The 121,542-nt window shown below is 36.2% G+C and overlaps 9 protein-coding genes and 2 long non-coding RNA genes across 16 annotated transcripts in view; 6 read left to right on the top strand and 5 right to left on the bottom strand.

Annotated features, from left to right (window-relative positions):
• Positions 1–18,328: 18,328 nt before the first annotated feature.
• On the bottom strand, positions 18,329–19,231 carry LOC106444714 (late embryogenesis abundant protein 1). Its single transcript, XM_013886164.3, has 3 exons — positions 19,026–19,231; positions 18,713–18,913; positions 18,329–18,541 (listed from the first exon to the last, which is right to left on the bottom strand). Exons 1-3 carry the CDS (start codon positions 19,071–19,073, stop codon positions 18,461–18,463), a joined length of 330 nt encoding a protein of 109 aa, XP_013741618.1. The 5' UTR covers positions 19,074–19,231; the 3' UTR covers positions 18,329–18,460.
• Positions 19,232–23,382: 4,151 nt separating this feature from the next.
• LOC106444713 (aspartic proteinase Asp1-like) lies at positions 23,383–25,775 on the bottom strand. The gene is made up of 5 exons (XM_022690524.1): positions 25,668–25,775; positions 23,907–24,107; positions 23,747–23,819; positions 23,588–23,691; positions 23,383–23,514 (listed from the first exon to the last, which is right to left on the bottom strand). The coding sequence occupies exons 1-5, from the start codon at positions 25,773–25,775 to the stop codon at positions 23,383–23,385; spliced, it is 618 nt and encodes a 205-aa protein (XP_022546245.1).
• Positions 25,776–27,281: 1,506 nt separating this feature from the next.
• Positions 27,282–30,386, bottom strand: LOC106442805. Its single transcript, XM_013884449.2, has one exon. The coding sequence runs from the start codon at positions 30,384–30,386 to the stop codon at positions 27,282–27,284; it is 3,105 nt and encodes a 1,034-aa protein (XP_013739903.1).
• A 1,122-nt stretch (positions 30,387–31,508) lies between these two features.
• Positions 31,509–34,307, top strand: LOC125577026. Its single transcript, XR_007315352.1, has 3 exons — positions 31,509–33,383; positions 33,530–33,733; positions 33,995–34,307. It is a non-coding gene; the product is annotated as an uncharacterized LOC125577026 (long non-coding RNA).
• Positions 34,308–42,427: 8,120 nt separating this feature from the next.
• On the top strand, positions 42,428–50,549 carry LOC106449990 (F-box/kelch-repeat protein At2g44700-like). Its single transcript, XM_013891646.3, has one exon. It carries the CDS (start codon positions 42,808–42,810, stop codon positions 43,843–43,845), a length of 1,038 nt encoding a protein of 345 aa, XP_013747100.2. The 5' UTR covers positions 42,428–42,807; the 3' UTR covers positions 43,846–50,549.
• Positions 50,550–52,644: 2,095 nt separating this feature from the next.
• Positions 52,645–59,763, bottom strand: LOC106418454 (purple acid phosphatase 23). 3 transcript variants are annotated; one of them, XM_013859170.3, is made up of 8 exons: positions 59,361–59,763; positions 58,949–59,140; positions 58,534–58,870; positions 58,254–58,471; positions 57,971–58,161; positions 57,612–57,893; positions 57,400–57,527; positions 52,645–52,850 (listed from the first exon to the last, which is right to left on the bottom strand). In XM_013859170.3, exons 1-8 carry the CDS (start codon positions 59,647–59,649, stop codon positions 52,748–52,750), a joined length of 1,740 nt encoding a protein of 579 aa, XP_013714624.1. In that variant the 5' UTR covers positions 59,650–59,763; the 3' UTR covers positions 52,645–52,747. The 3 variants fall into 3 exon arrangements, with proteins under 3 accessions (XP_013714624.1, XP_048593623.1, XP_013714623.1); XM_048737666.1 differs by having other exon boundaries at positions 52,645–52,842; XM_013859169.3 differs by lacking the exon at positions 52,645–52,850 and adding an exon at positions 55,874–56,127.
• Positions 53,074–55,984, top strand: LOC125577025. Of its 3 annotated transcripts, XR_007315351.1 has the most exons (7): positions 53,110–53,377; positions 53,483–53,595; positions 54,026–54,779; positions 55,010–55,062; positions 55,212–55,289; positions 55,376–55,431; positions 55,970–55,984. It is a non-coding gene; the product is annotated as an uncharacterized LOC125577025 (long non-coding RNA). The 3 variants fall into 3 exon arrangements; XR_007315349.1 differs by lacking the exon at positions 55,970–55,984 and having other exon boundaries at positions 53,074–53,377; positions 54,011–54,779; positions 55,368–55,565; XR_007315350.1 differs by lacking the exon at positions 55,970–55,984 and having other exon boundaries at positions 53,080–53,377; positions 55,376–55,565.
• Positions 59,764–76,722: 16,959 nt separating the features above from the next.
• Positions 76,723–77,319, top strand: LOC111201239. The gene has a single exon (XM_022692852.2). It carries the CDS (start codon positions 76,723–76,725, stop codon positions 77,317–77,319), a length of 597 nt encoding a protein of 198 aa, XP_022548573.1.
• Positions 77,320–78,840: 1,521 nt separating this feature from the next.
• On the top strand, positions 78,841–82,787 carry LOC106417790 (probable pectate lyase 15). The gene is made up of 6 exons (XM_013858536.3): positions 78,841–79,481; positions 79,668–79,727; positions 80,271–80,354; positions 81,079–81,825; positions 81,907–82,045; positions 82,151–82,787. The coding sequence occupies exons 1-6, from the start codon at positions 79,378–79,380 to the stop codon at positions 82,370–82,372; spliced, it is 1,356 nt and encodes a 451-aa protein (XP_013713990.1). The 5' UTR covers positions 78,841–79,377; the 3' UTR covers positions 82,373–82,787.
• A 17,290-nt stretch (positions 82,788–100,077) lies between these two features.
• LOC125577024 (protein NO VEIN-like) lies at positions 100,078–112,819 on the top strand. The gene is made up of 13 exons (XM_048737663.1): positions 100,078–100,868; positions 100,960–101,297; positions 101,872–102,436; positions 102,596–102,703; positions 103,953–104,118; positions 104,401–106,085; positions 106,446–106,655; positions 106,882–109,122; positions 109,411–109,523; positions 110,031–110,427; positions 110,517–110,828; positions 111,075–111,332; positions 111,633–112,819. The coding sequence occupies exons 1-13, from the start codon at positions 100,149–100,151 to the stop codon at positions 112,659–112,661; spliced, it is 8,142 nt and encodes a 2,713-aa protein (XP_048593620.1). The 5' UTR covers positions 100,078–100,148; the 3' UTR covers positions 112,662–112,819.
• Positions 112,820–116,976: 4,157 nt separating this feature from the next.
• The window catches only part of LOC106399721 (methionine--tRNA ligase, cytoplasmic-like), a 5,393-nt gene continuing 827 nt past the window's right edge, over positions 116,977–121,542 (bottom strand). The window contains exons 1-17 of one of the 2 annotated variants that reach the window (XM_048737664.1): positions 121,182–121,542; positions 120,936–121,080; positions 120,710–120,863; positions 120,460–120,615; positions 120,156–120,386; positions 119,944–120,087; positions 119,660–119,750; positions 119,431–119,546; positions 119,205–119,325; positions 118,716–118,828; positions 118,568–118,633; positions 118,353–118,481; positions 118,129–118,266; positions 117,919–118,039; positions 117,588–117,817; positions 117,403–117,504; positions 116,977–117,321 (exon numbers count right to left, since the gene is read on the bottom strand). The exon at positions 121,182–121,542 is cut by the window's right edge and continues 827 nt beyond it. In XM_048737664.1, coding sequence (XP_048593621.1) covers positions 117,091–117,321; positions 117,403–117,504; positions 117,588–117,817; positions 117,919–118,039; positions 118,129–118,266; positions 118,353–118,481; positions 118,568–118,633; positions 118,716–118,828; positions 119,205–119,325; positions 119,431–119,546; positions 119,660–119,750; positions 119,944–120,087; positions 120,156–120,386; positions 120,460–120,615; positions 120,710–120,863; positions 120,936–121,080; positions 121,182–121,302 — 2,409 coding nt within the window. In that variant the 5' untranslated portion in view covers positions 121,303–121,542 and the 3' untranslated portion in view covers positions 116,977–117,090. The remainder of the gene's footprint in view (positions 117,322–117,402; positions 117,505–117,587; positions 117,818–117,918; positions 118,040–118,128; positions 118,267–118,352; positions 118,482–118,567; positions 118,634–118,715; positions 118,829–119,204; positions 119,326–119,430; positions 119,547–119,659; positions 119,751–119,943; positions 120,088–120,155; positions 120,387–120,459; positions 120,616–120,709; positions 120,864–120,935; positions 121,081–121,181) is intronic. The other variant, XM_048737665.1, reaches the window with a different exon arrangement.

Raw genomic sequence — 121,542 nt, 5'->3', positions numbered from 1 at the left:
AATATTTTTGTATATAGTGTATATATGGCGGAGTTGCGTATGACTCACAGGCATGCAATAGAAGATGAGCTTCAACAACTTAGAGATAACAGATTTGCTGCGTGGCTTCGTAGTTATGTGAGTCATATATCATATTATCCTATGCAAATGAGTAGTTTAAATTTAATATAAACTAATTAACTTTTCACTCATATATATTTTTAATTTATAGGTGAATGATGGTTTGGCCAGAGCTTTTGTGTTCGATGATTGGATACGCGAATTTGTGCAGGGACCAAACTATGTGGTCAAATCATATCCAAAATTTTGTACGCGAGGATATGCATTCACAAGGAAAGGTCATTCTAAGACAACATATGATGCTGGTGTTTCATCTTCTTCCGGTGACGATGTCTACTACGGCAACATAAAAGAAATATTGGAAATCCAATTTCCTGGAATGGTTGGATTGTGTTGTGTAGTATTCTATTGTGATTGGTATGACACCACTCCAGATAGAGGAGTGAAGATTGATGCGTTTGGTGTTACATCAGTTCATTCGCGGCGGAAACTTCAATATTATGATCTCTTCATTCTTGGTTCGCAAGCTGATCAGGTATGTCAATCTATTCATAATTTTTTACCAATATAATTAATTAATGTTATATATTTTACTAATATTTGTATAATTGATATGTATAGGTGTGCTACATCAGTTACCCTCGGATGACGTACAAAGACGATCCATGGGTCACTGTAACGCATATCAACCCAAAAGGACGAGTGGATGGAACTGCTGATGATGATGAACCATTGCAACCAGAGTCTACCAGCAACGCCCAGGCAGTTGAAGATTTAGCAAATGTTGAACTCGTTGAGGATTTGACTGAGGTTGGACTTGATGTTATTGTACATTCGGAAGCTGAGGTTGGGGAGTTTGATGAAGATTCTGATTAGTTTTTTTTTATTATTGGTCCGTCGGAAATCCCTTGCAAAATACCAACGACATAGCAACGACAAAGAGTTTCATTAAAGTTTGGAAATGTCCTCGGTAATTCGTCGGAATATACCGACGACATTCCGACGAACAAGACAAGTTCGTCGGACTGTCGTCGGTATATTCCGACGAATTACCGAGGACATGTGTTTCTAAAAAATTTCAGACATAAAAATCTATAAATTTATATGCCAAAACTATGAAAATAACACATAATAAGTGTTTAGTATAGTATTAGATCGCAACCGTTCAAATATAACAACTCATTAAAATATTTATGTATGCATATCATTGTTTTCATAACATCTCATCTTAACACTCATATACTTATACAATCATATTCAGCTAATCTTACACTACAAAAAATGTTGTTGAGTAAAATCGTGTTATAAAAACATTTTTATTGTTAAATCTTTATGCAAATACTATATATATTATCAAAGATTTGGATTTTGCATTTAGAAACTTGTAACCAACCCTTAAACACTAAGTCGTCGGAATTCCGTCGAAAATGGTCGTCAGTATTTCGTTATAAGTTTCCAGTAATAAACTATGAATAATAAAAGGTTTAATTGTTTTTTTTAAACGTTTATAAGACCTTTTGTAAATATATAAATGAAAACATTAAAAATAGAAATGATTTGAAAAGATTTTTGATGTATTAATTTTTATTTTAGGTCAGAGGATGTACCCCGCCCCGCAGCCCGTCTTCGACGTAGCTCGGTGAGCAGTTCCCGTGCATCGGGATCATCTCACGAACAAAACTCGGTTCCCGCATATATTCCTGTTCCAGCTCCCGCTGCCCCTCCCGCTGCTGCTCAACAGGATCCGGGGGTCATGCCAGTTGATCTATTGGTTCAACAACCAGGTCGAGAGCATCTTCCGGTTCTCCATCCCAACCCACAACGAGGACATACCACTTGGTTAGTGTATTTTTTTTATTTGTAGCATTATGTTTTTTTTTCCATTAATTAACTTGTTAACTAACTTGTATTTTTTTTAAAGGTTCACCAAGTCAAGAAATGGCATTAGCAGGAGCATCAACCAGATGATGTACTCCATGCTTCGTTTTGGATATCCAAAGTGGAGTGTGATCCCTTCCGAAGAACGAGAGTTGTGGTTTAGTCAGTTTGCGGTAAACTCTTCATTTTTTTAAAGTATTTACATTTTTCTAATATATTTACTTATTAAATTATGTTTGTTTTGTAGCAAGAGTTCAACTGGCACTCCGATCTCACGGAAACAGTCCGTAAGAAATTCAACGAAAAGGCCATGGACTCTTATACGAAGCAGATAAACGCGTGGAAGACAGTTTGGCAGAAGAACAAGAGGCCACGGTTCATCAACGGGACAGTGTGGGAGCAGTTGATAGTTCATTGGGAGAAAGAAGAAACTGCAGAGACGTCTTCTAGGAACTCCAAGAACCGGAAGAGCGATCGTGACGGGAAAGGTATGTATGTGCACAACCTCGGCGCTTGCTCTATGTCTACTAAGGAGGATAAACTTGTAAGTTTTTTTATTATTTATCTTTATATTTTTTAAATAAATATTTTATATATTCCTTGGCTAATAATGGCGGGTTTTTAGATCGAAGAAAATGACGGTAATCCCGTTGATCGTCTCCAACTCATTAAGGTGGCTCACTGTTGTAGTACCCACGACTGAGGTTCCCATCGTCCGCAAAGGTCCTACCACAAGGTCCGGCTCAAGGGTTATAAGAGCTGGATTTGCCAAAGCTGTCCAGGAGTTGCTTGCACAGGAACAAACTGGATTCAAGCAACTATTGATCCAGGAGTTGGCCGACTTAAAGCTTGAAGACACCAGCGAGCCATTAGAGGTTCCAGACTCCTTCCATTCAAGCCAATTCTCCTCCATCGACCAGAATGAAGCCGGCCTGATCATTTCCACCTTCATCCTCAATCCATCCAACCAACTTGCTTCCGGTTCAGAGATGTAGCCGTCCATCAGAAGGAGTAGTATGTGTTGTACTCTTTTTCCTTATCGGGTTTTGTCCCACTGGGTTTTTCCGAAAGGTTTTAATGAGGCAACATACAAGCATACTATGAGTTCTGATCCGGACATCTCAAGCCGCTACCGGTCTATTGCTTTTCTTTAATTTATTTCGGTTAAGACTATGGCCATTTGTCTAGGCCTTTTTATCTTTTAGAGTCCATTAAGGAACAGCTATTTAAACTCTTGTAGTAGCCAAATTTTCGGCTAAGTCTTTTTATGAAATCGTTTTGCTTAAGCAAAGAAACCCTAAGTCTTTCAGTTGTGAGAAACTATTGAGAGCAGCCGTCTGACATATCAAAGAGCCGATCCATTGTTCTTTGTGGAGTCCTTCGATCCATCCCATCCCTTGTCCGATCTTGAGAGAGACACACGTCCAGCAAGAGCCGGAACCATATCTATCCTTCAAACCATCCGTTGATCTTGTTGAGAGAGACACACGTCCAGCAACAGATTCCATCCGCTATTCTTCTCTATCTCTCTATCCTTGTTCTTAGATTTCATTCATCTTTCCTTCAAAACCCATAAAAATCATATCTTGTTCATTTATCATTTGTCCATTAGCCTCTCTGTTTCTGTTCTTGTCTCTATCGAAAACTCACCAAACACTCATATTTGATTCAGGTACAATCGCCAACAAGAGACGACCCGGCCGGTACCATCCATCCGAGCCAAAGACTGAACCGCGGAACGACCATCCGTCCGTCCGTCCGCCTATCCGTCCCGTGCCTACAACATTTTGGTATCAGAGCTGAAGTTTCCTGCGAAACTCAGTTCTTTCTGAACCCTAGCCGTCACAATTCCAAAAAAAAAAAAAAAATTTACTTTCCTTATTTTTTAAATTTTCGGATTGTTCCCCAAGTTTTTGATTTTTGTATTTTTTAAAAAAAAAAAATTAAAAGAAGTTTTACTTTCTTTCCAAGTTTTCGAAAATCCAAAAAAAAAAATATTCCCTCTTTCCTTTTTTTAACTTGATTCGATTTTTACCATAAATTCTTGCATTTACTCTTAGCCTTGGTCGATACTCAAAGTATCCGACCCAAGCAACTATTTAACCCCCCCTTGCCTTTTAATCTTTCTTTGAGTTTCTTTGCAGAGAACCATGGGAGATGTAGGTCAAGACCAAGCGGCCATAAACGCTCAGCTCTTAGCTGACAATGAAGAAGTGAGGGCGAGCCTTAGGACTATCACCGCCGAGCTTGCTCAGATACGGCAGGGAGGCAGGCCCAACGGACCTCGACCACCAGGAAGGCATCAGCCGGACCCGCATGACACTGACTCGGACGCGGACAGTACCGATGATACGCGCAGTCAGGACGAGGAGAGGCCGAACCGGGGAGGTAGGAGGAACGCGCGAGGACCCCGGGCCCAAGTAGGAGGAGGCCGCGACCATAGGGGAGGTCGAGACCGAGAGGAGGAAGAGCCTTGGTTGGGAGGCAAGGCGCTTAAGCTTCATCCCCCAACGTTTGCCGGCAAGGTTGATCCGGATGCCTACATCGTGTGGGAGAAGCGCATGGAGTACATCTTCGACTATTATCAATATAGTGAGGCCAAGAAGGTTGCCCTAGCAGCAGCCCAGCTGACGGACAATGCTCTTTCGTGGTGGGATCGAGGCGTTGCTAAGTCCGGGCCAGTGTGGAGAGCGCGTAATTGGACCGAGATGCGGACCAAGCTTCGCGCGAGGTACATTCCATCTTACTACCAGCGTGATGTGCTAAAACGTTTTCGTAAACTTACGCAGGGAACTAAGACTGTGGAGGAGTACTTTGAGGAGTTCGAGGCACTTATGAATAAGCTTGAGACCGACGAGCCCGAGGAGACAATGATGTCCCAATTCCTGGAAGGGCTGCAAGACCGCATTGCCCGCAAGGTGGAGAGACAACACTATGAAGACTTCAACGATCTATTGCACTTTGCTACGCAAGCCGAGCAGCACATCAAGCGCAAGACGGCCAGTACCAGCCGCAGCAAACCTGCTTGGACTCAACCGGGTTCAAAACAAGGCGACAAGGGCAAGACGATTGAGATTGAGAGCCGATTCAAGACCAACCAGGCTGAATCGTCTAATGCATCTAAGCCGGAGCAGGGTAAGATTCAAGCCCAAAATTTGCGTACTCGTGACATCATTTGTTATAAGTGTCAGGGCAAAGGCCACTACGCTCGGGATTGTCCAAACAAACGAGTGATGGTCCTAAAGGGGGATGGCGAGTATGAATCCCAAGATGAGGCAGAGGCCGCGGCCGCGATCTCTGATGAAGAAGTAACCGACTACCCGGAGACAGGCGAGCTGCTAGTGACCCGGAGAGCTCTTAGCACCCTCTTTGACCCAGAGACCATCCAGCGGGAGAACATCTTCCACACCAGATGTAGTGTTGATCACAAGGTATGTAGTTTGATCATAGATGGCGGATCTTGTACTAACGTGGCTAGCAAGTATCTTGTTGATAAGCTAGGGTTGGTCAAAACTGCCCATCCTCGACCATACCGTCTCAAATGGCTCAATGATGAGACTGAGCTCAAGATTGCCGAACAAGTTGTTGTGTCCTTCAGTATTGGCAAGTACCAAGACCAGGTCAAGTGTGATGTTGTGCCCATGCAAGCCGGCCATATACTTCTCGGAAGGCCGTGGCAGTTTGACAAGGAGACACTTCACCATGGCCGCACCAACATCTACAGTTTCGTCCACAACAACAAGAAGCACAGCCTAGCACCTCTCAGCCCTCAAGAAGTTCATGATATGCAGAAAGCAATGACGCAGTCCGGCCAGGTAAGTAACACTAACCTTTACATGACTTCCGGACAAGTGCTTAAATCATTACAACGTGAGACACAGGTGCTACTAATGATCTTTAAGGAAGGTTGTTTTGCAGGTTTAGAAGCTCCTGAAGTACCGGACGTAGTACAAGACCTCATGGGACGTTACAAGGATGTCTTCCCTGACGAGATCCCTGCCGGTTTACCCCCTATCCGTGGCATAGAACATCAGATCGATCTTGTACCCGGCGCGCCACTACCAAACCGAGCCGCTTACCGTGTCAATCCTGAGGAAGCTAAGGAGCTGGAACGGCAGGTCCAAGATCTCATGGACAAAGGCTACATCCGCGAGAGCCTTAGCCCCTGTGCAGTCCCGGTCCTACTAGTGCCTAAGAAAGATGGGACATGGCGCATGTGTGTGGACTGCCGAGCCATCAACAACATAACCATCAAATATCGGTACCCTATACCTAGATTAGATGATATGTTGGATGAACTGAGTGGGTCTGTTGTGTTTTCTAAGATTGATCTCAGGAGTGGATACCATCAAGTCCGCATGAAGGAAGGAGATGAGTGGAAAACCGCCTTCAAGACCAAGCAAGGTCTATACGAGTGGCTGGTGATGCCGTTTGGCCTTACCAACGCCCCTAGCACCTTCATGAGACTCATGAATGAGGTCCTCCGACCTTACATTGGTAAATTCGTGGTTGTATACTTTGATGATATCTTGATTTACAGCAGGTCTTTAACTGAACACATGGGACACCTAGAACAGGTTTTGAAAGCCTTAAGGCAAGAAGGCCTTTATGCTAACCTTAAGAAATGTGTATTCTGCACTGATCAGTTGGTATTTTTAGGCTTTGTTGTGAGTTCACAGGGACTGAAGGTTGATGAGGAGAAGATCAAGGCCATACAAGACTGGCCGACCCCGACCACGATCGGACATATCCGCAGCTTCCATGGACTAGCCAGTTTCTACCGACGATTTGTGAAGGACTTCAGTACCATTGCCGCCCCAATGACCTCCGTGATCAAGAAGAATGTAACCTTTGCTTGGGGTCCTGCCCAAGAGGAGTCTTTCAACAGGCTTAAACATAGTTTGACACATGCACCGGTCCTAACTCTTCCTGATTTTGATAAACCTTTTGAGATTGAGTGTGATGCTTCAGGGACAGGAATAGGAGCCGTACTGACCCAAGGAGGCCGGCCAGTGGCTTTCTTTAGTGAGAAATTGAGTGGAGCCGCCCTCAATTACCCCACCTATGATAAAGAGCTATATGCTCTAGTAAGGTCACTTGAAACTTGGCAACATTATCTTCTGTCTAAAGAGTTTATTATTCATACAGATCACGAGACTCTTAAACACTTGAGGGGCCAGACCACACTCAAGAAGAGGCATGCTAGGTGTCTGGAGTTCGTGGAGACTTTTCCTTATGTGATCAAGTACAAGAAGGGAAAGGACAACGTAGTGGCCGACGCTCTATCCCGACGCCACACGCTCATTACCACCATGGAGGCCAAGATCATGGGTTTTGAACAACTTAAAATGTCTTATGAAACTGACCCTGATTTTTCTGAGCTTTACAGTAACACGGCTAAGGGAGCCATGGGTCCATTCTATCAGCAGGACGGGTTCCTCTTCAAGGAGAAGCGCCTGTGCATTCCTCATGGTTCCATGCGAGACTTACTGACACGAGAAGCTCATGGGGGCGGGTTGATGGGGCATTTCGGCCGAGACAAAACCCTGAGCGTCCTCTCCGACCACTTCTATTGGCCCAGGATGAGGCGTTACGTCGAGAGCCTATGTGCTAAGTGCACTGTCTGTCTCAAAACCAAATCCAGGTCGCATCCTTATGGTTTACACATGCCTTTACCTATTCCTATTGCACCATGGGTTGATCTATCTATGGACTTTGTGCTGGGCTTGCCCAAGATAGAACACAAGGATTCTATTTTTGTTGTAGTGGACAGGTTCTCCAAGATGGCACATTTCATTCCGTGTTCCAAGACCAATGATGCCAGCCAAACCGCTGATCTCTTCTTCAAGGAAGTGGTGCGCTTACATGGAGTGCCACGTACCATTGTGTCCGACCGAGACACAAAATTCCTCAGCCACTTCTGGAGAACATTGTGGAAGAAGCTTGGAACCAAGCTCCTCTTCTCGACCACTTGCCACCCACAGACTGATGGTCAGACCGAGGTAGTAAACCGTACACTCTCTCAGTTGTTGAGGGCTACGGTGGGTAAGAACCTTAGAAATTGGTTGAGTTGTTTGCCTTTCATTGAGTTTGCTTATAACCATGCAAGGCACTCTATTACTAACCTCTCCCCTTTTGAGATCGTGTATGGCTTTAGACCAGAGACGCCCATGGACCTATCTGCACTGCCCCCAGCCATGCAAGTTAGCCAGAGTGGTGATAAAAAGGCTGAGTTTGTGAAGAACATGCACCGACAAGTCAAGGAGACTTTGGAGAAGAAGGCTGAACGGAACCGGATTAAGCTCAACAAGGGACGCACAGAAGTTATCTTCCAACCAGGCGACTGGGTGTGGCTCCACATGAGGCCAGAACGGTTTCCGGAAGAGAGGAAGAGCAAATTATCCCCACGAGGGGACGGACCTTTCCGAGTGCTCGACCGGATCAATGACAATGCCTACCGGCTAGAGCTGCCAGGTGAGTTCCAAGTATCCCGAACGTTCAATGTGTCTGATTTGTCTCCTTATATTGCAGATGACGGAGATGTTCTGAGGACAGAACCTGTTCAAGAGGGAGGGGATGTTGTAGTACCCACGACTGAGGTTCCCATCATCCGCAAAGGTCCTACCACAAGGTCCGGCTCAAGGGTTATAAGAGCTGGATTTGCCAAAGCTGTCCAGGAGTTGCTTGCACAGGAACAAACCGGATTCAAGCAACTATTGATCCAGGAGTTGGCCGACTTAAAGCTTGAAGACACCAGCGAGCCATTAGAGGTTCCAGACTCCTTCCATTCAAGCCAATTCTCCTCCATCGACCAGAATGAAGCCGGCCTGATCATTTCCACCTTCATCCTCAATCCATCCAACCAACTTGCTTCCGGTTCAGAGATGTAGCCGTCCATCAGAAGGAGTAGTATGTGTTGTACTCTTTTTCCTTATCGGGTTTTGTCCCACTGGGTTTTTCCGAAAGGTTTTAATGAGGCAACATACAAGCATACTATGAGTTCTGATCCGGACATCTCAAGCCGCGACCGGTCTATTGCTTTTCTTTAATTTATTTCGGTTAAGACTATGGCCATTTGTCTAGGCCTTTTTATCTCTTAGAGTCCATTAAGGAACAGCTATTTAAACTCTTGTAGTAGCCAAATTTTTGGCTAAGTCTTTTTATTAAATCGTTTTGCTTAAGCAAAGAAACCCTAAGTCTTTCAGTTGTGAGAAACTATTGAGAGCAGCCGTCTGACATATCAAAGAGCCGATCCATTGTTCTTTGTGGAGTCCTTCGATCCATCCCATCCCTTGTCCGATCTTGAGAGAGACACACGTCCAGCAAGAGCCGGAACCATATCTATCCTTCAAACCATCCGTTGATCTTGTTGAGAGAGACACACGTCCAGCAACAGATTCCATCCGCTATTCTTCTCTATCTCTCTATCCTTGTTCTTAGATTTCATTCATCTTTCCTTCAAAACCCATAAAAATCATATCTTGTTCATTTATCATTTGTCCATTAGCCTCTCTGTTTCTGTTCTTGTCTCTATCGAAAACTCACCAAAAACTCATATTTGATTCAGGTACAATCGCCAACAAGAGACGACCCGGCCGGTACCATCCATCCGAGCCAAAGACTGAACCGCGGAACGACCATCCGTCCGTCCGTCCGCCTATCCGTCCCGTGCCTACAACACTCACACTAACAAGAAGACGGGTCAAATTCAGGACCTCGTGATCAAAGATGTCGTTGATTTGGTGGAAGCTGAAATAGCATCTCAATCTCAGCCTCTCTCTGATGACGGCGATTCTACGGGAGCATCAACCAACTTGTCCCTATTGCAAATAAATGAGATGGTTGAAAAGGTAATTTTTTTTATTAATATATTTTTTTATAATGTCGATTACTAATTTGTCCATATTACTAACTTTAAATATTTTTGTAGGCGGTTCCTAAAAGGAAAGGAGGCCGTTTAGTTGGGTTGGCCCGCCGTGCTTCTTCGTATCCGGCATCTTCTTCGCAAGCTCCGTATGCCGATCCCATGATTCTCGAGGAGCTACATGACAAAGATGAACGGATTGGAGCATTGGAGGAGCAGAACACCACTATCCTTTCTGAGAATGCCACTATCCGTTCGGAGAATGCCACTATCCTTGCTGAGCTGGCATCCCAGAAGAAGTTCAACGCCAAGATAATGCAGAAGCTAGATCGTTTGATGTCTTCGAGTTCTTAGTTTTTTTCTGCTTTTTAAAACTTTCTGAATGTTTTTTTTTATTTCGTTTTGCATGAATTTTAAACTTTCTGAATGTTTTTTTCTATTTCGGTTTGTATGAATTTAAATTCTATAATATTATTAGTTTTAAATTTCAGATTTTATTTATTTCTTTATTAATTTTTAATATAAAATATATATATATATAAATGCAAAATTAATTCTTATTAAAATTGATATATTCTGACGAATTGAAGGCGTCGGACTATACCGACGAACCATGTCCTCGGAAAATACCGACGGACACTGGTTCGTCAGAACATACCGACGAATCAATGTTCGTCGGAAAATACCGACGGACTATGTGATAGACCGCGGTCCACGGATCAGTACATGGAGCCGAACCAGCCTGGAGTCCCGCATACGTCCGGCAAGGAGCTTTGGCTGGAACCATGGCCAGATGACCTATCTGACCATACTGGAGCTTGTCTTTCCCGTCCAACTTCACATTTGAAGACATATAGTCGAGCTAGAATCCAGTTTGGACGAGCTGGAAGAGGTGACACTTACTTGGGCGAGCTAAATGAGCTGAGTGGGCTAAGTGACACTACTATAGAGCTGGATGAGCTGAGTGAGCTAAATGACACTAGCTTGGAGCTGAATGAGCTAAGTAACACTGAAGATGGAGCTGGTTCAGCTGCTGGGCAAAATGGGCCTTTTCAGCCCAAAGAAAAGTTCATAAAAAGTTCATTATGGGATTGTTTCTTTTCAAATTCGACCAGCTCTTTCCTCAGTCCATTTCAAGCACATTCTCATCAAGAATACCAAGAGGGAGTCAGCAAGAAAGTCTTGGTCGTGCATGGGAAAAAGAATTCAACAAAAATCATTAATTTCGGTTTTTAGTCAAAGTCTTCATTTCTAGTTTCTATGTCTTGTTTTTAGCACATTCTTCTTTGGATTTCTACAACTTGTAATCCTATAAATAAGGCCTTAGAGCCACGAAATAACACAGATTATTTTCCCTTTTTATGAGTTTCTCTCATTGTTCTTTGTTTAGAACACTTCTTAGTTTCTTGGTGAGGTTATCTCCAAGTTTCGAGCCTTCTTTTGTCGGACCGGTGCGCCACATCCGGCAACGATCGAAGTCTGGTAGTATCTTTGGGCTATTCCGCAACCCTTAGTGTCACCCCACGATCCATCAGTTCTCAATCCTCTCGGATCTGAGTTCATATCAACCTTACCGAAAGAGTGATCCTTATTTTGGTTCTATCAAGTGGTATCAGAGCCACTCTTCCGGTAACTCTATTATCATTCCATCTTCTCATCTCTCTATCTTCTTCAAACACTTCTTCTTCTACCTTTCTTAAATCCGAGCCCCTCATTACCATCCATATATATATAAAAAAAAAGATTTACGATTTGATTCAAAAAAAAAAAAAAGTTCAAAGTTTGTTTTGTGGATTGGTGGTGGAAGAGAAAGCCTGCTGGCTGAGGAGGAATCCAGCCTTTGAAGTGGTTAAAACGGATTTCAAAAATCAAAAAAAAAAAAATCTCTTATCTTTCTATCTTGAGAAAAATCCCTTGTTTGCTTGGATTTGCCCATTGAGATTCTTTGATTTGTTTTTTTAGAACATTGAGTAGAAACTTGTGTGTGATCACCTAAATCTGAGAGAAACACTTAAGTGGGTGAGATTAAAACACTTGAGAGTGTGAGGTTTTATTTCCTAACTTTTGTGTTGAGATTTTCAGGTTATGATGTTTGGTCTTCAAAGGAAAAGTAGCAAGGAGAAATCCCCACAACAAACTATCTCTCAATCTTCATTTAAATATTCTTTAAATAATTTTGATGAGTTTGTTAGTGTGCAGGATAGGCCAAACAGGAGGTGCAATGAACCTTTCAAGTCGTCTCAAGGTGAAGCTGATCCAAAGAGGCGATTCGATCAGTTTGATGTCCAAGAGATATGTGACAATTTTGAGAAGGGAATGATGAAAGCCCTCAAAGACATCAGCAAGAGCCATAAGAAGAGTACATTCACACGTGCACCTGTGGTTGAGCCATCCTTATTCATCAGCAAGAAATCCAAAGGTAAATCTGAAACCCATGTTGAGGAGTTGAAAGATTTTTCAGATTCTTTACCTACCTTTGATGAATATGATGACGAACCAATTGAAAGTTTGATGTCTTGTGAAGAAAGTTGTGATCTTCTTTATCTTGAATCTGAGTTTATAAATGATAATGAACAGGCTAATGTATAACTAACTGTTTTGCAACCGGAGCATCCGAGTAGTTTTATTTTGTCTCAACAGGTTTTTGAGGAAGAGCCACTGGATATTCCACATCAGTGCCCATGTCTTGACACTTGGATATCTTTGGATGAAGTCCCAGAACCTATCTTTAATGTGGAGGACGAACCTGATCCAGTCTTTGATGAACAAGCAACAAGCATCATATCCACCTTTATGGAGAGCCATCTTTGCTTTGATTCCGGCACAACTACTGCTCCTTCATCTCCTGCCCCTTTGCTTCCTGATCTTCAAGAGCACTGTGAGAAATCTGAATTAGTTATTTCTCTGCCTGACATGTTTGATAAGATCAGTTCTCTTGATGTGATTTGTTTTGGTCTAGATAAGATAAAATAAAATTGTTTTTCAAAATCTGTTTTTGGAAACATGATTAATTCTTTTAAAATCTTTGAACCTGATAAATTTCTTGATCAGCAACGTTTTCAAACTGACCTTGGCATCAGTTCTGAAATTATTTTGAGCTTTTATCAGTCCCTGGAACAAAGCAAAGTTTTTGATCATTTTGAAAAGTATCTTGAGCTTGATTTGAAACAAACTGATTTTTGTGCTACAAAATCTTTTGATTCGTTTGTTTTCAAAGAAAATAGCTTTGATCTGAACTCGTCTAGGCATAGACTGATCACTTATGAGTTGTTTGCATCTTCTCTGGACTTGGACGATTTCTTAATTAAAAAGATGCTGGAACATAATTCACTTGAAACTGAAACTGGTTTTTGTGAACTTGATTTTTGTGATTCTGTTTTGCAGCCTGATCTCTTGAGTTTTAAAAATGATAAAACTTGGAATTTTCTGAGATCATCTTGTGAGAATTTTGTTGATTTGAGTGTTGATGATATATTGGTTTACAACACATTCTTTGAAAAATGTCTTGAGTCTTTGATAGTTGTTTCTCAATCTGAACTTAAACTTGTGTGTTCAGATGTTGATAATGATATGCACGTTTTGGAAATGATTAAAGTTGTTGCATATCTTGATAAGATTCTTGTCTGTAATTTCTATTTTGATTTGCATCTTGACAGGCTGAAAAGTGTACTACTTGTTCTTGGAAATCTATACTATTAAAGCAGAATATATCTTATGAATCTACCCCTGAAATTTCTTATTAATTACAAAACATTCCATTTCCTGTTTAAATTATTTTCAGTGTTATTCGATTGACAAAAAAAAAAAACCTATTTTCTACTTACATTTACGTTTTGTTAGGCCCATTCAATCGGGAATAATCCTATTTCGTACCTAGATAGATAATACAAAATCTAGGTCAACATATAGACTCGGTCCGATACCCTATATCATTTCTATTTCTATCTATGTTAAACCAAAAAATAACTTATACTATACATAACGTAAACTACAAAATATAACTCTGAACTTGCATTTCACCTAAATCCTAACAGATGCACAAACTATCAATTATATAAACATGCATGTGTAATGATTTAAACTTAGGCTTATACAAATAATAATATAACAAAAGTTTATAGATTCATATTATTATACAAATAATATAGATAATACAAATAATAATATAGTGAACGGCTACAAAAAATAAATTAACTACACTGCATATACTAACTTGGACAGAAGTATATATATTTGATTGAGACAGATTTCGATTGATATATTATATTCCTATTCTACCGTAACTTAAATCCAAAAGTAGTTACGATTGGCTTCAAGAGATATTCAGAAATTAATGAATACAATATCTTTCCAATTTATATAATTTGAGACTAAATCAATTTGGAAGCCCATAAAATTCATAAAATTATTAATTTCAGTTCTAAAGTCTGACTTATTATAAATTACAGCAACAAATTTTCTTTAACAACTCGAAAATTTTGTATACAGGAAATTTAAAATTGTGTTATAAAATAAAAAGTAAAAAAATATCACAATATTTTAATAAATGTAATATCTATACCTTAACATTCTTTTCATTACCCAAAAAATAATCAAAATAAAACATTGAGAATATAACATTATAAGGGAAACACATAATATAGTAAAACAATTTCAAACTAATCTACAGACAAAAATTAATCAATTAAGAAAGTTGTAAATTTTCTATTAAAAATATTAAATTTATGAAAAATATTACATTTAACAAATATTTATCAATTTATCCATCGTTTTTAAGTCCATTTCGTCTATGTTTACTAACCTATACGCTAAGACTACATTCAAACCCTAATTCTATTCAAACCTTATTAACACCATCAAAAACCCGTTGTCCAAAAAACACAAACCAAATATATGGATATTCATTATAATTCTTGTGTCTTATATGGAATTCGTCTTTCAATAGTATATGGTTAGCATATTTCGAAATCATTGGTTCTCAATGTTATTGACCTTTTAAACAGCCAATAATGAACACGTTTTAATATTGATATTTATCAAAGTTGGTATATAAATATAAATATAAAACATAATAAATAGAAACTCACAAATTTTCGGATTCAAAACAAATAAATTCCAAGAATATTTTCTATAACATCCATTTTCGTAATTGCTACATACAATAAATTCAAAATATAATATATAGAAACAAGATTTTCCGATTTAACTAAATTAACTTGATGACTACGCATAGAATATACTATGTTTGACATGGTAACTGAATTTATATTAGTAATAAATGGAAACTCATATATTTTCGGATTCAACAAATTAATTCCAAGAATATTCTCTATAACATCCATTTTCGTAACTGAATTTATATTAGTTACTATATATTCTGTTTGACATGGTAACTGAATTTATATTAGTTACCATATATTCTGTAAATCATGGTAACTGTATTTAGTTATTAGTTTTATATAATAAAGAGAGGATTCCTTAACTTTCTCCTCAAACCGAAGACCCTTGCTTTAAATTAGATCGATATTATAAATAGGCAGCACTAAATTTATTAATTGACTATAAGCAAATATAAAATCTATTAAAATATAGATTAGAAAAATACTTATTAATTTAAATGAAATTTTAAAAAGAAACGATCCCGCGCTTTGAAAGCGCGGGTCAAAATCTAGTGATATCTTAATTTTTGATTTGAACAAGTATCTCTCTTGCACATTTGATCCTGGTCTTTTAGTGTTTGTTTTGAGTATCCAGGAAAGACAGGTTCAGCATCTGAATGAAGGCATTGGCCGTGCCCAACAACCTCAGATTTGGAGAAGCTTTGTTGTTCAAACCGGCTACCTTGGTGCCAGCGACAGAGGTTCAGTCCAAGAAGGATATCTCAACATTCCGAAAGTCTTTTGTCTTGAATTCAATTTTACTCGAAAGCCAACTCATCAAGGATTCACTGAGGCTTGGAATCGCATGAAAATATTCACGGATGAAAAAGTTATGAATTTTCCAAACCAGAGGTTCTTCAGTCCGTCTATCCGCGAGTACCAGATTTCTAAAGGATATTCATACCCCCATAAAGAAGCGGCCTGAGCCAAAACCGATCATAGGGTTCCAGATGGATCTCCCAGCTTCTCAGAAAGACCGAAATCAGAAGGAATGGCCATGGGATCTTGAAGTTATGATCCATCCACCAAAACCGGCCAGACCAAAGACAGCACTGCCTTCTTCATTCAGCCAACAAACCAGAGAAAACCCAACAAAAGAGGCAGTAAAGTGTTCACCACATGAAAAACAATTGGAGCTGATCATCCTCCATGACTCAAATGTGTTTCCTCAGTCAACTTCCTGTCCAAAACAAAAACACTGTAAGGATCATGAGTTGATTGCATCTACTCTTCATGAAAATGTTTTGAAACCGAGAATTTCAAAGAGAAAACATATTCTTACTTGGTTGAAAAACGTTTTGCTCAAACCTTTTCATAAATTGATTTCATTGAGCTGTGCTTTGAAAGAGATTTGGTGTAGGAAAAAGCATGAACTAAAATTTCTTTGGCCAAAGAATTCTTTTGATTTCGTTCATGATGATAATTTTTCAAATTTGGCATTGTCTCTTTCTTTCCATAACAGTTTCTCACATTGGCCTGATTTTGAGATTGATAAATCATTTTTTGGCAACCAGCTTACTTGCTTAATGCTTGCCCACGTCCTTGATGATTATCCTAAGTGCTTGGATCCTGTTTTTGGTGTCTTAAGGATAGAGAAACCCTTTGATTATTCCTTTACCAGATTTGATGTGGTTTCTCTAGTTGCTTTGAATAAACAGAATAAGCATGATCAGTTTCTAAGGAGAGCAAGCACCAATGGGCGCCAAAGTACTTGGAATTTCTTGATGAAAGTGACTTCAAAACTCCAAGGAAGTTTCTGTCCATATTTTTCATTCCCTGATTTTTCCATGAATTTTAATTCCTTTGTATCTGATTCTTCTCTTTTTGATATAGGTACTTTGGATTTAAGGACAAATCCTTTTGAAGAAGGAGGGAATGATAGACCGCGGTCCACGGATCAGTACATGGAGCCGAACCAGCCTGGAGTCCCGCAACCATGGCCAGATGACCGATCTGACCATACTGGAGCTTGTCTTTCCCGTCCAACTTCACATTTGAAGACATATGGTCGAGCTAGAATCCAGTTTGGACGAGCTGGACGAGGTGACACTTACTTGGACGAGCTAGATGAGCTGAGTGAGCTAAGTGACACTACTATGGAGCTGGATGAGCTGAGTAAGCTAAATGACACTAGCTTGGATTTCTACAACTTGTAATCCTATAAATAAGGCCTTAGAGCCACGAAATAACACAGATTGTTTTTCCCTTTTTATGAGTTTCTCTCATTGTTCTTTGTTTAGAACACTTCTTAGTTTCTTAGTGAGGTTATCTCCAAGTTTTGATCCTTCTTTTGTTGGACCGGTGCGTCACATCCGGCAACGATCGAAGTCTGGTAGTATCTTTGGGCTATTCTGCAACCCTTAGTGTCACCCCTCGATCCATCAGTTCTCAATCCTCTCGGATCTGAGTTCATATCAACCTTACCGAAAGAGTGATCCTTATTTTGGTTCTATCACTATGGTTCGTCGGTATTTTCCGAGGACTTGGTTCGTCGGTATAGTCCGACGCCTTCAATTCGCCGGTATTTGCCGAGGACTTCGTTCGTCGGTATTTTCTGAGGATCGTTCTCCGTCGGTATATAGTTTTCCCGATGAACTCTGGTCTCGTGTGTCCGCATCGGAATATCATCGGAAGTTCGTCAGAATGACGTTTCTCGGTATTCGTCAGAAAGTCGTCGGAAGGTCTGACGAAATTCCGACGAATCCTTTTTTTCCGACGAAATGATACCGACGAACGGGTTTCAAGATGAACCCCCTTGTTTTCTTGTAGTGCTCTTCTTTCCCTTGCAGGTGAACTTGGTGAGTATTTGGGTATCTGGACAGTTTGGTGTCTTGGGGATCGCATATTTTATTTCAGTTTTACATTCGAAGTAATTTTTATAATTAAATTTAAAGATGTATTCCTTTTGGATTAATCAACGCCTCAAGGAATCATGTTCAACGTATTGATAAGCACATCCGCATTAGGCTGCTAACAATCAAGGACAGTCTACACACCAAAGGTTTGCAAGCATGGGTACCATATAAAGTTTTTCTTTTTCTATTATTTGTGAAGGATACCATATAAAGTTTTTCTTTTTTAATTTATTTACACAAAGATGCATCTTATGTAAAAAAGTGACATTTTTCTTTTGAGTTTAACTTAACATTTAATTAAAAAAAAAAATCAAAAGACGTTCATCCTAAGCTTTCTTTCTAACTTCTCTTCTGTCCTTCTTCCTTATTCCTTCCTTTATTTCTCTTCGATCTCCATTGGGTTAAGCTTATCAAAAGCGTTGTAATTTAATGGTAAGAGTGTTGTTAATTTGTTTCATTCCTTTAAAATGAAAATTATAGTGTGTATGTTACACCACATTATTACATCTCAGTTTTTATGATCACAAAATCTTTCAAAAACAGAATAATTATTACAAACATAATTTAGAGAAAATAGAAATTGCTAAACATCAGAAATAACATTTAAATATGTAAATAAATATAATAGTTGAAACGTAAAATATTCATTTCTTCTCATTCATGCCAAGACTGTTCTTAACACCATCTAAAGCACCTTGAGCCATGTTCTTCACAGATTCTCCTGTCTGCTCTCCAAAATCATATTGAAATACCAATATTTTTACCAAGTTATATTTTATTATTAATAACTATATTAAGGTATATTGGAAGACCTACATAATATATGCTGTAAATTTAACCTCAAATGGGTATATTCAATAAAGAACTTAACGGAAGAAAACGTAACGAAAATATACCTGGCCGAGAAAACCAGTGGTTTGTTCTTGGCCATGTTGGGCGGATTCTCTGGTGGAATGAGATTTATCAGCAGACTTGTTTTGTGCCGAATGTGTAACATCAATTGCCTTGTCATGTGCTGATTGTGCCACCTCTGCAGTCTTATCACGTGCTGATTGTGCAGTCTGCTTGGCAGACTCAGTCCACTGCTCGGCCTTCTCCTGCCGTATCCATTAGAACGTTATATACAAAAACATAATTAGGATTTGGTAAAATACGTATTCGATATAGTTTAAAATTGATTAATAAAAAATTTGAGGTCGCAGATCATACGCGAGCTTGGCCCTTGGTTTGGCCAGCATTGAATGCTTGTTGTGACATGGTTAATTATCCAAAGAAGCAAAATTTATAAAGAAGATTCAAGTGTATGAGAGAGTTCGTTCTATGAGCCTTGATTGATTGAATTGGTTTCATAAGGGGTATATTTATAGCACTTTTGTTTGGATTTCTTTGAATTTTTAGTAAGTGGTGGACAAAACTTTTGTGTGTTTGTGGATTTATTTATGTTGATCTTGAGAGAATTGTGGTTAGCCATTTGTGTTGTTCTGTAACATCATCTTGACTTTTTCTTTCCTTTTACTTTTTCAGAAAAAAAAAATCAAAGTTCTTGGTCTCCCACCCTCTTCCCCAAATAGAAATATAATGTAGAAAAATCAAATTATTTTTAAGAGTACCGAAATGAATAGGGATCCGTTATCCAATCTAAATTTTCTTCCTTTTGGAATTTCAATTTTTTGGGCATGGCGAACTGTGGTCCAAATTTTGATATCCAAGACTAACCCGTGTATAATTTATGGGTTGTATGGGTTATAGAAACTCCGACCATAAGAATAAAGAAATTGAGTGAAATACACTAAGCTAGATACTAGTTTCAAAAATACAGTTAAACAAAAACTCTCTAACATTTCGATTTTAGGATTTAGTAATTATGGTTTAGGGTTTAGTATGAAAAAGGTGGAATCTAAGTTTATAAACTTTTTACATAATTCTGAACTATTTATAAATAGGGTCTTTTTGCGAATATAACTCAAAACTTGAATTCAAACCCAAAACAAACTCATGTTTTTTTTTGGAACTTTGACTTACCTAATTCACCCCCAAAGTTCAGATTTTCACGAAAATGTTATCACTTTTTTTCTTTTCAAAAATGCATATTTTACTCTGTCACACTCATCTTCCTCAAGTATTCACAATAATGTCATTGCCATCAATATACCAACCACCATGAACAATCAATTGGAAGCTTTTAATGTCCCTAAAAATCGATTTACACTCTTTCTAATTCAATTCTTATGAACTAAAAACAACATCTCTTTACTTTCTCTCCATATTCATCAAAAAAAACCCAAAAATTTGATTCGTTCATAGAGCCATTGAAGGTTAGGCTTCTCGGTGGGTTACTTTCGTTTGAGTTATGTGTGGTTGAAAAAGACTTATGTTTGTTAAGGAAGTTATCTCACTAATTTAAGGTATGAAATCGAGATTTTATCCAGATCTGTTCGCCTAGAAGACTTCCGGGTAAGTCTTATGGCTGTAGACGACTTACCTAGAAGTCTTATGGTCAATGCAGAGGTTAGTTTTGCAATTGACTTTTAAATGTGTTTTTTGAGACGACTTTTACTCAAGTCGTCCATTTTTGTTTGTTTAAAAAAAATTTCGAGGAACCCAGAGACGACTTCCATGTAAGTCGTCTCAGATAAACATGTTAGTTTTGCATTTGACCTGAATGTGTCATAAATTTGACTTTTACTGGACGACTTAGAAAACCAAAAAAATCAATATTTTATTATAAATAGACGACGTCCAAGTAAGTCGTTTCAAATTATTTTTGCAATTAGAAAATAAAACTTATATATTTAATTTATTCTAGACGATTTACTTGAAAGTCGTCCGGTCAACGACTTACACGAAAGACGTCCAAGATTTTATTCTGAGATTCTGGTCAAACCTTGCTTATCTTGGACGACTTCAGTATAAGTCGTCGACCGGACGACTTTGAAGTAAGTCGTCTAGAATAAATGTTTTATTTTTCAATTGCAAATCTAACCTGAAACGATTTACATGGAAGTCGTCTAGTTATAATAAAATAATGATTTTTTTGGTTTTCAACTGGACGACTAATGGGTAAATCGTCCACAATAAGTCGTCCATGAAAAGTCAATTTCTGACATAATCTGATCAAATGCAAAACTAACATGTTTATCCTAGACGACTTACATGGAAGTCGTCTCTGGTTTTTTCCAGATTTTTTTAAAAACATAAGTATGCCAATATTTACAAAGAAAGACTTCCAAAGAAGTCAGTCTTCCATAGAGACGACTTCTCTGTCCTTTGTAAAATTTTAATTGCAAAATTGACTTAAATGGACGACTTCTACGGAAGTCTACGAGAAGACTTCTATGGATGTCGTCTGCGTCAGTGTTTAATAAACTTGCAATTTTTCAAAAACTACAAAGACTTTTTAACATTTTCTTGTTAATTCATGTTTATTAATCAATATTTGGGCTACTGAATGAAAGTTATAACTTAATTAATGAGGTTACCAACATTCATGTTGATTAAAGTTTCTAGCTAATGTGCTTTTAACTCATACATGTTCTATGTTTGCTAATGTGTTTTATTTTGAATTTTTGCAGATGGATCGTCAGTTACATGCAGTGTATGGAGAATGATTGTTGAAAGATGGCTGTAGAAATTTTGTGGTTGATAAGTTCAAAGGAGCGAGACTGTTCTTTTTGAGTAAAAATTTGACACATGCTGAACTTGTTGCAATGGCTCAAGAAGATTATAACCTGGATATGAACACCGAGTATGTGGAGTTAGCCTACTCATTACCAGAAGCAATGATGCAACAGATGGCTCCAGACACCCTCCTATTCATGTTACAAGTGATAGACAAGTTCAGAACTTGCCTGAGATAACTAAAACGCATGAAGTACGTCTTTGTGTATCAAGTCTTAGCAAGATGAGAATGGTTTCAGAGGAAAGGGATGAAGATGATGATGATATGGCTGAGGATGATGAAGGGGATGAAGATGATGATGATATGGCTGAGAATGATGAAGGGGATGAAGATGATGATGTTATGGCTGAAGATCAAAATCATGATGGGGAGGAAGATAGTGCGGTGGAGGATGCTGATATCCCTGATGTTGCTGAAGCGGTTGATGATGCTGAGGATTACAGTGAGTATGGAAAGGTTAAAGATGAGGATGAGGAAGAAGATGACGATATAGGTTTTGAAGATTTCAAAGGGACATATGGTAGTGAAGGAGGAAGATCGAATGCTAGCAAGATCTATGTCAACCAGAGTTTTGCTAGTAGGGATGCACTGGTTTTAGAGATGCGGTTGACAGCGGTGAGGCGTAAGTTCTCCTTCAGAATATACAAGTCAACGGAAACTCTCCTTGTGGCAACATGTCGTGTTAATGGTTGTGGATGGAAGATCAGAGCGAGTGTGAAACATGGGACAAACACATTTTGGGTAACCAAGTATGTGAAAACGCATACATGTTTTGTGGTAGACAGAATCGCTCAGCGGAAACACTGTACTCCGAAGTATATTGGTAGACTTTTCATAGATCGTGTTCGAAACATTGATGGGTTGAATCTGCAGCATATCAAAGATGCAATGAAGAACATGTTTGTCATGACACTTGATTACACCACTTCTTACAGAGCATTGTTATATGCGAAAGAATTGGTGAGAGGATCAGCGGAAGATGGGTATGAGCGAATGCCTTCATATTTGGAGCAAATCAAAGCAGCAAATTCGGGTTCAGTCACTGATATAGAATTTGATTCTATGAATATATTTAAGTATCTATTTCTCTTATTTGGAGCTTCTATCTGACGTTTTCAGTATCAGAGAAAGGTCATTGTGGTGGATGGGACTCACCTAAGTGGGAAGTATGAAAGTTGTTATGTTTGTTGCAGCCGCGCAAAATGGTAATTTTCAGATATTTGCATTGGCTTTTAGGATTGTAGATTGTGAAAATGATGAATCTTGGAAATAGTTTTTCACAAAATTGGCGAGTTGTGTATCTGATGTTTTTAGTCTCACAACTCAACATAGTCGGGGGTTTAAATACTTGCATGATATTCAATCGAAGATAACAGATACGATGTATATCATACAAATTGATGGATGGGAGATTCTTTTGTGAATGGTGACAAAAAGGACTATGTTATTGATTTGGAACATCAAAAGTGTGATTGTGGTCTCTATGCAGTCGAGAAAATACCTTACTCTCATGCTATAGCAGCTGGAACATATGCTGGTTTACATATCTCCATGCCACACTTGTATGCCCGGTTTACTCAAAGGATACTTTTTTTATCACCTCAACAAACTTACAATACGAAAGGATACCTTATTCTTCTACTCAGCATGATGCTAAAGCTAAAGATAGGTACGAATCATTTTTATTTTCCTTTATTTTATTATATATTCACACAGGTAAAAAAATATTTCAAATTTTATGGAACCCTAATGCGTTTTTGCACTCTCAAGATTTGCGTTTCTTTTTATATTAAATCTGATGGTGAGTTACACAAGAAATGTCCTTTGTTGGTTCTATGAAACAGAATAACCAAAACCAAATCTTTTATTTCACCACCACTAAAAACCTCAAAGCTCTCCATCTTTCTTCTTCTTAGAAGAATCAGTTCCCGAGAAAACCATCTTATCAAACCAAAGCCTCTTGGAATTGGATAGGAGGCCTCCTCCTTCGACAAATCTCCTCCATGGTCTTGATTCACACTGTTTACAGGAAAAAGGGATAAACTTGATGAAGTTGGAGAAACAGCAGCGGCAACAAGAAAGAAAAGTGAACCAAAAGGGTATAGAACTTGGGAAGCACGTCACAGTCTGAAGGAATCCATCCAATCCTCTGCTTCTCATTGTCGTAGATCACTATTATCCCTTGGAATAATATGTCTATCAGACATTGTTGATGAACATAAACAAACTTTGGTTTATCTTGTCTACTTACCTCCAATGATGTTGTAGTCATCGAGCCCGATCTCAGCTCCATTTAAAATCCCCAAACATACGCTTCCTTCTTCCTGGAAAAAGAATAACACAAACTCTTAGTCTCATCAGGGCCATAGACATTTTTTATATGTAATATACACGTCATATGTGAGACTCACAGTGGTAATGAGATATGACTCAGGTGGAACCTGAAACAGCTGACCTTTCTTTTGATCACTCCCAAATCTTAAAGTAATGGTCTTGAAGTATTTTTTCACATCATATAATGATTCCAAAGGCTTTTTGTCTTTCCAACAGACAGGTAAGCTTTTATCTTCTTTTGTGTCCATCAAAGCCGTACCCTTCAAATCTTTACGTATCTACAAGATGTGGTTAAACACCAAAAAGGTGAATCGTTTGGTATGTTTCGGCATTGAAGTAAGTGTATTGTTGGAGGTGGATTTACCTCCTCTTTCAAGGCTCATTAAGACAATGAATTAGACCCACTTTATTAGGAAATCCTAGACATCTTTCTTTTATAAATAAGAAGGTACCTCCTCATTAGAAGAAGAGGGACTATCTTTTCCATTTAGACGTAGAATACTTCTTAGAAAGGGTTTATGAATTCTTAGATTACTTTACACTAGAAACCATTCTTGTAATACAATCTTTGATCAATAAATTTTTTTTGATGTTCATTTCTCATTTAATTCTTTCAAGATTTCTCCTAAACCTCAACAATCTAATCATTATCCTTAGATTTTTTATTGTATTATTCCAACAAACATCACCAGCATAAACACCGTTTTTGAATCAAACAGTTGGCACTAGAAGGAGGGAGATAAGGAGAACTATCTTCAAAGCATACGAACTTGGGAGAATCCAGATCTCTCTCGCGGTTACTCGTTATTTGGCGCAGATCGTTCTCTCGCAGTCGCTCAGATCGATCTCTCGCAGTCGCTCAGATCGATCTCTCGCGGTCGCTCGACTCGCTCTCTCGCGGTTACTCGGCACGGATCGCTCTCCCGCGGTTACTCAGCATGGATCGCTCTCTCGCGGTTACTCGTCTCAGATAGCTCTCACAGTTATTCGGCGCAGATCGTTCTCTCGCAGTCGCTCGGATCTATCTCTCGCGGTCACTCGACTCTCAGTTACTCGGCACGGATCGCTCTCTCGCAATTACTCGGCTTGGATTGATCTCTTGCAATTACTCGGCTTGGATCGCTCTCTCGCAGTCACTCGGATTGCTCGCAAGTCTCGAGCATGACGTGATACCGCGAAGACACGTCCACCCTTGGCGATTTGATTGTGATGGTTTGTTCATGGCGATATGTTCATGATGATGTCTATGGCAACTTGCTCTGGTGGTTCATAACACTGTCCTCACAGATCGTTCGCGCAACTATCCCGGAGTAAGAAGTCTGATTGGAATTAGAAGTATGTCGATGACAGCTCGCCCAAGAACGGTCCGTCTATGACACTTCATTTATGGAAACCTAACCATGACGGCCCGTTCTGACAATCGTCTGCGACATGAGTATGTGCCTAGCTCATTATCTCATAAACCCTATTCGTAAAATTCGCCGAGATCGATTTTGTCTCTCTCTTTACGAACTTGGGGGAACTTACTGTTGGAGGTGGATTTACCTCCTCTTTCAAGGCCCATTAAGACAATGAATTAGGCCCACTTTGTTAGGAAATAAGGAGATACCTCTTTGTTAGAAGAGTGACTCTCTTTTCCATTTAGACAAAGAACACTTAATACAAAGAGTTTGTGGATTATTAGATTACTTTACACTAGAAACCATTTTTGTAATACAATCTTTGATCAATAAACTTTTTTTGATGTTCATTTCTCATTTGATTCTTTCAAAATTTCTCCTAAACCTCAAGAATCTAATCATTTTTCTTAGATTATTTATTGTATGATTCCAACAAACATCACCAGCATAAGTAACGTTTTTGCTTCCACTTTCGAAAATGAAGTTAAGGCCTTTGACACTTGTGATCTTGTCGTTATAGAGAAGAAGCTCTGCGGGTCCAGTCATGTAGTGTTTACTAAATAAACACAAAACAGTGAGTTTCAAGCTTTGAGAACTGTAAAGAAGACAAAGAAGATGATGCTCACCTAGTTGACTTAAGAGCCAAAGAAGAAGAAGAAGAAGAAGAAGAAGAAGAAGAAGAAGAAGAAGAAGAAGAAGTGAGTGTATCTCTCACTCCGTCGCTTGTAAAGTTCAATGCGCAAGTGTTTGTACCCAATATGCTCGGCCCATCATTAAAAGGCCGAGTGTTTGTACCCAATATGCTCGGCCCATCATTCTTCTTTACTAGGCAATTTTATTTCTTTTTGGTCCTCTATATCTTGATAGCACTGGGCATTCGGGTATTCGGTTCGATTTCGGGTAGGAACCATTCGGTTCCGGGTATATCGGATAAATCATTCTTATATTCAATAGGTACTTAGGAGATTTCGGTTTGGTTTCGGTTCGGTTTTGGTTCGGTTTCTGTTAGGTTTCGGTTCGGTTTCGGTCGGTTTCGGTTCTGTTTCGGGTACCCATTTAATAAATGAATCAAATATAAATATACAAAATATATGAGTTAATATGTTAATCTAAGTGGTCTAGTAGTTACACACTTGCATATTTGTCAATCCAACTAGAGTTCGAATCAATAAAGTGCTAGTTTTATAAGTATTTATTGAATTTTAATATAAAAATACCATATATATATATATATGTATAATATAAGAGAATACATAAAAGATAACATGGTTTGGTCATAACAATGTTCTCACTCTTCCTGTTCGAGTGGGGTTGATGACATTTTACCTTATATTAGAAAGTGGATACTTGTTTTTCGGATATTCGGGTACCCGTTCTGTTTTTGATTCGGTTCCGGTTCGGTTTCCTTTATTCGGATTTAGAAATTTAAGAATCATTCGGATATTTGAGAGTTTCGGTTCAGTTTCGGTTTCAGGTAATTTGATTCGGTTCCGGTTTAGTTTTTCGGTTCCGGTTTTTTTGCCCAGGGCTAATTTTGAATATAAATTAAAAAAGTTACATGAATGAATTCAGATTAAATTACAAAATTAATAAAGGTAAAAGAGTGGAAGCTCCCCGAAGGTTCATTAATAGTTTTCTAGATTCCAAATTTCAAAAAATTGATTTATTAACATTATACAGATCAATGGAAGAAAATTTATATGAAATATTCAAAACATAAAATAGCTATGAGTTATTTTTCTTAAGCAAATCAATATGGAGCAAGTAAAAAAATAAAAAGCTTTAGACATAAAATTTGTCGAATTGTATGATTGGTTATGTACAAATTAGTGTTTAAAATCTAATTGTTGTTTGAAAAATGAAGTTTCAGTCTTCAGATATCCTACTATATAAAAGAAGCTAAATTCTAGCTTTTTTAGAGGTGCCACATAGGCAAAATAATCCCCACCTATCAAACTGCTATGTCACTTGGAAAAAAACTATTGTCCATGTTCCTTGATTTTTTTTTTTTTGACAACTAAATCAGATTCATAAATCTAAACGGAAGGATATTCAGTACAAGATCGAGACATGACGGTGAAGAGCAGACTTCGCAATCGAGTCTGCCATCCCATTGTGTCCGCGACCAATGAAAGAAAAGCAAATGTAAGAGAAAGACAAGGATAGGAACTCGATATCCATGAGAACTCCGAAAAGCTCCACCGGATATGACTTCGAGTTTATAGCTCTAGCGAGCTCTTGTGAGTCGGTTCGAAACCAGACGTTGAGGAGAGATGTGCGCTTCGCTTCCTGTAGTGCCTCCCTCATAGCCAGCGCTTCCGCCATGAGGGGAGAGGATATGTGGTTAATCGCCTTTGAGCCTTCCGAGTAGAAACCTTGTGTTTTCTTCTCAAAGCACCACCCTAGCCCGGCTTGTTTGGATACAGACCACGCGGCGTCTGTGTTGCATAAGACCACCTCTACCTCAGTGGGTGGTATCGCTAAGTCGGGGGTAGTATGTGTCTTCGCTATCGGTTCTGATGTCTGAGCCAGAAGCCATTCGCGAGCTGATGACACTGCCTTCCCCACCACGGTACGCGCCGGTGTTGCTCTGTTTTCAAAGAGTATTAAGTTTCTTGCGGTCCAAAGGCCCCACAATAGCCACGAGTAGAAGTTGCTGTGTATGCCGGTTGGTGGCAAGCATATCAAGGTCGACATGAGCTCAAAGCAGTCATGGAGTGAAACCGCTGTGGAGAAATCCGGGCGTGAGGATAATGGAGCAAGGTCCCAGGCTTGTCGTGCAAAAGGGCATAGAAAGAATAGATGCAACGCTGTCTCCGGTTCAGCGCAGTGAGGGCAGGCTCCATTCGTATCAATTCCCCTTACCTGAAGGTTTGTGCCCAAAGCAAGAGCTCCTCGACATAGTTTCCACAAGAAGAGTTTAAGCTTTGGAGACGTCGGTAATTTCCAAACAAGCTTTTGCCCGTTGAAAGTTTCGTGCGGAGGTTGTATGGCTCGTTGGTCTGTGGCAGCTTCTCGTAAGGCGTAGTAACCAGATTTGACACTGTAAGATCCTGTTTTAGTCTTTAGCCAAACATAAGTATCCTCTACCATATAGATACTCGGTTTAATGAGATAGATATCCTGCGCCAGGGTGGGGAGAGTTGATTCCACCATTGTGTGATTCCATTCATCAGAACCTCTTATGAGGAGGTCTGAGACGAAGATATCCCTGCTTGCTTCCGTCGGCGGCCCAAAAGGAATGGTGCGAGAGGTTGAGCTGATCCATGAGTCTGACCAAAATTTAGTAGAATTCCCATTGCCTATGGCTTTTCCTAGTTGCAGTTGTAGCAACTGACATCCCGCTACCACGCCTCTCCATCCGTGAGAAGCGGAGGATGGGCAAGGAGCTGAGAGGAAGCTAGAGCTGTGACAGTACTTTCCTATAAGCAGTCGTGCTAGGAGACACTCCGGGTTGGTGAGGATGCGCCAAGCGTTCTTTGCAAGCATGGCGACGTTGAAATCTTGTATATCCCGAAGACCTAAGCCACCAACATCCTTATGCTGCGTAAGGTTGTCCCAGGCCACCCAGCATATGTTTCTTGTTGAGGGATCATGATCGCACCAGAAACGGGTGAGAGCTGATTGAATCTGGTCACAGAGCCCCACCGAGAGAAGGAAGCATGACATAGAAAAAGTAGGTACCGCGGTAAGTACTGATTTTAGCATAGTGAGCTTTCCGGAAGAGGAGAGGCGATGAGTGGACCATGCTGCGGCTCGGAGTTTGATCCTGTCTACTATGGATGAGAAGTGGTCGCGTTTCCTTCTCGAGAAAAGCTCTGGTAGTCCAAGATATTTACCTGTTCCACCTTCTTTTTCGATACCAAGGAGTAATTTGACTCGGGCTCGAGTCTCCCATGGTGTTTTCGATGAGAAGGAGATGGATGACTTGGTAGCATTGATTAGCTGACCCGAGGCTTTCTCATAATCTTTAAGGATCAGTGTAAGGGCAGAGCAATTTTCCGTCGAAGCTTTGGTGAAGATCATCGTATCATCGGCAAAGAGGAGATGATTGATCCGAGGACATCGGTGTCCAATCTTTACTCCAGTTAGAGCTCCACTCGTCTGTCCCGCTCTGCATAGTCCGGAAAAAACCTCCCCACAGAGTATAAATACATAAGGGGAGAGGGGGTCTCCTTGTCGGATACCTCGGGATAGTATAACCTCTCCTAGTGCTGCGTCGTTCACTAGAAAGGAGTAGGAGACCGTTGAGATACACTGCATCACCCAGTTAACCCACTTTGGGTCAAAACCTAGTTCCTCCAAGACCTTTTGGATAAAGTTCCACTCCAAGCGGTCATAAGCTTTGCTCATATCTGTCTTCACCGCCATGTAACAGTGTTTCTTTGCGTCCGACGTCTTGAGATAATGGAGTATCTCGTGGGTAATAAGAACATTATCCGCAATTGCTCTACCCGGTAAGAAAGCGGATTGGTTCTCGGATATTATCCCACTGAGGACAGGTCGTAGTCGAAGAGAGAGAAGTTTCGATATGATCTTATAGTAGACGTTGCAAAGTGCGATGGGGCGAAAATCTGCCACTTTAATCGCATTCTGTCCTTTCGGTATGAGTCTCACGTGTGTCCTGTTGATCATCGCCGGCATGCTTCCTGTGATAAAGAACTCACGAACCTCGGCCACAATGGCTGGCCCAACTGCATCCCAATTTGCTTGAAAGAAAGAAGCCGAGAAGCCGTCGGGTCCCGGCGCCTTATCGGGGTGGATCGCAAAGAGGGCCTTTTTTATCTCTTTTGCTGACGGAATGGAGGTGAGGGTGGCGTTAGTCTCGTCTTTGATCTTGCGAGAAAGAGCTCGTGATATCACTTCTCCTCCATCTGTGCTTGTAGTGGTGAAGATATCCTTGAAGTACCGAGCTATCTCTACCGCAATGAGTTCTTCTTCATAAACAGCTTCTCCATGCGCATTTTCCATCACTGTTAGTCTGTTCCGCGCCTTTCGTCCTTTGGAAACAGCATGGAAAAACCCTGTATTCTTATCACCCAAAGTCAGCCAAAGCAGTCTGCTTCTTTGCTTCCAAAAAGCTTCCTCCGATCTGTAAGCATCCATGAGCTTCTTGTTAATCTCTGCAATAACTTCCTCAGCTGTTTGATCTGCCATAGCCGTATCCAGCTTGGTTCTGAGCTCATCAATACGCTTCCGACTATTCATATGGTGTAGCCTACTCCACCTTGCGATTGCTGTACGGCATGCTGATATGCGAGGTAGACAGAAGAGTCGGGTAGGCTATTCCATGTATGATCAACAAGTTCCTTGATTTATATCACGTAACATCACTGAATATCCCACTCAGACGAATCCGAACGCTATAAAACCAAAGAAAAATATATAATAGGCTGCAAAAATATTTGCCGGTGGGCCAGGTAAAGAAAAATCTCGCAGCCCAAAAATATTCTCATCCAAAAAGAATTAGAAATAGATGTCATTTGGAAAATAATTAACTAACATACGACTTTTGATATTTCTAGAAATTTCAAATTTGTAACTGCTAATTTATTAATAGAATCATATATCTATATTGAATTATGTTCTATTTTTTTAATCATTAGACTTTAAGGGTAAATAAATTATTAATTTATAATATATATAGTTCATAACTTTATATTGTAGCTATAAATAAAGAGAAAATAACCAGGAAGGATGAAGAAGCTCATGTAAAATTATGTAATTAAAATGGTAAAATGGTGAGTATGATGAGATGAATCTAAGAAAATTTGTTGTACAAATTATGGTGCTTTCTTCGTCCACTATAATGATTTAAAATAAAATATATATTCACATAAATAAGTTAATATTTGTTGGTTTTTTTTTGTAAGATGTTAAGATTATCATTTTCTGAAAGGTTACACTGTTGTTTTTAAACAACTTATTACAGCAAGGAAACAAAAACAACCAACAATAACTCAAGGTAAAAAAAGCATTAAGGAGGTCTTATACAAGAAAGATAAAAAGAAGTAGAGAAGAGGAGAAAGAAGAACTTGCCGGGTAAGAGAGGAGACGGTCACGCATCATACGGTCGAGAGAGGCAAGGATGACTGATGAAGGTGAGGAGACAGCTGTGAACACACGAGCATTACGCTCTTTCCACAACAGGTAGATGGCTGACTGAAAGTAGAGCTTGATGACTGGAGTAGCATGCGCATCTGCGTTGACGCGAGGTTGATTGATCCAGGCTGCAATAGAGTGTAGATCAGCCGGAGGAGAAATCCAAATTTCAGCAGCAAAAGGCTCCCATATCAAGCGAGAGAAAGAGCACTCAAAGCAGAGATGATGGTGAGTCTCTATTTCCAGATTACAAAAGATGCACGTTCCTGAGACATTTAACCTCCAACGGCTCAAGCGATCCTTGGTTGGCAGTTTTCTCCGCAAAGCCAGCCATGATATAAACGCATTACGTGGAATATGTTCCTTGAACTAAATAGTCTTGTGCCAATATTTGTTGTTGATAGTGTTTATATTCTTTTCTGACATTAGTATCCATATTTTTTAGTAAACTGATCCAAAGAGATTAGTTTGTGGAGCTAACCAAACGAGGATTATAGTGTTTACTTTGGAAAAAGTAATAGGTTGAATGATAGATGGCGTGCGTGCTTTTTCACATAAAAATCTGCACATATATTAAAATTGTAAGATTTGAATCATAGAGAAATATAGTGTATATGACTGAAGTTGGTCCATTCCGAAACTTAAGATGGCTAAACTTCTTCCTTGTCAAAATGCATAGATGTGAATCTTATATGAATAGAGTTCTCCATTGCTTATAGCAGTGTAATAAATTCCATGTGTAAAGGAGAAGAAATGTTATATAAGTGAAAACAAAAATTATGATTTTTTTTTCTTGTGCCTATAGGCTCTTCGCAATTTGAAGATGAAAGAACATATTGTGTGAAAATCTTTGGTTCGGTCAAATTTTATCCAGTTGTTTATAAAACTGTTGTTATCTGATTCATGTAATTTTTCAGTGTTGATTTAAAAGCCCAAAAACCCCAATCTATACTGACTTTTTGATATTTTTTTCTGTGATTTGAATTTAAAAAGAGATAAAACTTTTGATAAGTTATGTAAACTCAGAACAAGTATTTAGCTTTAGAAAGCATTTACATGTTTCAAACTTATAATATATACATATATAATGTTTAAAATTATTCATATAAAACATGTGTAAAATGTGCCTGAATATGTTTCTCTTCTTTAATGTGTTAATCGTACTATATATAACATTATTTTAAAATTTCAAAAAGTTTATATCACATACAAAAAACCATCAATGAAAAATATAATTCTCCATATACAACAAGAAAAATGAAAAATTATAAACATATAAATTTAAATTAAGAAAAACTAACATTGGAAAAACAAGAAGTTAATGTAAAAGAAAAAAACCGACAAATAATATTATAAATAAAATAAATTTATAAGACACAATCCGCGCGAAGCGCGGAAAAAATCTCTAGTTTTTGAATAATAAATACCCGAACCCAACATTATCAGTGGCTACTTTTGGATAAATATAACTAATATGAATGGTATCCGATATGTATTCGGGTAAAGACCGAATCTCAAACAAGTTATACGGCCGATCCAAAGAAATAAATCTCCAAATGTGTATTTATACCTCTAGTACTGAAATATCCAAGATTTAAAGAATTGAAATAAAATCGAAGGGATTCTCAGATGTCTAAAGGGGAAATTTTACTTTTACACTTTGTTTGATACCATAATTCAACTTTACCATCACTCTAGAAACATTTTCATAAATACCTAAATCATTAATGGCCAAATGACTAAACTAACCTTTTTCAATTTATCTCTGATTTTTCCAATCTCGTCTTCTTCGTCAAGCTTCGGTGCCATCTTCATCGAGTCTCGCCGTCGCCGTATTCAAGAGGCGGCGCTGCTGCTCCTTCCTCCTGAACAGTGTTCTCTCTCCTCTTATCTCTCAGCTCCGATGAATCCTCCCTCCAGCTCCCGCGATGACGCGTCTTCAGCAAATCCCGATGGTGTCCTTCCTGCTTTCTTCTTCTGCACCGACGACTCAGACAGCTCAGCTCAACCATGGCGTTCACCTAAGTTTGAAGAATCCCTCAGTTGCACGTGGTAATTCTCTTGGTTTGATGTCTCCAGACCCTCCCGAACCACCAGATCCGCCGGATTTGGGATCTGTCATGGTGGAATCAAATCTTGTGACAGTCTCCTTTGAGTATGATCTTTCATCTTCTATGTATGGCCTTGATTTGCTTTAGGTTACGATGGGGATGGACTTGAGGGTTGTTCCGGCAGAGGAGTGGTGGGAAGAATGAGGGAGAGATTCTAGCCTCGATGGTGAAAGTGACCTAGGCCTTATGGTTACGGATTTTCTCGAGATGGGAGGTGGTGGAAGCGGTGGTGACCTAGGCCTTATGGTTACGGATTTTCCGGATCCTTCTTACCTTTCCGATAAGATTCAGGTACCTTAGGGTGATTTGGTTGGTTTTATTGGTGTTAGTATACGAATTGGGATCGTTTAGTTGATGAGGTTCCTTATGATCATGTTGAAGGGTAGAGGATAGCAAGGAAATGGTAGATTGGATAATATTTTGTAGTGCTTGGACATATGGTTTAGTATGATGCCTTTAGCTTGCTATAGATTGTTGGTTCTTGATTATTGAAGGAAATATCCAAATATATGCCTTATGATGCTGATTATAATGTTTTCCTTGCCATTTCAGAATAAACGTACAGCAAAGAACATCATTGATTTTGTCATCTGTACATAGTTGCTAATCACATTCCAATGGATAGCACTTGCCTAGAGAATTGTTTCCAGTGTGCTCTCTTCTGATGCTTATAATGTTCTTGCAACTTCACACCCCTTTGTGGCTGAGGATTTCCTCACAATTTCAAGGCTCATCAAAATGGTGTATGATCACCTTTGTAGCCAAGTTTCTTGCTGCTCTTTATGCCTTTATTACTGCAGCATGTTCGGGTAGCAGTTCACCGAGTGTCTCCTCTGATTCCCGTGGCTTCATCTCACCAATTAGCATTTTGTGATGTTTCAATTTTAAGTTGCTTAAGTGTTTTGTTTGCCTTTATCTGTGTTTATGTTATCTGCTTAGCCTTTGATGCAACAGTTTCCTTTTGTCATTTTGGCTGTGTTATTATGTTTGCTAAACAATGTCTCCATTGATAGAGCTTGAGTTTTATTTATAAAATTTGGTTTGATCAAAAAGAGAACGAGTATATCTGGAAAGCTTTCTAAATTTCTTATTAAAGTATAATTCATTTATAAGAGTTTATAAAGACAGTCTATAAGGATATGTATAAAATAACTTGAACTTAGTTTTCTACAAGGCTTTATAAGGATTATATAAATAATTTATAAATGTTTGTAAATCATTTATGAAAATTTATAAATCTTTATAAATACTTATAAAATATTTATAAGGGTTTATAAAATATTTATGAATATATATAAACTATTTATAAGGGTCTATAAATCATTTATTAAAACTTTTTATAAGGGTCTATAAATCATTTATAAGAATATTTATGGGATTATTAACTAGTTTTAAGGGATTATAATTCATTTATGAGAATGTATTAAAACTTTTTATAAGGGTCTATAAATCATTTATAAGAATATTTAAAATTGTTGAAAGAGAAAAAAAGAATATTTAAAATTATTTATAAGCGTTTATAAAATCAGTTACCAGGATTTGAAGAATTTCAAAAGGTAATTCATATATGAAGGCTCTTAAAACATTTTATAAAGGCTAATAAATCATTTATAAGGGTTTGTGAAATTTTTTTGCAAAATTATAAACTTGCTTATAAGAGATAATAAAACATCTATAAGAATATATATATAAATTATGGGTCTAAATGAGGAATATGGAATTAAAGGGAATATCATTTATGAACCATTTATAAATTTTATAATAGCTTATAAAACCTTGTATCAACCATCTATAAAGTTTATAAAACACATATAAATATTTATATAACTATTTATAAAGGTTTATAAAACTATTTAAAATGGTTTATAAAACTATTTACAAGAACTTATAAGCTACTTATAAGAGTTTATACATTTATTTATAAGTGTTTATAAATTAATTTACAAGTTTTATAAATCTATTTATAAGAGTTTATAAATCTATTTATAAGGGTTTATTCCAAAGATTATAAGAATTTAATAATCTTGATAACACAATTTATAAGAGTTTATAAATAAATTTATAAATCAGTTAGAAGAGTTTATAGATCATTTATAAATTCTTACAAAGATTATAAGTAAATCTTTATAAAAGTATTTATAAAGTTTCTCAATTTGCAGATGGCAAATCTTGTTGGTTATGTCATTGGACCATCACAGTAGGAACATCTTGATCAAACTGCTTTGTAGCTCCCATAAGTCTGGTTTTCAAGTCATCACAAACAGCTCTGTAGTGGCCAAATTTGTCATGTGAATAGCTCCCATCAGCGATCTCCATGTTCTGAAGGGTCTGCAGATCAGAGAGAGCCATCTTCAGCCCCGTGATATATTCCTGATCAACACTGTTAGCTCCCGTATATAGACAGCCGGTGATTGAAAATGGACGATTCTTTTGCCACTGTGATAACCAGCTAATGTCAGAAGTAAGACTAACTTCAGTTGCAATCACAACAATGTATTCTAGAATCATTGCAAGCTTCTTCCCTTACAAGATAGTTCTCGAAAACTGTCTCAGTTTTGGTAGAAATCAAACAGATCCTTTTTTGTTTTTTTGGTCAAAGAAATCAAACAGATCCTAAAGATTATTTCCACTACAATTCATCAACAGCTATTAGAAACAATGTTTTCAGGAATCATTGCAAGTTTCATTCATTGCAAGACAGCTATTAGAAACAATGTCTCAATCTCATTAGATCCAAACATCCTAAAGCCTAATTCTACTGCGATTCAACAAAAGTTTCAATTGCAGTCACTACAATGTCTCTGGCATCATTTCCATCTTCATTCATTACAAGGCAGATATAAGAAACGATCTCTCAATCTCGTAAGAATCGAAACATATCCTAAAGACTAATTACACTATTCGAAGAATGAAAGAATAAATCAAAGTCTGAACCATACATTTAGAGAGCCTCGCGGTCTTCTGAGACGTTTTGTGAATATGTATACTGATCTGAGAAGCCTTCTTGTTGAATTCAGATCTTGAAGATGCAGGTGGTGCCGTTTGGAGGATACATGATAACCTTCAGCTTGATGGACGGATGGGATCACTCTGATCTTCTTGAACGTTGGGAGAGTGAATGTAGCGAGACAAAAAAAAGAAAAAGAGAGAAAGAATGAACTTTTTTCGGTGAGAGACTGATAACGGAATCGTTCTTTGACTAAAGAGGTATGGTTTCAATAGATGTGAAGTCCTCTTCTTCCTCGCTAATCTCCATGACTATCGCTCTCTAAGTCTTGCTCAGAGTCTCACACAGTGTTGTCGAAGAAGCACCATTTTGACGGCTGTTTAAATAAAATTCTGGTTGTTATCTCGCCGAATTCGCTGGAGGTAACCAGAGTTCGCCGGGGATCGCCGAGTTCACGGTAGATCACCAAGTTTTCTGGAAATTGTGGAGTTCGCCGGAGATCGGCGAATCGTCGTGACAGAGATTAGGAAGAAAAATAGATCTAGGTTAAATCTATGAAATGAAGGGTATAATGGTACTTTAGCCATTAAAATTTTAATGGTAAATTTGAAAAGTGTAAAATTGAAAAGTGGTATTATGAAAGTGGTATTAGTGGCAATTTCTCATGTCTAAATCTAATTAGTACGTTGTTATACTATTAGTGATTATGATATAATAGAAAGGTTGAGTATAAATTTGTACCTCAAAAAGATGTAAAACAAAGTTTAACTTAAAAATTGCTGAAAACAACTGTTCTTTTTTCTTTCATTGAAATGACAGACATATCAGATTTCAGTATAACACATATAACTTTTAATCAAACTGTTGAATTGATCTCAAAGAAATTGCACTTGAAAGTAAAACTCAATTTCTCTTGTGAAAATAAGCTCTATCCGGTGGGAAGTCTTTTCCGTAAGTTAAACTTTTGATATTTGCACAATTTTGCATCTTTAATTGTTCGTTTGCAGTCAGTTCGATTCTTTTTGTTCCGAATTGACCTAACCCTAAAATAACTGATAAAGGACTAAAATACTTTATAAGGCGCATTTTGAATTTGATAAAAGATTCAAAACAAAGGTTAGAAACAGGTTTGATAATATTAAATTTTACATGTCCTTAAATAAACATCGAATCAAGAACAAGAAAGAGGTTTGAAAAATAGGAACTCGCATATCATTCGGAACACCACTTCTACCGTTGACAATTGTAAGTATATGATAATATTAAATTTTACAAGATAAATTTATTGGTTAATTAATTTAACACAAAATTATATTATTCATATACTTATTATATATATTATTAGAACATAGTTAAACTATATATAATCATATTGAAGTACAAGGTGTTTGTTAATTATATTATAATAGAAAAAATTAAATTCATGTATGATAATAGTCAAGTGATTTGACTATCCTATAATACTTTACAAATAAATTTGAAATGCGTAATAGGTTATATTTACTATGCTAATATTTATGTTGTATTTAAATAAATTTATTTTTTCTAATCACAAGTACAATTAACAGAATTGTTGTAGGTAGAAATGATATTTGACCAATACGTCACATTTTCTAGGTTACATTTGCTAGGTTAATTAATCTTATTCTCAATTAATAGAATGATTGGACCGATGACGGATGTCATTATTTAATAAGCTCTGAATAGCGACCTAATCTAATCTCTAACAAATGAAATTAATTAATAGATATTTTTATCTAGCATATAGGTAGCATCGTATATTTAATAAATAAATAAGAAAAGATGCAATTTTGTACTCGAAAAAAGAAGAAGAAATATCAGCTATACTGTTAAAACCTAAAATTTATGTATTTAATTTTCAAATCAATTATCTTTTTTTCAATCTTCAATGTATATGTTTCATAATCATTAAATATTATTTTTCTTTTTTACATAATCATATAAATATTTAAATACTATTTAGTGTTAGAAAAATGATAATATCCATACGTATCTCTACAAGTAACTATTTTAATATTTAATAATTAATAAATTTATTATATTTAATGTGTTTCAACAATTTTATATTTATCATAAATTGAAATTAACCCTGGTAAATACTGTGGCTAGCTCTGCTACTGTTATTGTGCATTTTATATAGGGATTTTTGCAAAATTGACCTACAACTTAAAGTCAAACACAAAACTAACCTCTCTTTTTTTTGAAAATTGGTTTTGCCCTATTCACCCCACAAGTTCATATAATTTACGAAAATGCCATCAATTTTTTTTTATTTTTTTTCTTTTCGAAAATGACATTTTTACTCTCTCACCCTCATCATCCTCAAGTAATTACAAGATTGCCATTGTCATCAATACCACAACCACCATGAACAACCAATTTGAAGCTCTTAATGCTCCCAAAATCGATTTACCCTTCTTCTTTTTCCATTCTTGTGAACTAAACACAACATATCTCTCACTTTCTCTCCACAATGAGCTAAAAAAACTTAAGATTTTGATTCTAAAATTTTTATGGTTCATAAAGTCATAGAAGCTAACGATTATGGGTGGGTGACTTTCGTTTGTGATTATGTGTGCTTGGAGAAGCCTTATGTATGCTAAGGAACTTATCTCACCAATTTAAGGTATGACATCGAGTTTTTTTCCAGATCTGTTCGTCAGACGACTTACTTGGGAAGTCGTCTGCTGTAGATGACTTACCTTTCAGTCGTCTGGCTGTAGACGACTTACTTGGAAGTCGTCTGGTCAACGCAGAGGTTATTTTTGCAATTGACTTTGAAATCTGTAACCTGAGACGACTGAAAGTTAAGTCGTCTACTATTGTTTGGTTTCAAAAAAAATTCCAAAGAACCTAGACGACTTACATTTCAGTCGTCATAGGTTAGTTTTGCATTTGACTGTATAATTTCAGAAGTTTGACTTCCCCAGACGACTTACATTTCAGTCGTCTGGCGAAAATTAAAATAATAATATTTTTTTTAAAGTAAACGACTTACAATTAAGTAGTCGTAGGTTAGTTTTGCAATTGAAAAAAAAAACTTCAAGATTTAATTATACACAGACGACTTATAATTCAGTCGTCCACCAGACGACTTAATTGTAAGTCGTCTAGGACTTTTTTCCGAGATTCTGGTCAAACCTCGTAAATCCTGGACGACTTACATTTCAGTCGTCTCGTGGACGACTGAATTATAAGTCGTCTGTATATAATTAAATCTTGAAGTTTTTTTTTTCAATTGCAAAACTAACCTATGACGACTTAACTGTAAGTCGTCTACTTTTAAAAAAATATTATTATTTTAATTTTCACTAGACGACTGAAATGTAAGTCGTCCAAAAAGTCAAACTTTTGAAATAATCCAGTCAAATGCAAAACTAACCTCTGACGACTGAAATGTAAGTCGTCTAGCTTTTTTGGAGTTTTTTTTTTAACCAAACAATAGTAGACGACTTAACTTTCAGTCGTCCGAAATAACAGATTTCAAAGTCAATTGCAAAAATAACCTCTGCGTTGACCAGACGACATATAGTTTAGTCGTCTAGACAACTTAGATTGAAGTCGTCCGCGTCTTCTCCACTAGTTTTTAAGTCTTCTACGTTAGTTTTTGAATAACTTGTATTTTTAAGAGTGATAAGTAACTTCAAGATATGTAAAACTCATATTTACAAAATATGTTCTCTCCCTTAGTTTTACTAAATTTGACTAAGTTTTTCAATGCAAACTTATAAAAAATATGATATGTTTTGACTAGTTACTATTATTTGTTTCCATCTCTTACCAACATTCTTGTTTATTAAGATGAGAAAAAGGCCATTGGAGTTTATTATTGCATATGAGAGATCCAAAGATAAGAAAAAGGCTACTGAAGTCTATTATTTCATTGATTTGTAAATGTGTAAACACATTGTTAGCACATTTAATACATCTTGGAAAACATTATTACTGATTTTACAAAAAAATCACAACTAAAAGAGTATACATGCAATTCACAAAACAGACCACAAACAAAACTATTATAGATCATTCATCTACAAAGACAAGCTTGGATTCCACTTGAGTAGACAAGACCAGACAACTTTTAAGAAGTCCAGACGACTTCTAGGAAGTCCAGACGACTTCCAGGAAGTTCAGACGACTTTGCCAGAAGACTTTTAGGAAGTTCAGACGACTTCCAGACGACTTTACAGGAAGTCCAGACGACTTTTAGGAAGTCCATACGACTTCCAGACGACTTCCAGACGACTAACAAGTAAGTCGTCCCAGAAGTCTTCCAGATCTGAAAAACCTGCATATTAAATCCAGATCTGGAAAACCTGCATATTCAAAAACGTTCAAATGGCTTAAAAACAGAAAAAATGAATGGAAGATTAGATAAATCTACATTTACAGAACACACAAAATTACATATCTAAAAATAAAAGATCTACCTTTAAATTAGTGGAAGATGAGTACCATCTAATTAAAAACCTGCAAAAAAAAAATAGATTAGTAACAAAGACATGAGACAAAATTGAAAAATTCATATAAAGTTTGGTGTTTTCAAGTCAAAGAGATTAGAGTGGGTTTGGAGAGTTTTAGTTTGGGAAAAAAGTAAGAACTTTATACAACAAGAAGTTACCAAATGAAGAAAAATCAGACATAAGAACTTACCAAAACGCTCAGAAAAATCCAGACGACTTCCTAGAAGTCCAGACGACTTCCTGGAAGTCCAGACGACTTCCTGGAAGTCCATACGACTTCCTGGAAGTCCCGACGACTTCCTGGAAGTCTAGACGACTTTGTCAGAAGACTTCCAAGAAGTCCAGACGACTTCCAGACGACTTCCAGACGACTAACAGGTAAGTCGTCCGAGAAGTCTTCCAGATCTGAAAAACCTGCACATCAAATCCAGATCTGAAAAACCTGCATATCCAAAAACGTTCAAATGACTTAAAAATAGAGAAAATGAGTGGAAGATTAGATAAATCTACATTTATAGAACACACAAAAATACATATCTAAAATTAATAGATCTACCTCTAAATTAGTGGAAGATGAGTACCATTTGATTAAAAACCTGCAAAAGAGATAGATTAGTAAGAAATACATGAGACAAAACTGAAAAATTCATATAAAGTTTGGTGTTTTCAAGTCAAAGAGATTAGAGAGAGGTTGGAGAGTTTTAGAATGATGAACATTACATTTTTGTTGCAGCCATTTGAGAGGAGGAGAGAGAATGTGTAAATTTTTCTTTTTATAGGGAGACAAAAAATCCAATTAGATTAAATATTTTTGACTCAGACGACTTCCTGGACGACTTACATTTCAGTCGTCTGGTGAAGAAATTAAAACAGACGACTTACATGTAAGTCGTCCAGAAGAGTTTAATATTTTTAGCGGGAAATTAAATATTTTTAGCGGGAAACTAAAATAGAAGACTTCCCAGACGACTTACAAGTAAGTCGTCTGGACGACTGAAATATACGTCGTCCGGGTAGATTATTCAACAGACGACTGAAATATAAGTCGTCCACACCCTAAACATAACCCCTAAACTTAATTATCTAATTAAACACTTCATAAAACCAAATCAAACTTGAAAAGTGTTTACTATACACAAAAATAAACACATATAGGTGAAAACTAATTTTTGAAAAAAATATTTTAGTTTTCCAAAATCTAACCCTAACAATACATACAATACTACAACATATGTTTGCCAAACTCCTAAACCAAAGTATTTCATGATTCACTACTTTCACTCATCTATCTTCAAAACAAATCAATTTTATCATATCTTAATTTATATTAGTTAAAACTGTTTATATTACTTGATTTTTATTTTTTACGCATCAAAATATTTTTTTACAAGATTTATAAATTATTTTTAAAATAAATTGGTACCAGACGACTTACACTTCAGTCGTCCAGACGACTTCCAACATCTCAGACGACTCAGACGATTTACTGGGGCTATATTCGTAAAAATGGCTTCTGTTTTTTTTGTTTGGTCACAAGGGGCTGAGCTGTAATTTCACTAGACTTTTAGGTTAGTTTTGCATTTGATTCAAGTTTGGGTATAAGTTTGGGATTAAAATCAAGTTGTGGGTTAGTTTTGGCAAAAACTCCTTTTATATATAGTATTTTTTCGTAGTTTGTCAATAGTCTACAAGAAAATATGATAAACATTTATCTCGTTGACCAAAAAAGACTACAAGAAAATATATAAAAATATATTATAGAAAATTTTAACGGAAAACTGATAACCTATATCCTAATTTCGTCGTATATAAATAGAGTATTAACGATACAAAGAAAGAAAGATAAAAGAGTATTGCTAACTGACTACAATTTGACGTCTTTCGTTCGCCGCCTCTGACGCCGACGAGAGCCACCGCGGAAGATCAACAAACCGATGTCGCCGTCACAGTTTTCCTCACTGCCTAACGACATAGCGTGGCAAGTCTTAGCCCGCGTGCCGAAATGCAAATACCCACTCCTCGCTTGCGTCTCCAAGAACTTCACTTATCTTGTTCAGTCGCCGGAGATTCACAAGATTCGCTCTCTCCTCCGCAAAGATTCCCTCTACATCTCCTTCAGGAACAAAAACGATCGCGCCCAGAACCCGCGTTGGTACACTCTGCGCAGAGCGGAGAACAATCCGAGCGAGAACCAGTTCGTCGTCTCCGTCAACCCCGCGCTTCCTAACCATTACCACCGCATGCCCTCGATCGTCGCTCACGGTCCGGAGATTTTCTTTATCTGCGGCCCGTTCTTTCAGTCGCCAAGCTTTTGGGTCTTTGATTCTCGAACCGACGAGCTTCGACGAGGACCAACCATGAACGCGAACCGAACGTACAAAAGCGTGGGAGTAGTCGGGCGCAAGCTATACGTGGTCGGAGGAGTAAGATCTAACGAGAATGTCGCCGAGTCATTTGACCTAGCGACGGAAACTTGGGAGCCAGCGCCGATCCCTAAGGAAGAAAAGACGTGGCACGCGTCTGCCACGGTGTCATTAGACTGGAAGGTGTGTGCGTTAATGCTCGTTGGAGCCTACGCTGTTTGCTACGATCCTTGGGATGGTTCTTGCCAGAGTTTTGCTTTGCCTAAGGATAAGTGGTGGAAAACGGGTGTTTGTGGGATGGAGAATGTGCTCTACGTTTATTACGCTAGGTTCGGGCTGATGTGGTATGACACTGAGCTGAGGGTATGGAGAGTGGTGAATGGTTTGAGTGATGTCAAAAAGGTTCGATCCGTTGGGATGGCGGAATACTATGGAAAGGTGGCGCTTTTGTGGAAAGAACATGGTGGTTGTGGAAAGGAGATTTGGTGTAGAATGATTGCTATGGGTAAGTGTGAAGAAGGGGTCAAGGGGACTGCAGAATCGGCTCAACTTCTGGGGAGTGTCCCTGATGGCTACAGAATGGATCATTGTCTATCAGTTTCAGATTAAAGAAGATAGATTGAGCTAATTATTTTGATGTGTGGGCTATGCTATTCTGTTTACTAATACTTTTGCCATCGTTGTACAAAAGCATGTGGTGCTTGCACATGTGTTATGTGCTATGCTATTCTGTTTACTAATACTTTTGCCATCGTTGTACAAAAAGCAAGTGGTGCTTGCACATGTGTTATGTTGTTTCCAGTTTAAAACAGGCCGGGGAACCAGACAATGAATTCATTTGAATATCAATGAGTTTGTATTTTCAGTTTGATTGTTGTATAGATTCTCGGATTCTCCTAGGTATTTTCAGCAGTAGTAGCATACGTGAGATGATTGGTGATAATAATGATTTTTTGTGCAGTCAAGACGTGTGGGTGATGGCTAAATATACAGTTACTGTTCTTTGTAAGTTTGACCCTGCTCAATGAACCTTCTCTTGGGATTCATTTTTTCAATTTTTTATTATTAATTTTTTTTTTCTTTTTGATTTTTCTAGACCAATCGTGGGCCGCCACGACACATGGGATCCGCGCTACAATGATGAACTTTAGAAGAGAGGGGTTCAGCCAAGAGAGCTTTAGGAGAGAAAAATTCATGTGATTGAGTTATTTTATTATTATTTTCTTGATTTCTGTGTAAACTTTCCCCATAAATGGGGGTGCTCTCATATTTATTATGGGCTTTGTCATTAGGTGGGAATTGTTGGAGCTCACATGATTAGGATTTACAAGCATTAATTAGGGCTAGAAGTTTATTAAATGAATAAATTTTATCCTTTCTGTGTTTTGTATGGAAGCCAAGGTTATTGACTTCTATTATCTGCAAAGACAATTTGACAAACTTATACTTTAACCATGGGGTGTTCTGTGGTGCTCCTAATGTTTGCATAGAAATAAAATGGAAGGGATTCTAAGATGTCTAAATCTAAGTAATACGAAGATCTGTTATACAATTAGTGATTGTGATATATTACAAAGGTTGACTACAAATTCAAGAAATCAGATGATTCAACGTTGCTTGTGTGAATTAATTTGATATATTCATGTATATATATAGTATATATATATTTTGATGTGTTTGTGCCGGATACAGAGAGGTCTTTATCTGTATGTCGGGTGCCGGGTACAGAGAGGTGTTTATCTGTAGCCCGGATTGTATAGAGGTTACGGTCAGCTATAGTCGACCTGTTGATCGTAGCCTGGTCGGAGGAGTAAGATCTAACGAGAATGTCGCCGAGTCATTTGACCTAGCGATCAAGTAATTAATTCAGACTCGATTTCAGACAGACGGAACATATTAGAAATAAATTATAGTTATTCAAGGTCCTAAGCCGTGTATGAGAAGTTCGGGAATAGACCCTCACCTTAGCCAAAATTGGAGATGAATCACAAAAATGATCCAAGATCTCGTCCAACAAGACTCAGTCCAACTTTAGAATTAATTACTTGAAATACAAGTAACACTAAAGTTGCATGATTGCATCCTGCGCGCATGTGCATGAATAAGGTTTACGTTATATATTTTTCTTGCAACACAAGGACCAATAACAATGGTACTTAACCTCACGGCTTAAGCTTCTCGGACTCCGTCGACGGAAGCTGTGACTCAGGTGGCTCACGGTTCATAATGGTGTTGATCGGTGTTGGTAGTGTCGAGACGCTGATGGATCTGGTTTCACTCTCTTTCTTAGTCTCCGCCTGTTCACGTTATTGAACAAAAGCATGGTAATATCGATGGATCTATTGCAACAAGATTATGACAGTGGCATGACGACGGCTCCGGTGTTGATAGTGAAGATGATGACTCCGGTCAGGGCCGGCTCAACACTGATAGGGGCCCTAGGGCAAAAAAAAAAATTTTACTCTCTAAAATATATATAAAGATAATGTTTAAAATATTTTAAAAATTTAATCAATAATATTTTTTATATTTTGTAATGAAAATAAAACTATATACATATCAAATAATTTTGGGCCCTTTTCAATTTTATTTATTATATTTATAATTTTTTTATATATAAAAATATAGATTTATAAAAAATTGGGCCCCTTATTTATCATTACACGGGGGGACACGGGCTCGGACCCGGGGCGGTCGCACCGCTTGTCCCCCCTTGTAAGCCGGCCCTGACTCCGGTGGTGGGACACGGCTTGATAATGGTGGCTGGATCAAACTCCGGTGATCACGGCAACGGTCCCGATGGTGCTGGCACGGTGATGCGACAATGCAAGCTGACACTCCGGTGATGAACCGATCACATCCTTAGAGATTGGCGCTGGTGGTGATAAAACGTGACGGCTCTCTCTCTAACCCACGATGCGTTTTTTTATTAGGTTTGAGAAGGAGATATATACACATGCATATATAGCACGGTTTAAGAAATGGTCTGGTACAATTAATTAACAAATGAATCACACCGGTTTGGGTGAACCGGGTCGTTACAATTCTTCCCCACTTAATTGGAATTCGTCCTCGAATTCAAGTCTCTATACTCGTCTACTAGTTTTATTTTCCAAAATAAAATTTCAATATTCAATCCTCATCTTAGACTCGGTCTCTCAAGTTTCCTCTTGGATCTTATCTCTTTCTTATTCAACTTTGATCAATATGGTCATCATTTCTGAACTGCTTCCACTTGTTGATTTGTAATCTCCACAGACTCGATGAGTGTAGACAATTTTTTTTTTTAAAGATCACTTGGTGGCTGCTGTAAAATAAGTTTTGGCCCTCGCACAACCTTCCTCAATACTGACACATGGAACTCATCGTGAAAGTTTGACAACTCTGCTGATAACTGCAATCTATAAGCCACAACTCCAATCTGCTCCACAATAAGGTACAGTCTCATATATCTCGGCTTAAGCTTCCTTAGCTCTCGAGTCTTAGATCCTCTGAAATGTCTTCATTTTCAGGTACACTAAATTATCCAATTAAACTTCCAAGTCTCTCGAGCATTAACTGCATTTTTTTTTGTTTTTTTAGCCATCAACTTCCTTAAGGTGGTTATTGAGCATTGTCTATTTGCTTCAACGTCCATTAAACCATTGGTTGCTATACGTCCTAGTGCTTCCCCGGGTCTAGCATGTGTGTGAATGATCTTCCATAAAAAGCCTCCGAAAGTGATATATGAATGCTCCAGTGATAATTGTTATTGTACATGAACTATTCCAGCCGTAGATGTTTTTCTCAATTTTTTTTTTTCCGTGAGCTAAGGACAAAACCCAAGGATGCCCTTTCGAGTTTAACTTAGCGAGACGGTCCATGATCGATCATACATTATTCTTCATGAAACTTGACTTCCATAGTCCAATGAGGAAACCAACAATCAACATATCTCATTTCCAATCTGGAAGAAGTAGATGGTGTAGTAATCCCATAAATAATTGATGTTCTGCTTTAACCATCTAACAAGTCTGACATAGACACAATGTAGTTACATCTTCCTATTTTTTTTTTCTGCCAGAAACTACACTTACTCAGCTAGCAACAACTGATGCTTTCCAAGCTTACCTAACACAATCTGTAAATGCTCAGCATGCTCTTCTCTGCTCCGAGAATGAATCAGGATGTAGTCGATGAATACAATTGCGCACTTATCTAAGTGTTCTCAAAAATGTCACTCATAAGCTTCACGAATGCTAACGGTGCATTCGTCAAGCTAATGGATAACATTATAACTCATAATATCCATAACATATACAAAAATCCACATCGGTAGATACTCCTCAGGTATGACAATCTGATGGTATTCTGATGCAAGTCAACCTTCAAGAACTATGTACCTCCTGTAGGTAATCCAACAACTCATCAATACGCGGAAACAATACTTATCCTTTGGTCACTTTGTTCAGACCTCTGTAGTCGATACAAATTCTGAAACTCTCATCTTTCTTCTTCACAAATAATAATGATGCTCCTCACGATGAAGTACTTGGTCTTGTAAAACCCTTGTTTGATGAATCTTTCATATGCTCTTTCCACTCGGTCATCTCTGCTGGCGCTAATTGGTATAGAAAATCGTGAAACCGGTGTCGTCCTTGACTCCAACTCGATCGCAAGAACGTCTCCTCTAGCTGGCAGTGATCCTTTTAAAGCCTCAAATACATCCTCATACTTTGTAATATCTGAAAATCCTGTAACTCATGATGTCCATCATCCTTAACCATCAAAATGTTCGCCAAAAATCCATTTACTCCTATATCCAATAACTCCTCAGCATGTAGCATGTAGACAATACAACCTCTCATCGGATCCATGAATAAGAACTCTTTCCACTCAGGCAAATCAACACTACCTGATGTCATGACATCCAATCCTTCTCAAGAATGACATCACATAAACTCAGCTCCATCTCTGATGAATCTCCGAATAACTCGACTCCTCCATGCATAAATGGTACAACTCGTACATCAATATCTCTCAATGTCCTATGTTAGCTGTCCGAACTGACACACCTCTGAAACGGTCAACAATGCCAAAAACTGGCAAGCAAAGCCAAGTGTAACTCCAATATGAACATAACGCAAGCCGCTGCACCCTAATTCAAAAGCGATCTCCACGAGTTCACAAACCAAATATACCTCCAATATAGTCAATAAACTTGTATACACAACAACACATGCCAACCAATGGCTCATACGTCACACCATGTAATCTCCAGTAACAAAAACTCGTGGCAAGATTGCTTGAAGTAGGGTGGAAGCAGAAACGTCACATATCCACTCCTGGATAATCTCGGAATCATGACCGAAGAAACTGATAACTTCTGAGAAAACTGACGAACTGAGACATCACCCATCTGCTGTTGAACATCTGGCTAGAACCCTGTTAGTCGAAAGATGAATGACGATGACTTTACTCATCGTCATCGAAAGAGACAATTGAGTTAGTAATTACTGGACAAAATGGTGCTAAAAGAACTTCGCAAACATTTTTTTTAATTATATATATATATATATATATAAAAATTATTTTTATACTTTTTCTTTAAACGTAGAAAAACTGAATCCCCTAATCGTCATCCCGGGACGGAACCCCGCTCTGATACCAAATTGTGACACCCGTCACCTCCTATCTGGAGAACAGCGTGCCACCAACAATATCACGTATAATAAAAGCCCATATACCCAATTACACTCACCCAAAGCCCAAATAAAAAAATCCGAATAAAAAGCCTAGTAGCACCAGTTCCGTCCAAATATCATATACTCGTTTGTCTCACCTGAAATGGGGAAGAAAGAGGGGTGAATAACAGGGGAGTCACTCAGTGAGGTATGGGATGCTATCCCGAAGTCCGTAGACCCGGACATAGCACTCTGAATAAATATAATTTATCCTAATACATGCCAAACACGGTACCTAAAGCACCCAAGAAACAAACAATGGTCCTAGCGACCTGCCCACTAACAGGCCAAAAATACCCTCGAAAAAGTGCTCGGTCACACACGCCCGTAGACGATTTATCGACCTACAGGCTACGATCAACAGGTCGACTATAGCTGACCATAACCTCTATACAATCCGGGCTACAGATAAACACCTCTCTGTACCCGGCACCCGACATACAGATAAAGACCTCTCTGTATCCGGCACAAACACATCAAAATATATATATACTATATATATACATGAATATATCAAATTAATTCACACAAGCAATGTTGAATCATCTGATTTCTTATTTCCGGTTTAAGCAAAGAACCTAAAAACTAAACAAGCAATGACAGACTCGATGTCAGACAGACGGAACATATTAGAAATAAATTATACTTATTCAAGGTCTTAAGCCGTGTATGAGAAGTTCGGGAATAGACCCTCACCTTAGCCAAAATTGGAGATGAATCACAAAAATGATCCAAGATCTCGTCCAACAAGACTCAGTCCAACTTTAGAATTAATTACTTGAAATACAAGTAACGCTAAAGTTGCATGATTGCATCCTGCGCGCATGTGCATGAATAAGGTTTACGTTATATATTTTTCTTGCAACACAAGGACCAATAACAATGGTACTTAACCTCACGGCTTAAGCTTCTCGGACTCCGTCGACGGAAGCTGTGACTCAGGTGGCTCACGGTTCATAATGGTGTTGATCGGTGTTGGTAGTGTCGAGACGCTGACGGATCTGGTTTCACTCTCTTTCTTAGTCTCCGCCTGTTCACGTTATTGAACAAAAGCATGGTAATATCGATGGATCTATTGCAACAAGATTATGACAGTGGCATGACGACGGCTCCGGTGGTGATAGTGAAGATGATGACTCCGGTGGTGGGACACGGCTTGATAATGGTGGCTGGATCAAACTCCGGTGATCACGGCAATGGTCGCGATGGTGCTGGCACGGTGATGCGACAATGCAAGCTGACACTCCGGTGATGAACCGATCACATCCTTAGAGATTGGCGCTGGTGGTGATAAAACGTGACGGCTCTCTCTCTAACCCACGATGCGTTTTTTTATTAGGTTTAAGAAGGAGATATATACACATGCATATATAGCACGGTTTAAGAAATGGTCTGGTACAATTAATTAACAAATGAATCACACCGGTTTGGGTGAACCGGGTCGTTACAATTTACATATAGGTAGCATCGCACATAATAATAAACTAGATTTCCACCCGCACAACCGTGCGGGTATATATTTTCACATTTATATATATAAATATTTGTTTTACATAATTATTATATATTTTTAATATTACTCACATATTTAAATGTTTGTATAATTATGCCAAATATAATAATTTTATAGTTTTTATACTGTAAATTAAAATCATCATAAATATATATATGTTGCTTATTATATATTTGTCTTATTGAATTTGCGTTTGATTACTAAACTAAAATTTTTAATGCATGAAACAACATATATGAAAACAATTTTGTATTTAATTTATTATAATCATGATCCGTAATTCATCGCTAGATTTTTTAGTAATTTTTTAATGTTTATTAATTTTATATAATAAATTACTGTATATTAAAAAGTTTAAGATAAGTTAAATTTTTATACATGTATTATATAGTTTACTAATATTAACCGTTCTACTAATATATTATATTTTTAGCATAAATATTATATATTTATGAAAGTAAAATATGCTAACTTATCAATTTAAATAATTTTATCATATTTTCTTCAATATAACATTTTTATTTTAAAATGATAGATATTGTTATAAAATTGATAAAATAGGATATAATTTTATTCTTTTAGTAACATTTCATTACTAATTACAAAATTAGTTGAAAATATTTATATTCAATTTATGACAATTAAGATCGTATTATAATCTTTTTCAAGAGATTTGTTAGAATTTTAATTATTTTTTTAAAAAATTAAAAGATATAAATGATATTATGATTAAAGTAGTTAAAAATATTATGTATATTAGCATTAGTGATATACATTTAATATAAAATTTAAATGATGGTCCAAATAAAAATATCACTCATCAAAAAATCATGATTTTTATTTTATTATAAAACAAATTTGAAAAAATTAAAATAAAAATAAATATTTATTTCTAACAAAATCTATAAAAAATATTAGTAAATGTATTTGTGAAATTAATTAATTTCATTTTATTTAAATTTTCGTTTATAAACAAAAACTATATTCAATTTTAATTTCTAATTATATTTTATGATAATTTAAATTAAAACTAACTAATTTTTGAAAGTAAATTTAAAAAGATTCTAAGAAGATTTTGAAAAGATTTTGTTAGAACATTTTAAATATATTCATTTGTATTTCAAATAAAATAATAAAGATACTAAAAGATATAATAATGAACTTATGTAAAATATGATATTTTTTAGGAATGGTCCAAACTAAAAAAATCACACATGAAAAGAAATCATGACTTCTGTTTTAATATATAAGATAAGAAAACATGCAATTTTTACTGGAAAAAAGAAAGAAATATCAGCTATACTGTTAAAACCGACAAAAGAAAAGTTTATTTATTTAATTTTCAAATCAATTATCTTTTTCATTCTTCAATGTATATGTTTCATAATCATTAAATATTTTTATGCTTTACTTTCTCTTTTTTTAGATAATCAGATACTTATATTTCTGATTAATATTTTTTAATATTGTTTTTTTTACATAATCATATAAATATTTAAAATATTATTTAGCGCTTTGAAAAGTATAATATCCATATGTATCTATCTATACTATTATTTGTGAAGTAATTTTTACCAACGGAGCTCTCACGTTGAAAGTTAGAGCGTTTAATATCTATAATACCCTTAATGAATTATATATATAATTAATTATATAATCAAAAATGAATTTGTATTGATAATGTTAACTTTTTTAAAAATAAGATAATTCTTATATATTGTGTTGTTATCTTAAAACACGTTTTTCAATTATAAAATTTAAAAATCTATACTATTATTTGTGAACTAATTTTTTGGAATCGAGCTCTCAAGTTAAAAGTTAGAGCGGTTAATATCTATACTACCCTTAATGAATTATATTTATAATTAATTATATAATCAAAAACGAATTTTTATTAATAATATTAACTTTTTTAAAAATAAGATAATTCTTATATATTGTGTTGTTATCTTAAAACACGTTTTTCAATTATAAATTTTAAAAATAAAATATAAAACAATTAATAAATTTTAATTAAACATATATATTTAATTTTTTTTCATATATATATGTTTGATTTAATTTTTTGAAAATATAAATAATAAGTTATTATGCTGATTTTTTAATTAAAAAAAAAACTAATAAATATATGTAAAACGATTAATCTCGCATATACGGGCAAGATATCTAGTATAAATAACAACAGTTAAATATCTTGTCTCTTGTCAAACAGTCTTTCACTCAATAGGAACTCATTTCATCTTGCTTTATACAAAAACGTCCCAAAACGATGGAACTATAAAATGCCAAACATGAGAAATATCCAAATGAACACTGGAAATGAGGGAGAGGACAATCTATTTTCGCCGCCTGATGTCTCTCTTCCTCCGCCTGCTTCCCTTTCCATCAATGCCAAAATATATTAACATATCAAATCTAATTATATAAAGGAGTGTTTCCCTCCTTCCTAGGCCCTCCACGTCAGATCCAGCCTGGAAATTCGAATAAGGAGACGGCGCCACGTGTCTGTTATTCAAAACGCGTTGTTTCATTTATAGAATCTAATAAAAATTTGTGGGCTTTCTGTTTACTTTAAGAATTAAAGCCCAAAACAATAGACTCTTTAATCCTCATCGTTTACCACGCCGTAACTAGGGTTCGTCTTCTTCTTCTAACGCCTGGTATCTAAAATTTTTTCTCTCTGTTATCTGTCAGCATCAATGGTGTCTCGAGTAATTGGATTACTGAAATCGAGTTGCATAATCTCTTTGTTTGTCTCCAATCGCGTCTTATAGCCTTCACTTCTAATAATCCGAAACGTTCCGAGTTATTCATCGCATTTATCACCTTATTAACTCCATAGGTGACGTGAACCACGATCTGACTTTAATTGTGAGTTATACCTCTGAACTACACCTATAAAAAGGTTAGCTTTCTTCACTTGAACATCACCTTCTCAATCTGTGAAAACACTAATCTGTATATTACCTGTGAAATGGCTAATTCATCAATCTTCCTTTCTGATCTGAAGCCTGGCCGAGGCTCCTCCACCGTCCAAGTGCCGTTGCTCAGATTCTGGAAAGCCAGAAATTTCCGAGTGGAGGGGAACTGATGTCTCTTGATATGCTCTTACTGGATTCAAAGGTAATTATGTTCTTAAACTCATGTTCAGATTGCTTTATGTTCACAAAACTCATGTTCAAAGGTTTTTTAAAAGCGATGTTAGAAATGTTCTTAGGCTTATGTTCATAGTCTTCTTATGTTATTAAACCCATGTTCATAGTGTTCTTATACTAAACATTATGAAACTGTTAATACGGATTTCAATTGACCTACTTCAGTGAGATTTATTTAGAAACCGGTTGTGATTTAACTCATGTTTGTTTATAGTCATCTTAACCGCATGTTCATATTATCTTGAAATCATGTGCATAATGTTTTCCTGATCTTAAACTCATGTCCATGTTATTATCAAACTCAACCTGTTATTATAAACGTCTTCAGAATGATTATTTTTGAACCGTTTGCAAAGAATGGTTTCTTTCTAAATGTGTTTCAGGCGACCATTATGCAGGTGAACGTGAGCCGACTAGCAACTTACGGGCCTTTTCTCCCGGCCGGTTCAATGTATTCTTTCACCGGTTTTGATGTAACTCAGTGTAATCAAAACTTCAGGCTCTCGCACTCCTCTCTGCTGATTCGATTCAGTGACGCTACCACTCTTGCTAACTGAACCATCTTCTCCAATACCTAAAGAATGTTTCAGGTTCCGTAATCACAGCGAGATGCTTGGTCTAGCCAACACCAATACCCAACTTCCATGTATTCCTCCTATAATCTGTTCATCAATATAGCTGGATATAAGATATTAATATTAATCGTCACACATATATTATTGGTGAGATAACTGCTGTTAAGAGAAAGTTCTATTTCGCTTGAATGGCTAACTCATCTATATTGCTCGCTGAAGGCTGGCCAGAGATGGGTTCTTCTCTCTGTTTTGGACAGGAAAATCTGAGGATTCAGAGGTGCTCGAAACCAAAGGGTATACCCTCATCATTCTCTTCCCGACTATATCACCTTTGCCGGAGATGGGTTCTTCTTCTGTTTTGGAGAGTAGAAACTGATGATTCAAAAGTGTTAAGGCTTTGGCTCCGGGAGTAAGTAAGGAACTCCATCGGCTCAAGAGGCATCTCCAATGGCCGGTAAACAAGGTCTTTCTTGCAAATCGGAACCATGGCTTTTTCCATTTTAGACAGAGGTGAAGGAAGTGAGAGAGAAAGTGGAGGTCAAGAAAGAGACGTATAGTATTGGGAGGAGACTTTTGTGTAAGTGAAAAGCTTTTAACGGAGAAATATTTATAACTCTGCTTTTTCAGCCTTAGTTTTATTGTTTTTTCTCACTCTGTTTCTTTTGGAGACCAGTTTTGATGTAAGCGAAGGTTTCAACGTATAAAGATTTTATTACTCTGCTTTTTAGCCTTCGTTTATTGTTTTTTTTTTCTTACTCTGTTTCTCTCAAGTCAATTACACTTAACAAATATGCTCATGGTCTGCAGAATGTGTTTGATTTTGGCCTTAGTGGAGGTCTTCTTTCAAGATCACGTTTTGGGTATATGATATTCCTTCATCCCGAAGCTTTTTATGAACTTTTGTGTGCGTTGTTCCTATTATGTGCACCTTTAGCCTGGCTGAAGAGTTTGTCAACATGCTAAGAACCAAAACTAAGCCTTCTGTTTATGTTTTTTCCCTTGCTTTTAGGTTCATTTTGTTGCCATGCATGCTGTTACTGGTTCTTATGCGAGACCAAATTTTGTCGATTATCTTGGAGCCAAACCAGTATGTCTTGGTCACTAAGATGTATATTACATTCATTTTTCGAACCTCTGGAGATTTTAAATGATTGATGTTGGAAAGTTTTGTAGGATTCAATTTCCAATGGAGTTCCTCTAGAAGATGGCCATCCAGATCCTAATTTGACGTAAGAAAAAAACTTAGGGGAAGACTCACCATATACACTTAGTATATAATTTTATAAACCGTCTTATATATAGATACGCAAATTGCCAGTGTATAGAACACCAAGTCAAGAACAATTGCCTGTTTTTTTTTCTTTTCTTTTGTCAACAAGAACAATTGCCTGTCTATCTTAGCAATGGGGAGTCAAAACCATGAAGCTCTTTTGCAGCTATAGTTTGTTTCACAAGCATAAATTTCAAATTATATGTTGGGTGTAAGGTTCTCTTTTAGATAGAAGGTTTTAGTTTAAACAAAAAAAAAAAAACAAGTTACACATGGTGTATACAAAAAAGCATTTTCTTGAATAAATTTTGCATATTATTAAAAAAAAAAAAAATATGCAACTTGGGTTGATGTCATGTATCGTAGCGATGGACCTAATTTCTGAGTTGCAAGTGATGGTATGTTTGTGAATAGATATCTTACAAATTTTCTTGGTTTTTTAGCTTTAAGACACATCTGTCATAGATTTAGTCACCATATTGTGCATTTTCTGACAGGTGATGGTGACAAAAATGGTTTTAGGAAAAAAAATTCTTCAAATTGCATAAAGTGCCGTTCGCATCTCATAAAGTGCATGGTGCTCTTGATCGTGTTGCTGAGAAGTTGAATCTTTCTTTCTTTGGGGTCAATCAATTTTACCAAACAGTGTATATACCTGCATTACAACCAAACTAATATAGATGTATTTATCACATTGTAAAGGAATATATATATAAATAAAAGTATCAGTGCATAGATCATATAGAAAGTATATGATATCTAATAAGAATAAACATAATTAGTAAAAACTAATATTATTTTAATTTGAAAACAACAAAAATTTGAATGTTCATTAAAATTTAACATGGTTTTTATTGTTTGCTCACTTGCACACGTGACTGTAATACTATTTTATTTTAATAAATACACATAAGAAATAAGATATGCTATAACTAAAAATATATGAAACAATAAATAAATCAAATTATATCAACATATCAAACATATTAAAATATCTTCACATCCAAATAAGATTACATTATATACACATTAGTCCCATTTAAATTACAGTGTAAAGAAAATGGTCATACGTATTAAAAGATTTAGATGTGTTTGAATTAAAAAAAAAAGATAACAAAAAGATATGATAATAGTTAAAATAAAACAAGTTAGAAAATATCTTTGACAGCAAAATTAAAATTTACACACATCAAATATAAATAAAGTTAAAATTTAACAAAATATAATCTCTGCTGCTTGAGTAACAACGAGAGACAATACGACGATTTAATGTCGTCTTCTGTACCAAAAAAACATGCGGAAGCTCAAACCATAAATAAGCCGCAGTTAAAATTAACAAAATATAATCTCCGCTGCTTGAGTAACAACGAGAGACACTACGACGGTTTAATGTCGTCTTCTGTACCAAAAAAAACATCCAGAAGCTCAAACCACTAATAAGTTGCCATGTCATTGACATGGATAACAACTTCAAGCTTTGCTTCTGTTTCAAGCAAGTCTATAAATTCATAACCATCCTTTGAGATGACTTTACCGGCTCGACCATAAAATGCAGCAACAATGCATATCAATGTTCCTTGCATTTTGTGCTGTATCGAAAATATTTGCCACAAGTTTTAACAGAAATTAATATATGGATTGATTGCTATATTTGATGTTTCAAAACCAAATTAGTTGTCTAAGTAAATATTCTAAAAAGTACTAAAGTGCAAATATACGAATAACACAATAGGCTGGTGCAGATAAGACTAATCGATTGTATCACACTGCCAACCAAATGAATATACAAAAATGTTACAAAAGTTTTATATCTTCAAAAAAGCAATACATCCGCGCGTAGCGCGGGCCCACCCTAGTGGTATTATATTATTAACTTGTACCTACCTATACAGATAACGGAGATACTATACATATATTGCATTAGTACCTCGATGTTGCAGGGGAAATGCAGAGATTTGGTTGACGAACAATATATATCTGATCACCATAGCTGTCATCTTTATAGACATCCTGATTCCTATGCCATGTCCACAAGGCGTAAGTTGAATTCATGACCTGTATCAACACACTATAATCGCATCTTTCTCTCTTATAACAGCATCCATGTTTTGGATATATAAAGCTTATGAATGAATATACCTCTAGGATTCCATGGCCGAAGCTGCTCTCTCTGAAGGCACTCCAATCAGGTTGTCTGTCCCAGCAAAACTTGCCTTTGGCAGGGCCAGAAGTAAAGTTTAGAGGGCATGATCCTCCAATCTCGGGGACGTTGTCTCCAGGGGAAGGACACTTCTCAGGATCATCTGCAAAGTCCACGTCAACTTTCTCTATGTTCCCACCATCCCCGATTGTTATATAAACAGCCCCACATGGGTCCAGCGTGTAGTTGTATATTCGGTTCATCCTCTCGTATGCATGTACCTTTAATAAAAGCAAAGCCACTTTTAGTCAAAGCATTATCAAATCTCTGTTTCACCGAGAGAATTTGGGAACGTAACATGTCCTGCAAAAATGATGTCGACACGGTGTTGGTAAAGAAGCTCTTCCATCTCCTGCCTCATGCATTCGAACTCCTGGTAGTGTGAGGAGTAGCTGTTGTACCAAGGTGGATGCATTGTTGCGACCAGCCAAGGTGTCACTGAGCGATCAACTTTAGACAAATCTTCCTTTAGCCATGCATATTGTGCTCCTAAGATAAAATCATAAAACACATAACCATTCACTGAAATGAGATTTTGATCGATGTAGGGAATAAAGCATACATGTATTTTATGGGTTTACCAGTCTGATTGTAATCAACATATGCCCCCAACATAACAAAATGCACTCCTCCGGCATCAAAAGAATAGTAGAAGTTGCTGTTGGAGCCACTCTCAGTTGAAGGAACTGCAAACCTTTCAGAGTATGACTTAAAGGTGACCCCGGAAGCTTGAGGCTCAATCTCATGGTTGCCTTCAATGACCATCATTGGTACCTTGGAGGTCAGTGGCTCCATGAACCTGCAGAGAGTTGTTTAGAGTCCAACTTGTTAACCCACGTATAGTAAGGTTTATTTTTTTACCTTCCCCAGGCATCCCAGCGAGGTTGATAGGTCTCCCTAATAGGTGCATCTGGAAAGGAACATGAGAAGCAGGAAGCTCCTTTGCCGCCAGTTGTACGGTACTGGTTTGCATAGGTTAAGTCCCCAACAATAACAACCAGTGAAGGGTCGTTATCCATCAAATGGTCAATGGTGGTGGTCGTGTTGCTAGTAAGACCTAAATCCCCAACAAAGGCAATTCGATGAGGATAAGAGTCTTTGCTAGGAAGTGGCAAAGTGTCAAAAGAAATCTCCTCGCTCATTGCAGGAACAGAGCTGTCTCCGCACCTGTAATAGTATTTGGTATCTGGCTCAAGACCTACAAAAATACTATAAATCACTTGTCTCAACTCTTAGGAAGCAATGTATGGCCAAAGTTGTCTTTTCTCGTTAGTACCATCGATGAGGACATGGTGTATGATGCCTGAAGTGTAGTTAAGGAGGCCATCAAAGGGATACAATTGGCTGTAAACTGTCGCATTTCCTTTCTTCTTTAGCGTATAGTTGCCTTTCTCCTTCCCATACCACACCTCGCTCGAAACCAATGTAGCATCAAGCGGTTTCACATCTTTTCCAACCACAGCATCACCTGAAGAAGAATCAGAGACAAAATCAAAGCCTATATGTTTGTGATTCCCAAAACAAAGTAACATTCAGCCAAAAGTATAGTAGTGTAGAGACAAAACCAAAAGCCTAGAGATAAATGAACTATTGTATATAACACTTGTGTGAGTGGTTCCCTGAACAAGTAATATTGGTAATTAATAAATTAAATGGAATTGAATATTAAAAAAAAGTCAGAAATTTACCAGTGACCCAAGAAACCCAGATGGAGGAGGGAGTAGAAAGAGCTAGAGCAATCTGCTCTGGGAGATCGGAGCTGACATTGCTCTTCCTCAGCCTTGGATGATCGATGGGCAAGTCGTCACTGCCTCTGCGAAGAGACGGGTCGAATCGGCGAGTCGATGGCTTGAACGGGCCGTCTAAAGTCGTCGGGATCGATTCGCCGCCGGCGAGTAGCAACGGCATCGTGGTCACAGCGATCAGCATTAGTAAAGGTGTGGGGATGATGAATGATGTTGCCGGAGCCGGAGGCATGATTAGATAGATAGTCCACAGGGGTTGTCTCTTTGGTTTCAGTTCGGTCTACATGCGTGTAGAGAGTTTTCTGATGGCATATCAGAGCATTGACGACGACTAAGGCCAAATTTTGACTTCTTTTAATTCTTTCTTTTCCTTTACTTGACGACTGTGCAAAGTAATTTTTAGCAACAGAAAGTTAGAACTGTTATTGGGGATGATTGGTTGGGCTCTAAGTGTAAAAAATTTATTTTAGAATTTACTCTGTAAAATTTTTTGATTTAGTTTTAAGGGATGTAACTTTAAAATTTCCTACAGCTAAAAAGATAAGATTTTAGAAAATAAGATTTTTACAACTATTTTTTGTATATTTTTGATGTAGCTTTAGGGGGCTTATTGTATTTGGGGTTTGAGAAGCTTTTGGAGATTTTAAGTTTTGATGGAATTCATAGGGTTTTGTTGAATTCAAGGATTTATATTGAGATTTAGAAAGGGAATTTGGTTGGATTTAACTAATTAAAAGATAATCTAAAATCCTCCTTATCAAAGCAACAAATATCATATCTGTATATTTCAAATGATTATCAATATCAAAACTAACATATAATAGATAAGCTGGAAAGATATTTTTCTAGAAAGAAAATCTCAAACACGTTACAAGTATTATGAGTTGATGATCCCAATGATTATGAGTTTATCAACAGTCCTTAGATCTTTTAACTAACATACCAGAATACCAAGTTGATCCCTATGATTATGTGTTGTTCATCAGTTGGTAAGTCCTCCAAATATAAGCAACAAGTAGTCCCAAAAAATATCTTCTTTTGGTTTGTAGAATAATCTCTCTGTTTCCTTCAGTTTTTGGCTCTTGCATCTCCATCATCTCTTTTGGTGAGACTGAAAAAACGCCAGATGTTCTGGATCTTCAGCTGAAGTCTAGTCCAGCTGAATTCAAGTTAGCAATGATAAATTCATAATCATTGAGATCATCAACTCATAATACTTGTAACGTGTTTGAGATTTTCTTTCTAGAAAAATATTTTTCCAGCTTATCTATTATATGTTAGTTTTGATATTGATAATCATTTGAAATATACAGATATGATATTTGTTGCTTTGGTTGGATTATCATTTAATGATAAATTCAAGTTAGCAATACGCATTCTAGTTCGAACATTGGAAACGCAAGCAAAGATCTGAAAGTGAAGAGGATAATATAGAGAATGTATTTCATATTTCAGAGAAGAACATATACAAGAGTTTATATAGTTACAAAGAGTTACATAGGAACCTAGGGTTAGAGAGTATTGACTATAGAGTCCTTTCCATATGTATACTTATTTCCTTATACACTCCCGCAAGATGGAGGGGGTATAGTCACTCCAATCTTGGAACATGCTTGTTGGAATTTCGCTCGAGTCAATGGTTTGGTTAGAGCATCCGCGAGTTGATCATGAGTGGAAACGTGTGAGACACGCAGAGCTCCGAGTTGAATGAGGTTCCTAATGAAATGATAATCAAGAGCAATGTGTTTCATCCGTGAATGAAACACCGGATTTGCGCAGAGGTATGTCGCGCCTATGTTGTCACAGTAGATGACCGGTGCTTTCCCAAGTCTGATGCCTAGTTCCTGCAGAAGAGAGCATAACCAGCGCATCTCAGATGCAGTGTTAGCCACCGCCCTATACTCAGCTTCCGTTGACGATCTAGCCACACCACGCTGCTTCCTTGAAGACCAAGAAACTGGGTTGCTGCCCAAGTAAATGACAAATGCGTTTGTGGAGATGTAATCGTCAGTGTCTCCTGCCCAATCCGCATCGGAGAAGCCGTGTAGTGTGAGAGGAGAGTTCTTTGCCATGTAAATTCCATGTGTGGTCGTGCCTGATAAGTAGCGTAGCACTCGTTTCGTAGCTTGCCAATGCTCCGTAGTTGGTATGTGCATGTATTGTGATAAACGACTGACTGCATACGAAATATCAGGCCTGGTGAACGAGAGATATTGAAGACTGCCAACTATTGATCTGTACTCCGTTGCATCTTGAAGCAAAGTGCCAGCATGCAGAGTGAGCTTCGGTGATGTGGGAAGAGGGGTTGAAACTGGTTTTGCGTGTTGCATACCGGTACGTGCGAGAAGATCTGTGATGTACTTTCTTTGGCTGAGATGAATACCTTGTGAGTTGCGTGTAACTTCAATACCAAGAAAATAATGTAAATCAACCGGGTCTTTAATTGAGAACCTGTCCGCCAGAGACGTAAGAACTGCATTGATCGTGAGATGGTGATTTCCTGTAACAATAATATCGTCAACATAGATGAGAATATATGTGACTGTTCCATGACTGATTCTGACAAACAGAGAAGCATCGGCGTGGGAGTTGACAAAACCAGAGGCAGTGAGGTAATGTTTCAGAGCCATGTACCATGCCCTTGGTGCTTGTTTGAGGCCATAAATGGCCTTGCGAAGTCGACACACATGAGTAGGTCTGTCCGTGTCTACAAATCCCGGAGGTTGAACCATGTAAACTTCTTCTTGAAGGTCTCCTTGAAGGAATGCATTATTGACATCAAGCTGTTTGATTTCCCACTCACAGTGAACCGCAATGTCAAGTACCAGACGTATCGTTGTTGTTTTGATCACAGGGCTAAAGGTTTCTGCATAGTCGATGCCAAACTGTTGGTTATATCCTTTTGCGACAAGCCGGCCTTTAGGGCGTTCAACTTCACCATTTGGAAGGTACTTAGTAGTGAATATCCAACGGCATCCAATGACGTTCTGTTCTGGTGACGCTGGTACGAGATCCCATGTATGATTCCTCATTTGAGCGTCATATTCAGCGACTGCAGCCTTCCTCCAAGCTTCATGTTTTAAAGCTTGATTGATTGTTGTCGGTGGTGAAGTTAGTGAAGTTGTCCCTGCAGCTAAAAGAGTAAGTTTTTGAATTGGTTTTTGGATTTGGTTCTTGGAGCGAGTGGTCATGGGATGTTGATTTGAAATTTCAGTGGTTGTAGCGGAAGTTTGATTTTCTGAGGTTAATGGTGGAACAGGACTTGGTTCTGTATTTGTGATTGTGGGGGGGAGGAGCGACAAAAGAAGTGGGATGAGTAGATGTGTTTGGATTATTGGAGAGGTTTGTTGGGCTGTTTGATATTTGGGCCGTATCTCTTTGGGTATGTGTTTGGTTTAAGGTTTGTGGGTAAGGGTGAGGATGCTGGGCTTGGGTATTTAGCCCATTATTGTGCTGAGCAGAAGGCCCAGAGTGGAGAGATGTTGGAGTTTTAGGACATACCTGAGTATTTGTTGACGACGGCAGTGACGTTGTTGGTGACGGAGGATGGTGAGGGATCAAGCACGGGTTCCGGCGAGGCACAACTGGAACAGATTGTATCGGTGAGACATCAGGCGCAACAGATTCTGAAGTCGTGGGTTGTCTTTCTGAAATCACAATCGGTTTGTTGGATGGTGAGGAGAATGGAAATTGATCCTCTACAAATTGAACATGGCGGGAGGTGAAGATCCGACCAGTTGATCTGTGTAAGCAATAATAGGCACTTTGTGAGGTTGAGTAGCCGAGGAAGACACACGGTGTTGATTTGTCGCCTAGCTTGTTGTGATTGTATGGTCTCAACCATGGAAAGCAGAGACAACCAAAGACTTTGAGCTTTTCATAGTTTGGTGATGTCGCGAAGAGCTTCAGGTATGGGGATTGATTTGAGAGAATCGAGCTCGGCATTCGGTTAATCAAGTAGACTGCGGTGGCGAACGCATAGGGCCAGTAGGACTTCGGCATGGAAGCTTTGGATAATAAGGTCATCCCTGTCTCTACTATATGACGATGTTTACGCTCAGATAGTCCATTATGTTGAGGCGTGTGTGGAGGCGTCGTGAGGTGTGATATCCCATGTTGCGAGAGATATTCTCTCAGTGCAATATACTCTCCGCCATTGTCCGTAAAGAGTGTTTGAATCTTAGTCTGAAAGCGGTTCTCTACCAAAGGTTTGAACACTTGAAATATTTCTTTGACTTGTGATTTTCTTTGAATAGGGTAGAGCCAAGAATATCGGCTGTAATGGTCAACAAAGAGTAGATAATATTTGTGGTTTTGTGAGGAAGTAATTGGGGAGGACCAGAGGTCTGAGAAGATATACTCAAGTGGTTTAGTAGAGATAATTGTGGTTTGAGAAAAAGGCAGTTTGTGGCTTTTATTGGATAAGCAATCAAGACAAGAGAATTCTGTTTTAGAAGAGTGCAACAAAGGTAAAGAAAATTTGGAAATGATAGTGTTTAGGACAGAGGAGTGTGGATGACCAAGTCTGTAGTGCCATAGAGAGTGAGACGCTTTGGATTTTGTTGATGTAACCATCACAGATGCTTGACACTTCAAAGTCGGCCATTCATAAAGATTCTGTCTAGTTGTGCCTTGGAGTAGCGGAACCCGAGTGCTGAGATCCTTCACCTGAAATGAGGAAGGGAAGAATTCCACGGAAACATTATTAGTGTTGCAGAGGCGATGAACTGAGATTAAGTTTCGATGCACATTTGGCACACATAAAACATTATTCAGATATAGAGAGCGAGCATTAGTGGGAAGAGAGTTGGAACCAGTATGTGTGATTGGGAGCGTGGTTCCATCAGCAATGACAACATCATCTCCACCATGGTACTGTTGATGCAGAGAAAGGTTGCTGAGATCCGATGTTAAGTGATGTGTAGCTCCACTATCCAATAGCCAGCTCTCAGCAGAGTAAGGAGAGTTGATCGCAACATTGGCCCTTGGCTGCCATGGCGTGAAAGGAGATGTTCCTTGGTGTTGAGCTGCTTGGAACGTCTGGAGTTGAGGACACTTTTTCGCACCATGCCCTTGAGTTCCACATATTTGGCAGCGTCCAAGGTAGGGTCGCGGACTTCTGTTTGAGTTTCTTGGATTGTATTGTTGATGCTGCTGCTGTGGCCAGTTGCTCAAGTTCCCACGGTTGTTGTTTTGACTGTTGTTGTTGCCTCTGAAGCGGTTGTTGGAGTTGTTGTTACGGTTCTGAGCCACGTTCGCGGTAACCGGAAATGGTGAGGTCGTCTGTGGCGTGAGAGTCGCGAGACGTAGTTCATGATTGATCAAACGTTCATGTATCTCTGTAATCGATGGTGGGACATCACGACCTTCTATCTGATCCATCACGATCTTGTACTCATCGGGAAGACCAGCCAAGATCAAATCAATCTGATCTTCATGATCATAAGGTTTGCCGAGAAGAGCTAGTTGATCAAAGCGTGTGGTAAGTCCTTGAATGTAAGTGTCGATGCTTTTGTTGTCTTTCTTCCAGACACGGACTTGATCACGAAGTTGCTTGATGTGTCCCCGACTTGGCTTAGCATATGTGTTGGCGAGGGTTTGCCAGATCTGAGAAGCTGTTGTGGCTCTTGACACAAGCGGTTGAAGTGTTGTTGTCATAGCTCCGATGAGAGCGCTGAAAATCAGACGGTCCTGTCTCTTCCAGAGGATGTACTCTTGGTTTTCAGTGAGTTCTCCATCAACGGTGGTGTGTTGGGTCGGTACAGGAAGCGATCCATCAATGTGGCTTACAAGACCATACCCATCTAGCAAGGCATGAGTTTGGATACTCCACATTAGGTAGTTGTCTGATGTGAGTTTTGTCACATTCGTCATGTTGATGGTGAGAATGGTGGGGTTGTTGGGATTGATGATATTGTTGGGATTTGTAGTGTCCGTGACCATGGTTGGGTTGTTGTTGATGGCCGCCATTGATAGGGAAAAAAAAAAGTTTGAATGTGTTTAGGGTTTTAGATCTATGGCTGCTGATACCATATAGAGAATGTATTTCATATTTCAGAGAAGAACATATACAAGAGTTTATATAGTTACAGAGAGTTACATAGGAACCTAGGGTTAGAGAGTATTGACTATAGAGTCCTTTCCATATGTATACTTATTTCCTTATAGATAACTCTTAGCCATTAACAGTTGGCGATCAGAGAAGATGAGGGAGGAGCTTGACGCAAATGATAATAGCTATCCGATCAAGGAACCCAAGTTCCTGTTTGAAATCAAGCCACCCATAGTCATGCTCAGACAAAACAAAAAAAAAAACTCAAGCTGCTTCTTCCATGGAAGGATAGCAGATTAAAATAAGAAGAAGAGAGTTCGAATAATCTTGGCATAAAATCAACAGAGAAAAGTCCCTAATGGCCATATGGAGAAGAAAGGAGGCAAAAGAGGGTTGAGAAGTGACACATGTTAATCATCTTTTTCTCGTATTTTTTTTTTTCAAATTCCATCTCTTTAGATGGTATTCTTTCTTAATGGATTTAAAGGGTAAATGATACTTTCTAATAATCTAAAATAACTTTTTATGAATCTCACTGATGAAATCCATATTTTCCAATAAAGAGAGATTTGATAGTAGTTTTACAAATGCTATATTCAATAATCTTGGATTTGTATAAGTTATTATAAATACCTTATTCAATAAGGGAAGATTTGACAAAATTCCAAAATTCTTTGAAATCCCTAATACAATAAGCCCCCCTTAGTCTTTTCGTTGTAGCTTTAAAAACTAATAAAGCATGATTGGTAGTATTTAAGGTTGTAAATAAAAATTAAAGCTAAAGTCACTTCCTACAGCCCAACCAACCACCCCAAATATCTATAATATCCTTAATAAATTTTATATATAATTAATTATATAATCAAAAATGAAATTTTATTAATAATATTAATTTTTTAAAAAATAAGATAATTCTTATATATTGTGCTGTTATCTTAAACCATATTTTTCAATTATAAAATTTTAAAAAATATATAAAACAATTATAATAAATTTAGTAGTTAAATTCAATGTTATCTTTAATAAATTTTAATTAAACATATATATTTAATTATATTTTTTTCATATATATATGTTTGATTTTTTTTTGAAAACATAAATAATAAGTTATTATTCTGGTTTTTGAATTAATAAAAAATAAACTATTAAATATTTGTAAAACGATTTTTTTTAAAATAAGATAATTCTTATATATTGTGCTGTTATCTTAAAACATATTTTTCAATTTAAAAATTTTAAAATAAAATATAAAACAATTATAATAAATTCAGTGGTTAAAATCAATGTTATCTTTAATAAATTTTAATTAAACATATATATTTAATTATATTTTGTCGTATATATATGTTTGATATTTTTTTAAAAAACATAAATAATAAGTTATTATTCTGGTTTTTGAACTAATAAAAAATAAACTAATAAATATTTGTAAAACGATTAAGCCTGCATATGAAAAGTAAGATAATCTTTATATATTGTGCAGTTATTTTAAAACATATTTTTCAATTATAAAATTTAAAAATAAGATATAAAACAATTATAATAAATTCGGTGGTTAAAGTTAATGTTATCTTTAATAAATTTTAGTCAAACATATATATTTAATTAGATTTTGTCATATATATATATATGTTTGATTTAAGTTTTTGAAAACATAAATAATAAGTTATTATTCTGGTTTTTGAATTAATAAAAAATAAACTAATAAATATTTTTTTTTGAAAAATAACTAATAAATATTTGTAAAACGATTAAGCCAACATATGCGGGCAAGACACTTAGTTGATTATGTTCCACGTTTTTAAGTCATACATGTCACCATGAGTAGCTTTTTTAAACAATGCATCCACGGGACCCGCGGATAATATTAAATATAATAATATAATAATATAATTACTTTTATTATATATTAATTATTTTTTTATAAAAAATAATATAAATTGTAAATTTGTATTTTAAACTATATAATTTTTAAAAAAATATCTTCTATATTTTTACGAATTTTTTACAATTTTTATTTTATTTTGTGGGTTGTCGGGTACCCGCGACTCAAATTTGGTCGATCCGCACCCGCCGCGCTTAAAATTGACTCAACCCACACCCGCATGCTGAATATTTTCAATCGGTCGACCTGCATCCACCACGTGGCGGGTCAAATAGAGCGGAACCCGCGTGTAATGATTCAGATTCTTGGAATTCAGAGAGCCCAAAATGAAAAGTTAGCTGAAAAGAAAATGGTGCATGTCGGAGGATTCAAACTCCGGTTTAGGGTTTACGAACAACAACTACTTAACCACTACACTAAAGTTACATTTTGGAATAATATGGCACAGGGCCGGCTCTATCTCTCGTCTTGAAGTTAAATGTTCCTTGTCTATCGTTTGCAGATTTCAATTATTTAGGAGATGATTCTTATCAGAAATCACTTGATTATCGATCATATTGCTATCACATCTCCACTTGGGGATTGATCAGGTTGAGTCTAGAATCCATGTTGCTCTCTTGAAGCTGTTGTGCGCCTCTTTTCTCTTCGTCTTGACACTCTGATTCTGCTTTGTTGGATGTCTATGTTGTTTAGGCTGCCTACAAGGGATAAACTCCTCTCATGGGGAATGACGGTACCACCATGTTTGCCCTTTTTTACTCCTTGGGTCATGAATTTCATACTCATCTGTCTTTTAGTTGCCCTTTCTCTACGGTAATATGGTCACACTTCTCTAGTTGGATGTTCTCTACTCCACCTGATTCACTCGCCTCTGTTGCGCCTTTCATTGATCAGCCCCATATTGTCTCTTGCTCATGTGTTGTGTTAGTTATTAAGCTCTTGATGCATGTCATTGTTTATAACATTTGGAGAGAGAGGAACCATCGTATCTTCATGCAAAATTCATGTTTCATGTGGGGACCGAAATTCACACTGTCAAAGTCTGTTTAATTTGGAAAGTTAGAAAAACCCAAAATTTCCAAAGGTCTCGGATCTCTGCGAAAACACACGAATGCCAAAGAGAAATAGATAACAAAATATCGATAGAAAATCGCACGAGGGAGTTTTATTGAATAGTATGAACTGAGATACATAGCTTCACCGAAAATAGGATGACCAGAAAATTGTCAACAATGGAGAATCGCAGAAAAAAGCGGAGAAACGTTCTAAGTATCAAACTTGCTAGTCTAGCCACCTAAGTCATAAACTCTCCTAAAGCTAACAGAAATGTCCTAGGTCTAAATTTTCGGATCATTGCGCTCTTGGCTTCAACTTCCCTTATATATATATGTCTTTGAGGTCGGTCGCCCTTTCCTCTTTTGCCCTCGGGCCCGAGTTTATCTCTTCTCAGAAATATTCTATTTCTCCCGATCTCCGTAGTTATCCTTGGAAACTTGACATTTATATTTTTCTGCAAATAATAGATAACTATCATAGTAGTCGTTGGCTTATTCTCCTTAAAAATCGTAGGTGGACTTTTGGTCGCATTTTAGACCCTTTCGAGCCGTTTTCCGACTTAAGCGTTCTATGAATTATTTGAAAAATCGTCTTTGGTACGACGTCGGTTATCGGAAAAACTTAAACCAATCGAATAGTTGACGCAGTTTTGGTGTTTAGTTAACTTGTTGTCGTTTTATACGACTGATTCAAACTTTCCCGAGAAAACTAGTCTTCGCGATTTTATCGTAAAGTTTCAACGATAAATACAATCGAGACGAAACAAGAGACAGTTCAATTGAGACCCGAAGTAAGGAAGCTGATCGCTGTAGTGAACCGTATTGGATTGTCTGGGTCACCATATGGCAAGCTGGACGGGGACCGTCCCGCTTACCATATGCCGAGCCAGACATGTATTGTCCCACTCGCCATATGGCAAGCTGGACACGGCGTCCCGCTCGCCATATGGCGGGTTGGACGTCATCGTCCCACTCGTCATATGGCTAACCGAATATGGACTGTCCCCCTTGACATATGGCGAGCTGGACATGGTCCATCCCACTTGCCGTATGGCAAGCCCGACGAGGATGTGGTTCTTTCAATAGTTTGAAGATTTCTACTTTGGTACTTTTCCGAAGTTATTTCGAGAAAGTTCCTTATCAATCTTAGACGTTGATTTCGAGATTATCGTTTTTGACCCCAACATTCCAAAGCTGCAATCATTAATGGAGTTGATCGCTCTATAAGGGATGGTCTCCTATCACTTCGTACATCCGCGAAAGGGTTAGTCTTGATGCTTTAGATGTACCTTTCCATTCGCTGTCTTTCTCCACCTTAGCTTTCTTTTTCTTTTCTTTTTTATTGCTTGTAACAACAACATTGTATCCTTTTTCAATAAATGATAAGTTTAACATGTTACCAAAAAAATGTACTCTTTGTAAACTAGCTCTCAATCACTTAATATGTTTTTCTCTTGTTTTAATTTCAAATAATTAAGAAAATGCCAAAAGGTCCAAAAACTAATAAGCACTTCTACCATAAATTACCAAGTAATCAGCTTTAAAAAGGAAATTGGATTGGATGTACATTTCAATTATTTGTCTTATCCTTGATGTTTACTCAACGTAAATGTCTTTGTATTGATAATTTTTTTTATGAAAGATAAAATCTCATTCTATTACTCAAACTAAACATAGTCTGAGTAATCAGACCGGAATATAATTACTAACAAAAAAAAAGATCCTAATGAAAAGATCGAGTGATTATGGTTAAGAAATCAGCAATCTCATTATTTCTCCGAGAAATATTTGATATGTTGAAGTCATGGAATCTCCTTTTTAGTTTTTCTATCTCTTTCACTTTTGCCTAGAAAGTCGGCGATGTCTGAGGTTTTTTGATTATCGCTGTCAAATCTTTACAGTCAATCATATAGTTCTGGCATGTCGAATGATGAAACATGTTTTCCATTGCCCAGCATAGCGCTTCTAACTTGGAATGCAATGTTGATTATCTTTTCAAAATCATACACATCCACTAAAGATCGACGTGGAGCTTCAAGAACCATTCACCTATAATGTATTCTCTAAGCGTAAGAATGAGTTGTTACTGTTGGTGTTTGGGTCAACCTATTAACTAATGCAATTGCCGCCAAGCATGCATTCTCCTTCTGCATATCTTATCATCTCAAGTGGGTTTGTGTCAATCCCTCTAAAAAGTTTATAATTCCTTACATTCTAAAGACACCAAATTATCCATGGATAAGGGTCTTTGTCCATTTTTGGATCTTCAATACTATTTTTCCTTTAAAAAATAATTTATATTAGTGTACATACTAGACACAGGGAATGTAGTCAAGCAAGTAAGTTCGCCTTAGCTCACTAAACCTTCGAGACACGAAAATCAAGAAGCTGCCACAAGCTTTGTCTCTTGACACCGGCGGTTCCCCTTGCTGCCGGCATTGACTCCTCCTCCACTCTGCTTCCGCTTCTCTACATTACTCTTGCTCCATCCTCGTCACAAGCTTTAAAATCTCTCTCTCTCTGCAACATATGGAATATGGTTATGTCCTTTGATATGTTCAGTTCTTGTCTACAGCCCTTGTCACCACTGCCTCCCTTGAACCCTCAGATATCTCTCGACGGGCCCAGTCACTCGTGGTCTCACATCTCGTCGACAGAGCACCTACCGGCGTTACTGTTGGTCATCTTTCTCCCACTATCTATGCCGCTTCTCTCCGCCTCTCATCGCCAAGCCTCCTCTGTCTGTAAAAATTGAAACCATCAGATCTGAACCCCACTCCATCGTATATCTACTCCGGTCCTCCTCCGACCCTCTCTCTTCGACCTCGCCGCATCTCTAACCCCTCACCTTGTGGTTTTAAAACTAACCCGTCGGATTTGAGAGTAGACTTCATACAAAGTCTACACATTTGTAGACATTCATTTCAATCTATTCATATAAAGTCATACTTCATCAATTGCAAAAATAACCTCTATAAAAAAACTCAAAAAATATAGACTGCATATGAAGTCTACTCTGGAAAGTCGAATCATGGGTGAATTCTGGTCAATTGCAGAAACTAACATTTTTAAAGTGTAGAGACTGAAAAGGAAGTCTACTTGTTTAAAATCATAACTTTTTTCAAATACAGAAAGTTGTGAATTTTGTAATTGGAAAAATTAAACCAAAGAGTAGACCTATTTAATAGTTTACATTCATAAACTGAAAAGCATGTGTACAATTATGTAGACAGAATATGAAGTTGTCGTAGAAAAATATATTTAAAGTGAATTTGTGTATGATTAATTTAAGTTTTTCAAGATTTTTTGTTTGACGGTGTGTGTGTTAGTTAATCCTAATGATTTTGAGCGATTGTGAAAAGAAAATCTGTTATAATTATGAATCTATCAAAATTTTGATTTAACTATGTTGTTAGCTAATACGTGTAAACGTATTTGTAAGTCTACAATTATAATTTTATCAAACATTCAATATTTATTCTCTAGTTATGTAAATTTTCCAAGCTAAACATGTGTTAGTATTATGTGTTGAACTTATGAGTTGTCTTATTGCTTTCAATGTTGTCTTATGTCTTATGTGTTGAACCTATGAGTTGTCTTATGTGTGGAATTTATGAATTGTATTGTTGTTTTGGATGTTGTCTTATGTGATAAACTGATGTTAATTTGTAGGTCTTACTTTTTCTATCTTGGAGTTTTATATTACACGTTTGATTTCTGTTGTGTAGACTTACATATTAGTCTGCTTGACAGAAAGTAGACTTCTTTAGTAGTCTTATGTAAAAGAAGACTCATATGTGAGTCTCTGTGTTGCCTTGGAGTTGTAGTATTTGTTCAATGTCTTGAAAATCTCTTAAAGAAGACTAATACTAATGCAAAGGATGATGTCTTGAAAATCTCTAAAAGAAAACAAAGGATGATGTCTTGATGATACTTTGTATAGATTTTCTTCTTCTTAGTTATTATTTAAGTTTATGGTGGTTTTAATTGTTTGGTTGATTATAGAGTATCTTTGAAAAATAAATAGTTAACAAAAATTAATAATATCATACAAGTGAAACACAACTAAAAATGAATACAATGTTTATAGATTATGCATCAAAGGATTATCTACAAATGAATATTTTATAATGATAAATGATTACAAAGCAATTAATTAAAAAGTTCAAGAGTGTTTTTGACTATTCATAATCTTGGTGCTTTAAATGAAATCTTAGAAAAGAGTACCTGGAAAATAAGATAAAATGATGATAAAAACATAAGATACAAAATTTAAATCATATTTTAGTAGACTTCTTATAACGTATACTTAATGTTTATGGTTAAGTAGACTTTAGTCGAAGTCTACTAACCTTAATTTTATAGTAGACTTTATTATTTTTCCACACTAACAGAAAATTTTAAGATATAAAAATGTAAATTTAGAAAATCTGAAAATAGCTTGTTCTGGAAAAGATTTCAAAATAGTCTTTTAACCTAAAATAGTAGCAAAGTAAAAACATAAAGTTTGAATCTATAAATTTGGTTCAATATAAACACAAAAATACATATTTAAAATGAATAGATGTAAATCTTACATTTTTGGGAAGATGATTTGACAATATTGGAAGAGAATACCTGCAAATAAGATACAATTATGAGAAAAATATATATAAGATAAAAATTAAAATCATATATGCAGGTTTTTAGAAGGTTTTGGAGATTTTAAGTTTGGAGGGTTTTGTTGAATTCAAGGATTTATATTGAGATTTAGAAAGGGGATTGGTAGGATTTAAGTAATGAAAAGATAATCTAAAACCCTCCTTATCAAAGCAACGAATATCATATATGTATATTTCAATGATTATCAATATCAAAACTAACATATAATAGATAAGCTGGAAAGATATTTTTTTAGAAAGAAAATCTCAAGCATGTTACAAAAGAGCACAAAATTAACCGATTTTGATGAAAAAAATATATATACCAAGTTGGTCGCATCTGCAAAAAAACATGTATATCTATCAACATTCTTTGGATCTTTTAACTAACATACCAAGTTGATCCCTATGATTATGAGTTGTTCATCAATTGGTAAGTCCTCCAAATATAAGCAACACGCATAGTACCAAAAAAATATCTTCTTTTGGTATGTAGAATAATACATATAGCATGATCCTAATCTTTCTGTTTCCTTCATTTTTTGGCTCTTGTATCTCCATCATCTCTTTTGGTGAGACAGAAAATACGCCAGATGTTTTGGATCTTCAGCTGAAGTCTAGTCCCAGGGGCGGTCTCTAATAGGGTGTGGCATGTGCCTCACCCTAATTTTTTTTGTTCATTGACATCTAGTGTTAAATTAATTAAGTACATTTATATTAAGCTTTTAGTTATAGAAATGGATAAGTGCCCCATACTAAAAACCATCTTGGATCTGCCCCTGTCTAGTCCATTTAAGAATAAATTTAAGTTAGCAATGTGCATCCAAGTAGTTTGAACATTGGGATCACAAGCAGAGATCTGAAAGTGAAGAGGATAACTCCTAGCCATTAACAGTTGGCGATCAGAGGAGATGAGGAGCTTGACGCTAATGATAATAGCTATCCGATATAATTTGTTGCGAAATCTATACTACTATTTGCGAAGTAAATTTTTGAAATCAAGCTCTCACGTTAAAAGTTAGAGTGGTTAATATCGTTTATACCCTTAATGAATAAAATGTATAACTAAATTAAAAAATAAAAACAAAATTTTAATTTATTTGAGTAGATAATTGATTAAAATTAATAATAGTAAGAATTATCAAAATTCTAAAAATATAATTTTAAAAAGAGATAATTTATGTATATATTGTATTATTATCTGAAATTGTCTTTCAGGAAAAAATTAAAAACAAGAATTATATATAAAAAAGTTAAAAACATGAATTATATAACTAAATATCAATCAAAATAAATTCTTAATTATATAATTAAAATAGAATATTGAATTATCCAAAATTTAAAAATATAATTAAAAAAAAGATAATTTATGTATACATATTGTATTGTTATCTGAAAAAGTATTTTAGTAAATAGTTAAAACATAAATTATATAATTAAATATTAATCAAATAAATTATTTGAGAAGTAAATTTTTGGAATCGATCTCACTTTAAAAGTTAGTGTGATTAATATCGTTTATACCCTTAATGAACATTTTAAAAACATTATTCATATATAATATAATAGTTTAAGTTTGGAAGATTAATATATATATATATATATAAATTATGTATATTTTAAAAAATAATTTAAGATATTATATATTGAGTAATTGAATAAAAGCTGAATTTTTTATTTTGAAAATCAAATATTTATATTTTTGTCTTCATGTTATACTCACAAATCCATCATTGATATTTATAACTCAGTATGTTTAAAAATAAACTTAGTTTTAAGTAATAGACGAATTTAATAAATTAAATTCATCACCTATAATGTTCTGTAAACTATATTTGAAAACTCACTAAAATTATATTTTAAGCATAGTATTACTATTATTTAATTTAAGTTATTTTAAGCATAATATATGCTAAACCAACTTAAATTATATTTACAATAGGACAATCCTAAACCGGTTAATAAACCAAAAACAATACTAAACCAACATGAACCAATACCTGATTCGGAGAGGAATGAAGTGTTTTGGGATAAACGCTTGAATGATTATTAACTGTAATGGTTTGATCATGAAAGAGTTAGTATGAATATTAACAATAAAGTTATGGATTAGATTAATTTAAATTTGTAAGAATACCTTTGAGTCTATGAAAAGTAATTCAATTCCCATGAATAAGTTTGGCTTTTGGAAGTTGCGGGTTTCCCAACAATGAATCCACCTAACAAAAAGTTCGTTGTTATAAAAAATCTTGTTCAAGGTCATTAAAGGTTTTTGGAACGGCAAGAGTTGATGGTGGAACCATTTTTTTGCTAGAGTGCTTTGAAGTTTTCCTTGATAGTGTGAGGTTGATGTTTATGGAATAATGAGTTTTATAGGGACTTTCCTGATGTAAAACTATAAATTTTTATTTTTTTTTGTTTAATGTGGTATTTCCATTTTTATATAATTTACTATCATTTTAAGATAGATGCACATTTAGATAGATGTTTAAATCTTAATGTACTTTTTCTATTTTTTTAAATGTTTATTTCCATTTCTTATATTTTTTATTTACGTAATATCTATATTTTATATTTTAAAATAGATATTTAAATCTTAATGTACTTTTTCAATTTTTTTAATTGTGTATTTACTTATATTATATTTTTTACATTTTAAGCTATATGTTTAATGCTTAATGAACTTTTTCCATTTTTGAAAATAAATTGTGTATTTACTTATTATTTTATATATAATTCATATATTATATATTTACATTATTTACATTATTTACTTATTATTTATTTTCATGTATATGTATTTCCATTTCTTGTACTTTTTATTTACTTAATATCTCTATTTTATATTTTAAGATAGATGTTTAAATCGTAATGTACGTTTTCCATTTTTTTTAATTGTATATTTCCATTTGTTATACTTTCTATTTACGTAGTATCTATATTTTAAATTTTAAGATATATTTTTAAATCTTAATATAATTTTCCATTTTTTAAATTGGGTATTTACTTATATTTTATATTTACTTATTATTTATTTTTCTTTATATTGTGTATTTCTATTTCCTATACTTTCTATTTACTAATAATTTTATAATTTAAGATAGATTTACATTTTAAGATAGATGTTTAAATAATAATGTACTTTTTCCATTTTTTTTAATTGTGTATTTCCTTTTCTTATACTTTCTATTTGCGTAATATCTATATTTTACATTTTAAGATAGATGTTTAAATCATAATATACTTTTTCCATTGTTTTTAAGTTGTGTATTTCTTTTTCTTATACTTTCTATTTTACTTAATATCTATATTTTACATTTTAAGATAGATGTTTAATATTTAATGTACTCTTTCCATTTTTTAAAAATTGTGCATTTACTTATTATTGTATATATAATTCGTATATTTATATATTTATAATATTTACTTATTATTTATTTTTCTATATATTGAGTATTTCTCTTTCTTACACTTTATATTTAGTTAATATCTATATTTTATATTTTAAGATAGATGTTTAAATCTTAATGTATTTTTCTATTTTTAATGTAAAAAGGCAATGTTTAATAGAAGAACTTGGACAAATAGTCAAATAGTTATATTTATGTTTTTTTTTCTTTTTTTTATAAAATGGTAATGTTACATTATGGAGATAAGCCATTTTTAGTGAAAAATGGTAATCTTACATATCTTTAATGGTCTTCCTAGGGAAAAATTTATTTCAAAGGAGATTTGGAACTATACAAGGCAGAGGAAACATCCATGTTCATGGGCGTCTTTGGTGTGGCACCCAGCAGCGGTTCCTAAACATGCCATAAACTCTTGGCTCTTCATACTAAATCGCAATCCCACAATGGACAGATTATTATCGTGGGGTCTGGATGTTGAAGGGATTTGTTTGCTATGTGGAACTCATCATGAATCAAGGAATCATTTGTTTTTTGAATGTGCTTTCTCAGCGGAGGTTTGGAGAGCGGCTTTGCTTCACTTGCGCGTTTATAATGCTCCTACAAGTTGGGAAAGTGTTATTGATTGGCTGTCGGCTTTCTCAGGGGATAGACAGCACAAACTGGTTGTATTGCAGATATGGCAAGGATGTCTGTATGAAATTTGGAAGGAACGGAATTCTCGGTTTCATTTAGGAACTAGTGTCCTCCCTTCCAAGATATCTGATGGAGTCATTCGTATTGCAAGGTCCAAGGCTGTTGCTTTAAAGAATTCTGGAAGGCAGTTGGGAACTGATCTCGTCTCTTTCTGGTCTGTGGCTTAACTCCACTTTTTTTTTCCTTTGTTAATCTTCTCATCGGAGCTAACTTCGATGTTGCTATCTCCCCCCTTCTCTGTTTTTCTTAAAAGCTGTAACCTCTGTTTCCTCTTCTTGTGTATCTCCGTACTTTCTGTTATCAATATGAAGGCCCTTTAAAAAAAAAAATACATATCTTTAATGTAGTTTTTCCATTTTTTTATGTTGTATGTTTACATATTATTGTTATTTTTAAATGTAAAATGGTAATCTTACATATGTTTAATGTAGTATTTCTATTTTTTATGTTATATGTTTACATATTATTTATTATTTTCGAAATTATATATAATGTTTTTTTTACAAAATAGTAATGTTTCATTATGGAGATAAACCATCTTTTTTTTAGTGAAAAATGATAATTTTACATATGTTTAATGTTTTTTTTTCATTTTGTATGTTGTATGTTTACATATTATTTTTTTTAAAATAAAAATGTAAAATGGTAATCTTACATATGTTTAATGTAGTATTTCCATTTCTTATGTTGTATATTTACATATATTTAATATTTTCAAAATTTTATATATTGTTTTTTGTTTTTTTTTTATAAAACGGTAATGTTACATTATGGAGATAAGCTATTTTTTTCAAGTGAAAAATGTGTAATCTTACATATGTTTAATGTAGTTTTTCCATTTTTTATGTTGTATGTTTACTTATTATTTATAATTTTCGAAAATTAGTAATATTAAAATGTAAAACAATATTTTATGCCACGTATCATCTTTCGGAAGAAGTTTTTTTGCTGATGTGGACGCTCTATGGAGCCTCAAAAGATTTTTTTTATTAGTTTTTTTTGCTGATGTGGACGCTCTATGGAGCTTTTTCCATTTTTTATGTTGTATGTTTACATATTATTTTTTAAAAATAAAAATGTAAAATGGTAATCTTACATATGTTTAATGTAGTATTTCCATTTCTTATGTTGTATGTTTACATATATTTATTTTTTTCAAAATTTTATATATTGTTTTTTTTTTATATAAAACGGTAATGTTACATTATGGAGATAAGCTATTTTTTTCAAGTGAAAAATGTGTAATCTTACATATGTTTAATGTAGTTTTTCCATTTTTTATGTTGTATGTTTACGTATTATTTATAATTTTCGAAAATTAGTAATATTAAAATGTAAAACTATATTTTATGCCACGTGTCATCTTTCGGAAGAAGTTTTTTTTGCTGATGTGGACGCCTCTATGGAGCCTCAAAAGATTTCTTTTTTTAGTTTTTTTGTTGATATGGACGCTCTATGGAACCTCAAAAGATCTCTTTTATTAGTATAGATTTTGTTAATCTCATTAACCAATCAAATAATTCGTTAATTTCGTTAGTTAATTTCGTTATGTTTAACCTTTTTGGTAAACACATATGCTTCTCTTACAGTATCTCCAACCAAAAATCTTTAATTCCTTTGTACAAGTGGAACAGTAATCATGGTTTTCCACCTTTTATCCAAAATAAATTTACAGACCCAACCGAAGTTTTTTTTGTTTGAAAAAATAAACGCTAGCTAACCCAACCGAAGTTAGTGAGAGCGTAAATAACATCTGATGATGCAGAAATGTAATGTGGATCGTTATTCTTAATAACGAATTTAAATAATGATTATCTTTAGTTAAGAATATGAACATGAGACATGAGGCGGTTACAGCAGTTATGAGAGCTTGGTTAAGAGTTACGGCGTTAGAATTGAGCGATTAAACGGTGAACAGTAAAAGTAGAGACACCGACGGTGAAAATTGCGAAAACGTTGATTTATTAATAGTTTTAAAAAAAAAGAGCCTGAGCTGAAAAGATAAAAAAAAGTAGCAAACTTCACTGCTGGTTAAGTAGCGGCGTTTATAAACTAACGGCAAGGTTAACGTTTCATATTTGCGTGTATATATAACGGAGACGGTTACCTTGGAGCTTGTGCACTAATCTTCCACTCCTCTCCTTTGCTTTTCTACCTTCTCTCTCTCCTCTCGCTACTTTTATTTTCCGAGAAAAATCCCTACAGAGAAGAAAGAAGCTTCTCTAATGGCGTCGCCTTCTCGGAAACTGACCTCTGTTTGCTTGGCCGTCATCGTCCTCTTAGCTCTCACCGCAACGATTTTCCGGAAGCTTGAAATCCCTAGCTCCAGGTCTCTCTCTCTGTAACTTTTCGTCACCATGATTTTAAGGCTCTGTTTAATCTGCATTGTCTATTATCTTCAACGCTTTTTTGATTTTTCATGGATTTGTGCCCTATTTTAAGCAATCTGCAGCAGACTTTTCATTGTTTTAGTGATGTGTTGTGAGTCTTCGCTCATGCTCTGTTTTTTTTTCAGGAAGCTGAAAACAGAGGAGCTGCGGAGCGCAAAGAACAACTCGACAATGGCTGCGAAAAGGTAAAAGAGGGAAACAAAACTCAAATTCTCATTTTTTTTTTCTTTTTGCCGCCGCTCCGAGAAACGTGAAACGCGCTTAACCGCCACTAGGTTTAACCTTTTTGTTTGCTTTTTTATATAATTACAAAAAGTGGACAATTAACTAAGAATCCTAGCCGTTTATTTGTTTAAGGATCCGAGGATCCGTTAACCGTTTCTTTTACCGCTTTTATGCATTCATCGACGCACATGCTCTGTTTCTCTAGTCTAGAGTTTTATAATTATTTACTATCATATATTCCACCTCAGTAAATACTTATCGGTGATGATAAAGTTAAATATGTACGGTTTCTCATAAGGGTAAATTAGTCCATTTTTAAAAAATCGTCAGTTTCTTTCAGTCCTTTTTCTGAGCCCGTTTCTGCTCTACTCTCGCGTGTACATATATATCAGTTTTTTTACTTGCGTTCAGATGTGACACGTGTCAAGAAGTGATGAATTTTTTAAAATATATTTTGGTTGGTTAATAATTAAAGTTTATGGTTGGTCGCGTCATTTGTGCAGGGTTAAAGGTGTGGAGTTGAATGAACAACACGCGGTTAGTGATCCAGATAGGGTCGCTGATGAAGTCGCTTCGCTTGTTCAGATGTCAGTTTCTCTCTCTCTCTCTCTCTTGTGTCAATGCATTAATTCTCGTTTTCTCGAGAATAAAGCATGTCTCATTCTCTGTAAATTGCATTTCATACGACAAGTACACACCTTAACTAGAGAGAACCTAGAAGCAAACAAACTTATGTCCGTTGAAGAGTATTAAATAAAAATATTTTGTAGAAGTTTTATTTAATTTTATTTTCATGCGTAAGACAACTTATGTCCTTTTCTCTCTCTCTTTAAATAATTTGTACTTGACCTTGTAGATAGAGGAACATACATGAAACCATCGCTTGCATAAAACTGACACATTGTCGTTTCATCACGCCCTCTCGAATTGTCAGAGTTCGCACGGACATTTGTATTGTTGTTTAGTAGTAACTCTTTATTTGGTCGAACGTTGTCTTCAGTTAATTCCATTTGGGGCAATTGGCAACTGCTTCTCCCGTCTTTTTGTGGCATTTATCATCTTTGAATTTTACGGTCTGGTTTTTCACCAGCTGAACATTAATAGGACAAAAAAGTTTCAATTTTTTTTACTGGGCAACCACTTTTAGACATTTATGAACCAACCGAAAAGGATCCAAAGTTTATTTAGGTAGTAAGCACAAACATAACGGCGGCTGAAATATGCTACCAGCCTGTACATTTTGGGTAAAAAAAGGTCTTAACTTTCAATTCGATTTGTTGTGATTGATATATCAAAGTTTTGATATTTCAGGAGTGAACATAACAAGACAGCAAGGAGGAAGCTAGGATTCTTCTCTTGTGGAACCGGTAATCCAATCGATGACTGCTGGCGTTGTGACCCTAACTGGCATAAGAACCGTAAACGACTCGCCGATTGTGGGATTGGTTTTGGACGCAACGCAATTGGTGGTCGTGATGGACGCTTCTACATTGTCACTGACCCCACTGATGATGACGTTATTAACCCCAAACCAGGAACTCTACGCCATGCTGTTATCCAGGAGGAGCCTCTGTGGATCGTGTTCAGGAGAGACATGGTGATTGAGCTGAAGCAGGAGCTGATTATGAACAGTTTCAAGACCATTGATGCTCGTGGCTCCAATGTCCATATAGCCAATGGTGCTTGCATCACTATCCAGTTTATCACCAATGTTATCATTCATGGTCTTCACATTCATGACTGCAAACCTACTGGAAACGCAATGGTTCGAAGCTCCCCATCTCATTTTGGTTGGAGGACAATGGCTGATGGCGATGCAGTCTCTATCTTTGGATCGTCTCATATCTGGATTGATCATAACTCTCTCTCTCACTGTGCTGATGGCCTTGTTGACGCTGTCATGGGTTCCACTGCTATTACCGTATCCAATAACCACTTTACACACCACAATGAGGTGATGTTGCTAGGCCACAGTGATTCGTACACAAAAGACAAGCTGATGCAAGTGACCATTGCTTACAACCATTTTGGAAAAGGACTGGTTCAGAGAATGCCAAGGTAAGTAGTAATCTACAGCTTCTTAGACTCTTGTCCCCCGCACCTGTTCTGATATAGTAGAAATTGGTTGTGTAACTTCAGGTGCAGACATGGGTATTTCCATGTGGTTAACAACGACTACACACACTGGGAGATGTATGCCATTGGTGGGAGTGCAGAGCCAACCATCAACAGTCAAGGAAACAGATATGCTGCTCCTATCAATCGTTTCGCCAAGGAGGTTCAATTTCTTTAAAAACCCTTTGTTTTTTGCTGAAACAGAGTAAAGGTGGTGTAGTGTGATTGTATAGTTCTCCTTATACCATATTAAAATGTGTACCAACAGGTAACGAAAAGAGTAGGGACGGATGCAAGTGACTGGAAGAAGTGGAACTGGAGGTCGGAAGGAGATCTTCTACTGAATGGAGCATTCTTCAGGGCATCAGGAGCAGGAACTTCAGCTAGCTATGGACGAGCCTCAAGCTTAGCAGCTAAACCATCATCAATGGTCCGTACTATAACCTCTACTGCAGGAGCACTAGGTTGCCGCAAAGGCAGGCCTTGCTAGTTCCCTCTGTCTCTCAGTACCACCATAGTCCCATAATTCTGGAAAGTGAATACAAACATAGTAGTAGTAGCGCTCTTCTTCTTTCTCGTTTCGTTTTGGGTCAGGTCATATCCCACTTTGTTTTCTTCCTGGTGGTAGAAATTTGTCAACCTCGGCTTGCTTCTTCTTCTTCTACAAAAAGTTGGGAATACAAAGAGGAGCAAGCACAGAAGCGTTGTTCAAAAGGTTTCTTTCCTTTTTAGACTACAAGTCTCTTATGGGTTTTGGTTTTGGAGTTGTTAAGGTCCCTATGGTTTTAATGGATCTCACTCCCTTGAGTTCTAGAGTCTTTTTGGGGTTTCTCTTTCAAGTTAGTGATCATACTAAAGCAAAATTTGTAACAAAAGACACGATTAAAAGGCTTTTCTTGATTTGATTGCAGTGTCCTTGGTCTTTTACGTTTATTGGTTTGTGTTGCTCTGCATGATTGTTTCATTTAATTGGATGTGTTATAATTGATTTTGATTTTTACCACCCCCAACTTCTAAAGCAAAACACTTGTTTAATATTCAAATATATAGGGAATGAATCCACAAAATAGTTGAAGGTGGGTAAATAAAAAGAAGTTACAATAACGTATGATGTGATACCAAACCCATAGACAGTTGTATCAGATCTTTCTTTTTCCTCTCTTAGAGTTGAGAGGTTAAGTGGTTCTGTTCCTTGCTCTGCACGTTACAAGTTGGGAATTTATGTACTCTTTTCAGATCCATTTTCTTACCTCTTCCACCACGAGACTAGTTGTTTTCTCATAAATACGTTGTTGTAACTCATGTGAAACATCTACTTTAATTTTCCATCCTTCTAATATTCTGAGTTCATTCAAGTCTCACAGTCAAGAATTTTTTGATGAACCACATGAACGATATTACCGAACAAGGCCGTATTATCCTTGGTTTCCTTTTTTACTAAGATTAACTGATATCCCAAAGAGAGCTTAAAATAGATTAACAACAAGAATGGCACTACAAAACGATGCCTTACAATCCATGCTTTCTAATTGTAACTGAGAATAAAAAAACAAAAAAAAAGGAGCTTAGAAAACAGAATAAGAATCTTCAAAAGCTGGAGAAAAAGATAGGCAACCACTCTCAATTTTTGATACAATGCCCTGCTCTGCCCTGTATTATTGTTTAGTGGATGCGTCTTGGAAGAAAATTGAACGAGGACGGAGGAATTGGATGGTCCTTGCATAGCAAAGAAGGCATCCAAAAGCTCCAAGGATCCTCTTCTATAATGTCTACAAACTTGTGACAACCCATTCCGCTCATTCGGAATCTGGTTCACAGTTCTACAGGACACCGATCCTAACTTTTCACCGTGGAAGGAAACGCTTCCACATCCACCTGTAGGTTATTGGTGCGCTTGGCGTTACTCGAACCCAAGACCTCACCTTTAACAACACTCCTCCTCCAGATCAATTGGTGACAGCTTGTCTTGTGGGAGAATTGTTAAAGGGTGAGGTCTTGGGTTCGAGTAACGCCAAGCGCATCAATAACCTACCGGTGGATGTGGAGGCGTTTCCTCCCACGGTGAAGAGTTAGGATCGGTGCGCTGCAGCGCTGTGAAATCTGGGGTCAGGACGGGTTGTCACAAAACTCTTCTTTAGAAACAGAGGCTATTATATGCACCATACATAACGATTGTTCATAACGGAAATAAGGCGATGGCAATGGCGATTTTGATTTTGCGATGAAGGTTCGATGGGTTGTTGAGTTGTCTCGGGTCAGAATGGATCGAGATGAGGAGATCTTTCCTCTTATTGGTATTTCTATGGGGTATCAAGGTTTTTTTGGCAAATCAAGGGATTGCCGTGATCTATGTCTCCGTAACGGAAATAGATGGTCGCGTAGGGGGTAAAATCGGGGAGGATATTTGGATTTGGGTTGATTTGGGAAGAAAGGAGGAGGATTATTCATTTCTCTACATGATTAACGCATGATTTGGGATTTCTCCGATCGTCATGTCTCGGGTCAACGATAAAAGCGGTATCTTTCCTTTATTGCTTCGACTCTCTGTTTTGAGATGATGAAATTGATAGACAGAGATTTACTTTCTTCTTTTAAGATTTGTTTGAGCTGTGGGATGATTTTAAATTTGGAAATTGGGACTGGGATTTGGATCTCTCAATGGGGATATGACGGAGTTCTTGTTTCTATGTTTGGCTTTTCTTGGTGTATCTTTGGTACTTTCTATAATTCAAATGAGGTGATTGTGGCTGTGATCTGTGATTGGTATCTTCTATGTTATTTGGTCATTAACTTTTGTTTGCGCGAGGTTTTACTATATATTGTGGTTCTTGTTCAGTCAAGTTTCATACCTTTATTCGAGCTCTTTCTTTTCAAGTTACTTACATCAGTTCGTTTCTCTTGCTTTCTTTTTCGTGTTAACATGTCTCAGCAAAGTCATTGGATCACTAAGTCAGGAGAGAAGAAGGCGGAGGTTGTTCGATCAGGACTAAGGATCTCGATTCCCCGGTTTGATAACTCGGAGATCATTGCGCGCTATGCACGAGCCCTCATCGGAAGGTGTATGAACCCTCCTAAACAAGATATGAAGGTTCTCTTGTTTGTGTTTCCGAAGATTTGGAACATGGAGGGCCGTGTGGTGGGTACAGATCTTGGTCTGGGGAGGTTCCAGTTCAATTTTGAACAGGAGGAGGATATCACGGAGGTCCTCAAGATGGTGCCTTATCACTTTGATTTCTGGATGGTGTCTTTAGTGAGGTGGAAGCCGGTTTTAGAACCAAACTATCCCACTAAGATCACGTTTTGGGTGCGAGTCTTGGATATTCCTCTTCAGTTCAGGACAGCTCAGATCTTCCAGAGCGTGGGGGAAGCAATTGGCCAGGTTCAGGGTCCGGTTGATATCGTGGAGGGGCGGGTTCGGGTAGAGATAGATGGATTCAAACCTCTGGTGTTCTCAATGGACATTGAGTTTGAGGAAGGTGTGGAAATCAAGGTGGCTCTCAGATATGAAAAGCTTTATGGGTTTTGCACTGAATGTTTTTGCTTGACTCATGAATGCTCTCGTTGCCCGAGGTTACACAAGGAGGAGCTTTTGGGCGCAGCTGGGGGAGGCCCGGATGGTGGCGCTCAGGCAACAAGCTACAACGCGGTGGTGGCCCACGGTAGCAACCAGAGAGGTGAACGTACAGAACATCAGCAAACTCGGGCGCAAAACAACCGAGGGGGTGATAAGGGCAAAGGCATTGCATATGAGAAGCAAGGTAGCTCCAAGCAGGACGGGTCGTTTCATCCTTACAAAGGAAAGCTCACTAGAGGCTATGGTGATGGATCCTCAATGAATGGCAGGGTCTCGGGATATGGACAAAATAGACGTGGTATGCAGGCTCGTGGTGCTCAGCCTAGGGGAGTGGTTCCTCGGGGTCAGCATCTTTCTACTGTTTCTGAAGGCAAACAACAGCTACCAGACCCCTCAAAGCTTATGCTCGATGCCTTTAAAGGGGCCGGAAAGTCTTCCGGAGAGAAAGCGCCAATAGGGGTAGAGGCGCAAGGAAGTGGTAGCCATAACAAAGCATGTAAGGCGCTTCTGTTTGAAGAATCAAGCTCTGTTGAGCATGATTTTGTGCCGACAAGAGAGGGAGTGGAGCTTGGTGGATCTCTGGCTTTGAAGATGCAGAGCGAGGGTGATGATGAGGTGCAGAAGCTTGATGAGAGGGCTTTGCATACACAGGCTTTGGATGATGCTAATATGATGTTAGAGGGCGAGCTTCTTTCTGACTCGGAGCTTCTCTTAGAGGAAGGAGAGGAGTTAGAGGATTGGGAGCATGGGGAGCTCACTGATGTTATGGAGGAGGAAGTTCAGGTTGTTGATGAATCAGAGGGGGGGGGGATCATGTTGGTATGGAGGCTAATGCTGGCAAGACGGATGTGGTTGATGAAGGAACGGCTCCATTGAAGAAAGGTGCTAAGGTGGGGATTGGAGGAACCTCAAAGAAGCGACTAGGACCAGGGTTTGTCTCGCCACCTAAGAAGCTCCTAGCTAAGGTGGCAGCTAAGCCTGGAGATAAAGGCGCGAAGAGGGTCCCTAGTAAGCCATAGAGCTTAACGGAGTAAAGGGGATTGCAGGCCACGTTTTGTTTTTATTTTTGAATAATGTTGGATTCTGTTATGAAATCCTTTGGATTTGGGTATTGGTTTAGTATTTTGTCGTGTTTCTTTGCTAGTCCTCTGGGTGTTACCAGGGTTTCTTTTTCCTGTATTTGCTGTTATAATAATAAATGGTTGGTCTGGTTACATTGTGGTGTCAGGAACATTTTTGTCTAGAGCTTGCGTTTATCTTTCAGGCAAGTATTTTCTAGGTTGTGCTTTACTACTCTTGTTAATTCTGATGCTAGATATTTCTCTGAGGCTGACAATTGGTCTGGTTGAACACTTAGAGGAGGTATCATTTTTTTTGGTTATGGTGGTACTCTTTGGGATCTCTGGGCTTATGCCTACGTTATCTGTTTGAATAATTGGTTTCTGGCAGGAGATGGGTGGTGTGATGTTATGATTCTGAGGTGTTTGAGATGGTTCTATTTTGGAAGTAAGATAATGTCTTTGTTGATCTGGAGAAAAGAGTGTGGTGTTGTTACGCTGCTGGGTTCTCTTGTTAGGGATGGTGTAGTTTATGCGGTTCGTGTCTTGATCGTTGATGATGTACTAACTATAATGGTAATGTCGGGGACTGGTTTGGTGTATCTTTTTGTGCCAGAGAAGCATTTTGGGACAAGGAGCTGGAGGGATGTCGGAGGCGTTGATGAATTGAATCAACAGGGGTGGAATGTTTCTTTTTTTGGTTATATGGCTCTTAATGGTTTTTCTGCTCTTTGTATATGGTATGGGTTTGACTCTAAAATGGTCTCTGCGGAGACTTCGGAGGTGGAGGTGGAGTTTGGTGTGATGAGGTTTATTCTCATGTCAGGTGTTTATTTTGATCCTTTGTATGGGAAGGTTTCAGTTTATCTCTATATTTTTATATGTTTGTGTCGACAGTTTATTTTTGTTTGGTTGTGTCGGAGAGCATATGGTCTGATGTTATATGATGTTATATGGTCCATTTGGCTTGATGGTTTTCTTTTTTGTACGGTGAGCATATGGACCGATGTCACTGTGAGGTTTCCAGGTGATGGAGTTTTTTTAGTGGTAGTTTTTTTGTAGTAGTGTCACGGGAAGTATTTAGCAGATGAAGATTTTAAGTTGGAATTGTCGAGGTCTCGGTACTAGTTGGACTATCAGTTATTTACGAGAAATATATTATAAGCACAGACCATCTTTTTTGTTTTTGTCAGAGACAAAACAAAACTTTGAGTTTGTCCAATCCTTTCAATTTCATTTTGGGTTCACCCATCTCCATACGGTTGATCCCCAGGGTAGAAGTGGAGGTCTAGCGTTGTATTATGACTCTAGTTATAAGGTCACGGTTATCTCGTCTAGTAATCGACTTATAGATATTGAAACGAAATATAAAGGAAAACAAATTTTCTTATCATTCGTGTATGGTGAACCAAATCAAAACCTAAGGGCACCAGTCTGGGAGACACTAACAAGAATAGGTATCGCCCGTTCGGAACCGTGGTTTATTATTGGAGATTTAAATGAGATTAGAGGTAACCATGAAAAAGAAGGAGGTATCCTTCGGCATGCAGATACATTTGTAGATTTTAATAATATGATAGATAATTGTGGCCTTACGGAATTTTCAAGTGTGGGTAATACTTTATCATGGAGTGGTCGGAGATACCAACAGGTGGTTAAATGTCGTCTCGATCGGGCACTTGGAAATAATGATTGGCATAATCTGTTTCCATACTCTTACGTCGAGTATTTACGTATGGTAGCTTCAGACCATCGCCCGATAGTTGCTATGATTGATGATAAAGTCTTTAAATTTTAGGAAATCTTTTCGTTTTGATAAGAGATGGATAGCGGAAGAGGGGCTTATGGATTCAATTACACGAGGATGGAACTCTCGCCGTGCTAGGGATGGGAGTGGAATTGTGGATAGGATTCATTGGTGTAGACATGAGATCTCGGCCTGGAGGAAACATAATCCTCCATACGGGAAAGAGAAAATCGATTCACTCCAGCAGGCTTTTGAGGAAATTCAAAATGATTTTACTAAAACCAATGAAGAGGTCCTAGAGGTTTCTCGGAAATTGCAGGATGCGTATCGTGATGAGGAACAATATTGGGAACAAAAATATAGAACTAAATGGCATACATGTGGGGATAGAAATACGAAATTTTATCATGCTTTGACAAAACAAAGGCGTATTCAGATAGGATTATAGGACTCCATAATGAGGAAGGAAATTGGGTGAACACAGAGTCTGAAGTGGAAGAAGTGGCGGTTAAATATTTCACAGATTTGTTTCGGACTACTGTGCCAACAGATTTTGATATTTTTCTGGAGGAAGTACCAACATCAGTGACGGAGGCCCAAAATCTTCGGCTAATGGCAGCTGCCACAGAAGAGGAGGTAAAAGAGGCTTTATTTATGATGCAGCCGGAAAAAGCACCAGGTCCTGACGGAATGACTGCGCTTTTTTACCAACAGTCTTGGTCGATAATAAAGAGGGACGTGGTTAATATGGTCAACGATTTTCTGCGAACAGGAAGTTTTGATGGACGGCTGAATTTAACGAATATCTGTCTTATCCCAAAGACAGTGAGACCAAATTGAATGACTGAACTTCGGCCGATAAGTTTGTGTAATGTTGGGTATAAAATTATCTCAAAGGTGTTATGTCAAAGGTTGAAAGGCCTGCTACCAAATCTTATTTCAGAGACGCAATCGGCATTTGTTTCTGGGAGGTTAATTTCGGATAATATTCTCATTGCGCAGGAAATGTTTCATGGGCTACGAACTAATAATTCGTGTAAAGGAAAATTTTTAGCTATCAAAACGGATATGAGTAAAGCGTATGATAGGGTTGAGTGGTCGTTTTTACAACGCCTTTTACAGAAAATGGGTTTTTCTATGGAATGGGTGACTTTGATGATGTAGTGTATATCATCAGTTAGTTATAAGGTTCTTTTAAATGGACAACCAAAAGGGTTTATAGTTCCAGAGAGAGGTTTGAGGCAAGGGGATCCGTTATCTCCATATTTATTTATCCTCTGTACAGAAACTCTTATCGCTAATATTAAGAAAGAAGAGAGGTTAAAATGTTTAACAGGGCTAAAAATAGCGCGTGCAAGTCCACCAATTTCTCACCTTTTATTTGCGGACTACAGTTTATTCTTTTGCAATGCGATAGTGGAGGAATGTAGTGTTATACTAAAATTACTTAGAGATTATGAAAAGGTGTCAGGACAACAAATTAATTTTTCTAAATCATCGATTCAATTTGGGCATAAAGTTCCTGCGGATCGTAGAACGGACATCCATAATCTCTTAGGTATTACAACTTTGGGGGGAATGGGGAACTATTTGGGGATTCCAGAGAGTCTTGGAAGTTCAAAAATACAGATATTTGGTTATTTAAATGAGAGGGTTCACAATAAAGTGAATAGTTGGACCGTTCGATTTCTTACAAAAGGGGGTAAAAATGTCTTAATAAAATCAGCGGCCTCACCCATGCCAACTTTTGTGATGTCCTGCTACAGGCTTCCCAAAGCGATTACCAGAAAAATTACGAGTACCTTAGCTCATTTCTGGTGGAGCAGTGGGAATAATAAAAAAGGTATTCATTGGTTCTCCTGGGATAAAGTCTGCATCCATAAAGACAATGGGGGCTTGAGCTTTAGGGATTTGCATGATTTTAATACGGCTTTGTTGGCTAAGCAATTATGGCGACTGATAGATAAACCGGAATGTTTATTCTCGAAGGTTTTTAAAGGTCGTTATTTTCGGAATACTCATCCTTTGGATGATCACAGATCTTACTCCTCTTCTTATGGATGAGAAGCATCTGCTCAGCTCGACCTCTGGTTAAAAAAGAGCTAATCAAAAGAGTAGGGATAGGGCAATCGATATCCGTATGGAATGACTCATGGATCCCTGCTCCTCGCCCGAGGTCAGCAATACCAAAAACTCAATCTCAAATTTTAAATCGGTCGCTTATGGTGGGAGATTTGATAAATCTCATTGATTCTTCCTGGAATGAGGATCTGCTGAATGTATATTTTCATCCAGATGATGTGAAGATCATTCGAGGTATAGCAGTTAGTAGAACGCAAAAGCCAGATTCATACGGCTGGATGTTTACGGACTCAGGTAAATACTCGGTGAAATCAGGGTTTAGGACAGAATCATTATACCCGGATCGAGGCCCAAGAGTGTTAAATTATGGACCTAATGTTAAACCCCTTTTGGCGCATTCATGGAAACTCAAATGCCCACCGAAACTAAGACATTTTATTTGGCAAACTTTATCTGGAACACTGCCTGTTTCAAAAAATCTGAAGGCTCGTGGTATAGAGTGTGATCTCCGGTGTGGTATTTGTGGGGCAGAAGAGGAATCCATCTATCATGTTATGTTTGAATGCCCACCAGCACTTCAAACATGGGCTTTATCTCGAATCCCTTCTCCTCCCGGAATTTTTCCATCTTCTTCTGTTTTTACTAGTTTGGATCATCTTTTTTGGAGACTTCCAAAAGATGTTGATTCAGAGTATTTTCCATGGATTATGTGGTATATATGGAAGAATAGGAATGACAAAATTCATAATAATACGACTGCAAGTCCTCAAGAAATTCTGCGTAGAGCAGAAGTGGAAGGATCACTTTGGACTGAGGCCCAAATATTGGTACAAGAGAATCACGGGTTTACTCCGCCAGATATGAGCTGGCAGACAATGAGGTCCTCTTGCATTTGCTATATTGATGGGACGTGGAGAGAACAAGATGCTTTTACAGGCCAGGGCTGGTATTGCCAGAAGATGAACTCGGAGGACGTAATGATGGGCGCAATGAACCTTCGACGTAGCCTTTCACCTTTACATGCTGAATGTGAAGCACTGATTTGGGCGATGGAGTGCATGAAGACCCTGCAGTTCTCAGACGTAGTATTTGTGACGGATTGTTCTCAGCTGGTGAAGATGGTGTCCTCACCCGATGAATGGCCAGCGTTTGCTACACACATGGAAGAATTATGCCGCAGTAAGACTTTCTTCCCCAACTTCATGATCAGACATATCTCAAGGGCACAAAATACAATGGCGGACAAGCTTGCACGTGGTGCGAGGAGTTCTCCTTCAGCTATGCTATATGTCGACTCTCTACCTCCGGTTTGGCTATCTGAACCGGCGGTCTTATAGGCTCTTGCCTTTTATGTTGTCAAAAAAAAAAAAAAAGAAACAGAGGCTATTACTTTGTTAGTGGTGATCCAACAGATGAAAATGTTACAATATCATCATGTGTCTTTCATCAGTGACTGCAAGAGACTTATAGATGAGTCACATCAGTATACAGCTGAAAAAACAATCACCAGTGCTCTCACACAGAGGCCTCCTTAGTCGTGCGAGATATCCAATGTATTTCAAGGCCTTGTAATTTTACATTTCACTATGCTAGCAGGTCCCTTTTAGAGAGTGTTGATAATATAGCTAAGCAAGCTAGCATATGTAACAAAAAATATGTAGTAACTTGGTTTGTTTAATAATATAGCAAGTTGACAAAAAAATGAATGGTAGATGGTCGATTTAGGGTGATCGATGCAATCTCCAACCAAACAGTGAGATTTGAGAAATTAATCATATTTTTTAATTAAAATTTAATGGTTTGTTAACATTTATAGTTTTATTAGTTATCTTTATAATGAAATGTAAAACTATTAATGTGAAATCAAAAATTTGAGTTTTGGATTGAAATTAAACATTTATGGTAGTTTAGAGTAGATAGATTAGAGTTTGGATAATATTGTTATTTCGGTACAAATATCCAAACCTGTTTCAGATACATTTGTTATTTAGATATTTTTAGGTTTCTATACATCAAAACCGAACTCATCTAGATTCAAAACTCACACATAAATTTATAATATTCAAGCATAGCTTAATTTCAAAAAAAAAATGATACCCGAAAAGAATAACTCGTACCTAAATAGATAATCAATGTTCATGCCCAACTGATTTTATAAATTAATAAAAAAACTATTTATATGTGTTTGACTAAATTAATTGAAATAGAAAGAGTTTTTTATTTAGTAAAATAATTATACGAAATAAAAAATTAAGTGAAAATAAATGTAATACATTTAATTATTTTGATTTAAGTTATAAATTTATTCACAAAACATGTCTTTGAATTATGTTTTTGGCTACATAATTTTTCACCGATTGAAACTAAAACTAAAAAATAAGTTTTAGTAAAACAAACTAAACCAAACGTTTAACAATATGCAAAACTAAGTTATTTTACATTTTTGATTTTATAATTGGCACAAAGTTAATGTTGATTAACTAATAAATAAAAATATGTACTATTATTATTATGGAACATAATTAATGATGTGATATATTGTTAAGGTAATATAATTAATGAAATTGTTAAATTGAGTGAAATATGGAAAGACAATTAATGTGATTATATTAACGAAATTACTAAAAACACACTATACTTCTTTTTTTTATATTGCTATCAATGTTTCCAAACAATTCTCATATATACTACTATCCATGTTTTCATACAGTAACAAAATGTAATTTAGTTTTAATAATATAAATATAGATTCATTGAAAAAATGTGGCAAAATCATGGCTAAAACTGTAGTTAACAAGATAGCAACTGAAATAATATCGCGATCATTTAACATGGCAAAATCATGGCTAAAACTTGGCCAAGCTTGAGGTTCATTTATCATCGCGATCAGATCCTTGCAATATGTCCCAAAGCTCTGACATGGTTAATGTTGTAGCATGCTCTCCATTGCTCATCACAGTGCTTCTACTTCCTAATGTAAATCAGTCTCTCACCGAACCCACATATGTGACAAAATACGAGGATGAATTGTGGCTAGGGGTGAAAGGTCATCTCATTAAGTTTTGCATTCCCATGAGCTGAATCTTTCTAAAACAATCTTTCCAAACTCATCCGCATCCACTAAACTGTGTTGTAAAAGTCCATGAACCATCCACCATACAAATGTTATCCAGGCTTATGACCTGGCTTTCCTCGCTACTGTGCTCTAGTGGAGCAGAAATGACCATCTCATTTGCATTAAAGCATGCTTGGCATTCACTATCTGCATATTGGACTAGCTCCAAAGCTCCAAAGGATCATGTATATCTCCCTAAAGAGTTTATCATTTCGAACCTTCCATATATACCCGATTATCCAGGGATAAGAATTCATGTCTAATTTTGGTTCAACAATGTTGTTCTTTCTCCAAAAAATGTAATCCATATCTATACTATACTAAAAGGGGGATATAAGCCATGGAGAGGGTGTCCACATAGGATAGAAAAATCAACCAATCAGAAAACCCGAAATTGCCATGTCATCTCATTTACTTTTCGTAAAAAATAAAAAAAACAATGCGAAGGTGAGAATCGAACCCGGGTTAGTATGATATATATATAGGACAGTTACCACTAAGCCATTGAAACATTCTTGGACACATATACAAGAACCACTAAGTATATAATCACAAACTTTTATGTACATTTACAATAATATAAATTCAACTTTCAAGACTCCGATACTTTGTTTTGTAAAAAAAAAATAAGTAAGTGACTAAGCTAATATATTCTTAGAAAGTGTGAGAACGTTGACAAATATGAAAAAGCATAGATTTTTGTTTTCGTGACAAAGTTAAGAATTTTGTAAAAGTAAGTTTAACATATAAATTTTCGTGACAAATATGAAAAAGCATAGGAAACAATTAAAATATACTTCTCTAATGTCTTAATAAAATATTATTTAAGGGTGTAATAATTAAATATATTAATTCAATAAATTTTGTAATTTATAGACAAAACAATAACACAACAAATTTTGAAACATTTGTTTAACCTATCGATTTTTTTCATGAGAATCCAACTAAACAAGATAAAAAAAATAATTAGATTTACAAATATTTAATTACCATTTTATTCAATTTTGATTAATTTCAAATTGTCATAATGTATCTTTTTGAAGTTACAAATATGAAAAAGCATAGATTTTTGTACAATTTGACAAAACAACTCAAAACATATTTTTCTAATGTCTTAATAAAATATTATTTAAGGATGCAATAATTAAATATATTAATTCAATAAATTTTATAATTTATAGACAAAAAAATACCACAAATATTTTTAAAACATTTGTTTAACCAATCGATTTTTTTTTTCATGAGAATCCAACTAAACAATTAGATTTACAAATATTTAATTACCATTTTATTCAATTTTGATTCATTTCAAATTGTAATAATGTATCTTTTTGAAGTTACAAAAAAAATAATGTTCTTTCTTTATTAAACTAACATTATATATAGATTCTATATACACAAAATAAATATAATATAACAACATAAACTTGCTTTCCCAGATTCATATGAAAACTTTTTAAGTTATCCACCAAAGCAAATTAATTAAATCAATGAAATTGTTAAAATACAGCAAATTAATATATAATTTTATTTTAAATTAAATTATTTAAAAAGTGTATTTTCGTTCAAACAAAATAATAAATAAGTAAAACTGATTTGATGGTAATTTTTATGATATATATATATATATATATATATATATAAATTATGTGAAAGAAATAGAAGTTTAATATGAAAAAAAATCTTAAATACAAAAACCTCTAAAAAGTAACAAAAAAACTAATAAATTAAACTATGATATCACTTAAAAGCTTCTTAGACCATATTAATAAAATATTTAAGTGATAATAAGACAAATTTGATTTTTTTTCCAGCAAAAGTTTATTATTAATTAGCATCAGTTATTTCAAGATGTTTAAGAAATGGTGGACAAAAAAATAGGATGAACATTAATGATATATAAACTATGAATAGTGCTTTGTGAAGCAGACTTAGATAACATATTTGCATATCCATTTCCAGTCCTTTTTTATGCCTAAATTCAATTTCTTCAGAGTAGTTATTCCACAAGTAGGTCATATGAGATATTGTTTTGATATGTAGATTTGTTTTTTCAATGTTAAGAAGATTGATAACTGTAAAAATGTCTCCTTCGAATATGATATGTCTATAACCGAGTCCCCAACATGAAACAAGTTTGTTTAAAAAGTAAATAATTTTATTTTTCTTATATTATATAATCAATATATATTATTTACTGATAATAAAAATATAGTTATTCTTCTATCACAAATATCTATGCAAATATGTGAATCAAGTACAACAATCAAACAACATAATGATTTTCATAAAGAAAATTTAAAAAGTATATTTATGTTATGTAGTCATATTTTATATTCTTTAAATAATGTAATACAATATTATACATTATTTTTTTAGAATTGAGAAATACATATATCAGTTAGACAAATTTAGCGATAATTAAACAAATTTGATTTTTATTTTGTGAGCAAAAAGTTTATTATTAATTAGCATTACTTATTTCAAGATGTTTAAGAAATGATGGACAAAAAAATAGGATGGACATAAATGATATATGAACTATAAATAGTTTTTTTTTAAAGCTGACTTAGATAACACATATGCACATCCATTTCCAGTCTTTTTTGATGCATAAATTCAATTTCTTCAGAGCAGTTATTCCACAAAGAGATCGTATGAGATATTGTTTTGATATTCAGATTTGTTTCTTAATTGTTAAGAAGATTGATAAGTGTAAAAATGTTTCATTCGAATATGATATGTCTATAACCGAGTCCCCAACATGAGACAAGTTTGTTAAAAAGTAAATAATTTCATTTTTCTTATATTATATAATAAATATATATTATTTACTGATAATAAAAATATAGTTATTCATCTATCACAAATATCTATGCAAATATGTGAATTAAGTATAACAATCAAACAACATAATGATTTTCACAAAGAAAAAATAAAAAATATATTTATGTTATGTAGTCTTATTTTATATTCTTTAAATAATATAATACAATATTATACATTATTTTTTAGAATTGTGAAATACATATAATATCTTATCCGCGCGTAGCGCGGTTAAAAAATCTAGTTGGCATAAATACTTGGTAGTGGAAAAATGTATATTCAAAATCTAAAATAAAATAATATATAACATATAAATTTGAATAATGTATGCCAAAATACTTAAACTTAACATAAAAATTGGTTTAGCTATAGCGAAAAACGTCTCGTGACAGTTATTTGGCAATGCAAAAGGCGATTGTCTTCTTTGGATTGCCCACTCAATAGTTATGATCAATTTGATCAGACTTTCAATGATTACGTGTCTCTTATTCTTCTCTTTACTGAAGAACTTTATTTACATTGGATTGAAGGATAGTGCCTCTTCCTTTCAATACGATGTTGCAGTTCCCGACATGGATTTTATTGCCATGATCGATGAAAAGGTGACCAATCAATTTGTATTGACTTTCAAATCAAGCGATTTGTTGTGGAGAAAACGTCCACCAGAAAAGCCGCCATGGATTCGCGATGGAGAAGAGGCTCTAGAGACTGAAGCACGAAGTTTGATGTTGTTCGAGAACGAATTTTCCAGAATTTATATTTTGATACAATATATTTGGTATCAGAATATAACTCTAAAATCATCGATCACATCATGGAAAAGACGGCAACATCAAGGTGACGATTTGATCTCTTTGTTGTATAGCGATGTTCTTATAATTGTTGAAAATTGGCAGTTTTTTTTACTATTTCTTTTGAGAGAATCAATAGAATGGATTTCTTCTCGAAGAATATCTATAGTTCCTATTTGGAATCTGGTCAATGTTATCCAACAAAGAAATCTACGAAGAAGAATTGGAAATCTCATCAAAAAGATGATAACCAAATGCAGATGGTGTTACATTAGGAGAGAAAAGATTGTTCAGAAGAAAGCTTCTTCGGATCTTAATCTTTGTGTTTTAATGTTTTATGATCTTAGTTTTGCATTTAATTGTAATTCTATTATTTTTATATTCTTATTGTAACTTTACATTTTATTTAAATAAAATAGTTGTTAAAAAAAATTGGTTTAGCTTAAATATTTGGATAGGAAATCAATAGACATTTTTAGTATTTAGGTATTATAAGTATCGTTTAGCTATTTTAAACATGTACTTATAACTATTTGCATATTTTTAGGACTATTTTGGACAACTTAAAAACATCTATATTTTGTATATTGTTTTAGATATTAAATTAAAAAATATATTTAAGTATATAAATCTTGTTTGGATATATTCGGATACCTAAAATATTTCAGTTTGGATCGGGTTGGTTCCGGTTCTCTAGATACCAAAATTTTGAACATATTCGGATATCTAACCAATTGATTAAAGTTCAGCACTATTCTTTGGATCGGCCTTGGTTCGGTTTTTTGGATTCGTTTTTTTTGCCCAACTCTATATTTTTATTTTGACAAAATTTAAACGAAAATGATGATGGTTCATATTGATTTTTGGTATGCAACAATTTTTAAACCTAAAGACATTTCAGTATGTACGTGGTCCATTTAGTTAATCATTAAAAACGGTTCTAGACCCATTTAAGAAAACAATGGGCTGAACTTAAAAAAAACATTACCATTTCAGATTATCAATCGACACTTCCAAATATTCTCTGTCGGTGTTGTGACAGATAGAAAGGGGGTTAGAGTTAGGAGAGAAAATTTGCTGTGCAATCCATGTTCTCGCTAGGTGATTTCAATAACAGCTAAATAAATCTTAGTTGTATCGATCTCTTGTAAGATTTTGAGCAATATTAATTAATAAAACCTTACACTTGCTAGAGTAATCAATTGTTTCTCAATTAATATATAGGAGATTATAGTAATCACATAAATTAAAATAACACCTCTTGTTTATTTAAAATATATTTATGGTAAATACAGTATAATTAACCTCTATAAATTAATAATGTTGGGACTATGAAATTTTATTAATTTACAAAGATATTATTTTACAAAAATTTCCTTATTTAGATTTCTTATTTTAAAATATATTAATTCTAAAATAAGAAAAATATTTGATTTTATTATATAGATATTAATTGTTATATTTTGAAATTTTACATTTATATTAATTTTATTATATTTTCTGGTGTATAATATATATAATGCATAGAAGCTAAATGTGGTTTAAGATATAATATTACTAAATCTCATCAAAATATATTAGGTGTATAAGTTCTTACTTATATAAAATATGTATACATATAAATTATTAATTTATAATTTTAATGGGACCATATATTTACATAGAATTTTCTAAAAACAATATTATCTTATTATTTTATCGATTTGTGACAAAAACCGGTCCAAGTTGGGACCTGCAAAATTTATTAATTTATAGAAATTATTAATTTATCGAGTATTAATTTATAGAGGTTCTACTGTAAATTAAAATAATCATTTTATTTATTTTATATGGTATATAATTATATATTTTCAAAGATATTGACATAAATATATTGTATATTTTATATGTATTAATTATTGAGACTTTCTACTCATATGGTTTTATTAACATTTGCATATTTAATGTAACAAAAAATTTAAACCATTAATCTCAAAATTTTCGATGTGGTGTTTTCCGATGCAAATTTTAAAATAAAAATATTAAGGTCTCAATACTATTTCAATGCAAATTTCAAACTTAAAATATTTATATATATTTTAAGTGGTACATAGTTTAATTTAAACGATATTAATATATATTATTTGATATAAATATCTATTAAATAAAAATTCATATTAATACGATTGTATGATCATTTATATCTTGTTATAACAAAAAAAAATTATGCCAATGTTCACAAAATTTTCAAAGGGATTTTTAACATTTTTTGTAATTTAAAATCATTTTAAAAAATTTTAAATATAACATATAAGAAAAAAATATTTTTTTATTATATGGTTAATGTGATTGTTTAATTTCTTTTAATAATATAAAATTAAGCAAAAATGAAGAATGATGCAAAAATTGTTATCAAATCTTTATTATTCATAATCATTAATTTTCATATATATGTTAATCATATTAGGTAATTTGTAACTTTTATTTAAGGAAAAAATACACACTTCTTATATTTTAGATTAATATAATGTTTCATAGTAATTAAAATTTGGACCAACATTTTTTTCAATTGATTTTTAACCTGCCACGTAAGATTAATTGTCATCTTAATTAAACGACAACTCATCATTGTTTTTTTTTTAATTATTATAAACTACATGTTACAACTTTTTAAATGTTTCGCTATTAATATATAGCGGATGATTAAAGTGATGAATTAATATGTGCACATTAAAAAAAAATGAATACAAACTGAAACCACAATCGTACGTACCATACAAATCACATTAGACGGGAGTCGGATTAGACACCCTAATTTTGGTAATATCCCGCGTAATTCACTCATGCTCGTTTTTACCTGAACACGAAAGTAGGTCAATTGTTTTTTTTTTAAATACCTGCTCCATAATCAAAATCCGGTTTGGAAAAATAGATTAAAACCGGTACGATTCATCCTAAACTTTCTTTAACCCTCTGAATCGAACAGAGAGGGACTTGTATTTATTTATTTATAAAGACCCAACTCAGAAGCCGTTAAACCCTAACTGTGCCTTTTCTTCTCTTTTCCAACTCGTAGCTATTCCCTCGCCGACGAATGCAAGGGAATCGCGACGGCTCGTGGTCCCAGGGCTCCTCCGGCAACGGTGGAAGCGGCAGGGGAAACGGTGGTTATCTTCCTCAACCTTCGAATCCTGTGTTTCCCAGTTTCAGTCTCCAACAACAGCCTATCAGATACCCCCTGCCTCAGTTTCCGACGAGCTACTACCGCCCTAACTTCCCCGACTTCTCCTTCGGAAACCCTAATTTCCAGAATCTCAATTTCCACCATCCCCAATTCGGCGGTGGCGGCGCGAATGTCTTCCTTCAATCCCATGTACCGAGCTTCGTCCTTCCTCCCCAGCCTCCGCCGTCTAGCAACGACATCAGTGCCTCTCAGGAACGTGGAGGAGCAATCGCAACCGAGCGCCCTTCCTCGAAACGAAGGCGCAAAGAGGGGACTGATAAAGAGGTGCCAAACTCTCTACCGATTCCTGCTACTGTAGGCGCTGATGATAGTGGTGGTTCTCGAAGAGGGACCGCTTCTTCTTCGGAGAAGCCTTCCTCGAAACAGCCGAAACGGAAAGTAGAAGTCATGCGGATTGATAAGGCTGTCAACGAGACGCGTAAGGCAGTGATTGCTGCTGGAGAGTGCGTTTCTTCTACTAGAGTCTCGAGATTGGTTCTAGAACAACTTCAAGCTGATTCTTGGCGTACATTAGGGGTGCAGATGCAAGATGTTCCTTCTCTTCGCCAACTTATGGCCCTCGAAGGCAAGGTAAGCTTGGCGATGTTGTTTTTATAGCAAGTGTGATGAAAAGGGCAAAGGTTTAGCCTTTTATGTGCGTGCGTTTCTCGATGTCTTGTAGGTTAATGCATTTATTCATTGCTATGTTGGGGCTAGAAGAATTGTGACACTGTATGATTTGGAGATGGCAATATGTCGCAACGAGTTTGTTGATTCTTTCGATGATCTGGAATTGGGACCTTTGCTGCAGCATTCACTAGTCTTGCTCTATTTTCCATCCATTTCCAGCTCTACTGGACCCGTTCAGATCACTACTGAGGAGATAATATCATTTCTTGATACCTATCTCTACACTTATATTACAAATGATGTCAAGGTCGATGAGTTCCTTAATTTCGTTGCTACTAAAAAATCAGTTGCAAGCAAAGAAAACCTTGGTGTGCGTATTCAGAGCTTACGGTATGATTTTGTTTTTTTTTTTCATTGAATTATCTAAACTTCCTTAGGAGTTTAATTAGTTTGATAGTATGGTCAGGTATTAAGGTTTATTTAAAAATTTACTCCCTCCCCAAATCTAGTAATTTATTCGAGAGTATTGAACTTTTGTTACTTAGCTTTTGATTTCATTCACTTTAAGTGGTGAATAAGTATCTACTAATAGGTTGAGGGCTGGAACATCAGTGATGTGCTCCGTTTGACATGTCGTTGTGATTTAGAAAGAAATGAGTCTTATCTGCATGCTCATGTATAGTTTTAGAAATTTGCTGACTAGTCATTTGAATGGAGTTTGCACATATAAGTTTTACATCCAATTCTTTATCTTTATTGCAAAATTTGCTATTGATTTGATTCCATTTCATGTTATATTCTTTTTTTCACATCTTTGTTACCGCAGCAGAAGTCTTTTCAGAGTTCTATTGTATGAATTGGTTGCAGATGTTTTTGTATTGGCTTTTCAATGATGAATCTGCTTTTCTAAGACGCATTAGTATGAATTGCGTTAGCTGATTATGTGATTAATGCATTTTTATAGGATGCATGTATCTTACATTCAAGACGCTAAGAGAAAAGAAGGTGAAACGTTGAAAATCTTACTGACTGAACTGCACCAGAAGCATAACATCCCCTCATCAAAGAAACAACCGAAAGTTAAATCCCTTACCATCTCTGAGCGCGCGGAATCATTTGCTTTACAGCATAAGGATTATTGTGGCAAGCATACAAGATTTGATTCATCAAGCTCAGAAGACAACGATAGTGTTGATTATGAGGTTCAAAATCTTAAGACTTCTGATCATACCAGTAGTTGTCCATATCCATCTGTTGCGGAAGAGATGAAGCGGCTTGGGGGCTCCGATAAGAAAAGGAAGGATGACAATCCTAGTCATGGAAAATCCAATTCGTCCAAATCGCTTAGGAGACGCCCCACCAAATTGCTAAGAGAAAATGCGAAACGAGAGATACCTAAATCAGCAGATTATTCTGATGATAAGAAGATTTTCGGTGTCGATGAGGCTGACTTCACACTTGACGAAGGGGCTTTGAGAAAGTTCATTTCGATTTGGAAGGACCCCTGCAAAGAGCTAAGCACTTCAACTGTAAGTTCGTGTTCGGTATATCGAGATTGTATGACTGTTTGAATCATATATAAGAGACATCTTTTTGCTTGAATCTGAATTGAAAGAGAATTAGTTCAAGCAAGAAGCTGTGAGGCTGCATGTTTTTATATTTCCTAATACTCTCTTTTATTTTTGTAGGTTGTTGAGAAAATGCTGTCTTTTTACCACTTGGGGGGCTCTGAAGTACGAAATGAAAGAGCTAAAGCAATGTCATCATTTCCATTTGTTGGATTACTAAATGTCGCTGTGAGTGTTCATATTACTTTGAATTTTTTGCATTTTCGTTTATGTTATTTCCTGAGGTGCCCTTCATCGTTTCCTATGCTTTAATTAGTTCTGTCTAATTTTATTTCTGAAATTACCTTTATGAGGGAAACTTCTTCTACTTGATTTAAAGCTGTTGTTTTGGTTTTCGTGCTCATATTTGTGTGGTTCAAACGTCTTTGCTCGAGTCTGAGACTTAGCACCCAGTTGCAAGGTCTTGGATTAGAGTTTGGCAAATGTAAAAACTTCCCTAGTTCAGCTTTGCTCTTTGATTCTGCATGTGCACATCACAATGTCACTGAGGCAGGCTGTAACAGGATAAAAATACTACTCTGTTGATAAACTAGCGCCCCTTTGTCTCCATATTTTCTTTAATTAAATAATGGAAAGCTTCCAACAGTTGAGGTTGCAGATTTTCTTTTGAAATATCAATTAGGGAATATATATAACGTAAATCTGGTTGTCCTTTTTATACGCCGGAATTTGACAGGGAGATTATGGCATTTTTTTTTGTTAGCTGCTTCACTTTCTTTCATGCAAAAAGCTTCTTGTTTTGTGTACCAGAGTTTTTTGGATTGTCTTTCTTCAGATGTCTTTGTTTCTTTCTGGCAATCAGATTTTCCCTACTGTAATAATCAGAAGAAAGTAAAACTGCACTGGTGCAAAAAAACTTTTAGGTGCAGGGGAATCTGTTTCCGGGATAATATGTCGTTTTTTCTCTTGATTTTGATCATTTAGTTTTGTTTTTGCTCAAGGAAAAAGTTGCAGATGTTTGCCGCAATTAAGTAGTAATATAATTTGTACCCTTTTATGGAGGAGTTGTTCTATGGGATTTCTTAGTCATTTGTACCCTTATATCCATCTTTCACATGTACAAAATCATTTTAGAAAATTGAAGTAAGTCCATCTTGTTTAGCTTAAGAGTGCGCTTGTTTTCTGTAGATTGACTTTTATCTTTCTCCGTAGCTTGATTCATGTTAGTTTTTGAACAGTAGATGTTATAGATGTTTCTGGAACAAAAAAGATGTTTTACCTGTGTCTTCTAAATCAAAATCAGCTTGTTCAGTTTTTTTTTTGTCTGCTTATCGTGATGTGGAAAATATAATCTGTTCAAATGAAAGTTAACTTCCTCTGGAAGCGTTCATCGTATGTTATTTCATCTTAAACTAAGAAATCTACTGATGTTTTTTCTTCTTTAATTTTTTATTTCTTTCTTGTGCTGCATTTGCAGGTAACCTCAATGAGACGTGGAACGTGTGATAGTATATATGATACTTTGCAATTAGCGAGCCAAAGTGATACTACTAATCCATGCACAGGAAATCAGGTAGATGATATTAAGCCAAGTGAAGACAATGAGTTAAACAAAACTCAGCATGTTATGCTTCCAAAACAAAGTGAGTATATTTTTGTTCTCTATATCAGTACTTCTCTGTGCTTGTTGAATTTTGGTTAGTTATTTGTTTTATATCTTATTCAAATTGTCTGGTCAATCACCACTGTAGCATCATGATATGTACTTTATTCGAGCAATTCAAATACTACATAATTCAACTATTATCGAAATGGGAACTGTTTCCTGGAATACTTTATCTAATAAGCTTCTGTGGCACGGTGGCAGTTTTTTTGTGCTTGTCATTTCTATTGCAATTTGTAATCTGATCAATTTTATCTATTAGGTAATACTGCTGAAGAAATTATCAGAAGGCTTTCCTTGCATTTTGAGCATGATTTTTCTGGAGAGAAGCTCATCAGTATCTTTAGGAAGCTACAGACTTGCCAGGTTTTGTTGGCAGAGCAGTTTCAAGTACCGGATTTTGAGTCTCTTGGTTGGGGTGAGTTTTCCACTTTCTTGGAAAAACACATGCTACTGCTACCAACACAACTTCGAAGGTTTCTAGCCAGAGAATTACGGGAAGAGTATCCTCTGGAGGTCCACGTGAATGAGAAGCTCTTGACTCAATTGCTATCGCAGGCTTCTGAATTTGCTGGTGGCAATGAAATATCTAGACAGATGGTGGCTCGACTGCTTGCAGAACAATTTCCAACAGTTTATCTCGATGTTGTAGGAAAAGATTCAGAGGAAATTTTCACTGAAATCATCAGTAGCTACAAGAACAAATCTGGTTCTAAATGTCTCCTCTTTTCTTCAACATTGCTTGGAGCTGAAAAATCTTTGACCAGTAAGCATTTAGAAGAATCCCTGACAGTGGGAAATACTGCTGACTCGGGAAGCAGCCCACTGAATGCTGTTTCATCCAAAGAGATTTTAGATGTTCTGCTTAGAGCTCCGTTTTTGTCAGATTTAAATTCATGGTGCCACTGGGATCTTAAGTTTGCTCCATACGCTGGTCCTCTTATGGGGTGTTTGAATGAGATTAATTCAAAAGATCTGCTGTGTCTAGTGACAAAGGATGGTAAGATTATCCGCACAGATCCTTCTGCAACAGCAGATTCATTCTTAGAGGCTGCTCTTCAAGGGTCTGCTTACCGTACTTCTGCGCAGTTATTGTCGTTGATATCATTGAATGGACGAACACATCTACCATTTTCCCTACTAAAATGCTACGCAAAACGTGCATTTGAAGTATTTGTAGATAACCATTCCAAGGAGATGGATCTAGATGGTAGGAATTCTCTTGGGAACGTGCGCGGGCCAGTACAGTTCAGTGCTTCTTCAGACAAAGTGATAGTTGGAGAACAGAAAACTAAAGTGGGTAAAAGTGACTATGCTGCTTCAAAATTCCTTCTTGATTGTCTGGGCTATTTACCTGGGGAGTTTTGCTGTTTAGCTGTTGATGTCTTGCTATCGGGACTGCGTTCTGTTGTTAAAGATGCTCCCACAAGAGTTATGTCTGCATGCGAGCATACAGAGCAGCGCATCATGCTGCACGATGCCGGATTGCGGCTAGGCATTGTTGAGTGGATTAATGATTACAGTAATTTTTGCTCATCATCTGTGCTAGACTCTGCAATAGTGGAAACTGCTTCGTCCAACTTAGATTCTGGCGCAGGTTTTGTTCAAGAACTGGAGGACCCAATTCATACCGACGAAAGTTGCATGATCGTATCAGAGACACTGTGTGAAGATAATAAAGAGCCTCATGGATCTTGTCACACTTTTGGTGGTGCTGGGGATTTATGTGATTCTGTTGGGGAGGCATTTACCCAAACTGCACCTGAGTTTCATGATAATCCAGCCTCAGTTATTGATTTAATCAGACGGGATGAGTTTGGGCTGGATTCAAGTTCTTCTGGTGCCGAGACCAGTATGTTGCAGAAACAACATGCTCGGTTAGGAAGAGCACTTCAGTGTTTGTCCCAGGAATTGTATTCTCAGGATTCACACTTTATTCTTGAACTCGTGAGTATTATTTCCTTATTTCTTTCTTTGTTCATCATCTTCTTAGAAGCATATTAATCGAGTTTGTTTTAATACACAATTGGTCAATTCTTATGCATTGTGTATCCTATAATCGAGTTCTAGCGTGCCCTAAATGATCAGTAATTAGGCGGTACTGTTATGCTGTCAACTGGTAGATGTTTCAGTTATCGTTATCCTTGTAATGGGAGAGGGATAATGAGTAGTGAAATGTTTGTTTGTCCTGGGAGGGACTTTAATGGTTCTCGTCTGTTGAAGAAAATAGATAGATAATATCACAGGTTGTTAGATGTTGTCTTTATCACTTTTCATCATCTTACTTTCCTGCTATTGTTGCTTCAGGTTCAAAATGCTGATGACAATAAGTACCCTGAACATGTGGAACCCACACTCACATTCATTCTTCAGAAAACTGGGATTGTTGTATTAAACAACGAGTGTGGTTTCACGCCTGAGAACATTCAGGCCTTGTGTGATGTTGGTCGATCAACAAAGAAAGGATCTGGTGGATACATAGGGAAGAAAGGAATTGGCTTCAAGTCAGTGTTTCGGGTATGTGCAAAGAAAATTCATTGTATAGATTATGATTTTATTCTTTATGTGAATGCTACTATGGAACCCAAGCTTAAGTGAGTTAGGATTGGCCATGGGAATAGCTATTACGAAACAAGTCAGCTTGAAAGACGTATATGAGCGTTAACGCCAAGTGATAGAAAGATTATAGCAATTTCTTTCTTAAATAACTACTTGTAATATTTTTGCTTGGTTTCGCTTCCAGGTTTCTGATGCTCCCGAGATCCACTCAAATGGTTTCCATTTCAAGTTTGATATAAGTGAGGGTCAGATTGGATACATTTTACCGACTGTTGTACCTCCACATGATGTCGAATCACTTACCAGCATGCTATCTGGCCGTGCTTTACAACTGAAAGATGCAAAATGGAACACCTGCATTGCACTTCCTTTCAGAGCCCTTGATTCCGAAATAACAACAGTGAATCACATTGAGCCTATGTTTTCAGACCTTCATCCTTCTTTATTACTCTTCCTACATCGCCTCCAGTGCATAGTATACAGAAACATGCTTGACGATTCTCTCTTGGTCATGAGGAAAGAGGTTGTGAGCAAAAATATCGTAAAGGTTTCATGTGGGGAAAATAGCATGACATGGTTTGTAGCATCAGAGAAATTAAAGTCTGCTAATCTTCGTGATGACGTTCAGACAACAGAGATTTCCATAGGATTTACTCTTGACATGCTAGAAGATGGAACTTACAGATCTTGTATGATTCAAGAACCCGTTTTTGCTTTTCTTCCTCTAAGAACTTATGGTTTGAAATTTATTCTACAAGGGGATTTCATTCTTACATCGTCAAGGGAGGATGTTGATGAGGATAGTCCTTGGAACCAGTGGTTGTTGTCAGAATTTCCGGGTTTGTTTGTCGGTGCTCTAGGGTTTTTTTGCAGTCTCCCTTCTTTCGACCAGAATCTGGGTAAAGCTGTGTCCTCATACATGCAGCTTGTACCTCTCGTCGGGGAAGTGCATGGGTTCTTTTCTTCTCTCCCTCGTTCCATTATATCTAGATTGAGAACAACAAATTGCTTGCTGCTTGATGGAGATGGTGAGCAATGGGTTCCTCCTTGCAAGGTTTTAAGAAACTGGAATGAAAAGATAAGGGTTCTTCTTAACGATGGATTGCTTCAAGAGCATCTTGCTCTGGGTTTTTTGGACAAAGATATAGTTTTGTCAGATTCCCTGTCAAGGGCACTGGGCATTGAAGATTATGGACCAAAGACTTTAGTGCAGATTCTTTCTTCATTGAGTCACAAGAAAGATTGTTTGCAATCAATGGGCTTTGCATGGTTATCGTCTTTCCTTACTGAACTATACATACTATCCCGTTCTTCTGGGCATGGTAATGTAGAATTAGGTATAGATAAGACTCTTATGGACAGCCTTCGTAAGATCCCATTCATACCCCTTTCAAATGGTAAGTTCACCTCTTTAGATGAAGGCGCAGTCTGGTTGCACCATGAGACATCGGGGTCTGACGTTGGCGATGTATTTGAAGCATTTCCTATGTTATATGGAAATCTCCGAACCGTTGATCATTCCTTTCTCTTGGCGACCTCTGTTGGTGAAAAATCCACTGCAGATGACCTCATAAACATGCTTTCTGTAATTGGCATTCAAAAGCTGTCAGCACATGAAATCATCAAAGTGCATATATTACCAGCCTTTGAGGCGAAGAATAGAGGTACACCGGAGGGTTTGATGGTAGATTACCTATGTTTTGTAATGACACATCTACGATCCAGCTGCCATGTTTGTCAGAGCGAGAGGAATTACATAATATCTGAGCTGAGAAGCAAAGCTCTGATATTGACAGATTATGGGTTAAAACAGCTAGGTGAGGCGTCAATTCATTTCGGTGAAGAATTTGGAAACCAGGTTAACATGAAGAAGCTTACCAAAACCTTGGATATATTGTGGCATGTGGTTGATGGTACCTACTTGAAACATCCAGCATCAAAGCTCTATGCATGCGGGATGAAGGAGTGGCGGGGTTTTTTTCAAGAGGTTGGAATATCCGATTTTGTTCAAGTGGTTCAAGTTGAAAAGAGCATTGCTAAATTCTACGCTGTTTCACGCTGTGAAAAGTATGATACCAACTTGTTATCTCCCGGGTTGGCTGTTATAGACTGGGAATCTCCGGAACTCGTTGATCTCTTGTCTCTCCTGCACAAAAGTAATTGCCGTGAAGGTTGCAAGTATCTTCTGGAAGTCGTTGATAGACTGTGGGATAATTGCTACCATGACAAAACAACTGTTAACTATAACTCGGGCACGCATGGTGTCATCAAATCATCAGAATCTTCATTTATGAGGGCAGTTTGTGTTTCTCAGTGGATAGTTTCAAGCATGGACAACAAGTTGCATCTTGCGAAAGATCTCTATCATGATTGTGATGATGTGCGGTCAATACTTGGCATGAATGCTCCCTATGCAGTTCCGAAGGTTGGTTTCGTCTTTGTCTTACTAATGTTATAACGTGCTTTTGCTATTACAACTGTTAGTTCCGTAAGCAGTGCATAAATTTGCTTTTGAGTGAGTCTTTTCTAATGGACCTATAAAAAGTACATAGAAGGTCTTGAAATTTACTTAGAGATGTGGGTGTTGTTTTAATATCTTAAACCTTGCTAGGATTGATTACTACCATATGGACTTCCCAGCGGAGGAGTTCTTTCATCTCTTTGTTTAACCTTCTTTCTTTTAGTCATCTATACTTGGGTTATTGTGGAACAGGTTACGAGTGTCAAGTTACTTAATGATATTGGTTTCAAGACCAAAGTTTCCCTCGATGATGCTCTGGAAATCCTAGAAACTTGGGTGCACTGTGGAGACTCTTTCAAATCAAGGTACAACTCTACCTACGGTTATGAAATAATTTTAAGTTTGTGCTTTTGTCTTTTTGTGCACTGCCTCTTATTTCTTCTGGAATAGTTTTCTGATTCTAACTACATTCTTAAGTACTACATCTAGTGTCATCTTAAGTTACTTTCTTTCGACATCATTACAAATAAGGAGTTCTTAAACTACTGTTCTCTGTCGTGCATGATATTTTGCGGTGCTTTGATTCCTTCTCCGCACTAAGAACATTAGGTCTGATGGCATTAGAACTGAGTTCTACAGTTTTCTTAATACCCTTTTATGTGTAGAGACCATAGGCTTTAGATAAATTGTCATTTTATGTATTTTGGAACGAGCTGTTCTTGTTTTCTATGTTATTGCGACATTCTTCTTCCAGTCAAGTGTTTGTTTTTCCACCTCCTTTGTGTGACACCAAAAACTCATGATGATGATGCGAGACATCCAGGTCGTCGCGGATTTTCTAACAGTATACAACGCTGTCTTTACTTTTGCAGCATCTCTCAGGTTACCAGATTTTACAAGTTTTTGTGGAATGAAATGGCTGATTCAAAGCAGAAAATTACTGAAAAGCTCCATGCTCTCCCTTTTGTGTTTGTCCCGAATCAAAATGGAAGTAGGCAAAATGATCTGATATCTGGAATATTCTTGTCACATAATGACGTTTACTGGAATGATTCTGCTGGCGTTTTAGATGAGATAAAAGAGATTAGTTCGCAGATCAGCGGTGTTGTGGAATCATTGCGTAGGAAAACATTGTGCAATATCTATCCAGGTCTCCATGATTTTTTTGTGAATGGGTGTGGAGTACCTGAGACGCCTTCTTTTCAAGAGTACCTTAAAATTCTAGGGCAATTCGCACATTATGTGTCACCCTCATGTGCTGCCAAGGCTGTAAGTTATTTACTTCAAAATAAATCACTCTCGTCTTGTTTATCTTCTATCTATATTCTTCTTTGCTAAAGTGTCAAGTTCATGTCTAGGTCTTCAAAATTTTCCTGAAGTGGAGTGATGACCTGAAATCTGGTAAATCTGCCGAAGATGTTGTGCACTTTAAAGAGAAACTTTCAGAGGTCGACTACACTGTGCTTCCTACTGAAAGTGATAAGTGGATTTCCTTACACTCCTCGTTCGGTCTCGTATGTTGGTGTGATGATGAGAAGTTAAAGAAGAGATTTAAAAAGAAGGATATTCATTTTATTTACTTCGGGGAAAATACTGACGAAGAGAAAGAACTGATTCACACAAAAGTATCGGTGCTGATGCAGAGCTTGGGCATTCCAAGTATTTCTGAGGTAACTAATCTTCACCTTGCACAATGATATATTGAATTTACATACATCTAGGAGGGGGTCTGAGGGACATTGGATTTGATATAAACGGCATGAATTGTGTTTCACTTACTCCAAAACCACCGTTCTTGTCGTGTAGACGTTTACCAGTGTAGAACTTGTATATGTGTCGCCTTTACATTTTGTGTAACACTAGTTTCAATGGCGTCACCTCAAATTCACTCTGTGAATGTTTACATTTTTTTCCAGGTGGTACAGCGCGAAGCAAAGTATGAAGGTTTGCAAGATAACAGTGTAACCGTGTCACTTGTGAACTGGTCTCTGCCTTATGCTCAGCGATATATTTTTACTCTCCATCATGAGAAGTATACCCAAACAAAAAAGACTGTATATAGTCAAGTCAAGCGCCTACAAGTCTTTGTCGTTGAGAAGTTATGCTATAAGAATGTCATACCACAGTATGATATTTTCTCTAAAAAGGAGTACAAATGTAGCTCTCTTTTGCAGGTATGTCTTCTTTCACCATCGTTTCTTGCAGTAATTTATCCAGTGTATATGGGGATTACAGGGCTGTGACATTGTCTTTGTGGTTATTTGAAACTCCTCTCTGTTTATTTGCAAGTAGATCTTTGCTTCTATCGTACCCTCTTGACTGGAACAGTGATTTCGTAATACTCAACTGCTTTTTCCAAATCTGGAAAATTAGCATGTGCTTCGTTATATTGATATTTTGACCAACTTCAGTGTGATACGATGCAATGGTGATGAATTAGTTGCATGTTTGTGTTTTGATTTTGTTGTCTTCAGGATAAAGCTCTGTACACAACACCATGTCTGGATTCCCATTCCTTGTTCATGGAACTGTCTGGTTTGTTTTTCAACGGGGTTCCTGATCTGCATTTGGCAAATTTCCTTCACTTGATCAAAACAATGGCAGAATCTGGTTTGAGCGAGGGTCAAATGGAATCATTCATTGTGAACAGTCAAAAAGTTCAGAAGATTCCTGATGGTGAAAAGATCTGGTCCCTAAAATCTGCTCTTAAAGCCAAGAAGAAAGCTGGGATAAGCTTGAGCTGGTTACCTTCAAGTTCCAAAAGAAGACATGGTTCTAGCGAGCTCCATGTTGATGATTCTAAGCAAGAATTGGCCTCTGGTCATGTTAGTAGCAGCGAAGAGGATGTAGCGGAGTCGTTTAAGGAACAAATACCCATCCAGACGGCCGATACAAACTTGGTTGCTGGATATGATAATACTGCAGGCACAAGTTCACTAGCTAGTCACCAGCCAAACCCATTATATTCTATGCATATGGAGAGTGGCTCAACCTCAGGGAATCAAGCTACTTTCAACCTCAATCCAAACCTTCTTCATGGATGGAACAATTCCTTCTCAGCAGACTTCAGCGAAAGAGATCAACTTCATACGGGCACACCTTGGGCTGCGCAAGCGCAACAGACGGGTAGGAAAGGAGAAGAAATCGCTTACAGATACTTTGCTGCAACATACCCCAAGGAGGCTAAGGTCAGATGGGTTAATGAGCAGAGCGAAACCGGTTTACCTTACGACCTGTTGATCGAAAACGAAGGTGGTAAACTAGAATACGTAGAGGTGAAAGCGACGGTGTCTTCACGGAAAGATTATTTCAATTTGACAGTGAGAGAATGGCAATTTGCAAATGAGAAAGGAGAGAGTTACATAATTGCTCATGTGTTGTTAGGAAACAGCAATGCCATCCTCACACAGCATAGGAACCCTGTCAAGTTATGCCAAGAAGGTAATCTTCGGTTGTTAATTCTCATGCCTAACAAGCGAAACGAGGTCAATGTTTCGTTTTAAACTCGAATCAGATTCTTTTCTTTTCATTTATTTTACTTAAGATGTGGGTTGTCTTAGTAGCAAAGATACAAAACAGCATCACATTTGGTTCTAATTTTTGTAGCCATCAGTAGTGATGTTTATCAAGAAATATATCAATGTGTTTTCTTTCACAAAAATGCGAAGAGAAATGATATAAAGATGAGTGAGTGATGGAAAAGAAAAAAATAATGCGTTAAGCAGAGTGATGATAGGTAAATTTGGTTAGATACGGTCAAATGTTGATTTTGTTACGATGGTCGAACTTGTGCATAGAGACCCGTCATGATATCCATGATTTATAATACAAAGGGGGATTTTATTTTATTAAAAAAATACACAACGATATTACAAGGACTAGAGAGACTTTTTAGGATTCAACTCTCTCAACTTGGATTACATATTTACAACATTCTCCAAACCTCCTTATTTATAGTACAAAGCTTTCAATACACAACTCATATTGTTCTCACTTGTTTTAACTCGATTGAGATCAAATTTGTCGAGAAAGTTTGCATAAGAAACCTCCAGCCTGGCACACTCGTTGTCCGTGCCGTTGAAGTCAACGATTCTTTTCTTTCTTAAAACTTCGTTCAATTAACCACTTAACTTGTGCGACAAGTGAAGCCAATAAAAATAACCCCAGCAGGGGCACGAATTCATACAATCTCGAAATATCTAACTACCTATAGTTAGCATCCGTTGCCACAAAAACACAAAAGGCAGGAACCAAAAAAATTACTAATTTCGTAGCAGCAAAAGCCAAGAGTACATATGAGTAACACAGTTGGGGGTGTTTCTTTGAGCCCTAGAGAGTGGTTCCATTCCTCTGAGTGCAATCCGACGTTTCTTTCTTTTCAAATAGCGTATATGGAAGCTTGAAAAATCATCCTCATAAACATAACCAGATTATTGTCTTTCAACCATTGTTAATGGAACAAATGCTATAATGACCCACTTGGGTATCAAAAAATCTATTTTAGACCTCTTTCAATTTCAATATCTTTTTGAATTAAATCTAACATGAAATTAAGCAAAATGTCTCTAAAACCTGAAAACTTTAAATTATTTACAAACCCAACCATGTACGACCAGACCCAAATCGATATAACTCAAATCCGGCCCATATTCATTTTTTTTAATGTTAAAAATTAATTTTATTATTTATACCAATTGTGCCAGTTGTATTATTTATACAGTTATACTAATTATACAGTTATATCATGTGAAATATTACAATTTTTACCCCTGCAAATTACTCTAATATTTTCATTATTGGTATTTTAGTCTTTTTATCATCCTTAATTAATCATCTAATTTGTATAATTTAATTGCATAACTTACACCAATAATAACCCATTTACACATAACCCTCTCTCTCACTGAAACACATACTAAATTCCTAATAGCAACAAACACCTACATTACTTCCATAGCTTTGACAAAACCCCACATATTAACTCATCCTATCTTAATTTAAATCTATCAGAGAAAGAAAAAAAAGTGTTAACCCTCTTTCATACGAAAATATATTAAATTCTGTTGGACCATTGGGTATTTAACTTTGAAAAATCTATCTTAATTTTCGTTAAAAAAATCTTACACATTTTAAAGATATTTTCTATTTAATCATTTTAGTCTAATAATTTAAAGTACTATATGTTACAAAATATATTAATATTGCGTATAGAACAGAAATCATTATACAGTAAATACAATAATCATAGAACTTAAATGTGATTTTAGATATAATATTACTAAATATCATCAAAATATATTAAAAATTAAGAAAATATAACAATAATTTCTTTGTGAATATAAAAAAAAAATATAATAATAAGTTTTTTTTATATAAAATATGTGTACATATAAAATTTTACATAGAATTTTATAAAAAGTTATTATCTTATTATTTTATCAATTTGTGATAAATTTTGAAACAGCTCAAGATGGGACATGCGAAATTAATTTATAGAAATTATTAGTTTATTGATTATTAATTTATAGAAGTTCTACTGTATGTTGAAAAAGACACAAAAAAACTGTTATAATGTTACACAATATAAAACCTAAAATTCTAAATAATATATTTAATACTTTTGACATATAAATTAAAATATACACAACTGTAAAAATTAAAAATACACTGGGGGATAACACAATATTTACCTTTGTAAAATCTATCATATTTAAATTTTTATTAATTTATCCCTTCTAGTTTAAAACATAATACATGTTTAAAATGTGATGCACAATACAAAATGAAATAACATAGTTGTACTAGTATTTTAGTTGTACTGATTTGTACATAGTTATACTAGTTTTTGAGTTATATCGACTTGTACATAGTTGTACTTTGGCAGTGAAATCAAAAGAACTATTTGTACCACATAAAATTTAAACTTACATCAGTTGTACCACTTCTTTATGTGTACATATCATTGCCCCCAATAGAATGAAATCATCAATTTTGCTAAAATACATTTCATGTATTTTTTCCAAAAATTATGTGGACAAAGATGTTAACAAACCTTAAAAGTATAAGATAGATCATGCAAACATGTGTGATGGTGGAATAATTGTCAAATTTTTTAAAAAAATTATAGAGGAAATCTCTCTCACCACTTATCAATTCAGATATTTGATTGTCATTTCATATGAAACTATGACCGGTCCCGTACTACGTACAGGAAAAAATCTTATTTTTTTGGAAATTTAACATCAATTTTAAACATAAATTAATAATACATTTTGGTTAAAGTTATACTTAATACCATGAATAATGTTTGTCTCTACTATTCTTGGTTGTCAAGAGATACCAAGGAGTGTTAATTTGTATTTGCATAAAAACATAAATTGTGGATAATATATATAAAACACCATAGTTATGAAAAAATAAGTAAATAGTCTAAGTATTAGATATGATTTATTATAAACTTGCAAAGTGAACAAATTAGTAACAAAATTTTTTTTTTTGTGTATTGGAAATTTCTATATTTTGAAAGTTTTAAATGAGAAAAGTAAATTTTACAAATGTATTTCTTTTTATATTTAAGTTTTAAAAGTAATTTTTTTGTATATTATGCATGTTTGTGATTTGATTAAATATAAGAAATATGTTTATTTTTTGTATACTACGCATGTTTGTGATTTGATTAAATATAAGAAATATGTTTATTTTAATCAATAGTATTTTAATTCATAGTTAACATTATTCCAGAAGTGTCATTTGCCTTCTCGGATCATATCCAACATCCAGCTGAAGTGATCTTTCAATTTAGGGTGTATCAACAGTGGATGAAGAGCTTCATAGACAATGTAGACGTTATAGAGTCGATTTCACGCCGAACACCGAAGTAGCTGGGATCAGAAGGCCAAATCACTTTCTTCTTGAGATCTAACTGCCAGACTCCACCGCCGTCTGATCATTTCTCTGGGAACGAGGCGTCACTTTCTCGGCGATCAACATTGACTTCTACACACGCAGAGCAGGTGATGGTCGAGAGAACATTGAGCTCTCAGGTGCAGATTAACGACGTCAAAATCGTTGTGAAACAGTAGAGATTTCGATCGGAGGATCAAGGTTGCTGGAAGAGAAGTGTTGCGGCGATGAGCCGTCGCCGGTGATGTAAGGAGGGCGAGGGCGGTGGTGTTGATGAGATGATGAGATTCATTAGGGTTTTGGGACAGAACCTGCCGAGACACCGTGTGTTACTGTCGAGATGATGCTTCGTGTTGTCATCGAAGTTGAAAACGGGGAAAACTGCGATTTGGAGAAAACGAACCCCACAAGTGAGAAGAAACGATGTCGAACAATAAAATTTTTAATTTTAGTTAATTCATTAAAGGTGTTAAAGTAAATTCATATATTAGAGGTCCATACAAATTAATTAAGGTGGTAGGAGATTTTTTTTAAGCCTATTGATTTATTTCAGAATTTTGTCCACTGTTAATTCAGAGAGTGATTTAAATCTCTGAACATTCGTTACGTTACTGTGCTCTTAGTGAAAAATTTAACAGTGCTTCTACATGTTATGCTCATTTATTATTTATTTTTCATTCAGTTTAAAGTTTTTTTTTATGTTTGAATATACTAGAATTTAGTATTCGAATTAGGAAGTAAAAAAAATAGCCTCTTTATTTTACAAAAACAGAGTTCCAACACTTTTTAGTAAGTAAGATAAATTAATTCTGTTTTTTTCCAGAACAAGATATTTTGGAACCTCAAGTTGTTTAATTAGGTTACTTCCGGGTCCATTAAAAAGCTAATCAGGCCTACCAAATTTACCACCATATATAAAAATTAACACTCTCTCTCAAACCATCAACTAATAACCAAAGGTGAAAACAAGTTATTAGTTCAACAGAAACATGTTTGTTAATAAAAAAATCCCAAGTTTTCAAATGAGATCTACCGGATCGTGCCATTGCTGATGGATGAAACCTTGCATTCACCTGCATCTGTAGTGAAGGGTAAATCTTTGTAGCAAGCAACTAGATTCTCATCTGTGTGCAGATCCACCACAAGAGTCTCCCACACTTTCTTCTTCGGATTTAAGACAACGTCTGGCTCGCCTTCAAACCCTTGAAATCTAACTCGCTCTCCAATCTCAGCCGATTCAGGGGGCTCGACTAACTCCACCTGAAAATTTCCAGCAAAGGAAAACAAAATTTGTCTATAACCGAGATGAAATGGCAATAAGTCTCTTCTTGTGCACTATACCTTGCTGCCGTCACTACTGGAAGCGGCAAGAACCATTCCTTGTGACATAACATCCCTCATTTTCGCCGGCTTCAAGTTGCAAAGAACACAAACCATACGGTTCTGTCCAGAAACAACAGTCAGATTGAAAGATAACTGGGGAGATTGAACAAATGGAAAAAGTTAAGTGGGGAGATTGAACAAACCTGCATCTCCTCAAGAGGTATGTACTTGACCAATCCACTAACAATAGTCCGAGTTTCAGGTCCTCCAACATCAATTTGTTCCACATACAGCGAATCTGCGTTAGGATGTTTCTCAGCCTTGAGAATTTTGCCGACTCGAATATCAAGTCTTGCCATTGTAATTTCACGATCAGCATCCGGTTGAGTTTTGGATGTTGCTGCACCTTTTGATGCTTTTTGCTTTTTAGCATCTAAAACAACAAGAACAGCAGAATATATAATCAAGTTACCGTAGCCACAAATGACTATGATTTAGAAAGTCTAGTAGAGGATGCGAAACAGCGTATATAACCTGAAAGTTTTGTTTTCTTAAGTTGATCTGCCGCCATATTTGCGGCTTCTGCATCCCTTGCACGTCTATCACCCTGATTTCCAGCAAACTTGTCTTCGTACTGTTGCACTTCTTCATCTGTCTGTGATCATAACATTTCACAAGATATAGTTTCAAATGCTACATGGCAATCCCGCCTTTCTATGGATAAAATCAGAGAGAGGTATGTACCAATTCCTTGAACAATGGTTGAGGGGTGCCTATCTTGTGATTGCGAGGCAGAATCTCCCACGGTCTACTTGCTAATAAAACCTCTCCTCCCTCGTCAGTGAGTGAAAATTGTAGAGGCAAATTTAGCTGTTTAAATACCTACAAATTGCGAGATACGCCACTGATCAAGCTTTTGCATTCTTTCTACCTAAATCTAAACAGAATCTGTGTGTTTTCAAACCAACCTCACGAGAAAATGATGGCATGAAAGGTTCTAACAATTGTGCAAGAAGATGAACTAAACCAGCAGCACTTCTTATAACAATTGCACAAGAAGGTTTATCTTCCTTGTAAAGTTTCCAAAATTTGGCTTCCTTCACCAGAATAAATCAGAGCATAGTTGGTTAGCCTGAACAGCCCATAAAATTTAATATATAGATTGATAAAAGAATCGAATTACCTGCAAGTATGCGTTCCCTTCATTCGAGATGCTCATAGCAATTTTCAGACCCTGCTTGAGCTTAACCTGCGTCAAATAAACAAGGCCTTTCTTAAGAACACAAAACAAGCACTAATACAAGACCAAAGTACATAATAATGTTCCTCACCTTTTCCATGGCTTCAACATACTGCTCCACAAATTTTCCAACATTTTCAGCCATAGATTGCGTTAAAGGATGAGATTCAGCACCAAGAGCATCAGGAATGACAGACCCATAACCTTGATATAGTAACGCAGTGAAAACATTAGAGATAGATATGGAAAAGTCTTGGCCCAATTTTCAAGCATGTCTTCTTACTATTCCTAAGAGAATTTAATATTAATGTTAAAACACCTCGTGCTCGATATTTTTCCGCTTAGGAATAGCAAAATGAAACATCTGACACTTGGAAAGAATTGTGTCCACACTTTCAAGCCAAATGGATCTTTATATCAACCTAGACGAGGACTTCTTTTTAAAAAATGAAAACAAAAATCACAAGCTAACATTCAAATACCTGGACTTGCACACTAACTAGGTGATTTCAGTAAAAGAATACAACACATCCTACTCATAAGGAAACGCAATATTTAATTCGGAAAGAAATGAACCAACCTGCAGGTTCAGGCTTTGCTATAAAAGTCAGAACTCGGTTAACAAAGTTGCCTAGGTTATTCAGTAACTCGCCAGTCAGTTTTGCTTGCAAATCTTTCCATGTAAATAGTGTGTCCGACACCTGAATGACCAATCCCCACAAGTAAGAAGTGAGATCTAAACAGTTAATGCGCATGCTCATGATGAATGAAGAGAAATTGTCCACTTTGTAGCAACAATCAGTTACCTCAGGCCTGTTCGCCAGTAAGTAATATCTCCAAACTTCGACAGGGATATTTGTACTTTTTACATCATTACCAAACACTCCAACACCTTTACTCTTGGAGAACTTTCCTGAAATCCCTTACGAAAAACATGTCCTTGTTTAATATGAATGGCCGAAAATCAAAGCACATAAATTTAATTCATAATAGTATCACGCCTTTTCAAAGTTCTACGGTGAAACATTAACTGACCATCTTGGTAATTTAAATATTCAGTCACACTGATTGTCTTCATCAGTGTCCAATTCTCCCCAGTTCCAAGCTGCGTAGATGGAAACATCACCTGCATAACAACAAATGGGCGGTTAATAATGTCACTTTTACAAAGATAATACCTTTGACATTGAGGCTAGCTCCAGATAAGACAAGAACCAAACAAGAAAATATAAAAGAGTAAAAATATCAGAGGTAACAGTTGAAAACCATTTGAACAAATCATTGGCGGTAAACAAATTCCTGAAACATTATATACTCACAGTGTGAAAAGGCACGTTGTCTTTCCCCATAAACTGATAAAGCTCCACATTCTCAGGATTCTTCCACCACTTCTCCCATTCAGATGTGTAGCATGACGTTATTGAGACGTACCCAATAGGAGCATCAAACCACACGTAAAAGACCTGTAACCACAATTCGAAATGCAATTTTAATACTTTTACGAGACTGGCTAGCATAGTGACGTTCTTACTTTTTCCTTATATTTCTCATGTGGAACAGGAACTCCCCACTTCAGATCCCTTGTAATACATCTCTGTCTAAGCCCTTCCTTAAGCCATGCTTTCGTCGTTTGAATAGCGTTTTGACTCCAAGATCCCGTAACAGATGTCTCGTTAATATACTCTTCCAACTTATCTTTCAGCAACGGAAGCTCAATAAACAGGTGGTCTGTGTCACGAATTCGGGGTGTAGTTTGACAGACCTGTTTGAGAGAGAAAACATAAGCATTCACAATAATTATAATAACATATAACAATTATAATAGCATATCCCACCTTGCACCTGGGATCTTTGAGTTCGGTAGGATTAAGGAGCTTTCCACATTTTTCACACTGATCTCCACGAGCAGAATCATAGTTACATTCTTTAAACGGGCAAGAACCCTCAACAAGGCGGTCAGCTAAGAACTTCTTGCATGTATCGCAGTAAAGCTGAAGAAACAATGGGCCAGAAAATACTTGAGAAAGAACATATGGATGGATGCTAATAAGAGTAACAACAGGCACTTTGAATAAAATCAATCACCTGCTGCATGGTGTTCTCCGAAAGAAAGTTGTTATCAAACAACTTATTGAAAATAGCTTGGCAGACTTGAGTCTGTTCAGGAGTTGAAGTCCGCCCAAACTTGTCAAAACTTATATCAAACCACTCATAAACTTCTTTGTGAATGGCATGGTACCTAAATGCACATATAATATATAAAAGGAAGCATAAGAAACGTGTGAAAATACACAAGAACAAGAAACATTACTTGTCACAGATTTCTTTTGGGGAGCAGTTCTCCTCCAGAGCTTTGGTCTCAGTAGCAGTTCCATATTCATCAGTCCCACATATATATATCGCATTGTACCCACGGAGACGACAGTATCTTGCATACACATCAGCACTCAGAACACCTGCAAGAAAACACATAACATAACGTTGCATTAAATAAATAAACACAGCAAACCGAAGAGAAAGAGAGAGAGAGAGAGAGAGAGGATTGAATGAATTTTACATCCGATGATGTTTCCGAGATGAGGGACGTTGTTGACGTAAGGCAGAGCACTCGTGATTAGTATGTTCCTCTTTCCCGGGATCGGTAACTTTGGGGCGCTCGTGCCGCCGTCGTCTTCCATGGCCACACAATTAGGGTTCGTTTTCTTTTCTCAGACTAATCGGAATGAAGAAGGCTCATATATATATATATATATAGTTTTCTCTAAACTCTTCTCAAGGGCCACGTCATCAGTTTGGTTTATTCTCAGGTAACACGTGTCCTATCTAATTTATCCCCTGCGTTTCATTAAGTACTAGATGATAATATGCCCTACACGCAGATGATTTTTTTTTTTAAATGTTGTATGTATCTATACTAT

Source organism: Brassica napus, chromosome A8 (assembly GCF_020379485.1).
Source record: "Brassica napus cultivar Da-Ae chromosome A8, Da-Ae, whole genome shotgun sequence".
NCBI classification, from domain to species: domain Eukaryota; kingdom Viridiplantae; phylum Streptophyta; class Magnoliopsida; order Brassicales; family Brassicaceae; genus Brassica; species Brassica napus.
Note: the sequence above shows the minus strand (reverse complement) of the source record. Positions and strands in the feature narration are given on the sequence as shown.

Bases quoted from the DNA above. Each gene is read 5' to 3' on its own strand.
- LOC106444714 (XM_013886164.3), bottom strand. From the start codon at position 19,073: ATGTCACAACAAGCATTCAATGCTGGCCAAACCAAGGGCCAAGCTCGC. The intron at 18,914-19,025 runs GTATGATCTGCG...TGGATACGGCAG, and splicing joins AAACCAAGGGCCAAGCTCGC to GAGAAGGCCGAGCAGTGGAC. The intron at 18,542-18,712 runs GTATATTTTCGT...TTTGGAGAGCAG, and splicing joins CCACTGGTTTTCTCGGCCAG to ACAGGAGAATCTGTGAAGAA.
- LOC106444713 (XM_022690524.1), bottom strand. From the start codon at position 25,775: ATGACTGGACCCGCAGAGCTTCTTCTCTATAACGACAAGATCACAAGT. The intron at 24,108-25,667 runs GTTTGTTGGAAT...CACATCTTGTAG, and splicing joins ACGTTACTTATGCTGGTGAT to ATACGTAAAGATTTGAAGGG. The intron at 23,692-23,746 runs GTAAGTAGACAA...AATGTCTGATAG, and splicing joins TGACTACAACATCATTGGAG to ACATATTATTCCAAGGGATA.
- LOC106442805 (XM_013884449.2), bottom strand. From the start codon at position 30,386: ATGGCAGATCAAACAGCTGAGGAAGTTATTGCAGAGATTAACAAGAAG.
- LOC106449990 (XM_013891646.3), top strand. From the start codon at position 42,808: ATGTCGCCGTCACAGTTTTCCTCACTGCCTAACGACATAGCGTGGCAA.
- LOC106418454 (XM_013859169.3), bottom strand. From the start codon at position 59,649: ATGCCTCCGGCTCCGGCAACATCATTCATCATCCCCACACCTTTACTA. The intron at 57,894-57,970 runs GTTACGTTCCCA...CTTTTATTAAAG, and splicing joins ACATCATTTTTGCAGGACAT to GTACATGCATACGAGAGGAT. The intron at 57,528-57,611 runs GTATATTCATTC...GTGTTGATACAG, and splicing joins TCGGCCATGGAATCCTAGAG to GTCATGAATTCAACTTACGC.
- LOC111201239 (XM_022692852.2), top strand. From the start codon at position 76,723: ATGGTAATCTTACATATCTTTAATGGTCTTCCTAGGGAAAAATTTATT.
- LOC106417790 (XM_013858536.3), top strand. From the start codon at position 79,378: ATGGCGTCGCCTTCTCGGAAACTGACCTCTGTTTGCTTGGCCGTCATC. The intron at 81,826-81,906 runs GTAAGTAGTAAT...GTGTAACTTCAG, and splicing joins CTGGTTCAGAGAATGCCAAG to GTGCAGACATGGGTATTTCC. The intron at 82,046-82,150 runs GTTCAATTTCTT...GTGTACCAACAG, and splicing joins TCAATCGTTTCGCCAAGGAG to GTAACGAAAAGAGTAGGGAC.
- LOC125577024 (XM_048737663.1), top strand. From the start codon at position 100,149: ATGCAAGGGAATCGCGACGGCTCGTGGTCCCAGGGCTCCTCCGGCAAC. The intron at 101,298-101,871 runs GTATGATTTTGT...GCATTTTTATAG, and splicing joins GTGCGTATTCAGAGCTTACG to GATGCATGTATCTTACATTC. The intron at 106,656-106,881 runs GTATGTGCAAAG...TTTCGCTTCCAG, and splicing joins GCTTCAAGTCAGTGTTTCGG to GTTTCTGATGCTCCCGAGAT.